Below are 131,888 nucleotides of genomic sequence, written 5' to 3'. Positions count from 1 at the left end.
GTAATGCATAAGTATCTGAAATGAACCCATAGATGGATGAGGGGAAAAATATTTTATTCATCAGCTCCTATAAATTTCATAAAAGATTTTGCTGGATTATATTAGCCAGTTAGTGCTTTCACTTAATGTCAAGCATATTCATTCTAGCCTAAATGGGGAAAAAAAGGAAGAAGGGAGCAAGACATCAGCAAAACCTTTATGCGGTGTGCCTGTTGGCTAGCCTGGCTATGCTACAAAACTGGTGCATGACTTCAGCTGATTGGCTTACCAGGTCACATAATAAAGGCTGGTTAAAGTTGTTGGTGCTTGCAAGTCACCTGTAAAGGTGGAAAAAAAATCACTTCTATTTTGTGGCAGCTCCTGAAGCCATGGGTTTTGCCCTACAATACTATTTGTCAAACTGACAAATGACACTGTCAATACATCCTGTTGAGGCTCAAAAGTTAGGTCAACATTTGTAGAACACCGTATATGTGACAGTGGTCAAAGTAGCAAAATATTCTAAGGCATCATGTATCTGGTCATTACAACCCAATAAATTCAAAGTAAGGGACAATTATCGGCAGTTTTAAAAGAAAACGTGTACAAACCGTATATAAAAAATTACCATATAAGAATATCCAATACAATATTCGAAGGCATTTCAAACACTAGTGTGTTAAGTGGTATAAAAGGTACTCAGTAATTATACTTAAGTAAAAGTTAAAAAAAATAGACCTATTGTATCAAAATTTAGTGATACAAAAATGTTCTTGAATCAAGCAGAGTATAAGCGCTTTCAAAAATAGTCAAATACAAAAAGTAAAAGTACATTGTTATACTAATGTGAATGTACATGTTCTGGTGTGAAATGAGTGCGCAATAGATTTTTTATTTCCCCCCACCCCCCGTTTATTTTACTTTTCAACATTTTTGGCAGTTGAACTTCACTGCAAAACACTCCAGAAAGGGCCATACAGAACATGATGGTTCCAAAATAATACCATAATTCACCATTGGGATGGTGTTTGTGGAGGAGTGGGCAGTATTCAGTTTGTGCCACGCAAAGTGTTTTGAAACCTCAACTTTATTCTTCGTTTAAACTGTCGTTCTTCTAAATAATCAGATTAACCACTATAAAATGAAACAATTAAAATTTTGCTTTTTGTATTTTGTTCACAATCCCACAAAGTTCTACTTCCTGGCCCATGGTGACTTGAACCCGTATTGCTACGGTTCAGCTCGACCTAATCAAAAAATAGGTTTGGAGTAACTGGTGCAGTTGTGCTGGGCTTCATCACTGAATGTCATTTGCCATGGTGTTGTGAACGGGTCTCTGTGCAGTTGTATGAGTTTGCGAAAGGGCAGAGCAGACAGTCTTACAGCTGTCAGTATGTGAATGTTTCACTAATTTCTGTAGGGGTTTTTGTTTGTTTGTTTGTTTGTCTTTAATGGCTTGAAAGTGGTCATTCATAATCACCTTGCCCAGCATGTTTATACAGACCCTTCTTTTGCTCATCATGGCGATGAGTGGTTTTGTTTGGAGTCATTGTCTCAACCGCATGCACATCGACCCATGTCTCTTTTTGTTCACAAGATATTCCTGGGTTTGATCTTTTGTATGTTTCCCTTATACACAGGCAGTCTATAGCAGAGCTCCAGGAGAAGGATCTGCCAGAGATGAGGAATAAACTGCAGACTGTGAACCGCGAGATCGAGAAGCTGAAGAGGGACATAGAGGAGCAGGAAACTCTGCTGTCCATGCTCATGTCTGAGGAGGACACAGCCAAAGCATGCCTACAGGACATTTCCCTCATGGACCGCTACCAGGTCTAAATCCTAGTTCTAAATTATTTCAACAGTTCTTTGTATTCTTAAATGCAGTATAGGTCTTTATGGTCTTACTTTTTAAACACTATAGTGTTAAAGATTTAAAATGTACATTTGACTTTTTTGCTTGTACTGTAATTGGAAATATCAACTTTGAATCAAAGTAAAGCCCAAATTATGCATTGCTAAATGTAGTCAATGAAAAATTATCCTAAAGGAGTTCCATTCTCTAAACTCCTACCTTTTAAAGGTTTTTAAAATTTTCTTTGGTGATTGTGTTTGAGCAGTTAAATCTTTAATAGGAAGAGTTTTTGAAAAGCTTGCAGTGTGCAGTTTTGAATAAGTACTTGGGCTGGGCCAATGTGAAACTCTTGATTTGGTACCGGATATTTGACATCTTATTCTGTTTATAATTACAGTTGCCTCAGTGAGTCCATTTAAAGACCATTGCAGCCCTCATACTAACGTCAGCCTTATTGATGTTTTCATGCTTGCAACTATTGCAAATAATCCTGTGTTCATACTGTAATTGAAAGGTCCTTGTATTGTACTGTTGCAGCTAGACCTTAAGGACGTGGAGAGGAAGATAGCACAGCATGCAGCTAAGCTTCAGGGAATGGACCTGAGCCGCACTATGCAGCATATCAGCCACGAGAAACAGGAGACCCAGCATCGCCTGGATACCAGTATGAGCACTGTACCTTTTAACATCCAGTACAACAGCCCCCAGCATGAACACATCACAGCAGACTGTACTTCCTGAGTGGCTATATAGGTCATTAAGTAAATATGAGTCGCCAATTCATGTAACGTTTTTTGCACAGTTGTGGAGGTTGGAACTATTTCCAAAAACAAGCAGTATACTTCCAAACAGATGAAAAATTAAATATTAATAATAATAATAATATTTAATAATAAATAATTAAAATTAAAATGGCAAACTTTGAACTAAATGTAATTTAGGTTGAATAAAGGTTTCATTAGTTAATGCACTTGAAATCTGAAGATGAGCTTTGACTTTCATGTGTAATGAGTCTTTGTCCAGATGGTAATTTGTACCCTTTCCATACTGATGATGCTGTGTATTAATTATCAGCGAGCGCTCCCACAGCATGCAGCTCTCCGTCACTTGCCCTGCTCTTCTCCATCCACAGCCTGCAGTAAGATGGAGCTAAAGCGCAAGATGATCCAAGATCAGCAGGAGCAGATCCAGACCCTGAAAAGCAGCGTGAATGAGATCTGTGCCGAGAAGCTCCACATCTCAAGCGACATGCAGAAGCAGCAGCAGCTGGAGGAGCAGTGCGTGGAACTCACCACTGAGATCCAGGCACTGCACAGGGAGATACAGGTAATGCCATCTTAGCGTTTTTCCCCACGGTTATTTCACCTCAAAGATCACTTCAAAACATCTGGCTGAATTCTCAAACACGCAGTATGCTTCCCTAAAGTGCATAGTTAAAATCAATTTTTAGCATTCAGTTTTGTTTTTTTTTCTTTGTTCATCCTTTCACCCAAATCCTTGTTTTTTGCTGCTTTTTTTTCAATGGAACATGTTAGAATTAAACTGTTAATCCATGAATGATCAATTATTCTTTGTGATCTTTTAGGAAGCAAAGGAGCAGGTCTCTCCGTTGGCTGCCACTTTGGAGAAGTTGCAGCAGGAAAAGCAGGAATTGATTGAGCGCAGGAGGCAGAAACAAGAAGAAGGCCAGGAGAAGGTATGCAGCTCATTGACATCATCTCATCTCTTTAGAATAAATATTCTGTTCGCTATGATCATGTTTGCCATGTCTATTTGTCCTTGTTGTAACTAGAGTATACAATGTCACGGCTCCAGTTTACTGAGTTTATGAATGATTTCAAAGTGACTTATTAATTATCTGATATTTAGGAGTCTTAATCAATGTCTTAGCAGTAATTATTAAGCAGTTATAACACAAAATGGCAACAATGACTGACTTGTTTCTTGCCAAATAGTGACCCCATATTTATTTATACTATTAAACCACAGATCTTGCTGATTACTTATCTTGCTGTGTCTTCTCAATGAGTCAGCATTATACTGGTCAGCTTCATCAGATATTTTATAAGCTGTAACAATGTAACTGCCCACATATTGTCTTATTAGAAATTATTTGACTACGTTCAAATTAAATGACAACTCACGTTCTTCCAAGTGTATATTTGTGTTGTAACTGCTTATTGATTTTTAGTTGCTTATGACTTACTACTTAACCATTTAATAAATCAATTTTAAATATTTCCTAAATGTACTGAGTCTCCATTCTGTAGGTTTTCTTCCACTGAAATGGATCTGTCCTGTTTATATGCAAACATTTCTTGGACTCAGTCATTTGTATTCTGTGTCTATCTACAAGAATCTTGTCAGTAATGATTGATTGATTGTTCCTATATGAAGACATTTTGTTGATCCTATTGTAGGTTAATGCAATTAAAGAGAGATTTAAAAACTTGTGTGTTCTCGAAAGAGAAATTAAGAAGTACATCGAGGAAGGAAAAGATAACTACAAAGAGGTATGTAAAATCAGATGACACTTTCTTTTATCTATGTCTTTTTTTCTGATTTACATTTTTTCATTAATTTATCATTTTTCTTTACTCAGCAAAAAGAGGCAGAACTTCAAGAGACAAATACCCAGCTGCTTGAGGCTGAAAAGCAACGAGAAAAGATCAACAAAGACATGGGCAATATCCGACAAGACATAGACACTCAGAAGGTGTGAACCCATCTCTCATGCAAAACGAAGTCACGAAGATTCCACTGCCTATATTTTATATACAGCTGCAAATGTGATTTTTGCTTTCTTTTCTGTCTCCCCCTTAGGTACAAGAACGATGGCTTCAAGATAACCTGACACTGAGAAAGCGTGTAGAGGAGCTGAAGGAGGTGTCCAAGAGAAGGGAGGTGCTGCTGAAGGAGATGGGCAACATGAAGGTCTTGGAGTTGCGCAAGTATGCAGTTCATATTGTTACCAATAATTATTTAGCTGTGTTATACTAATTTGACTATTATACTAATCTCTGCAAAATTGTGTACACATTATAGGCCTATAAATCGTAAACTTTTAACAGCGATTTTTCCCTTTTTTTTTTAATTTTTTTATTTATTTTTATTATTTTTGCACTTTTGCAGTGCAGTGCAAATCAAACACACTAAACTTCTTTCTTGTGTATTTAAGCAGTTGTAATTTCAGGCAAAACAAGTATGTGAGTAGCAAAAGTACACAATCTTGTATCAGAATCTCAAAAGGTGACAACTGTTCTACCCGATTCTTCCCATTGGTGTTAACCAGAACAGCTTATTGGTAACCAGAGCAGCTATTATGGCATTATAGACTGTGTGTGTAACTCCCTTTTTGGAGTGAGCTGTTTAAAAATGAGAAATTAAGTAGATTTAAAATGTTTAAATGGACATTTAGGCAATATCATATGAGAGAGAGTGCCGTCATACTAAATCATCCTGGCTGTGATTCGGTTGAAGAGCCAATGAAATAAGAGTCTGATGATATTTGCTTTGGTAGTATGTGTGATTCCAATGAGTTGGAAACCATTTCACTGTGAGTTATACTGGGTATGACTATGTATGTGACAAATAAACCAAACATGAAACTTGAGTTAACAGCAAATTTTGTTACAATCTAAGATGATCATAATGTAATTAACAGTTAATAGAACGCACATGTAAAGAGGATTGATACCTGTATAATTTAAAATCTCGGTGCTGTTGTACTCTGATTCAGCACTCAAGGAATGGCTCTCATCTGATCAAATTACTTGGTTGGAACTGTTGTATAACATACAATATTCTCATTGACCAGTGAGCGGCGGGAGTTAGAGCGGAAAGTGGAGGATCTGAAGAAGAATCGCAGTGTGGCTTTAGGCCGCCAGAAGGGCTTTGAGGAGGAGATCCTGCGCTTCCGCAAGGAACTACGTGAGGACCAGTACTGCCAGGCTGAGGAGAGATACCGGGACAAGATGATAGTCATGAGGACCACCGAACTGGCCAATAAGGACCTGGACATCTACTACAAGGCCTTAGACCAGTAAGTGTGTTATGATTTGTCAGGGAGTGTTTGCTGTCCTAGTGGAGGAATTTTCACTCATTAAATTCACTCCAATTGACTGACACTGTTGAAACAAAGAGAGAAAACAAAATGCAGAGACGTAGACTAATCCAGTTTACAGTTGTTATAAACCATATTATCAAAATGGAAGGCATTGTGCCCATTCAAATGATCTCTGATGTTTTTTGGAGGGGGTGGGGGCTGTGTGTGTGTGTATGTCTAAAAAAACAGGTGAGGTGTGTGTGTGTGTGTGTGTGTGTGTGTGTGTGTGTGTGTGTGTGTGTGTGTGTGTGTGTGTGTGTGTGTGTATATCTAAAAAAAACAGGTGAGGTGTGTGTGTGTGTGTGTGTGTGTGTGTAAAAAAAACAGGTGAGGTGTGTGTATGTGTATCTGAAGAATTGGTAACTGCAATGTATTCTAGTAAGAGATGTAGAAATATTCAAAATTGTAGTAAAGTACACACCTTTTATGATGGAGATCCTTCAAGCAAAAGTGCTTCTGAAGTTTTAGAAGCTGACTTTCTAACATAAAAAAAGTCTGTTTAAATTATGTTCATTCCATATCCTCCTAAAGTTCAGAGAGTATAGATCGTTTCTTTTTCTTTGAGTTTCCTATTTGATATTTTTAGCTTTTGTTTCTGATCTCTTTAGGCCCAGTATTGTATTTTTATTACTATTGGCAGTAGTAATATAGAATGCAGTACTTTTAGATAGCTGGGTTTACATGGAGCCAAATATTCTGATTATAATCATTTTAAAAGCCCAAACTGAATAAAAGCATTAGAAGCATTTCATTCAGCATAAAAATGCTCAAACTGATTTTGAAATTTTAATCTGTGTAGTTTTGAACTGATCAAAACGTAAATTGTATGATATACAGATCTCAAAATGGTGCCTTCCAAGATCACCTGGACCTCGGAGAGATTGGCTATGTTCAAATTGACCAGCATAATGGTCCCCATAGTAGTATGCAATTTAATATCCAGTATGCGGCAAACGCAAACCATACTATGGAATTGTGAATGTATGAAGGTTTCGCCCACTTGTGAAAGAATTTCACACTGTTGCATAATAGGATGCAGTACACTGAGATGATGACTCTGGTTGTGTTGTGGAATATTTGAACATATAAACAATAGTACTATCATAGCCTGTGTTGACAGGCTTCACTACCCATGTCCTTCCCTATGTCTGAGTTTTATGGCAGATTCGTCACCATTTGCGCACTATCACCACTTGTACTATACAGTCGTTTAGCCCAGTCTAGCTCTGAGTGCCTGTCACATAGTTGTTCCAATTAAATGCGTCGGGTCATGTAAACATCAGACCATATTAGATCACATCCCATGTAAACAATTGACCAGAAATCTTCAGTCAGAATTATTTCAGTCAGGACACCCAAGTAAGCATGTAAATGCAGCTAATGTCTGCATGGGTTTGTTGAACATGCTATCATGTTCTACAAACCCTTTGAAGCAAACGGCGCATAAGTGAAATCTGCCAAGAGTTTTGAACAGTATCTAGGTCCATCCAAACCATGCAAAGATCCCCTGTAGACAATGTGTCTTTAAACCGAGTGTCTATCTTCTGTCTCAGTCCCTCTGCTTTTGTTTGAACATTTTCACAAATGGAACAAAATGTTTTGTATAACTGGTACTCACAGACTGTGCTGTGAACATATTTTTTTACAGTAAAGAGTTTTAATTATTTAAGGTTTTACAAATGGATGCAAGAAATCCCAAAATAATGTAGGTCCAAATTAAAGGACAAATATACTAAGACAGAATAGAATCTCCCTTCATTACAAACTATAGAGAATACAATGGAGAATAGATTTGGTTATTCATCATAAGGGTGTGTGTGTGTGTGTGTGTGTGTGTGTGTGTGTGTGTGTGTGTGTGTGTGTGTGTGTGTGTGTGTGTGTGTGTGTGTGTGTGTGTGTGTGTGTGTGTGTGTGTGTGTGCGCACGTGTGTGTGTGCGTGTCCAAGTTGTAAGTGACTCATACATGAAAGGATGTAACTGTATTCTACCGCTACTGTCAGCTGATCACAGTTTGGTTTTTGCGTTGGAGATAAGGAGAATGGGATATTCCAACATTTTAACTCAGCAGTTAAAACTGAGTACATTTAAAATGTAAGACAGTATATTCATTGAGATTCTTCTTCAGACTTAAAAGTGTATTGCAGGATCTATCTCACCACCAAGTTATTTTTCAGAATTAATTCCTTAGTGCAAATATTAATTACTTTTTGTGAACCCAGCGCAAATGGTGCTTTGCGGCAGGAAATGGGCATGTACATTATGCAACCCAGAACTGACTGACTGGCTGTTGTCGTCCTGTTTATTTGTGCTGTGTGATACATTGTTACATCTATATTTATCGAGTAAAAATGTCAAAAGTTTATCGTTATCAACAAATTTTATTTCAGTCCTGTTTCAAGATTGTTTTATCACCCGGTACTAAGTATAACACACTATGTACACAACAGCAAGCATATGGGGCATAAGTGACAATCAAAAAATGGTGTGGCAAAGCCAGGGTCAGAATACCGGAGGTCTTGCCCAAACACAAATTACACAACAAAATACACAATACCAAAAATTAGTCTTTCCAGAACCAAGCACAATCACAAAATACATGAATTTACAAAGTCACAATTCAGTCACAAATCAGCAAAGTAAGAAGCAATTCCATCCTCTCGTTTTCTCACTCAGCTAAGATGTATATAGTGTTATGAGATGGGGCATTTACATTTACAGCATTTGGCAGATGCTCTGGATAAGAGCAGCTTTGTCATTTACTCATAGAATGCATCCTAGCCAATATATACAGGGATCAATGCTGATACCTAGAAGTGCAAAACACAATTAAGCTCTATAACAGGCAACAGTCTGTTATATTGTGCAATACACAATACCCTAATGCCGAGCCATACTTGAAGTTCAAAGTACATGAGCTACAGATCAGGCTTTGACCATTGACCTCATGCATGCAGGGGCTGGTCCATTTTTGGCTTTGTAGGCAAGTATCAAGGTTTTAAATTTGATGCGAGCAGCTACTGGAAGCCAATGAAGGGAGTGCAGCAGTGGAGATCAGCAAGTAACAGGAACCAATAGGAGCAAATTGCACTGCAATCAGGGAGGACCGTCAGCACCCAGTGCACCACACGGATGTAGACATTTGATCCGGGAATGAGGAGACACAACCTGAAACACAGAGGACATACGAACAGAAAACGACCCACCTGAGGTTGTAACAGAGCTATAAAGGCACCTCGGTTTGCAACTCTTACTCAAAGACAAAATTAGCAAAGTACTAATTCATGGTTATTCATCCCGATCAATACAAATCAATACAAAATTTAAAACGAAAGACCCATTGACCTAAAGTTTACTTCAAATGGTAGCAAATTTTGATCCCTGTACTTGTACAACTTTTGAGATTTGCAGTGTTGATGAATTTTTCCACCTTTATTGTCATCGCTTCAAATTTGCCAGTACTCCATGATCACTTTGCTTTACTGCCAAATTAAGTAAGGGCCATAATATGGATATCTCTTATGCCAACCAACCACAGCTCTGTTGGACCTCTGTTGTACTCGGGTCACCTCCTGCTGTTGAATTCGTACAGTTCCTCGGTCTGATTCCAAGTTAGGACAGGTCGCATCAAAAACGGGTCATATGAAAGCTTTGTTCTGAGTCAGACTTTACTCGGCGTGAAAACCACCTTAGTGTCATAGGTCCTAAACCAGAAGCCTTCTGTCAGTCTTTTTGAGACTTCACTTTCATCTCTCTTTCAGTACTTAAATGTATATTTCTACATAAGTGAAAACAGTTCCTTATAATCAACCATTAAACCCATATTGCTTATTTAAAGCCAAAGTAATAAGATTCTTAAAAATCAGATCAGCCTTTCCTGATTCCTACATTAATGTATGTACATTGTAGATTCATGGTACAACCATAATAATCAAGTAAATCTTAATAAACTCAAAGCTCATTTTATTTCAACATTGCACAAAGGAAGTCCAAGGTCGGTTTAAATTTTGGCTAGATAACAATCTAGCTCCTTTGCAGAAGTTACGTCAGCATGCTTTGGGGGTTTTTTTTAGATCTGGTGTCATTATTAATCCAAAAAAGCTATTTGCTTTCTTGTCATTATTGTGTGGCTATACAGATACCACATTATTCCTAAACAGTAAATGGGTTGATAAACCCAACATCTTTGTTCCAAGGACAATGTAGATTAAGGATCTGGTACCTGCTTATTCTATGGTCTTTTTTGGTGTGTTTTTAGGTGTTTTTGTTACGATTTATTGTCAAGCTGTCTAGTGCTTAAAACGGAGCATTTCTTGTCCATCTTCTAGAGACATCACCTTTTGGCTTATTTCTAACTTACATTTAAGTGGCAGGCATAGAAATGTAGAAATACAAAGGTTGTTGTCAGAGCCATCTCTGACTCTGGATCAGCTATGGATGAGCATGCTGACTAATTGCAACTGTCATTACGTTTTCTATGAGTTGTCTGATTATTCAGTGGTTATTCAGTAAAGCATAAGTTTCCACAATGCTCTGACTACATGATGGAAACGTGCAGTCTTGATTAACACTGTCAGTGGCCCCATTATTGTCATATTCAGTAACATTGGAATCTAATACTGGAGTTGGTCTCTTTAAATTTGACTTGACAAATAACCGTACAACTCAATTATATAGTGCTTTTTACATCATAAGTTGTCACAAAGCAGCTTTAAAAATATATGGTTCAGTGGTTAAGGTACTCGACTAGGCCCTTAACCCTCAATTGCTCAAAATGTATTCAGTCATAATTGTAAGTCGGTTTGGATAAAAGCATACATTTAAAACTCGAATGAGAGAGCAGTTGACAGTGGCAAGGAAAAACTCCCTGGGTGGAATTGAGGAATAAACCTTGGGAGGACCAATACTCAAGGGGGAACACATTCACCTTGGGCATCCCAGCTAATAAACAGTCCATGCTTTATTACATTATGTTTAGTTCAAGTTGCCACCTCAGTATAGATGTTGGGTTCTCATTTACTCTGGTGTGTCTAGGGTGGGCGAGCTTTGTCTGCATCTACTGGAGTAGATGTGATGACTGGATGGAAATGACGTTTGTTCAGCTATACAATGAGTTCCTTCGAATACTGTATGGCCAGACATTTAATGTTTTATACACCAACAAGAGTAAAGTCAATTTAAATTGGGGCCAGTGCAGATCTGAAAGTTGTTTTAGATATTTCCATCACTTAATAATTGAAAGAATGTTTTTGCACACCACCACAGGAAGTCTGAAAGCTTGGTTACCTATTCAGTTTGCATGGTTATGTTGCTCATTTAGTCAGCATTCTTATCAGCCAAAAACAGTTCTCATAAAGATAGCATCACCATTCTCTGCATCATACAGATACAAAAATTGGACCCTAGCTTTTGCTACCATGCACCATAATATTTAGAAATAGTAAAGCTAAAGTATCGTCACCCTCTTGTTTCTCTTTTGCATTCTCTCTGTCATGCATGCTTTTGGGTTTTATGGTTGGCTCCGATTTGTCAGTATACTAAGAGAGCTTATTTTATAGATATGTGGCAGTAAACACTTGGTAAATATCTTTTAATTGAGGAAAACCTGTGTATGAAACTCAGTGGAGAACTGTGCATATGTAGGTCTCCTGAAGGCCTGGGTGTCTGTTTTTTTCAGAACCATCATGAAATTTCACAGTATGAAGATGGAGGAGATTAACAAAATTGTTCGGGATCTGTGGAGAAGCACATATCGTGGACAAGGTCATTTCCTAAAGAAACATACACAATCTTCCCCACACACACCCCTTTTGTATGTACACATGGAAGCTGTTCAGTTAGTCTATAGCACATCTGCTGGCTTTCAAAGTTTATCCATCCTCTAGCTTCATCATTGGTTTAATTTAGTTCCTTATTACACGACCACTGTTGGTTGGATGATATTAGGTCAACGAATGGTCTTAATCCTCTAATATGCTATACACACTATATTGGCTCAGTATTCACAAGCAGGCCCTTTGTGTGTTAGTGTTGCTGCTTTTGTTTAGAATGGCTCACAGTCAAGATATGCCATCATCGGTGGTCCTGTGATTAGAAACTCACCAGTACAGAACAGGTTAGAAGGCAACAGATGGTCTAGTATGTCATTTTACACTTAAAATGTAAAATGGACCTGTAAGATGGGGTTCCCTTTTAAAAATAGTGGTGAGAATATGTTGGCAACACTGAATTCTGCGTCAAGCATATGCAGTCTTTTTTTTGTGTCTTAATGAATGTGTGGCTGAAAACATTAAACTCCAAGTGTGTTTGTTTTTGGGGTTTTTTCCCCTTTCAAAGCTACATGAAGCAAATTACCAGAGTAGAACAGTTAAAACATTCATGCCTTTTCTCAGATATTGAGTATGTGGAGATCCGTTCTGATGTGGACGAGAATGCCTCAGCTGGGATGAAGAGAAGAACCTACAACTACAGGGTGGTGATGGTCAAAGGAGACACCGCTTTAGATATGCGGGGCCGTTGTAGTGCTGGGCAAAAGGTGTGCTCTTTTTCAACGGACACTGAAATAGTATTCCATTTACATATTCCATTTGCCCTTGTTACGTTGACCATAAAAGAATCTTGTTGAAATCTATGAACAATATGTCCGATTGCTTTTAAAGAGCATACCATAAAAGAGCCTAGCTTTTCACTCTTATCCACAAAACCATTAATGTCACTGTTAACGGGGGGCATGTCTATCCTCAGGTCCTGGCATCCCTCATTATCCGACTGGCTTTAGCTGAGACTTTCTGTCTGAACTGCGGCATCCTAGCCCTGGATGAGCCCACCACCAATCTGGACAGAGAGAATATTGAGTCCCTGGCACATGCCTTAGTGGAGTAAGTCTGCATCATAGCTTTACTTCTGTTGCTTTTCGTGTGATGTGATTGATGTGGGCTAAAACCTTGGCTGATTTTTTTACTGCTCTTAAAAAATAAGAAGAATAACTTTTTTTTTCTTCATGACTCCAACCTTTAAGTTTTTTGTTTTTGTTGCAACTCCTATGAGTATTTTATGAAAGCAATCTTAAGACACCTGTCAACCTGAAGCCATGTTTCAGGGAGAGAGGTGTATGGTGCAAACAGCATGGAGGGTTTTTACTCAACTTTAATAGTAAATAGAGCAGCTGAACATTACTACGAATTTAAAGAACTGCAAGGTAGAAACAAGCATTTGGAATTCAGCCACAGGCAAGAAGATATGTTTGCCATTAAATTAGGTGACATTACAATTCAACTTCCAGCCTTTGAGACCTATATCTCCAGCAGGCTCCAGTGCATGTTATCATGCCTGTGACGTGTGAACCAAGTCTTTTCTATTTTTGCTTTTGTGGCAGAATCATCAAGAGTCGTTCTCGCCAGCGTAACTTCCAGCTGCTTATCATTACCCACGATGAGGACTTTGTGGAGCTCCTGGGCCGCTCCAACTACGTGGAGCACTTTTACAGGATCAAGAAGAACCAGGAGCAGTGCTCTGAGATCACCAAGTGCAGCATCTCTAGTCTGCACACCTTTCTGCACTGAGACCTACCCTGGAAGTATGGCCTGCTTATGAGAACCTTATAGAGAAGGTTCCATGAATGAGAAGCATGCGTGGACATTTGCAATACAGGTGTAAGCAAGTTGCTGTACTATAATACTAAATAATATAATACAGACATGAACGTTTCATTTTAGCTTTGAAAAATAGCAAGATGTGACTGGAATTCCTGTAACTTTTTCGCCATTTTTAAACTACAAATTACTAGGTTAATATTAATAAAAGTCTGGCAGCATACCTGATCAAACCAGCCATATGAATCCGAATTTTTTATGGGCTTCTTCAGCTCTTCTACCTGATGCTAACAACTGTGTATTACTGTGTATTACATTCATGACCCCAATGTCAATGGAAAGAAGTTGGAGGGCACATTCCTTTTGTTCTAAATTGTTTGTTACTGGTATGAATCCAGTCAGATTACATTTATTTGTTTCTTTTTTTTTCCCCCACCACATTTATGCACAAGTGTGAAACATGGTTCATATGGTTTGAATATATGCACTGCGAAACTACAGGCTCAGTTGCTATTATGTCTTCTTTGTACCAAACACTGGTACTTTGATTGAATCTCAGAGAAAATAAGGCAAATCTATTCACTCTGACGGAGTCCGTGTAGTCCATTTGGGAATTTGTTTGTATGCACCAACTTTTGTACCTCTGCCATTTTGCATTTGTTGATGTGTTGTAAAGATTTTTTTACCTTGACAAACTCGTATGGGGTTTTGTACCAGGTTTATTATGATTCAGATCTGACAATATTATAGGGTGCACTGCAGCATTCAAGATGGTAAATTCCTTTCTTTAATTCACAACTCTGTAGACATGACATATGTAGACATCAGAGTTATTTGTCTAAATCTGAAGAAGGAGCTCTGAATTCTCAAAACCAAACATGGTAATCAGCACCCACTGCAGAGGTTCATGTCTGAAAGCATTATAATCTTTCTTGGCAAATTGTCATTTGTCACTCTGAATTCCGCTGTTCAGAGAACTTGAAGCATCACCAAATCAACCACATCTTCATCAAGATTACCATGACGGGTTCACGAATGCTTACAGTGCAAAATAGCTTTACTGGGAAAAAAAATGCTGGTTTACGTTCAGGTTTCATGTGCGTGTATGCATATATATACATGCACTGCAAGTGTTAGGATGTCAGAAGAATCGAGTTCAGCCTCAACAAAGCAAGATGAAGTGTGTGATTGTGTTACTTGTTGCTACTGCCTGTGTCCATGGTATGCTTCACAAAGAAAACTTAAAAGAAATAAAGGTGCAGGTAGAACATCTCTTGAAAAATCTAACTGCGGTAAGACATTTTGACTTTTACTGAGCTGGGAGGTTGAACTTGATGGAAATTAATTTTAGTTTTAAAGTTAACTTTAGAATTTTTTTCATTTAGGAGCAGTTAGATTCTGTATTTGTGGCAGACCTTAAAAAACAAGGAGCTCTCGATTGCAAGGTGAGACACACTACATGACAAGTCTACTACATATTGTATTTGACGGGTTTTTGTTGGGTGTTTGTTTTTACCATCTGATTTAGCAAATCAAAGTTCTGTTTTTGTTCATCCATTTTCCTGAACTTTGAGTACTTCTTAAGCACATGTGAAGTGTGCAGTTGTATGAATGTTTCTGGTTGTTTAAAATTGTTTGAACTTTAGCTAGAGAATTATTCTAGGTCACAGTTGATTGGATTCTTTTTCTAATCCTTTTCAATGTTCTTTTAGCCTGGGTTTTTCTGCCAGTGTAAGAAAATCCTGTCTGGAGAGAAGTTTCAGCATCCTGATTTTCAAAATATTGACAGGCTTAAACGAGTGTTAAGTAAATTGGTCAATTCATCCAACAAATCCACTCATCAAGCTCAACATATGGTATGTTTTACTCTCAGAATTTAATGTCTGGCCAGTCACATTTCCCTACTGAAAATTGAGTATTTTAGTTTTGTGATTATGGACACATCTTTAAATGATTTTGTGTCCTTGTGTGTGATTGTTATTTTAATATGGATTTATGACTCAATATAAGATGTTACTTTCTTTAAGGAAAACTGCTCCTTCAAAACAACTGGGGATCTAATCACTCTACATTTGTTCCTGACTGACCTGAAGAAGTGTACCCAGAAAGTAACTGCCACCAATGGATTTCAGCACAGCTAAACAGAGTTCTGCAGTACATCTGAACAGAGCTGCTTTCTCAGCAGTGGTTTTTAATTTATAGAAAGATGTATTTATATTCACTTGCATTTTTTTAAGGTTTTTTTTTATTATTGTTTTTTTTACTTGGCCAAACTGAAAAAACTTTGCATTGTTAAAAACAGTATGTTTTCATATGAAATTGTAATGCCAACTATTTTAGTGGTTTTAAGTCAAGCATTTTAGCCACTGCTGATGTTTTATTAATTATACATAATATAACCATCACAAACTCAGTGCTTATGATTCAGGTTATAAATATGCAATCACTTTAAAAATCCATTGTTCCAGGAGGCTTTCATTGTTGCTAAATAACAGCTCTATTGTCTGATCTAATGTGACATTTGGAGTGGAATGTCATGGGTGTATCTTCTGACATGTAGAAACGTTATAAAGGTTTACTTACATTTTACCTTACAATTTACCTTTAATTGGTTTTTGTATTACAATTTTGGATTTAGAATTGAAATTGTGATTGCTGTTAACATAGCTGTTATGTGATGTTGACCAACATTTACAACTTGGTGTTATAAACTAGACTGAGTATTTTGGTTGTATATATGAAGGAAAAGGAATATCAATGAAGGCCAGAAAATACTAATGCTGCAAATTTATTGAATAAAAGACTTTGAAATTGAAATGGAGTTAAATCTGATTAAAGTGTACTAGACAGAGAGCAGTCTCATAGATCAGTTTCCCAAACCATAATCAGTAATGTAATGGCCATGGCGCATTGTCTGCTGTTTATTGCTAGTGCAAATCCACTGTGCTCCACTGTTTTCATAAACCTTGTGTCATAGGAAAACAAGGGTTATAACCCTAGTTATTCATTAGCTGGCACAGCTGATTAACACACTACCATTTTTATGATCTTGCAAGTTCTCTGAAGCAGTATATTTTGTATTACTCAGGGTGTTGGTCACTGGTAACACTATCAAAACCCTTAGCCACAGTTATTTTATTTGTCTCCAACACCTCAGTTTTCTGTGGCTTGTAATTTGTATTTTTGGTTTTACCATAAAATGATTTTTTTTTGTACTTTTATTCTTTTTTTTTTTCTTTTTTTTTCTTTTTTTTCTTTTTTAGTCAACAGGGCCATTGTCAGATTATATTGGAGAATCCTATTTTACATATTAACACGATATGTTTCATACCATGCCATCTTATTTCTTTCAATCAGTCTCCGAATTACTCTCTGGTTCATAAGTACTTATGATCCAGCCACATTTGCTGCCTGAAACATTCATAAATGATCCTGTTTAATGCATTGATTAATCATTATCCACTAAGGTTATGATTACTAATTAATCTGCTTTGATAAATATTTTATGACCTGTTCAAGGTAAATAAGCATTATGAATATTCATGTTTCAAGGTTGCCTTTTCTTTGTTCTACAAATGTATTTACAGACCAATGAAGTGCTACTACTAGTAAAATGTGTGTAATAACAAAAACTAGTGTTTTAGAACAATGCTGATGGGTCTAAACACATTTTGAAATTGTACGAAACTGCCTTTTCTTTCTATGAGGGGCTTAAATGGGGGATCAGGATGGAAATATCAAACCCTTGGAATTCCCTAATGAAATGCTAATGACCTAGCATAGCCCCAGGCTAAGTAGACTGGTCTTAAACTGTACTTCCACACCTATATTGTTGACTAATTTTGAAACAGTTGAAATGAAAACCACATTTAAAGACTGGAATAGCGAAGTTGTTTGTGCATCCTTTGACTTGAGGAGGCTTTGTTTTTATGAGTAATAATTAACAGGAAGTTATAAGAAAGGATGATGGCTTTTGTGGGGCAATGGGCCCCCTTACAGATATTTAGAACCATCCAGAACCAGTAATACTACTGTCAACCTAAGTTTAGCCTGATTAAAATGTGTTGCCAGAGTATATTTTTGAAAAGTCATATTTTAAAAAATGGGCTCACAACAGACTTTTTAAGTAATGTCAGTACTACTGTTGAATGCAAATAACTGGCAGTGATTTAACACGAGATCAACACTTGGGTAAACATATAAGCATTACAAAGAGGATGCTTTGCATTTTAGTTAAGTCACACTGTTGAAGGCAAATTGCTGGCAGTTGTCTGCATGACTGGTCAGTTTTTCCAATCAGGCCTAATTGACTGTAATGGCAGTCGTAACTAATTTTATTTTTAACATATTTTTAATTTTAAAAAACCCTCTGAAGAATACCTTTGCTCAAATGGGGCTGGATAGATCACGTTGCTCTATGCTGTCAGGGTGGGGACTACCCCCTGCTACCTCTTCTTCCAGCATTTCACAATATTCAAGTCAGCATACATGAGGGTTTAGTCCCTTGGCTCTCTACGGCTTCAGTGACAATGAAATGTAGAACAGTGGCCCACAGTGGGAGGCCAGGAAACCGAGGGAGGCATATAACCACCATTGCATGTATTATGCATATGCTGTCCAAGAGCCAATCATCCACACATCACGTGTTTAGACGGGCATGAGTGATTAGATGTGTCATTTCCGTTACAGATTTCTTTTGTTACTTACTCCTACTGTTCTTTAATGTCATATAGGCCTATTTATGTCCCATTTTTATTTCCTGCTATTGATTCCAGTATTTTATGCTTTCAAATGAATGATTTCTGAGACAATGTGAAGTTTATTAATGTTTTATTTGAATAATGTATTAGTAACACAAATAATATTGTCCACAATTTGAAAGAATTAAGTCTTTTGAAAAGCACATTTCTGTATCACCCATACTACATTCAGACTTTTAGTGTTATACATTTGAGCTCATTAATGTTAGGTTCATGCAGAAGATACCGATATAATACCTAAACTGGTGAGGTTCCTAGGGGCCTGATGTATAAAGGCTTAATGAATGCTTAAGAGAAACTAGTGTTCACTACTGTGAATGGAAAATACACCAATGAGCTTCTTATAAACAATTTTTCAAAGTTTACATATTGCATACTATATATTTAACGTTAGACATCTTTACACTTTTACAGTTATATTAACTCAGTCTATCTGTAAAATGAAATTTAACCACCATTACGCTAATGCTTTGTTAAACTGCAATGGTAGTGATTCTTGGCAGGATCACATCTTCATTACATACTAGAATTGAAGACCCAGCTGTAGCTGTGATGTCTTTTAATCAGTGAGACTCAATGTTGCTCAATTATTTGAATTTACATATGTGGATTATCCTACACCTGGTTTATTCTCTGGCTTTTTAATGGCTAGTCTTACTAGTATTTGCTGAATGACAAATCTACCCTTAAGATAATAATAATCGATGCTTGATGTAAGTAAAACCACTGTTTTAAACCACTTAGTTGTTTGAATGCTTAATCAATGTTATAGTAGTCTACATTATTTGAGGATACAACCGTTATAACTTATAATTAGGCTATTTCGGCCAAATCCGTTGTGATTGGTATGTTGCTTTATAAATGTATTTGAGCAGCTATTTTTACTGAATACTAAATTTGACTGCATTTTATATAGAATTGTTATATCGACAATAGATTCAAATATAAAACCTCATCTGGCTCCAATTATGATCTATTATAATTTTTATATAAAAATGAAAATATTTTAAATGTCATAAAACGATTAACCTTTTGCGCAAATAATACCAAATCCCCACTTAATAGCTAACGTTTATATGGTCTGTTTTTAAAATACAGTTTAGCCTAACTACGTTGAGACATTACTTTGAGAAAAAAAAGTCAAATCAGGGCACACCCATATTTCACCTTTCAAGGGCAGCATCGTATTTCCCGGTAACAGGATCCTTCTGGATAACTCTCATAGTTGTCGGTCTGAGGCCTCGCGGGCAAAGGCGCAAGGTTGCTCGGCGTGTGACGATGATGGGAAGGGACAGATAAAACACGCCGGCTCGCTGTGTGTCTCCGCACTGGCCACATTCTCGTGTTGCTGCCGGGCGTGCATGAATAATTGAGTCGTCGGTTTCTTCGCGTTGCCATACAGTCCCATACAGTTCGTTCAAACAGTCGGAGGGACAGAGGGAATATGGCTGCGTGTCGTTCAGGAGTCAAGGATCGCACTTGCACACGGCTTTCATCCTCATTATGTCAAGCCCACGTCTTGTCTTCCTTTGAATGTAAACAAGCAAAAGCTACTGCCAGCATGCATAGACTACTCACACATGCGCAGACACATTAGTAAAATTCTCAAAGGTTATATGAATCTCAATTTTCATTAGGTCACCTGTCTAAAGGCTTAAATACGAAAGCATCATCAAATGTTAACAAATTGCGTACATTGTGCTTCTAACTAATTTTGATCAATTATGGCATGCGGAAATACAGTAGTCTATATCTTTCAGTAAACCATGAATAATTTAGTTACGTTCATTCGCCACATGCCCCAGGTGAGCGCAGAACTTCGAGATTAGTTTTCACCATTGTATGGAAATTACATAACTGCTCAGTATAGTTATTTATATGGTGTCATTACATAAAAAATATCCTTTTACGCCTCCACATGTAACCCATTCATGTAGTTTGACGAATCTATAGCAATCCGAAAATGCAGACATATTAACATTTGAGAGTAGCCGAGGCTGTAATTGAAAACTAGTGCTTAAGAGAAATTCTTGTCCAGCAGTTAAGCAGACAAAATATGAATACCAAGTAAATTGAATGCTCTGCTTATTATTCCAATAGCCTGTGTTCGGAATACACCGTGACGTTACCCTGGACAACTTACAAAAATGTGTAACACTAAAACGACACCTAAATCTAATTCCTTATATTAAACGGCATTTGTTGTTTTCTTTCTGCTTCTCTGAGACTTTATTGTTTTGGAATTTTCTGTTAACAATTCTAGGGTGTTTCAGCACACACGCACGCATATAGGCTAGAGATGCTTAATTAAGACAAATCTAAAATTTTAACAAATAGTTAAAAGTGTGCTACTTAAGAAGTTTAAACATGTCTGTCGAGAACTACCTAACATTTAACGAATGATTAGTCTATTCACTTTATAGTACTAATATTTAAAGCCTTGATCCAGAATCACTTTTTAAGATTTATTGTTGAGGCGTATTTGGGTAACAGCAGTAGCTATAATCTTAATAACTATCTTAATATATAGATCAAACAATTGTAGCTGTTAGCAAAAAAGTGTTCAAGGCAATAAAAAAAACAAACTGCATATTTTCTTCTTACCTGAATTTGTCACTCCTATTCCATCCTACGAAGCTCCCCGACTAACAACCCTCTCTCGCAGTCCTCAGTCTGGTTTTATACCAATATACAATTAATATTGCATCGTCATTATTTAATAATTTCAAATCCGTCCGCACAAAGACGTGACAAACATATATTATTCAAAGGTGTCTGATTAAAAAGTGGACAAAGTGTTCTGGCGAGAGGAAATAAACGAGGGGTTTTTTTCGGGGGGGGGGGGGGGGGGGGCGCACTGTCCACGCGCTAACTTAATTTAATTTAATTCAGCATATATGATACCATTCATTTTTAATTAGAAAGTCGCTGTGGGGCTTATTAATAAAACAACACAAGATGCTTCAAATATGTGTGGTATTACAATGACTTTAAAATACATCGTTCTCATTGACAATGATTTTGTTCAAATATGTTAAAATGATTTGTTAAATCCAAACCATTACTGGAGAAAAAGGCTATTAGGCTATGTCCAAAATGTATCGACATATTATATAGGCCTATAGTATTTCGTGTGTTTGTTTGTCTTTGGCACAACATTAACATTAACGTCCTTGTGAGTTCTCGACGTGTTGGGTTATGATTCTCTGGTTCGTAGTAACATACGTACAATGAAGTATTCTAGTCCTATATACAAAACAAACATACTGGATTTGTAATCCAGTGGAAATTAACATGCAGAACATCAGATATAGGCCTTAAAAATTAACACGCATTCTCAGAAAAGCATAGAAAACTTGGATAATTTATTAAATAACATTCAAAATCACACACTTCGTCAAATCTAAACGTGAAGTCTGTTTACGCAAGTGATTGTAAGTGGCTAAGATCACAACAAAATGAAATAGCAGCATTCCATATTTCTCTGTTCTGTCACATATTAGTTTTACTTGCTTAGTCAGAAAAGTAGTTCGTGAGCTCTTGAGAGTCTGGGATTCGTGGAATGACGTGATCTTCATCACGTCCAGATGATTATGTAATGATATTGTAACGAATATTAAAAACATAAGCTATATTTTACAGGATGTTTCATGTGTTTTTAGCAACGATTTAAGTACAGGTACGTGAATCTTTAAGTCATAAATAAGTCCTTGAATATATATCAAAACACACGTACACACGTCCAAATATAACTTAATGTGTGATAATACTGAAATATATGTTTTTACATCTGCCATCACGTCTCTTTGAAAATACCTATTTGTTTCCTTAAATGAAAAGAAGAATAAACGTGGTAGATTATAGCCTAGAATATTGCAACAAGGAACTAAAATAATGATATTGCCCCAGACATTAAATGCACAGTTTACTGGAGAATCACGTTTATGTGCAAAATAGGACACTGAGTGAACGAGGAAATTTTTTTTTTTCAAAATGAATTAAATGTCTTTTCAACTACTAACGAATCCTGATTAAAAGACCATGTTTAGATCCCTGTCGTGTGCTTAAAATGTCTTATTGATATTATCAACTAGTGTGCTGCGGAATATTTCATCCTCTTCTGTTTTTGCCTTTGATTACAAAACCAAACCCGGACCACATTTTTCTTTAGGTCAAGCTTCTCTGCTATTGCTGCGATTTTCTCTGAAGACGGACGTGGCTGTATGGCAAAATATGCCTCCAACGATCGCTTTTCTGGCGCGGCAATTGACGTGCGTTTTCGTTTCCTCTCGGTGCCGTTAAAAAGGTCAGGTTTGCTGTTTTTCTCTCGATACGCCGCTTCAGCTTCCTCCAGCCACGCTTGGAGCACAGGCTTGAGCGCTATCATGTTGTTATGCGAGAGGGTCAGCGATTCGAACCTACAGATCGTGCTCTGACTAAGTGAGCCTACCCCAGGTATCTTCAGGTTGGCGAGAGCGGATCCCACGTCCGCCTGCGTGACCCCAAGCTTTATTCTCCGTTGCTTGAACCGTTCGGCAAACGCTTCTAGCTCCCTCGGATCGGACTCCACATCGTTGACACAGGCCATGCCGTTGTGAACCGACAGTGTATGCGGGTGCCCTATAGCCATAGCTTGGTGGAGGTGCCCCATGGTTTGCAGGTGATGCTGGTGGGCTTGCGTTGTCATCACTGACGGATCCGGCGGTGCGCCCATACCGCTAACCGATAAACTCGACGAGATGTGATCGAGCAGGTCCCCCTCCAGGGTCTGATTAAGGTGATGGTGTGCCGTGAGGTTCGAAGAGTGAGATATGGGCACCGTAGAGGAAGTAGAGGTGCAAGGGACACTGCTCATCGTATGGTAGGTCACGTCTGGTTTGAAAGGGTTACTCTTGCCGTGGGAGACAATGTCAGCAGCCGCCAAAGCTTCCGCGCGGGCCAGTAGACTCTCATCAAAGCCGCCGAATATATTGCCCTGGAGCTGCAGGCAAGAGTGCGCATATGGAAGTCAGCGGGGAATTCTGTCAACCCCTGATTAAACAACATTTTCTACCTCAGAGAGGACCGTCCTCAAAGCACAGGTCATAAAAATTAATATGAAAGCAGCAGCTTTGCTTGAATAGGCACGTGGATGAGAAAGCGAGAGAAAGGAATAGAGAGGGAGGGGGGAGATGATGTGGAGAGGTAAAAGAAGGGGATTACGCTAGTGCGAGCAAAGCAGCCTAAAACATCTTCAAAGTGGGAGGACTGAAAAAACAATGTGTTTTTGAAGAATAGTTTAGAATACCTGCGGGGCAGGCAGGCACACTCGACGCATGCCATCCGAGCTCGCGTGCAGGCCGGAGTACTTGGGCTCCTGCAGAGCAGGGTGCATGGAGAAATGCTGTTTGCTGTTCATGGCCATCATCTTCCTTGCGCACCTTGCAGATAAAGTGGCCCTAGCATGGAGGCGAGTCGGCTCTCTGGCTACCAGTCCCTGGTGTGAGCTGTTTCCATTGGTAGCTACTCCTGGCATAACGGGCCCCCTCCCCTCCCCCGCTCCCGTTCTCATCTTACAAGTTACAAGTCAGACAGCAGATCAAGCCCTGAGCAAGCGCAATGCGTTCAAATTGCGCATATCAAATACTTTTGCTTAATTTGTTTTAATATTTTTATATATTGAATCATATTTTCATTAGAATTTTGATTTGATTTAGCCTAAAATCTAACTGAAAAACCTAGATGTGCAGTTGTTCATGATAAAACTTGAGAAAAGTGTTGAAGTTTCTTATTGGCCCTTTCCTTATTTTCATTTATTCTAGAAATAACATAAGTAGATCTTTGAATTATTGTTTTGGTTTAAAAATATTTCGTTCTTTTTGTCCACTTTATCGGAGTAAAATCAAAAACTTCCAAATTCATTATTATAAATAATATTACAGACTTACGCATTGTTCAGTCTACAAATGAATGAAACGTCCTGCAAAAATAATTATGTCGGTTTTTCACTCATTATTTTTTTTACCGCTTATAGCCTATTAAACAATATAATTTACTTTTACAAGCTGCCTTTAGCAAGATTACATTTGTTTAAATTTTTAAATTTTCAGAAAGATATTATATTTGAAGAAGTTAAAGAATGTCTGACTGAATATATTCCAAATCCTGGTCATCTAGATAATTAGATTCAAGTATGAAATATAAAAAGGTGTCAAAGCTGCCCCATACACCTGTGAAATTTCTTCTCAGCTGAAATACCTCACACCCTCATTACTGATACTACTCTTTAATTAGGCTTTTCTTCTTTTTATATTTTCCTTTAATTTTAGTGTCTGTTGCATGCTACTTTGATCATTGTACTTCTCATTTTTATCTATTTTAGTCCACCTTGTAGCATTCTATTTTTTCAAGTGTTTATCTGCATTTGTTTTCAATGTGTTACAGTTCTTCTACTTTTATTGTAGTTTGGCTTTTAAATATCTAAAAAGCCCTTTGGACTACATAATGTGCATATAAGATGCTATATAGAAAATATCTTCATCATCTTCTTCTTCTTCTTCTTCTTCATCATCATCATCATCATCATCATCATCATTATTATTATTATTATTATTATTAATAATAATAACATTAATATTATTATTATTATTATTATTATTATGCAAAGGATCATGTTTAAATGGTGATATCTAAAAGTAGTCTCTGTGTTGTCTCTACTTTGCTTGGTTTTAGATGATCTTAACTAGTTTCTCCTTCAGTTACAAAGTACTCATATTAACTTCCAAGAAAAGTTGAGAGATGTGAACTGGTGATACACCTTTTCACCTCGACTGACCTTTAATAGGATTGGTTGTAGGCTTTGACAGTGCTTAGCTCTCACCTTCCCCTGTGTAACTGCCTCGAGTGTATTACTATAACTTAATTATGCCAAGGTAAATATTCCTTAATACTGCTACTTTTAAGAGTTGATCTGTAAAAATATATGACCTAAGATGGAGGGCAGGGTCTACAGACAGAGAAGGAAAACTCTTTAAGCTCTGTGATGCATTGCAATATGTAAATACATAAACAAATTAAAAATAGGTAAATAGACTAATTTGTCATTTGTGATTGTAATTTGTAATTTTGTCCTGAATTCACTTGAACGTCCATATAAAAGGAACATGAAACTACATACAACTTCGACTGAAGCGTGAATTACACACTTGGTCTTGGCCGTTTAAAGAAAGCACCTGTTTTCTTTGTGTAGCTGGTTGATGTAGCAACCGTGCTGGTGTCTACAGAAAGGGGAGCCAGGCAGTGCAGTGACACAGCTACACCACCTGATCCTGTCCACCCCTTCTGTCCTAACAGGCATTCAATTATTCACAAGCTATGTGGCTGGCATCCATTACCTTGTTGGCATTTTCTTATTCATTATGGAGATTAACAGAGCCAACCTTTTTCACTCTTGGCAAAAAGTCGATAGTTGTAGCAGATCAACTATGTCATGAGCATCCCCATCCATTTTATGATGCTGTTTTTTTTTTAATGATAAAGGCATGCCCTGTTCCTATCCAGATAACATTTCAGCACATTAATATTTCAAAAGCAGAACCTAAAATGTCTCATTCATAGCTCAGCCTTTCAACTGGATTTACATGGACACTTTTTAGATTCGGGCTTGGTCCTGAGTCACTGTTCCTAAATATAAAGTTTAGTCTAAAGTTCAAGTGTTTTAGGCAAAGTATGCTTAGTTCTGTAGGACAGGTTTATGTTAATGACAACCCTGAACTACCTTAAAAACAAATGTCTTCAACTTTTTTCCTGTTACAAAATTATTATTACAATAATTATTATTGTCATTACATATCTGAGGAGCTCCACAGTTGCTGAGTTGAAACTACAAATTGTAAGTTTTTCTTATGAACAGTCAGATACCAGATTCATTTAAAATGGAAACATATATCATTTAAAATACAAAAATATATAAACAATCTATCTACAAAAAGAATGTGTGAATTAATGTCATGAAATTGGTGTATCTGCATTTACTATAGATTTATTTGTGTACAATACACAATCAGCTTTACACTATTGTTAAGAAAACTATTTAACCTGATTCTAAAACTAAACCCTGTGGAATTCCACATTTGTGTTAACTAACATAATGAGACTTTGCTCTGGGCTGAAATGTATGTTTTCTGAGCGTTGATAGGCAAATGTACCAATAGGTGAACACTACAGTGTGGTTTTAGGCCAAGGATTGTATTTCAGGACCAACCATAAACAGACCCATTTGACTGGTCAGAGGTTATTATTCTTAGAGGATTATTCACTGATAGGCAACAACTTGGCTTTGATTTTGCATGATCTTTCTCATTGATTTGTTCTCGGTGAACTGTAGCAGGAGTTTGCCCTGTTGCGCAAGGCACTCTGAATAACTCCACTGTCGTTCATCTTCCAGCTTTCTCTGTGTCCTGGCCCCTATCCGGGTGTGCTAGCCGGCTGGGTCAGTGGCGGCCATTGTCTCCCACGGGGGCGTCAACATTGCTTCCATTAATTTGAAAAGACGTTGAGTGTTTTCCACTTGGCTTCCCAAAGTAAGGACTGCCCATGCATTATGCATCACTGTTTGAATATGTCAAAATCGCTGGAGCTACTTTGCACTGGGAGTTGCACTGGAAGGTAAAACTGGCTGGGATGGGTGTCTGCCTGAAGATTTCTGGAACAATACCTCAGGCTGTCTAACACAACATGCTCAGACACAACATGCTACGAAACTTTTAACAGGCAAACAGAAAAAGGATCCATAACAAACTTTTTTTGTGGCTTTCTGGTATCAGAGTAGGTGTTAAATTAGAGTATAAATACACCTATACAGGTGATACATTGAGTGCAACTTCTGTTATGCAGGCTGGATAGGAAACAGATGCCTTAAAGGGCATGTAGTGGTCAAAAATTAGTTGTAGTTTCAAACTTCATCACCTGTTGGCTGCCATTAAGGTTTTCCTGTTCCTAAGAGAATTACAGAAACTCAAGCACACCTGGTGAGCAGTGTCTGTGTGGCATGTGGGGAAGGCAATTATAACAGTGAGCCAAATGTGAGAATTGACTGGTGTGCTCCAGGACTGTGTGTAAAGTACAGTGAGCTAAACTAACGTTCATACAGCTACTACAGCTGAGATTCCACATCACCTTGTACAGGTAAGGTATGTCTTCTGCAGTTTGTTTCTGCTTCTTGCATAGAAAATGTGAACTAGTGGCTATAACTGCAGATAAGTTATTACATATCGCACTGTAGCACTGATATGCTACAGTGTGAATGTATTAGCCAAGCAATTGCAATGACACATGCTAGCTTGCACTCTGCAGCCATGTTAGCCAGATCACATTTCTTGCAAGCAAACCATCATGAGAATATTAAAAATAAAAAGAAAACATTTCTCTAGGTCTTTCTCTCAACACAGTAGAGGAAGCAGTCATGACAGCACATTATACACTCATCAGTATGAGCTGGTGGGCCTTTTGGCAATTCTGCCATCATATGCATCTGCTTTTGAACAGCAACTGCACACTACAGTCAATGTCTACATTGTCGATAGACACAGCCCTCTCAAGTGCACAGCCAAATACAAAGCAACGTCTTGGCTTGATTCTCTCAGCAGCTGCTGTAATATTTCTACAGCCATTACTACAACTGGTTCTTAAAGTTCTCTTTAGGTGATCTCATTAAAACATGGAAGAAACACACTGGACAACTTTTTCAACAGGTAATTCCAGGAATGGACATCAGTTTTTTTTTTTTACTCCTCCTTTTAAAACCTTGTTTTTCCTTTTCTTTCTTTGTTTTTTTTTTGTTTGTTTGTTTTTTTTTTAAACTTGTACCGTTTTGTTTTTTGTTTTTTTTGGCCAATTGAATTTGTCTTTTTAAAGTTCTTCTTTTGATTAACCCATTCCATTTCCTTTATTTATAAGCAAACATGCGATTGTTAGAATAGAAATCCATTTTACAAGCAGAAAACTGAAAAATACACCCATAAAGGCTCAAATATATAAACAGTAATAAAGTCAAATTCCATTTTACACTAAATGTATTATACTACCATAGAACAGGAGCTGTATTATACACAAAAAAAAACAACCAAAAAAAAAACAAAAAACCAAAAAAAACCCAAAATACAAATACCACACAATGGAACTCATTTCCATAGCTCTTGAAATTTCACCAACGGTCCTCAGTCATCTACGAAACTGTCACATATAGAGCTGATTATGACCGCCTTCATTTTCCCTATTGACTTTCTAAGCTGGGAAAACACACAACTGTGTGTGGGCTACAACACTCTGATCTTCTGAAGTGTCTGAAGAAAGAAGCACATAAGGGTTTGGACACGCGGCACAAAACAGTCCATATGGTGTACTGATGAGTCAGTTCACAGCACAGTTAGCACACAAAGAAAATGTCAAGTTGTTATGGGGAACTTTTTAAAGAATTACACTGCTTTCATTAAGGAAACCTGGATCTTAATTGTTTATAGGGACAATAATAAAAATATATATATTTTTTAATCAGGTCGATGCACACACCCTGCTCTTACAATCCTTAGAGCAATTCACAAATTCTTCACTTAGAATTTTTTTCTAAAAAACAAAAAAACCCCACCTTCTTTAAAAGGAAGCATTTGAAACCAGTGGTATGAGGATGGGCTGGAACAGGTGATTATAACAAATGGAAATACATTTATATTAAAATCTACCTTGAAATTAAATACATGAAAAAACATTAAGGCTTTGGGTCAACCCAAAAAGCCATGAAGCTAGGCAAATATGAATGAAGGAGCCTACTGCTTTTAGCAGTCTACTTTACAAACAAGCAGACTGTTTTAAAGCAATCATCTGAGTAAATAATCTCATCTCAACAATGAGCTAACACTCATTCTAATGGCTAAAAATAAATGTGAACAGTCCTTACTAAATCGCAACCATTTACAAAATTTACAAAAAAGGAGAAAGAAAAAAAAAATCTGAAAACTTGTAAAAAGTCAGCTGTCTGCTGATCGAGTAAGGCAAAATTATGTATAAATTAAATGTGCACATTCAAGACACCCCAGTTAATAGTTTCTGGACAAACAATATATTTTATACTCCCAGCCAAAGCTCTCTTTGGTTTCCGATGACTGAACTCAACTCAGAGGGAGAGATATTTGTGAAGAGTTTGACACACATACCACTGGATCCATATTTACATAAAGTGTCACCAGAAATTTGGATGGAAGAGGTGTAACAATTAAACAACTGGGGTTCACTAGCTTCCAGAGTTTGCCAAAAATGTTTGGAAATGCATTAATAAGACATGACTACCTAAAGAACACTTGGCTTGTATGATGTGTGATATTGATGGTACGGGAGCTATAAACATTTAGAAAGGAGTTTTATAATGAATGATTTGAAGATATGTGAAGAGAAAATTTAAGGGGAAGTTTCAAAAATATTCATAGTAGTCACAGATGTGAGTTACTCCTATATCTGGTCAATCACAATGGAACCAATAAAAACAATTTAATCTCAGTCTGAGCAGATGCGAGACGTGTACTATGCAGAGGTTTCATGAGTGGTACAACAAGGGGATACCTCGCAAAAATCTAGTCTGAACTTCACACAGTGTTGTCACTCCTACCATAATGCTTTCTCCATTCTCTAGGTCTAAAAATACTGGAAACTAGTTTACAAAACAAAGTGATTTTACGTCTATCAAACGGACTTAAATTAGCTTCTTAAAAAACGGACTGTCCTTTTCACAAGGGGGAGGGGAAAAAAAAAAAAAAAAAAAAAATTATGTAGGGCATCTTCTCATCGCCTCCAAGAGCGACTCTCGTATTCGTCGTCTTCATCGTCGTCTTCCTCTTCCTCCTCTGGCAGCAGGAAAGGGCTAACTGGCTCCTGTGAACATGTTAGCGGAAGTCAAGTTAAAAATGAGAGCTAAAACCACCATGTCCAGTGACTACTTCCCCTTCTGATAACCTCTTAGCATGGCTCGAGTGATGCAGTTTCGATTCCATCTGAATTTGCTCAGAGTTTACTATGAAGTTGAGTAAAGTGAATGTGATGGGTCTTTAGAGAAGAGTAAGCGATTGCGAGCACAGCCAAGTCGTGACAGTGCATCCAACTGTCCACCTTGTTTATTAGTTCTCAGGCCTGAAGCACATACCCTATACTACATATCCAAGCTGTACGTGTGCCGACACCTGGACGGCAAGCTTAAAGGCCGCGACTGCGAGGCGGAGCCTTACCATTGTGGACTCCTCCTTTGACTCCTCCTCTTCAGGTTCGTTGGATATGGATGGAGTTTTAGGTTTGTACCAGGAAATCTGGAGAACTCGACCTTTGAACTTTGCCCCTTGATTTGCAGCCTAAATGCAAGAGACATGAGGTTTGATAGAAGTAATAAAGAAGCAAGCTCAAGAAATAAAAGATGTGTGTGGAAAACACAACACTACATGGACCAATTAATCTGTAAAATTGAGGTTAATCTCATAAATGACCCAGATAACCAATGAGTCCAATTACTAGCTAATGTGTTTGTAGTTTTGGGGTGGCAAGGAAGTTTAAAACAATAAATAAAAATGGGACAAAGCAACATTACATTCTCTGCTTCACTTCGGGTTTTGAACGTCATCACCACGCTGGTGGCATCCTGGTCACGAAGCTCTTCGATTTCCCCAAATTTCTGTGAAAATAAGGCACATTTGAGAATTTACAAGAATTATGTCCATTTACATTTATGGCATAAACACACCCACCCACACTCCTCACCACGAAGTGTGGCATCAACTCCTCCTTCTCCTCCTGGGTGACGCCCAAGATGGCGAGGGCTCGGGGCCGATGGTCCACTACCATGTGGCTGCCCACTCCTCTGCCGCGGGTGCTCCGCCCGCGGCCCCTGCCTCGTCCCCGGGTGGGGGTCAGGGTCGGCTTGGCCCGGCCAGCAGGCAGGAGCCCCAGCCGTTTAGCCTGGGTGAGACAGGGAGACAGCAGTTGTGTTGGGGGCCCACCACGTCTGCATTCCCTTAATCATAAAGGTCTGGAAACTAACCCGGGGTTCAGTTTCTTATTGTTACGTTGCTAACTTTAATGGTAAAGCTCAAAAATCAAGCCATCATCAGGAACTTTCAAAAGAAAAAAAGGCTTCATGTGAAAGAGCAGTCATGCAGCATCAAGGTTGTGTTAGAGTCCTTTTTTTTTTTTTTTTTTTTTTTTTTTTTACATTTTCTCGCTTTTTATTCTCTACGCACCCGAGTGCTTAATGCCACTCTAGTAAATCTACCTAGCTACTTTGAATTTTTTTTATTTAGCAATGATAGCAATTTAGCTCCCCCTCCAAAATAATCCTTGGAGTAAACCTTCAGATAGCTTTTTCCACATAGATGCGTCAATGACGTTCCACAGGTGGTTAGCGGTGTTACCTTTGTCCAGGTAACCTGCGGTTTAGGTGAGACAAGATGTTCCTAATGGGGTTTAAATCTCTGAAGATCTCTGACGAGATCACATCAGATTAATGGACACTCTCTCCAGCTATCTTTTGGCAGACTTGGCAATGTGTGCATTACCTTGCTGAAAAATGGCTTCTCATTGGTTGTCTTCTGGAACAACACAATACTAGAAAGCCTTTCTAGAATGTTTAAACACTTCGTGGCAGTTACAGACCCATTGCAGTGAAATCAGCTCATTGGTACTCTTAGCTGAAAATGCTTCCCCTACCAACATGCCCCCTCATCCGTGCCTTACAGCGGAGACGCTGTCCTCCTGAAGTTTTCATCCTGCTTTCTGAAGACACCAAAGTGTAGCATCCCTTGACACAGCTGTCCACCAAACTGCTAAACCCCACGTCATCCACCACATTATGGTGAACACTGCATCCTGTCCTTGCAGAGTTACTTGAGTGGTTTCTTAGCACATCATTGGCACAGAAAAACAGCAGCAGTTCTAGAATATCTGTATACAGCTTCCCTTCTCCCTCCAGAATTTCCAAATAGTGTATTCTGAGTGATTTGTTAATTTCTGCCTAAGAGTTCACGCTTAAGCCGTTTGCCCAATTAACCAGTGTATGTGATTTGACAAAAACCGATTTGATCTGATTTGATTTAGAAACAGGCTTGTTTCCAGATGCCCCACAGCAGCTGTGGTAGGCGCATTAACACAAAGAGGTTGCCAACTTTGGGAAACTTCTGACACACAAAGAAGCTTGACCATTTCTATTCACCCCAGAAAGGACCAGCTAGCTATCCTGTACAATCAGAGGTGATCATCCACAACCACACTGGGAGGATTTGTGCATTATTGTATACCACCCTACAATACTTAGGCAACAATTACTTCAGACATTAGCAGCCAAGTTAGCTGACAGGGTGCTCACTTGAGCTCACTTACTCAATGTTTTGTTGTTTGAGTGAAATAAAGCCATGTACAGACTAACCTCTATATTTTTGGCCATACCGATCAACTTACTTTAACCACGTTTGCATTATTTTCTGTATGCAAATTATGCAATTATCATTTAGTTCTAGCTATAAAAAATGAACAGACTTTTAAATAAAAAAAACAAAGCTTTAACCATCCAATTAAAGCATAGAGTATGTCTCCTCATAAAAGTGTCTGAGTTGTGAGCACTCTTAAAAGACGACTGGCTTGGGGTAGGGGCCGGCAAACTGCGCATGGCAACAGATGAGCTACACTGTAATTCTACACCAGTAAAAATGCAACTATAAAAGACATGTGTACCTGAAAACTGCCAGACTGTGCAGGTACAAGGAGGGAGTTCGGCAATAAAGCAGGTGGTCAACGTATGACACAGGTCAAGATAGAGGGAGGCACTCATAAGAAAATCTTGCCAATGGCCTCGTAGTCTAGAACGCTGATGCTACGTAAAGGCATTTAAATGAACTCTACACCAGCACAGTGCTCAGTCCTTCCTGCTCTCTCGTACTCTTCATAGGGGCCAAGTGGATCAAACCTGAAATTTCTGAAACGCATCAGCTGGGGGAACAGCTGTGCTGTTCGTTCAAACCGGACGCTGTGCGGGGTTTTACCCAGCTCGTTTCAGATCAACGATCTCCACTCATTTTGGAGGGTGGCTGCTTACATCACCGACAGGTCAGTGTGGAGAGGTCCTTGATGCATGGTTGGTAAAAAGAGTTTGGCTGCTTTTTCCTTTTAGCACAAAATGGAATAGAAACCTGCAAGTAAAGGGCTGCAAGACCAAATCACAGTCCTCAAAATAAGTCAGCACACTACAGGACCAACTGATTGCTCTTAAAAGACGAGACGACAACTGCCTTTAAAAAGACAAATGCTGCAGGTTTCCCCACTCTTCCCTGGTGGCCAAATAAAGATTACAAAATAAGGAACTGATTTAGATTCTTGGTCAAGATTTGAATACCCCTCTTCTAAAAGAACTGTTCAGAGGTCGCACGACTGGCCATTGTCAAACCTTCACACAGTCTGAGCATCATAGATGAGCGAGGCTGCATCCTCACGGTTATCAGATGCATAAAAAAGTAAAATTGTGGGAGGGGTTTAGTGTAATGCAGGCAGAATTAAGTTCTGAGTAGGATGGAGCAATCACCTCTATTTGCAGTTGACCCAGTCTTCTCTTCAGGTCCGTGGTGTCCTCTCCCGACGTGAGCTTCTTGTGCAAGTCCAGCTCTGCGTCCAGCAGCTCCTTCTGTGCCTTCAGATCAAACTCACAGTCAGCACGGAAACAACGAAACCCATTTAAGAACCAGCTGGACCTGTAGGTAGGGGGAGCTGGGAAACACGGGCTGGAAACCATCCGGCAACAATCACACTGACTGGAAACAAAAGGAATTCCAACGACTGCAAACTGAAAGACAGCTGACTTAACTGTTCAAAAGAATCATGAAAGAACAGTGACAAATAACACCATTAGTAAAGCCTCAGAGGTCTGTGGCCAACGGCAAGCGTGGCATGTCAACGTTGCCGGCATAACGAGATCCTTACGTCTGTCTTGGTCTTGGGTGGAGCAGCGTTGGCTGTGCCCGGGGTGGTGGGGCTGATCTCATTCTTTAGCTGAGAGATCTTGTCAGTGAGCTCCTTTAGGGTCTTCATAATGTTGGCCCTCTCTTCTGGCCGCATGCCCCGGTTCTTCTCCAGACGATTTATCAGCACCTGGAAAACGAGCTGCTTTGGTTACTGATTTCGTTTCTCCATTTTGGGTCCCAAGCCGAGATGAATCAAAAATGGCCCCAGACAGTGGCCCTTCAAGTACCAGAATAAACTCTCAGCATTGTCTCTACAGATCTGCACATAAAAATGGGCTGTGTGTGTTTTAAATTCTGTAGGAAGGACCATTTTAAGTGATGCAATAAAATTAGGATAAATGAAATTTTTTTTCCTGCACTCGTCCTAATGCATGACACATACTGTTCTGTACTCGTCCTAAAACGTGACATGTCCTGACGAAGCTCTATTGCTGTCACTCTAAATCAGCATGGAGGAGGCCTCTTACCTTTTGACACTCTATCTGTTTTTCGAGCATCTCTTGCTTCTTTTTCCTCATGTCTTGCTGCAGCTTTAGTGCCTCCTGAAAGCGAGGGACCATGGGGACACCGTCAGGGTGTACAGCTCAACCATAGGGACGCTGGGGCTCGTGAGGGGTGGCGGAGGGGGTGCTTACCTGCTTTTTTTTCAAAACCTCGTGCGCTTCAAGGGCTTTGGCCGTCTTTCCCAGAGCCTTGGGCAGGGGCTTCAGGACCGTTCGTGCAAAGGTTCCCTTCTGCAGGCTGGAGGCTGGTGTGGCAGCCTAGAAACATGACGGGGCAGACAGCGGCTTCTTAGGACATACACTCTCTCAGTGGCGCTCCAGAATTTACTGCACGCATGTTAAAGGTCTTACCAATGGGGACTCGGCTCCAGGGCCGAGGGAGTCAGGAGCGGCTGGTATGGGAGCACCGGAGGTGGCCTGAGGTTTGGGGAGGGTCTTGTTTAGCACGTAGGCCCCTGGGCCGTGCTGCTTACTGATGACCTGAAGACAAAAGAAAAGCACTGCATCTTAGACCACTGGATCATCGCAGCTGATGTTAAAATCGGAGCTTCACCATGCCTGTGCCTAACGTACATAAACTTGCCTCCCACATAATACATTAGATTCTCACAGTAACTATGGGCCAACCATAGATCTCCCTCTTATTCACCAACCACAAGCATCTAAACACCAACTCCCAACCCAAGCCCTGTCCCCACCAAAGCCATCACCCACTTGCCCAAACTTCTGCTGACCTTGTGGGCTGGGGGGTGCTGGGGTCCAAGGCTGGTGCTCTGGCTGGGGCCTTGCTCTTGGGTTGTGGGAGGGGCCGGGAGCTGGGACTCTCTGTGCCAGTACACCCTGATGAAGCGGTTATTGAGTACAGCCTCAGTGCTGGAGATGGCCCGCCGAGCCTCCTCGTTAGCCGTGTACTGGATCAGGGCCGCCTCCGGGTCTCCCCCGAACACCACCTTTCAAAACACATGAACCAAAGAGAATGAAAATTCTTATTTTTATATTTTTATATATATATATATATATATATATATATATATATATATATATATATATATATATATATATATATTTGTGTAAAATATATACATCAAACATCAGCATCCACAAACATATTTTAATACGTCTGTATTACAGACTAAAATGTAATTAATACATTTTGCAAAGACATTTGCTGCTAAAGGAAAAATCAAGCAAACTAAAGATAGAAGTACCTGGATGTTCACTATTGTCCCGAACTTGCTGAAATGCTCGTTGAGCTTGGTTATGTTGTTGAGGTCCCGGGGTATTTTGCGCACTTCCAGCTTAGTGTTTGCGTAGTGGTTCTTCTTGGGGAAGGCAGCCTTGTGCTGGCTGTTGAAGTTTGGCCTGGGGAAGGAGGAGCACTGCAGTCAGAGCCGTGTGCGAAGCGGGGGCTAAATGCAAGCCGCCCAAGTGCTGTGACCCCTGTTCTGGGGTCAGGTGGCGACCAGAGCAGAGCCTGAAACCAAGTGGCCAAAGCGCCGTAGATCCTGTTCTCCAACCTCCACGTTCTGGTGAATTTGGTTTCCTTTTTTTCGAAGGAGGTGAGCTTATAGCGAGGCTAGACCACGCAGGACAGGACCAAATACCAGCAGGCACAGACGGATGGCCGACGGCAGATAGAATAGCTGGATATACGTCATTCCACAGAGATGTGAACACTGCCCTGTTAAGCCAAGTCCCGGAGAGCCAGCATTTGGTTGGCCTGCTACATTGCTGATGCCATCAGCTGATCAAGCTCCCAATTTACCAATTACCAGATAAAATGAAAACAGAATTTTCTAAAAGCTCCATTTACAATTCAATTGAATCTGAAGTCACTTGGTTCATGGCTGGTCTACTCAGACCTCAAAATGTCACCATTCCTTGGGCTTGAAGGTAGTTCACCAACCCCACAGCAGTTCTGTGCTTCTGCTATACTGAACGGAATGGTGTAGATGGCTTGAGGTCCAAACTGCACCAATTCAGTCTAAACAACAGGGTTCACTGGGTACAGCTGAAAAGGTTGTAATGGTGTCTGATAAACAGTGCTCTGATAAACAGTTGTAAGTGAAAATGTTACAAGCAACTAACGGGGCAAACTAGCATTAAATGGTAGCTCATCTAAATGGGTTCTTTGGTTTTAATAACATTAGCTAATTTACTATCCAATTACATTTTCCAAATGAATTCTGTGACACTGCCACAAGAGAGATTAAGACCATATACAAGATTAAAACATGCTTAGTGATTAACATAAAATATGTTCATTTTACTACACCCGCTTTCCCTGCGGCATTCACGACTGACCCATCAAAACACTCACTGACACACTCATTTCATTTGAAACACACTAGCGCCTACCACTTCTGTTTACACCACAATCGTTCATGGCTCCAACTTTAGCTCAAGATAGCCAGAAAGCAACCACCTCTGCCCACAATAGAGTGAGAAATGAAATCGCTCAACCTCACGCTTTAACCAATCACAAAAGAGGATCACGATGAGCAGTGGTAATGCGTGTGCGTCTGTGTGAGAGAGACCCCGGTGTTTGGGGGATTATGCAGCCCCTACAGCCAAAACACCTCACACCACCACTGCCCAGCCCATAAAAGACTAAAACGGGCAAACCAACCAGGATAAGGAATATTTCCAGAACTTCCGTCACACCAGGCCATGCGTGTAGACTTAAACAACTGTGCCCTTATTTCTGCTGTATTACGGCGAGGCGGAGGAAACGCTTACTTGTCTACCATCCAAGGTTTTTTGGCCAGAGGGCCTTCACTTGAGCCCAGGTGTCTTTTCCTGTTCTCCGGCTCCGTGCCAAACCGCGCCTCGCTGCTCGGCAGGCTGGTTAGTGACGGCTCAGTCTGGATCACTATATTTGCCGCTAAACAGACAGGAAAGGGGGAGAAAGGCTTTGAGAAGAGAAAAGAACTTTGAAGAGATCCTCCATTTCCTTTTTCTTTCCCCATCAGTGCCACAGGCAGGAATTCAATGGGGAACTGCTAATTCTGTACAACCACAAATACAGCAGCTTTAAGAATATCCGTGTTAACCAATGACTAGCTCGATACAATGACTGTTTTAAAGTAAAAGACAATAAGATTCTGATACAATAAGAGGGAAAGAAATTCCCCGCAAGTGAAATGGGGGTTGGCGGAGAAGAACGCAATACCTCGGGATGTCTGTCCATCCCCGGAGGTTAAACCGATGAGGTTGGACCTCTGGGTCTGAATGCGGGGGATGAACTGCCGGTACTGGGTTCGGCCCGCCCCCGTCAGGCCCGGGGACTCAGGGTTGTAGGCCTCGGGATCGTAGCTATCTGTTGCAGCAAAGACGGACAAGCAATCGCGTAAAAAACACAATTAAAAAATTAAGCATCGTATAAACGTGTGAGAAATTATAAAATGTGAAGAAAATGATCAAGTAAACTTCCGTCAAGCTGAAGAATCTGACATGTTTTGAACAATTTCATTCATAAGTTAGGAAATGTTTTTAAATTAGTTAGAAATGCAAATACTATTAAATATGAAAACTGGAATGTGCCAATGTGTGCTTTAGAGTAAAATGTGTCAAGAGCACCACTAACTGGTGAAGACCAGTCATTACACTTTTCAAAGGCAAAAATGAGGAAACCCTGCATGAAGGGCTCTACATAACACCTTACATAATCCCATTACCCCCATTTCAACAGACAAAAATGTACTTGGCTTTTACTGCTTTTCTCAGTAGCACATCCCTCAGACAGTAAAAACTGAACCTTGCACAAGTGTTATAATGAGACTTACTGTCTGTTAAAGGCAGAACCACATTAGAGGACCACACTGCTCATATTCAGTCAAAGCATATTTATAGTAGCAAAACATAGTGCTACTAAAACAAACAGATTAACACAAACTTACATATGCTGGTTGACACCCAGCAGAGAAACCTTAGAACATAAGGTAGGTAGGTAGGTAGGTAGGTAGAGAGGTTACTGCCTTTTTTCTAACTGAAAGCTTCCATTTTATCCATGCTTGCATTAAAGTTGGAGTTAAAGGAGTGTTCTCACTGTATCCTGACCAGATGCTGCTTTTGGAATGTAAACTACCAACCAGAGCAAATATCTAGACAGTACATTGGACATGACAAATGGTCACTTCAAACTGATCATTAGAGTAAATAATAAAAGATTTCAGTGAGGATGGTCAGAGCAGTAGCTCTATTTTTGTGGTGACATTTTACGTTGCTAAATCCTTATGATTGCGGTAATAAGGAAGGATTAGTTCTATTAGTGAAGTTAGCCCTGAAGCTCAAGGGCCAAAACTACTCAAGCAAAGTAATGTGTTCTCAACCACAACCTGGACAAGTGGAAAATTACATTGTGCAAAACAAACAAACAACTACAAAAAACAACCAACCGTTCCTTTAACAAAAGCACCAAAGGTGAAAGAAAGCACCACTGCAATTAGGAAAGCCAGTGAAAGGGCAGTGGCTTACATTCAGACAGAGTGTACTGAGGGTGGAGGGGAGTAGAAGAGGAGCTGGAGGAGGCAGGAGGAGGAGGAGGAGGAGGAGGAGGAGGAGGTGGGCCCACTCCGGGCGGGGCCAGAGGGGAGGAGTTGCTCGTCCTTGGGTGGGGCGGAGTCTCCATGCCGCTGGCTGGGACTAGAGGAGGTCCTATATGGGACAGAATTCCAAACTGAGCCATGCTTCAAAATTACATTGTGCAGATTCACAGATATGTACGATGCCTGGGCCACTTAAGCTCTCAACACAGAATCGCTGCATCTTGCAATTAGGTTTGCCGTACTCTGTACATTAAGAGGTTCTGCTGACAGAGTCACTTATACCGGCGATGTGTAATTTTAAAGGAATACTCCAACAATAAACTGGAAAAAAAAACAAAAAAAAAAACAAACAAACCAAACAAAACAAAAAAAACCCACAACCACACCACATGTTTTATTCAGCATTCAGAATAGATTAAAATGGGCTGAGGGCATTTTTGGCTAGTTGCTTGGGTTTGAAGTTACAGATGAAAAATTATGCACTGCATTTATGTTGTGCGAAATTCTACAAAGACTTTTTGGCCCTGCATTTGACAAACAACCTGAAGACATCCTTTAAACTACTGTGAATGCTGCATAAAAGCTGTTTTTGAGGCTTAACCTTGGGCTCAATTCCAGATTCCAAATTTCACCACCAGGCTTTTAAACAAACCATATTGAATTAAAACAAACCAAAAAGCCCACACAAGTATAGAAAGTATGCAACATCCACAATGTAGGTCATCGCCATAGACAGCTTCAGCCTGGTGTAGTATCGATATCTCTTAATAAAATATCTGCTGTAGAACATCTGCCCTTTGTCTTACAGCATCTAGGCTGGTTCTTCCCCTCGGAGGTGCACGCTGGCTGGATCTCTAGGGCAGCCAAGCTCCACCCCCACCCCACGTTGGTGCCCATTCTACTCACTTGTCATGGGGTAGATGCCCGGTGGAGGGGGCTGGCCGTGCGGGGGCATGGGCATGGGCATGCGCGGGGGTGGCTCAGTCATGGCGGGTGCGGGCACGCGGGGAGGGGGCATGCCCGGTGGCGGGAAGGGAATCATGGTGGGCAGGGAGAGGGAGACGTCGTCCACGATCAGGGGGTCGCTGCCATGGTCGAAAGGGCAGAGGTCGCCACGCACACAGAATCCTTTCTCTGGGGATAGAAATCAAACTTCATTCAGAGATTTCAGGTGGTAGATTTGAAGCTTTGCAGTTATGAGCTGCAATCCTGTAAGTGACTATAACCCTTAACATAACATCAAAGTAATAAGTGGCAGGTTCCCCACATTATATCAGATTATATCCAAACTATAAAGAACTTCCACTTTTTATTCATATTATTTATCCAGACTAAACTGCAGAGCTACAAAATCTGATCCGAGAGAGACAACGGGTAGTATATGAATACAGATTACGATGAATAATTGACTAATCACTTACAAATGCCTAAAAAACCAGAAGCATATAAAAGCATCACTCTGCTCTATAACCTTAAAGGACATATTAAACAGGCCGTTTTGTCTGCGAGCGGCATGACAACACTAATCCAACCCACTTCTACCATCTCGTGTGTTAAATATCAAAGCTCCCTCTTTGGCAGCTCAATCACCAGGCGATTAAGAGATCATTAAGCAGGCTGGTTAATCCTCTGCTCTTGTCCCAGCAGGCAACCCTGAGCCATCTCTCACTGGTGTAAAAAATAACCCTGCCTCTGGAGAACTTGTCTGGTAAATATACACACCACCCCTTTAGGAGGGCTCCTCTGAGACTCACTCTGTGCGAAACAGCCCCCTGTAGTGAGCCGGGTGGAAGGCAATGACACAAAAGTCATTAGTAATGGTCGTTAGCGCTGCCAGGTAGCTTTATCGCCAAGCCAACACAAACGACAACATCCTATTTGCCGTGCCATGAGGACATGTCGGTCCGATGCAAAGAGAACGCCTTCAAATTCTTCAAATTTTGATTGCTCAAATGATCCTAATGATCCTTTTGTTTCATACAGGATAGGTCATCAACGTACACAACGTGATCTCAGACAGACGGCTGTGTCATGCCAAAATGCATCCTGGGCACAGGAGTTCAGAAGGTACACAGACTACAAACTGCATCAGAGACTTGCAGTGTCTGACAAAACCCTCACAGATACATAAGGTAAGAAAGTGACCAAACTAATTTAAGGCTGGGGGAACACACCTACCAAGCATCAAATTCTAGCAATATCTAAACAAATAAATACATCATCATAACAACCTAGAACATACTCACAGCCTGAAAGCGTCTGAGTCAAGGACTCCACTCTGCAGCACAGTTTAGCTCCAAACCTAGTTAAAACCCCCAATTCTTTCCAAACCATTTATGACAGCCCCGTTTGCCCCGGGGTTGGAACGGAGACGCAGCAGGGCTGCCTCCGTGACGGGCCCCTCACCGTCGTAGTCTCTGCAGCGGTGCTTGTGCGTGCCGCTCTTTCCGTCACCGCGGTTGGGGTAGTAAGTTGCCCAGCTTTCCGTCGTGCTGTCTGGCAGATGCGCGGGGGCCACCACTGTTGCCGCACTGGGGACGCCACCAGGGCTCCCCGAGGGTGGGAAGTGCGGCGGGGGGCGGGGCAGGGGGAGCAGAGGGGAGGGGTGTTGCTTCGGCTGGTGGTGAGTGTTGCCCATCGGGCCCGGTGGCAGCGGTGTGTACGGCTCTGGGTCCTTGCGCTCCTGCTCGAACTTGCACCGGTGCTCTGCGGACGGGGAGACCGCAAATGACACTTACTGCCACTCGAAGTTATGCATGTATTGTTTTGTGATAGTACATTTATCAATACGTCATAAAAACATAATTTTCATATGCTAAATCTATCAATAGCGCTAGGAATCGGCACTACAGCTATGCAACACATTGTTCATGAATCGTTTCTGTAATAATGGCCTTTGCAATATTAAGGTTTTTTTTTTAATACAAGTCTGTAATTAACAGAACACCCTGGGCTCACCAACATGTGTAAATATACTGCAAATCATTAAAATCATATTGTAGTAGGCATGCCTAAACAGCCCCTCTCTCCGTGTTCTCTCGGAGCCCTCATTCCCGAGCTCAACGTGGGCAGGCGGCTCACCTCGTCTCTGCCCGTGCTCACGCTCCCGGCTCCTGCCCCGGCTGCCACTGCGGCTCCGGCTGCGGCTCCGCCCCCGGGAGCTCACGCCCCTGCGCTCATGCCTGTCGCGCTCGCGGTGCGGCTCACCGCCCTTGCCGTGGCGCTCCGCCTCCCGCCGCTTGCGCTCGTCTCGCCGACGCTCGTCCCTGCTCCTGAGGCAGCAACCGAGGTGCAAACGCACACGTACATACACGCACACATTTAAAAACCAAAAACTCTACATCATTATTGAGAGAGATGACAAATCATTTAATACGTTTTCCTCACCATGAACAAAGACAACAAAAGAACAGATGCCCAATAGAGAGCTCAATACAAAATTATTCAAAGAATGCACATCATTGGAAGGAACACAAATGCACTCAAACACCCGATCAGTACTAAAATTGTTGCAACATAAAAGCTCCCCTACAAGCATATTCCAACTTTTTTGAACAACCGTTTTGATTCAAGCAGATCTGGTGGATTTTAAGTGAATTCTGTCATTTCTGAGGGGATCCTTTACAAAAATGCACCCATTAACTTCTCAAAATGACAAGCATCGAAAAAGAATCCACTTTCACAAAAAAAGCAGTCTTGTAGAAAAGTCTAGTCAACCGCTATGAACAAGCGAGACTTCATGCTCTTGAGCCCTTGCACAACTTTATTGGTATTGTGAGCTCATCTGGAACAAGAGCACACCTGCTGCATGTTTCCTTGTACATTTTCATCAAGTCAAGTAGGCCACACATGGGCCATTATGAAAAAATTCAATTAAATACTTGACCACAATTCAAATAAGCCTTGGCGTTAATCAGGTTTCTGCAAAACTGCATTGAAAACCCAGAGCTTTCTGCATAATAACTCCCTTTAGTCCTATACAAGACACTTCAATATATTTTTTGGATCAAAATGAAATGACTCTTAAGTACCAAAAAGTACATAACAATGGTGTAGCCCTCTAAAAGGACAGTAGACAAAGTGACAGGGAATACTTACCTAGACTCATTAAATTCAGGACGATTCCTCAGCGGACTCCTCCTTCTTCGGCTTTCCCGGTCATCCTCAACGTGACTGGCCTGACAGAAAATTTAACACCAGCTTGACATGATGCTCTGATTTCACATTATATATGGGCTTTAAGGCTTTCTGGAAGAAGATTAAATAGGCTTACTTAAAGGAAAGGGCGAGCCACAATGCTGAATGAAAACTTTACCTCTTCCTTTTCATCTGGTTTTTGTGCCACAGGTCTTGTCTCCTCTTTAGGTCCTTCCTTAGCAGGTGGATTTCCTAAGTAGTTCTTGGTGGTCAGACATTCGAAAAGTTTGTCCACAAAGCCTGTGGTTTCTGGGAGAGGCATGAGGTGCAGAGAAAAAGGGTATTTCAGCAACAGAGCATGCTGTTTGTGGATAAATGGTCTAAACTCTTAAGCCATACATTAAACTAAGGTGGAACCTTATTTCCAACCCTCTGGCTTACTCTGACAGTGATTAACACCACAATTAGTAGTCCTCTGAGAAGAGCCTAGTAAAAGGCTTGCCATGTTTTGAAGTACTCCAATGACACAGTCAGAAAACAATAGTGTGTTTACATAAGGAAGATGACATTTGCCTAATGCATAATTGCATATGAACCGTACAACATATTTTTTGATGTTTTGATGGACGAGGGCTTTGCAGTGTGAAACTTACCTTTTTGTAAAAAAACATCCAATTGGTCAGCACATAATGCTCGCAGTTCTTTTTCGGGTTTATCCTTTTTCACCAAAGCCACAACGTAGTTTGCCAACGCAGAAGGGTCAGCATCACATCTGCAAAAGCACAATACGATTTAATTTTTAAAATACACAAAATTTGTTTGTGCTCGTGCGTAGACCGATATTCTCATCGGATCTGGACATGCTAGATGGAACTTGCAGGCAGGCAAGCGAGCAAGCATCATCTCTTAAACGAGCAAGACTTATCGAGCCTAAAATACTAGACTGCTGGTTTCACAATGGGTCTTCAACGTTCATCCACCGCCTCGCATGCGTAAGTTAGCAAATAGGGCAGTAACTGGTAAGCTAGCTAACTAGCTTAGCTGTGATGTTGCTTGCAGTATTCAGCAAGTTAACGCTAGCTAGCCATCTCTCCGTCTTTGGTTTAAGGTATGAGACTCTGGAACCTAAGCACGTCGCATAAACATACCAAGATACCAAATCCAAAATAACTTTCCGTCTGATCCTCTCTTGGCCTAGCCGGAGTGAGAGCAATCACGTTGTTGACGACCAACCACAAGACAGCAATATTAGCTAAAGCCCTCGTTTAGTCTTGTTAGCTAGCTAGCTTCTAGTTTTATAAAAGTGGAGAAACTGACATACTGTTGGTCATGGAAATTGCTTTATCGTGTCTTGGCAATCTCGCCTAAACAATGAAAATCGTTTCAGACACATTATAAATCAAAGAAATGTACCTTACGCCTGCTGTATTTAACTGCAAAACTAGCCCGTGAGACGCTAACAAGTTAGCAAGCTAACGTGTGCTAGCAAACGCTTGTTAGCTAAAATGTCATTCCAAGTCGTCACTTACATTGGCTCAAGGAGTTTTGCCAGCCACGACTTCAGAGCATCAACATTATCTATAATCATTGTGACAAACACTGAACACTATACGTAGAATTTCTTCAGCGATATTCCTACTTTCATCGTCTACAAAATAACGTTAATTCAATTTGGGCCTGCTCTAATCACTTGCACGTCTGCGAACTGCTTTACGTTTAAACAGACGTGGTAACTCAACTGGCAATGCCGACAGCCAATCGGTTTTTCTAGAGAGAGGGCGCATGAAATGAACCAATAGTGTAACCTACATACAGACACACAGAGTACTAAGTTTATAACCACTTCTATCCATGTTTACGGCTACAGACTATAAAATCTAACATTTTCAGACAACTACGTAATATTTTTTGTGCTGGTGGATTGAGTGCGTAACGTGATATATGGCTTTGCTTTGTACCGCATGCAGCTGCAATTGAACTACATTTCCCAGAATGCTCATCGCCCGAGTGCGCTGTCTCTTGCTAAGCGTGTCATCAGCAAAGTCCCGTAAAAGCCGGTGGCGTGGGTCCTCAGTTTTACTCACCCGTCAAAAGTTGTCCACAACAAAATAAGAATGACGGTAGGGTTGACGTCTTTTGAGAATCGTATAATAATTACTTTAGACAGGTCATGTGCATTAATTTGAAGTTAAAACGTAGACGCTATCTTATGAAACCGTTAAACATGCTACTAGTGAACTTGCTAGGCTGTCTAGCTATGTTAGCTAGCTAGGTAGCTTGCTCGCTTTTTGTGCTAAGTTACTTATGTTGGTATGGTACTTTGCTGTCGTTTTAAAATAAGCATGTAATCTAACGATAAATGAAAAAAGGAATTATTTTGTAAGGCGCGTTGATGGAAGGGGTGGGAAAGTGCATGAATGTTGCTGACTTTTAGTTATTCTGGAAAAATGTCTCGCTCGTTAGCGGTTAGCTAGCTAGCTAGCTAGTTCTTTTAAATCAGCTTGCTGGGGCATGCTGGGCTGTCACTCAGAGCTCCGCATAGCTATTTGGCTAACTAGGTACCCAACGGTTTGCAAGTTCTGATGCAACCGCATTTTCTTTATTCTTATTCTGAAGTATTTTCAAGCTGTCCGTACTTTAATTTTGTATTTCGCTGCTTGTATACTCACGATCCCTCACCGTTTCAGGAACGGAAAGGTACAGCAAAGCTCGACTTCTTGCGGAAGATTGAGGAGGAGGTCCAGCAGAAATGGGAAAAGGAAAAGTTGTTCCAGTGTGAGGCACCGACGAACACCGAGGATGGGTACGTTCACGATGCATGTGTATTTCAGTGCTGTTACTAAGTATTACTGTCACTGAGAATGACTATGACTTTCTTTTAATGACTCATTGACTTCACAGTAAGAACAAGTACTTTGTTACCTTCCCCTATCCGTACATGAATGGGAGGCTTCATCTTGGTCACACATTCTGCCTTTCTAAGTGTGAGGTAAGTTTTTGCCCATTTGCTCATCATCATTGGCCAGTTTTGTCCTTGGAAGATGTTTAAAGGTGATTTCTTACATATCACCATATACGTTGTCGTCTCTAATGGAGTATGTAGGGACTCCTTAAAGAATGTAAATGTGAAACATGTTTATTGCAATGTGACTTGCAGTTTGCAATGGGGTATCAGCGTTTGAAGGGAAAACGTTGCCTTTTCCCATTTGGACTGCATTGCACTGGAATGCCCATCAAAGTAAGTGGTTTGTGTTATCTTTAAAGGATTTCATCAGTAGAATATAATCATCACATCACATCCACCTACACAAAAGTATATGTAGAGTATAAATTTGTCACCATAGGCTTGTGCAGATAAGTTAAAGCGAGAGATGGAGCTTTATGGCAACCCACCCGAGTTCCCAGATGAAGAGGACGAGGAAACTGAAGATAAGTCGAAGACAAATGATGAGATCATAATCAAGGACAAGGCAAAGGGGAAGAAGGTAAAAATTACATTGGACTGCAGGGTCTCTTTCATAAGCCAATAATTGTGCTGTTTCTATGTACCTCCATCTGTATACCAAATTACTTTGGAATATATGTCCTTGCTGCAATTACTTGGCACGTTACATAATGTTTGTTGGTGTAGACTAAAGTGACGTGGTTGGTGAGGATACAGCAAGTCTGTCAGGTCAAGTGTTTGGTATAGCCTAAACGCTTGCTGTGTTGTATTGCGACGGACACATTAGCAGATCTCTCCGTATACAAACCCATGGCAGAGTAAAGCAGCTGCAAAGGCCGGTGGTTCCAAGTTCCAGTGGGACATCATGAAATCTTTGGGGCTGAGGGATGAGGAGATTGTGAAATTTGCCCATGCGGAGCACTGGCTGGACTACTTCCCCCCAATAGCAGTGAAAGACCTGAAGAGCATGGGTGTGAAGGTAGAAAGCACATGCATTGGGAGATCACATGGGGATGTTAATGTGGCGCGCATCATGTTTAACTCTTCAGGGTAATGGGTGGTTTTGCTGTGTGAAAGGATATTGACCTAAAAGACATGTCAGACTGAGTTAGGTATGCATAACTATAAGGTAACACAAAATTAGATTTCTGCACTGACAATGAATTTGAAAGCATAGGAAAGTTTTCTCAGAAATGTTGGTCTAAAAAGCCTGTGTGGTGTAGGTGGACTGGCGTCGGTCCTTCATCACAACCGATGTAAACCCTTTCTATGACTCCTTTGTGAGGTGGCAGTTTGTCACTCTGAAAGAGAGGAAAAAGATCAAGTTTGGGAAAAGGTAAGGTTCTTAAAGCTGCCTTTTATTTTTTTTTTGGTGTGGTTGATGCCTTAAAATGCATGGGAAATGACAATTTCTCATCCAACACTACAGGTATACGATTTATTCTCCAAAGGATGGACAGCCCTGTATGGACCATGACAGGCAGACTGGAGAGGTGGGTTACTGTGGTTGAACTAAATTTAGTGTGCTACTGCTACTCCTATATAATAATAATAATAATAAATTATTATTATTATTATTATTATTATTATTATTAACACTTTTACTATTTTTAGAGTTAAAACCATTTTTAAAGATTTGTTATTTCTAAGTAGAATGTTATTTTTCTGTTATAGGGAGTTGGCCCTCAAGAGTACACCCTTATCAAAATGAAGATGATTGAACCCTACCCAGCAAAACTAAGGTACAGAATCTAGGGCTTACTCAAGGCAACTGTCTCCTCCCTGGGGCTGGTGGACAGTTGGTTACTGATGTGTGTGGGTGGTAGGGAGGGAGTGGGTCTTGGCATAAAATATTCTACCTTAGTGATGGTGTAACAGAATTCAATCAGTTTTTTTTTTTTTCTTTTCTTAAACCAAAGTTAACTACTTTGTCTTAGAAGTGATACTGATGCTGCCCTCTGGCTTGAGTTCATTTCTCTGTGGGTGTCCTGAAAAACAATTCTAATTACTGTTGCTCTCTCAAGAAGAGAAAATATATCACTGGAGGTTCACTAAAATGCTGGCTTTTGTTTGTTTGTTTTACAATTGTTCCACCATACATGTTTTAAGTGTTGCCCATGCAGCCTTTGTGGTGCCCATTCATCGGTAGGGACTCACGGATAGGCTTATACAGCCCGGCCCAGTATGTTTTGCATAACAAACATATCATTTAAGCAAAGTCTACTTTGCTTTACAGCAGCGTGTTGCCTCTTTGTGGTGGAAGCATCCGACAGAGATGGGAGCATGTTACACCAGTCTCAGCATCACTGCAGTTAGCGGACTTAACAGGGGTAGCTTTTCTACATAAACTGTACACCAGATTGTGAGAATGCACTTAGCAATACAGATTATAGTATATTGGCAATAAAAATTATAGTATATTGAAATGTTAATTACTATTTGGGTTTAATACTAAAATCTATGACTTTGTTTACAATGCTCTGAAATACAACACTTATTTGTACAGCCCAGTAGGTGGGAAAATAGTATAGCTAGAGACAAGAACACAGGGAAGCTATTTCTTTTCAATCATTTTTATGTTCTCCTTTTTTAAATTTTTTTTTTTTTTTTTTTTTTTTTTTTATTGATATTAATTCAGTTCCCCAAAACACCTGCAACTAAGCTCATTAATGGTTCGAGTTGCACAGCTCCATTATTGATTTGTGTCTAGTCACGTGTGTTCATGACTAGTGGTTTGCAACTGAGCCCCCACACCCCAAAAATATACAAAACAAACCCGCTTCAGTTCAAGCTCAATCTCTGTTGGCACAGAGGTGCCTGGAACATCCCTGCCATTACATTTGCTCAGCACTAAGTTAGGTGTTCAGCACAGTGGCCTGTTTGTGTCCAAAAGACAGACGGCTTTAGGAGGTTATTGCTAAGCTCGGCACGAGTTAACTACTTGTTCTCTCAAAGCCATGACTTGCCCCTCTGTGTCCCATCTCCACCAGTGCCCTAAAAGGCAAGAGTGTGTTCCTGGTGGCAGCAACCCTGAGGCCGGAGACCATGTTCGGGCAGACCAACTGCTGGATCAGACCTGACATGAAGTACATTGCCTTCGAGACTGCCAGCAGTGACGTGTTCATCTGCACACAGAGGGCGGCCAGGAACATGGCGTACCAGGGCTTCACCAAGGAGAACGGCGTGGTGCCTGTCATCATACAAATCATGGGCCAGGTTAGCTGTACATGCACACACATGCATGCACATGTACATGCATATGTTCTCAGCTGCCCACAAATTTTTTTTTTCTTTCCCTTTTTTCTATACCAGATTGTTAGAGATAATGTTTTACATCTACCTACCAAACTATCGGTCAGTAGATCTGTTTGACATTGCAAGTTATAATGCAGTTTGTAATGATGGCAGGGAAGGAAGAACAGAGAAATACTTTTTTGTAAATTAATAATAATAATAATAATAATAATAATAATAATACATTTATTATTATTATTAATTTATTCACACATGAAAGTGTCTTTCCAGAGCTCAAGGTTACTGTACAGATGAACAGTGGTCATAATAAACACAAGATCAACAATGAACACAAATTGATGTACATATGAACAACAGGCAAATAAACGCAAAACTAATGAGTAGTGGATGGTTTAGAGGTTATTTCAGGTTTTAATTAAAGAAATGGGTGGTAAGTATTGTGGCAAAGAGTTCCACAATTTTGGGAGGGCACTACCCCATTCAGTGCCTTGAAGGTAATGAGTAGTCTGAATCGTATGCATACATTAATGGGCAGCCAGTGTGTATGGTGTAAGATTGGAGTGGTAGCCTCTGAATGTTTGCTTTGAGTGAGAACCCTAGTGGCTGAATTCTGAATATACTGTAGTATGTTTATGGTTTTGGATTGTAGACCAGTGAAGGGAGAATTGCAAACAATCAAGAAAGAATGAAAACATGGGTGTGTGTTTCTGGAAGAGGTAGTTGTATCTTTGACACTGAGCATGGATATGAGCAATATTGCAAACAGTATACCAAGACTGTCATACCTGCACTCACTGTCCATAGTGACACCATCTTTATTCAGGACAAAATTGGGAAATTTAGAAGACAGAGTTAGGGGCAGTTAAAAAAGAACTTCAGTTTTGTTTTTATCTTGACAAATTGGAAAGCTAGTTCTATAACTCAAATATACATTTCATGAGAGAACTGGGTGGCAGATCAGAGGTGGATCTGGTGCCAACATAAATTTGGGTGTCATTGGCATAATAAAGAAGACTAAGCCCATGCTTGTTGATGATTTGACCAAGAGGGAGCACATAAATAATGAAGAGAATAGGACTAAGGACTGAACCCTGAGGTACTCCTTGAGTAATGGGGGTAGTCAAAGATGTATCAATACTAATAAAATGCTGCCTGTCAGGGAAGTAGGACCTAAACCATCAGAGAACTGGTCAAGTACAGGATGAATGCTAAGTGCACCACTGTCCACTGAAAGAAAATCATTAATGACTCTCAGTAGGGCAGTCTCAGAGCTGTGTGTTGTGTAAAAGCAGACTGGAAGGGCTTATAGAGATTGTGTTTGGAGGGGAAAGCCTTGAGCTGCATAGCAACTACCTTTTTCAGTACCTTCTGAAAAGTACGATTAGAACTCGGCATATAATTATTCAAATAAACTGGCTGGTCTTCTTAAGGAGAGTTGAAACTACCATTGTTTTAAAAGGGATTGGAAGAATATCTGACCTTTTTAGGGATTTATTTATTAAGTATGAAATGGGAAGAAATAACTAGTGAAGTTTCAGAATTTCAAAATGAATGTTTGAGCAGGGTTGAGTTGAGAGGAGGCGGAGGAGGAGTTAGATATACTTATGATTTCAGAAATTGAGAGTCAACATTAGTAAAATTATTTAACAAATGCTCAGAAGATTCAGGGGTTGAGATTTGGGAAAGAACAGAATTGAATTGATGTTTATAATTTTTTCAAAAAAATGGGGGGAAAAGCCTCATTTTTCAGCTGCGACTAGGATTTAGTGAACTTCTTAATGATGGCAAACAGATTTTTATAATTGCTTCCACCCTCATTTGTAATGGTACAAATAACATGAATGAGCAGCATTTAGGCATTCCCAGTGCTTGTGCATATACTTGGTTTAGACCTCTAAATGTACAGTGAGCCCAGTTTTCTCATAAGGATGTTCCAGGTACCAGCTCTCTGACTGCCAGCTCCGAAGTATACCATGAGAAGAAGTGAGCAGCTGGAGCCTGCCTGCTTTTTAAATGGCATGATGATTCAATACATTAGAGTTTCTACAGCGACCATGTCTTCAGAATCAGAGACCTTAGATGGGAACTGAGACTGGGAGAAAAATAGTGACTGGGCAAAATGAGAGGCTTGTAATATTGTGATACAGTATAAATGTTTTCTTAGGTTGGTCCCAAAAGGGAGTAGGAACATTGTGTTCAATCTTGCATTCAGTGTTATGATCAGAGATAACAACAAAGGTACCACGTAATGTCGTCAAGGCCGGTAGAGCAGATCAAATCAAGTAACTGGCTATGACTATGGGTGTCGAAGATAGCAGGCTGTTATATATCCTTGATTGTTTCAATTTATTAACAAGTATATTAAAATCTCTCAGTATGAGATATAAGGCATAGTGCTGAGCAATTCCTTCAATTCTGGCAGAAACTTGTAGGCAGACATGGGACGACAGTGAGAGTGAACCCACTTATTTTTTTATTTTTATTTTTTTATTTTCTTGTCAGCAGCATGCATTCAAATGAAGAAAACATTGTGAAAAACAACTTCTGTGATCTTCAAAATGCAGTAATACATAGCAGGCAACCCCCCCCACCATTAGCCTTCAAATGGGGTTTTGATATGCATTAATAACCAGGTGGTGTCATAGAAAATGATTATCCTGGTGGTGTTGCCATGTCTCCGATAGTAGCCATGTATGTAAGAAGTGATTAAATAATTGAAGATTAATTCTTTATTTGTAAGGGAATGACAGTTCAGCAGTGCAAGTCTACCTTGGCTAATGGCTGCAGTACATCCTAGAACAGTGACGCTTTTCTGAAGGGAACGAAGGAATCTATGGTTAACTCTTCGTCAGATGGTTGCTGCAGAACATTTAGTGCTCTAAGCTCTTGGCGCATGTGTACTGCATGCTTTCTGTTCCTTCTGCTCTACATAGTTTAGCAGATGCTCACTTGTAAAATTCTCCATTCCTTGTCTGCAGGACATTCTTGGCTGCGCCTTGAGTGCCCCTCTCACCTTCTACAAAACCATCTACGCCCTGCCAATGCTTACCATCAAAGAAGACAAAGGTACCCAATAAAATCCTTCCTCTTCGCCCTGCTCAACTGTGCATCACATTACCACTACCAAAAGAGTTGCCTCTCTTTATAGGCCCTGGGCCAGTTCCCCTTGTTTCCTAACATCCATAGTGAAGGCAGGCTTATATTCAACCTTGAGCCCAGACAAACAAGGTGTAATGGAGTGTGGAGATGTGTAGAGTTAGGGCGGTGCAGAGAAGGCCCCCTAGCTACGCCTCAATACAGCTGTTTCTCTCTTACTCCGACTGGCGCAGGAGTTTGCTACAGCACAGCCCCGGACACCCGTGATGTCCCCACCATGACTGAATCAAATGTGTCCGGAGCTGTTAGTGTTCTTTATTTTGATCTGCTAGAGCCTTCTTGCAGCCTGTTCTTAGCAGACTGGCAGGTTCTAGTAGCTGTGTGAGATGTTGAAGCATCTAGTCTGAGTGGTTTGTGAGACCTGTGGATTACTGATGTCTCCTTTGTGACCTTAGGCACGGGAGTGGTCACCAGCGTCCCGTCTGATGCTCCTGATGACATTGCTGCGCTAAGAGACATCAAAAAGAAACAGGTGACTACTTTTTTTTTTAAAGCATCTTTATTGTCCTGAACATTGACCGTTGCCGTATTACCAAATGGCTGCTTGTTTCTCGGCAGGCCCTGAGAGAGAAATATGGAATCGCTGATCACATGGTCCTCCCGTTTGAACCAGTAAGGAGCATCCCCCTGACCATTCCTTCCATCGCTCAGACTCTGTCAGGTTCTGAGCGGACGATTGGGAACGTCCGTGTATGCTAAAGAACCCTCGTAGCTGAGCCAGGCCTCTGTTCTGATCTTCCAGGTGTCCATCATTGAGATCCCAGGCTATGGGAACTTGTCAGCTCCACTGGTTTGTGACCAGCTGAAGATCCAGAGCCAGAATGACCGGGAGAAGCTGGCCGAGGCCAAAGAGCTGGTCTACCTCAAAGGTTTCTATGAAGGGGTAAGGCTGCAGCATTAAGCCCAGGAATCCTCTACTAATACTATCATCTTCATCATCAACATGACTGTATTATATCCCCCCCCCCCATAGATTATGCTGGTTGAAGAGTTTAAGGGAAAAAGGGTCCAGGATGTGAAGAAGCCCATTCAGAAGATGATGGTTGACAAGGTTGATTTGTGTGTGTGTGTGTGTGTGTGTGTGTGTGTGCGCAACAGTAGACATTTTATATTATATTTAATAAATCCTGATTTGAAGAAGAGCTTCATATTTTCAGGACAGCATAAGCAATGATGTAAATGATCGTATAGGTCAATTGGTACCCCATGAAGAGGCTTTACGTTTATAGTTTGGTTCATTGTCACTGTAGACACATTTTATTTATTATTGATGTAAATAAATTCTGTCCAATTAAGTAAAAAAATAACTCTGCATTTGTCAGGATGAAGCTATGATTTACATGGAACCAGAGAAGCAAGTGATGTCTCGCTCGGCAGATGAGTGTGTAGTGGCCCTGTGTGACCAGTGGTGAGTGAGCCTTTCTGAGTGAGACAGGCACAGCTGTCGCCTGTTTAGCCGATAGAAGATTAAATTGTCTGTCCGAAACACAGTCACAGAAATGGGCTCCCTCAGTGGAAACGCTGCATTCGATTATACAGAAAAACCCCAGAAGATAAAACCTTTGAGCAAGAATGTTGTTCAGTTCCTCTTTAACGTTGTTCCTCTAGTCACAGTCTCAGCAGAATGTGGAACAGCTCGAGATTAACTGGGATAAAATCCTCATTGCGATGGGCAAAGCTCCTGATAACCAACTCCCACCACCCCACCCAAATCTGGATGAGGGTTTTTTTGTTGTTGGTGGTGTTTTGCTTGATTTTTTTTTTTTTTTTTCGCTGTTTCTTTTTTTTGAGTCCCCCCCCCCCCCTCCCGCACATCCTGGATTGAGCTAGACTATGAGGCAGTATTAAACCTGCATTGCTTCGACTTCCTGAGCCTGGCTCGTAGCTGATTGCGCATCCACAGCCCCTGTTTGTCCCTTATACCCCTGACCCAGGTGTTCTTATCTGCCACAGGTACCTGGATTACGGGGACAAAGCGTGGAAGCAGCAGGCCATGAACGCCTTGGAGCCTATGGAGACGTAAGGGCACTTCACGCACGCGGCTTCTTATGGGCTTCACAAGTCACGTAAAACAAAGCTTCCAAAGACGAGCAGAATCGCTCACTCACAAGTGTGGCGCACCATTAAACCAGAAAGCTGCCTGACTCTTCATTGTCATCCACGTTTTCAAAGGTTCTGCGATGAGACCAGGAAGAACTTTGAGGCGACACTAGCCTGGCTTCAGGAGCATGCATGCTCCAGAACATATGGTCTAGGTGAGGCTGCTTTTCTCTCTGCCTCTTTAGAACCGATCCAGCAGGTGCCCTGAAGTTTCGGTACTAAGTCTTTGGTTCCACCTTCAAGGAAAATGGGAAATGGAATGGTGAAGGCGTTTTTGCAATACCCAGATCCACTTTTTTTTTTTTCTAGCAACCCTCTCCTCTCATCAATACATCGTTATTGTTGCTAGAAGCTCTTTTCTTGCCATCCTATTGACAGAAGAATATTTTCTCTTTGATAAAAATGGTTGTTTTTTTATTTTTATTTTTTAAAATTAGCTTCTAAAGGCTGTTTCAAATCATAGCTGGAATTAATCACCACTGTCAACTGAAATGCCTGGTCTCCCCCTAATGACCGTCTATGTGTCAGAACCACTCAATATTTCACCTGCAGTTCTCTCATAGTGTCTGTTTTTGTTTGTTTGTTTGTTTGTTTGTTTTTGTTTTTGTTTTTTAAAAATTCTTTATTTATTCTGAGTTTCTTTTGTGTTTCTTTTTGTTTCCATAGGAACACGGTTGCCATGGGATGAGCAGTGGCTGATCGAGTCCCTGTCAGACTCCACCATCTACATGGCCTATTACACCGTGGCCCACCTGCTCCAGGGTGGTACTCTCAGCGGGCAGGGCCCGTCTCCCCTGGGGATCAGGTACCGCATGCCCATTCTCTGGGTGGACTGCAGACTGGGGGGGGGGCTGCTTAATAGAAGGCCACCAGCGACTTAATTGCCCAGGAAAAAAAAGCTACTTGGTGGTTTTGTTTTGTTTTTTTTACACAAAGTAACATCTTTGCCGTAGACGTAGCCACAAGAACATGGTGAATTTTCTAGCCAGCTGGCAGTGCCAGTATGATGCGGGCGTTAATTGCCATACATTTAATCTACATGATTTTGTGCTTTGAAAAAGCTGATTGAAAGAAGGAATTCTTTAGGAGAAAAAATGGTATGCACCTTCTTCCTATGTCATGTTAAAGGGTTATGTGCATACTCTTTGTAATCAAATGCTCCTTTGAATAAAATGCCACTAGAATTCTATGAAGACTCAGAAAACAGCAACAGTAAACACTGTTTTCCTTCCATAGACCGGAGCAAATGAGCAGGGAGGTGTGGGACTTCATTTTCTTCAAAACGGCACCCTTCCCCAAGACGGACATCCCCAAGGAGCACCTGCTCGCCATGAGGAGGGAGTTTGAGTACTGGTACCCTGTGGATGCCCGTATCTCTGGGAAAGACCTGGTGCCTAACCATCTCTCCTACTACCTCTACAACCATGTGGCTATGTGGCCTAACGACAGGTGGTGCATTCTACAAAACTTTATTTTTAAAAAGAATTGAGAATTGTAGTTTCTAAGACTATAGGTTCCCATATTTGAGAGTTCTCTGCTTAAGAGCTTTTTCTAAATGCACCTCAACTTGTTCAGAGTTACTGAAAATGTAAAACAGTAATCTGTCACTTTGCTCTTGCATTTTAAGGTGCAGCACAGCCTAGGATAGGAATTGATTGACTTTCTCTCAGACTTTGCTGTCAACTTTCTGGCTGCTCCTTTCACAGCCTTCTTTCATGACAGGACATTTCCTGACTGTTTCATTCTCTGCTCCATCAACCCCTTTTTTCTTATACAAAATAATTTCTGCTTTGTAGATTATGCCGACTCTTAATGCAAGTTAGTTCACATTAACATGGTCCACAACCATGAACAGAAGCAGTCAAATGTCTCACCTGTCCAACACTTGTGTAGTCTCTTATGGAAACATGTGGACAGAAGCTTGCATGTAAAGTGACCAGCCCTACTTTGTGTTTTCGACCGGTTTCACGGAATGGCTCATGCAAAGATTTAAAATTTGTTTTTTTTCTTGCAGTGGAAAGTGGCCCAAGGCAGTTCGTGCTAATGGACACCTCTTGTTAAATTCTGAAAAGGTGACTTTTAAACCCCCCCCCCCCCCCCCCCCCTTCTACATCATTTATGAAAAACTGAGATTGTCAATTTCTGTCTGGGTGTGTGACCGCTTATTATGTAGTCCATCCACCTGATAAACTCTGTTTGTGTTCAACAGATGTCCAAATCCACTGGCAACTTCCTCACCCTGAGTCAAGCCATTGCTAAGTTCTCTGCAGATGGTGAGTGCTCCCGAACACATCTGCCACACTCGACCATTCCTCATGTCTGCCTTGTTTTGTCTACCCTCCTCTAAGAAGCTGGTGAGGCATGTTCCATGTTTACTGAGCCATGAGACGGATGGACATTTGTTTGCGTTTCTGACGTTTTGGGGCTGAATGAACAGAATGAGATTACCCCAGGGGAGTGAGTCGTCATGACTGAGTTCTGTTCAGTTTCATCTGAAGTCTGAGAATAGAATAGTCCATCTGGACAGAATTGTGGACGTCTGGCGGGCTCTCATCAGAGAATGTGTGCTTGTGTCTGTGTGCATGCACACACACTTTTTTTTGTGTGTGTGTGTGCGTGCACGTGCACATTTGTATGTATGTGTAAAATGTAAATGTGTAGTATGTACCTGTCTTATTTATGGAGATATATGGTTCTCTAAGAGAAATATGCAATATATTATGAACAGCATGGAATGGAGGTTAGAAAGTCAGTACAAGTACTTGTTTTTCCTGGTCTGTAAAATGTTATGATGCCAACTGGACCAATTATAGTCTGTCATTTTTTTAAAAAATTGTTTGCTTTCTTTCTTTAGTCACTTAATTGAATTAATTAGACCATATGGCCCCCAAACAAGTTTATGCAAACTGCAATTTAAGAAACCAGTTGCGCAACTGTTTAATTGCTATTAAGTTCCTGTGCTAAGATTTATTTATTTATTTATTTATTTTTATATAAATAAGCAGGATAAAGATCTTGCTGTGGTTCTCCTCTCTCCCCCAGGTATGCGCTTGGCCCTGGCCGACGCTGGAGACACAGTGGAGGACGCCAACTTTGTGGAAGCCATGGCTGATGCTGGCATCCTACGCCTCTACACCTGGGTGGAGTGGGTCAAGGAGATGATCGCCAACCAAAACAGCCTGAGGACCGGGCCTCCAGACACCTTCAACGACCGGGTGTTCGCTAGGTAAACGCTGCCCTAAATGGTTGGTGTCCGTGTCCGTGTGTGTGTCCGTGAGCTCCTGGTCCATTCTGCCATCTCCTAAAGCTGGGTGGGCGTCGCTGGCATTTTGGGAAATGGACCACCATCTGGCATCGCCGCTTGTGGAGATGCTTTGAATATCTTTTTCATGCAAAATGTCAGAAGTTGATTCCTTCTTTGTCTCTAGTGAAATGAACTCGGGTATCATGAAGACTGAGCAGCACTATGAGAGGATGATGTACAAAGAGGCACTAAAGAGTGGATTTTTTGAGTTCCAGGTAACTCACACACACACACAAACAGTATTCTGTCTCCTAAATAAAATGTGTTCTCTGGACCCTAATCACTGAATTGTGACCAAACATAATTTATGCCTTAACACCTTTTAACACCTCCCAGGCAGCAAAAGATAAATACAGAGAGCTGGCCATCGAGGGCATGCACCGAGACCTGGTGTTCCAGTTTATTGAGAAGCAGACCCTGCTGCTGGCGCCCATCTGCCCCCATCTGTGTGAATACACTTGGGCCCTACTGGGGAAGGTGTGTTTGTGTGTGTGTGTGTTTAAAGTTCTCAGAGCCTGGTGCCTGGCCGTGTGTTGGTCCTGTACCATCACATCCTCTAGACTCTGACCACACGTCTTTAGTTGTATTGTGCACATTCTATTTATATGTGGGAAATCATGATCACTACTACCCAGTTTCCACCATAGTATGGTTTTGCTCAGAGAAAGCAATTGTCACTTCTCTCTTGTTTGTCTCCTCATACAGTAAGGAATTGTTTTTCAACTGTGCTACTGTAATCAGCAAAGTAGATTCGTGTGCCACAAACACTGGTAAAAGTGGGTTTTGTTTTCTTTTTCGCAGTGCAACATATCTGTGCAGATGTTAGTGTTTCTGCTGTTTCTGCTACTGTGAAGAAAGGTGATTTTCTGTCTGTTGATTTTGTATGCTAATGACTGCTCCCTATGGCCCCCTGGGGGTGGGGAGGGCGTTTTGCAATGGTGCAATAATCACAAACGTGCACTGCACTGGAAGGATGACCAAGTGGGAGGGTTTATTTGAATGGGGCGGGACATATGAAATCAGACTGAGCAGTAAATTCAATCACCTTGAAGTTATGTATGTTCTCCATGGCAAGAGAAATACGACAATTTGTTTCAAAATTCCTTGCCCATTAGATACAATAAGTCTTCTTGGGACTGACCACGAAAATGCAGTTTTGTTCACTAGGTATGCTTTTAAACAGTGGCTTTGCCTGACTGTATGCTGCTGCTGGTCCACAGAGTGATTCGCTGATGAAGGCTAGCTGGCCTGTGGCTGGCCCAGTAGACGAGGTTCTGATCCGATCTTCACAGTACCTGATGGAGACCGCCCATGACCTTCGTTTGCGCCTCAAAGCCTACATGCAGCCTCCTAAGAACAAGGTAGTGTGTGCGCACCTTACTGTATGTGGAAGTTATTAAGCAAGCTAATCACAATCAGGAAAGGTCAAAAGAAAATGCCCTGATACAAACCCTTAGGGAAACGGTGTAATTTGTGACCGGCATCAGAATGTCTTGCCTGCAAGCTTCCATAAAGTCAGGGTGGACTCAGTCTCTGCAAATGTTCAACATTTGCAGTCTAGCTCTTGCTGTTAGAATTATGCCACTTGCAGTGCCTGATTCCACCCCCAAAATCCTCCAGCTCCCTGATCATGTGTTCAGCTGAATAAAGGACTGAATCCAGGTCAGCACTGACTTCTGTCCGGTTTTCTAGCTCCCTCTTTCCATTCTCCACCCATCACCGCCTCTTCAACACATCCGATCTCTTATTAATACATCGCCTTTTGCACATCCTGTAAATGTCTCATTGGCCATACCTGACCCTAACGCTTCCATACTAGTGAACCTAAATCACCCAGCTGCACATTGCCTTTCAGCCCAGAGTAAATGCCCCAGCAAGCAGCCCAAAGAAGCTCAGAATCTCGCTCATGAACCAATTGCAGTGACTCTGCCTCGGGCATGGTCCAAGCCCCTCCCTGGCAGTGTCTGGTTAGGCTTTATGCTGAGCGGACACGCACGGAGTCAGCCCGAGGCGCCAAGCAGACACGAGGCAACAAATGCCGCACGGTATGAGCGCTCTGGGAGCTCCGTGTCTTCACTGACCATATAAAAAAAAAAAAAAAAGGAATGAGCAACCCCCCCCCATCCCCACCCCTCGCTTTCAAGGTGGCACCTCGTCTCTTTCAGACGCCATTAACAGTGCCATCCCGGGGGCGGGGGAGGGCAGGCTTTTCTCAGCCATGTCATCGCCACCGTGTGGTAATGGATGTCGGGTTCTGATGTAGAAAGCTGGGCTTTAGGGGAAAAGGGGGCTTGGGTAAGTCTGAATGGTTCAGTGCACAAAAATAGTAGCAAACGACTGCTGCCAGGGCCAAATTGACATTTATAAATGAAACGTACCTGTGTGAAAACCAGTCCCAGAGAAACTGAAATTACTGATACAATCCACACTAGTGCGTTACTGGGTTTTGTAATGGTATACAGAATTTTGAAGCCTAAACTAAAGAGGAATTTACATCCAAGAGAAACTAATTATAGGGACATCATATTTTATGGTTAATCATACCTGATGGTTTTGGCAAGCTCATTTATTCTGCCCCCCCCCCAGAAAGGATACAGTAAACCTCCAGCCAGACCCACTCACTGCACTGTCTACGTGGCAAAGAGCTACCCACCCTGGCAGCACAGCGCCCTCTCTGTCCTGGGTAGACACTACAAGGTAAGGCTTAATGTCATCCTTTACAGAAGATATAAACACGAAATCGTTCGACTGAGGCCTTGCAACAAAAAAAACAATCAAAATGGCTGATAACTCTTCCCCTGTTCCAGAGTGTCAGTTTGAGGAGAATGACCTTTTGTTACTGCAGTATTTCGTTTTTGAAGGCACTGTCTAAAAAATAAGGTGCATTCTAACACACTGTGAAATGTGCACTGTTTTAAAGTGGATCCTTTTGAAAGGGTCAAGTCATGGGCCGTTAATGATTTTCATTCATTTGAGTGTACTTCAGAGGGATTTCCCTAAAGTACAGTAGGACTGTTCTTTTCACAGCATGCTGCATGAGTGGTGTTGCCTGCAGACTTGGTTCTACCACTGTATACACAATCCAACACTCCAGATTTTTGGATTTTCCAAGTGTAGTTGGCTTGAAGTCAACTAGCCTCATGTCAAGTGTGAGAGTGTCAAAGGCAAGCGTTATTTAGACAGCTTTTGTTCTTTTTCTGTCTCTTTTATATACACGTTAGATATTTTCCATTTGCGCAGGAAAGATGTTGGGCATACTGCACTACAAAGTCATATGAAATCAGATGCACAGCAAATTCAAATATTTTCTAGTGCGACTATTTAAGCAGTCAGAAGGGATTTCATGTGGAATCTTTTCTCTCCCCCTCCCACATAATAAGTGTGCAATAACAAGATCTGAAATAACACAAACAGCACAGGTCCGTGTACCTCACCTAACTGCATTACCCAGCAACAACAGATTTAAGCCACCCTCTGAATTTCTGTCTGGATATATAATATAATGTTTTTAAGAATGCAATAGTTCACAATGACATCTCCAGAGTGCTAGCTAGATAGCCAGCATTTCGTTGGCCTCACACTAGACAGCGTTTGCATGCTTGCATCGTTACTATGACAACTAATGTGGATATGAAAGCAAATGAGCCTACAGTCCAATTAAACATACTGGATCTGGTCACTTGTAACTTCTGCAATCTGGGCACGCTCAGTCTAAAAATATGATTAACGAAAAAAAATCAGATTTGCCTGCAGTGTGAACAAGGCCATATGTTTTAAGATAATTTACATACTTTATGTATAAAACTTTTTTTTTTTTTTTTGGACAATCCATTCAGCTGTCTAGGGCCTTATTTTTTCATTATTTCCCCTGAATGACAAAACATAAAGATAACACAAGATCATTAGTTTTAATTCTAAAAGCATTTATTGAAAATCATAAGTTGATTGATTGTAATTGGGCCATGCTTAGAGTTTTCGCCCCCCAAGTTCAGCTGCCATTTTGTCAATCCATCCAAAGAAATCGCATGTTCTTTAATTTAAAACAAAAATAATCCTGAAAATCCTTTGTGGCCATTTTAGGGCTTTAGCCGTGCTCACCTTTGTCAAGAAAAGCCTTCCAAACAAGGGGCTCGACTGAGGGTGACATAATGCCATCCAGGGCTCACTGTGTGTGTCTCGCTCGTCTCGTTTTGGTTCCCAGAGCAACAGCGGAGCCCTGCCTGACAACAAGGTCATCGCCATGGAGCTGGGTGTCATGCCGGAGCTGAAAAAGCACATGAAGCGGGTGATGCCGTTTGTGGCCATGATTAAGGTACAGGCACTGGCTGACAGCTGACACTGCACTCATTTTAATATGTGCTGTAGATGCTATGTGGTTTAAATAACAAACCAAAAGGTTTAGTTTTCACGTCATGTAAGATTATATTACATTGTGTAATAATATTTCTCGTGTGTGTGTGTGTAATATAATATAAATAAATAATATTGGAGAGAGAGAGGCTTTTTTTTTTTTAAGGCGTCACACAATCCTACAGTTTGACCAAAAACCTATTTTTTTTGTGTGCACGTGTTTGTCAGGACAACCTGGAGAAGACGGGACCTAGGGTGTTAGAGCTGGAGCTGGAGTTTGATGAGCGAGCAGTTCTGCTGGAGAACATTGTTTACCTGACGAACTCCCTCGAGGTAGACAGCGGGACAACCACGCTATGTAACAACTGTTTCAAAGACTCGTGACTGGTGAAATGGATAAGTTACTATGTGAAACCAAATCCACCAAGTGCTTACCTTTTAGTGGAGTCGCACAAATTTGACGATTTCAAGGCACTTTTCTGGCCAGCTCACAAGCCTCCCAGAATTACTCCTAATGACATCTATTTTCATGTTCAAAAATAGACCTAGATAATCAATCTCTCTCTCTCTCTCTCTCTCTCTCTCTCTCTCTCTCTCTCTCTCTCTCTCTCTCATATTCATTCATATATATATATATATATATATATATATATATATATATATATATATATATATATATATATATATATATATATATATATATATATATATATATATAGCTGGATCAGATAGATGTGCTGTTCACCTCCGAGGCTGATGACAAAGTGAAGGAGGACTGTTGCCCAGGGAAACCATTCAGTGTTTTCAGATCAGAGGTAAGGCCCACTACTCAAGCGCTTGCCTGCCCGTGCAAAAAACAAAATAAATAAAAATCTCATCTAGCCTTTCTCACTTTTCGCCCTTGCTCGAGCCCTCCGCTACATAGGGTGAGATTGGGAGGCTAATTGTAGCTACATTCTCCGCATTGTGGGTTTTATTGTACGTTTATTGGTCCTGAACCATCACAGTACGCATGTTGCAGAGAATATGCGGTGACCCTTATGTGGAGATCGATGAATGTAATGCAGAGTCAAATTTTGTAAGCACGAGTTCCACCTGAAACCTTAAGCCATAAACTTCACCCAGATGTGCCAATCGTCTATCTTTTACAGTCACTCTATGGAACAAACTGTAACTTGCACTACTGTCTTATGAAAATAAATGGAGAGAAACCCAACCGTCTGCATTTGCAGGTTTTTTTTTTTGGCTCTATTCCCGTTATACTGAACCGTGACGTCCAAACTGGTGTGAACTGACCCGTGACTTCTGTGTACCATTACGCCCCTACTGTGTTGCTAGTGCTGCCCAGGCATTTGGGCATTAAAGAGCTTTATGAGTTGAAGTCAGGCTTGTGGAGGTTTGTAGATGATGACTCATAAAACTGATCTGACATGGTACCAAAAGGCACTATCTATTACCTCCTTCCCCTACCCGTATTATAGCAACGCTCACCAGAGACTTTATGGGTACACCACAGACTGTATCTTTGTCATGCACAATGTGTCAGACTTTGTGTTCATTGGCCAGTTTCTGAGCCACAGGACCACTGGTGACATTATTTGGGTTGCTCAACACAGCAGTGACGCTCACTGACATGGTAATACTATGGTGTTCTGCTGGCATGAGTGTTATCAAGAACAGCTGCATTTCTGAGGTTTAACATATCAGTGTTGCTGCTGGGTTGGGCCTGTCACTAAAAATAGTCAGCAGCAGTACTATGGTCAAAAACTTGGCATCGAGGGAGGATGACCAGCTGTGCATGGAAGTAGCTGGGTTATAGACTGTAGTGTACAGTAGTTCTAATAAAGTAATGTTTATAGTAAAGTGAATGTAGATTCCAGCGTTGTCCCGTTCGTTAGGGTAATTACCAACAGGCCAATGTTGGTGAAGGGTTAGTGACATCATTTAAACAGGAAGCATCTCCTCCCCCCCCCAGCCTGGAGTGTCCGTATCCCTGCTGAACCCTCAGCCATCCAATGGACTCTTCTCCACCCGGATCGACATCCGGCAGGGAGACAGCAAGGATAGTATAATCCGCAGGCTTGCTAGAGCCAACAGAGGTATCAAGGGTAAGACTGCGTTAGCTTATTACATTTCTTTTTAAATTATGTTAAAAATATATATAAATAAAAGTGGAAATAATTTGATGCAATTGTGATAACAAGGTTTCCTTTTTTGTTAGACTTTATAATTTAATTCATTGATTCTCAAGCACCTGCTCGCCAAAGAAAAAAAACGTAATTTAAAAAAGTCAGTTCACTGACTTGGACCATTATGTCTTGATTTGTATTACTGTACGTTTTAAAGAGCCTCTAATAGATTAGTGTTCTCAGTGCAGTTTTTCACCCAGAGCGCGTTGTGCCGGTCAAAGTAATCAGTGAGTCGTGTGCATGGATCGAACAAACCCACGGACAGTCAGTGGAAGCTGCCATGGCCATGCCTCTAACCCCACTACCATTCTCACTCAGACTTATCCAGAGTGAAGCTCATGCGCTTCGAGGACCCGGCGCTTGGCCCCCGCAGAATCCCCGTGCTGGGGAGAGAAGAGCAGGGCAAGCTCACCCTCTCGGACAAGTCCACCTTCCACGTCGACCTGGACGAGAGGACGGTGCACGTGAGCGACAACGGCCTGAGGGCGGACATCGGAGACACTCTGGTCTACATAATCCAATGAGACTCGGGAATCTTCATGAGGAAAAGCTGCCACCACAGTTTCTACAAGTTCTGAAATGGCCTTGGTGGCATTATATGGTGTTTGGCCATGACCCAAGATGCTAATGCTAAAATAGCCTGGCACTAACAGAACATCTGCAGAAGATCTCCTTCCATGTTATCAGTAAGATCAGATTAGGGGGCTGTCAGTGCAGTGAAGCAGCAGGCAGGCCACTCTTTGATTGTATTGATGATGACTGCTTAGTTCAACAGTAATGACTATTCGGCCCTTATCTTTATCATTGCTGTCATTTACATTTAGGCATGTGGTAGTTACATAGCTTTTATGTTTGTGGGCTTCACCATCACATCTCTAATTGCAGACATTGTCTATTTTTTCAGCCCTACTTTTGTACGATCATAAAAACGCTGAGCGATTTAAAAAAAAAAAAAACTTTTTTTTTTTTTGAGTTCTGTATGGATTGGACCTGTCAGCTGCCTATTATATAAGCACCATTTTTGTGACAATTTCGGATTTCTTGCTTCCCACTGTGAAAAAAAAAACCCTCCCCCCCTCTCTGCTATTTCCTAGGCACTATTGTTTCTAATTGAATCTCATGTAGACTATGAATGGAAAATTAATAAAATGGAAGAATCCTCAGGTGACATGAATGACTTTGACAGTGAATTAAATTGCGTACCTTTGTATCTAGGGTGTTATTTGCGAATCTCTGCCGGCGTTTTCCTGTTCTGGTGCTGGAATGTTCGTGCACTGCATGTTTTAAAGTCACCTCTTTTACAGTCTCATCAGATGTTATAGCAGGGAACACTCCAGAATGTGCAGTACAGGGGTGCTCCAAGTCCGAGGCTGGGAAACACTGCGTTGTGGGATAATAGTTGTCGCTGGTTTTTTTTGGGTTTTTTTTGTTTTTTTTGTTTTTTTTCGGTAGCTAATCCTCAACAAATTGAAAGTTGACTGCAGTGCACTGAAATGCATGTGATCAGCTCGATATGTGTCTCATGCACAGGAGAGGGAAATGATGCCAATCTTTAGTCTCGGGGGGAAATGTACACATCTGCCCTGCCAAGTATGTTTGTTTACCACATGAGCTTTTTACACACATAGGAACCTCACTGGTTCAGGCAAAGTTTACTTTTAGATGCTTTCTTTAATTTTTGTAACATCCGTATCATGTTATGATGTTCTAAGAATTGGGTTTGCTGACTAGACCAGGTTGGCAGGGCTGGGAGACACTCTGGACTGAAACATCCACTGCGTTCTGCTTCATGCTGAGGGACATTTATTGTGTTGAGATGGATGGTCATTTGTGTGAGCAGATTGTGTGTCAGCCATGTTTGTGTGCGTCTTAATTGACTATAGAATTGGGCACTGTGCCTGGCTGTGTAACCCTTCTCCATTGTGTGCTTCTTCACTCTAGTTTGGGTAGTGTGTGTGTGTGTGTGTGTGTGTGTGTGTGTGTGTGTGAATGTCTTGGAGAAGGCTGGCCTCTTATCAGTCCGGTGCAGCTTGCTGGTTTAAGTCTTTGACCAGGCAGTTATCTGAAGGAGCACACCCCACCGTCACCATGGCAAACTCACCCTCATCCTCCCCCCTCGCTCCCGTTAGCCCGAGGAGCTGTTGCACTCTGACGTCTCCACTGCCGTCATTATGTAAGTGTGCTCCCTATCAGACACCATCACTTGTATGGAGGGTAATGCTGTGAAAAACACTGTCAAAATATTCATGACAGGAGGACACATCGTGCTGTTCGTCTCGTGAAAACGGAAATTGCCCCTGACGCTGCGTCGTCCGAATTTCCTTGGGGGGGGGGGCTTACTATGCACCAACTACCTCTTCTCTCGCCACAGTTCAGAGTTGACTCGGGCAGCCACGGGATGGGAAGCACGGGCCGGTCACCTCAGGGTGGTGCGATGCAGCTTCCTGTGCTGACCCAGCCAGGCCTCGGGATGACCACTACGACGGTGACTACCATCACTCAAACAGGCGGCGACTGGAGCACGGGCCTCTTTGACGTGTGCGCCGACAACAGCACCTGTAAGGGGGACACATTACCAGTAAAAAACAAAACAAAAAACCAGCCTAAATGTAGCAGCAGCTGAGAGTTTTGCAGTTGTAAAACAAATGCATCTTTTGAAGGTTGTGTTGGCATGTGGACTGCAGGACCATTGAGTGCCTCTGTAATTCTGAGATTTTCATTCTGGTTGAAATGTTCCAAGCAGAGCCTTCTCTGTATGTCTCTGGGGAAATTTACTCCATGAAAAAAACATTTTTGCAAAAAATGCAATGCATACATCATCTGGAAAAAAACCCCCCTGATGTGCAGGTAAAACATGCTGCAAATGCATAACTAATATCAGGCACAAATGCTTTAATTTAGCAGAGAAGTGGTCAATTGGCATTATGTAAATGATCAGTCATCGCAAAATTGCTTCATTTTACATTACTTGAAGTATTTTGTTTAAAATTAAATGCCATAGAAGAGCAGGTGAGCTTTTCCATTTTTATTACTTTTTTAGTACATACAAAATGTACTGAGAAATATGATCACAGTGTGTGATAGTGTCACTACTGAATGGTGAAATTTGAGACAGCTGCTATAGTTTTGATATTTTCATTATGCTAATTAGAGGTATTGCCTTTTGTTTGTTAGAAACATTAGCAAAATAACCACACACACTCCGCAAACTTAAAATTCCACCTGCATAAAAGTACATTGTCCTTCAGTACTGTAGTTGAAATTGACATTTTTATTACTTGCTTTTAAGATCTGAAATTATTGAAGTGACAAGTAAAAGACAACTGTATGTCTTGGCTGGTTCTTAAGGCATAATTCCATTTGATTTTGTTGCTTTCCTTTGCTCTGCCCTCCAGGTGTGATGGGTGCCTTGCTGCCCTGCTGTCTGGAGCTGAGTTTGGCTCATCAGTTTGGTGAGTGCCTTTGGCTTCCTCTGCTCCCGGGCTCCACCTTTGCCATGCGGGTCGGCATCAGAGAACGTTTCAAGATCAGGGTGCGGACCTTCCGATACATCAGACACGCACACACGGGCACACAGGGTAGTGGAGTTGATTATTATTATTATTATTCCCCCCCCCCATAGTGAAAGGAGTATGCTCTCGAAATGTAATGGAGATTTCTGTCATATTTTAAGATACTCTGCATACATTTTATTTTCTTTTAATGTTTTCAATGCTAGTTCTGTGATCTTGTTCATAAACCTCTTTTATCAGAACAAATGTTTTATAGCAAACATTTGTGGGCAGGGTTTTTCTTATCCCTCTGCAGATGGTTAGTTCATCTCTAAACAACATTCATTTGAATATCAATTAAGTTCAACTGAAATGAAATGCAATAGATTGCATTAAATCTAACCCTAACCTTAATCCCACCTCTAACCTTAACTTTAACCCTAAACCTAATTCTATCCTTAACCCTATTGAGAATCACATTTTTAGCGAATAATTTGTTAGCAATTTCTGCTTCTGTAGCTAACATATAGGGGACCATCAAAGCAAACTGTAAACAACAGCAAAATTTAAAAAGAGCTTTGATCATGAGATTTATGTGCAGATTTGCTCATTTTAAGTTGTGTTTTAAAACCTGTTAAAGGTTCAGACTGCATGGCTGTCCAATTTGGATCAAAGGGTTTGTGTAGTGTTGTGTGGGTTTTTTTTTTTTTTTTTTGTTTGTTTGTTTTTGTTTTTTTAATAATTATTATTATTTTTATTTTTATAACCTCTAAGCAGCTTGTTAACAATGAGCAGCACTGGTCTGATACAGTTTGCATACATGAGGGGGTGGAGGGTCGCTTTGAGACAGCTCCAAACATTTCTCATAAGTACCAGCGTGGCATGAATAAACGTTACATTTTTGGTCTGCGGAACGTTAACTGGTAGAGTATGACAAAAATATCCTCATATTTCTTAGACTGACGCAGTCCAGCTTGCTTTCGTCCATTGTACACTTTTCTAGATAAATCCGGCTAAAACATTTATTTGTCATTGGACCAGTTGCCAAACAGCAATCCCCAAAGGAACCAAATCGTATCAGTACTGGCGGGCATGGAAAAGAGTGATAAACTGAATAATCTTCATGTAGAAATGGCAGGGTACACATGAAAACCAGCACTACTTCACTGTCCCCTGGCACTTTCCTCTAATCAACATCCTCGTCGACAGCACAGAAGTAGCCATTTCCTCGATGGCAGTTAGCTTGCTGGCTATCTGCTTTTTTTCCCCCAGTGAAAAATGTCAGCGATGTCTAATCTCGACACTGCAGCAAATGCATGACGCTAGGCTCCAGCTAGCACTACAGTTAGCCTTCAAGCGTTTTGGTTCCCAAGCTACTGAAAAGGGCTAGCAACAAAAAACTTTGGGCTCTGTGGCTTTTGTAATACTTAAAAAAACTGAGGTATTTTGGTGAGTCAACTATTTGATGTCTGTTGCAAGTGTTAGTCCTATTTAGCCACCAGATAAGGTAGCAATACTGAAATATGTCAGAATATATCCAGCCTTAGTCTGACATAACTTTGTAATGTGCAATTAATAGCACATCTGTATTCTTTTTCTAATTGGACTAGGGCACATTATGGAATATTCTGTTTGTAGTTGTGCCTCTAAGCAAAAGTACTTTGAAACTAGCGTCTGACTAAAACTTTCAGTGTCTGCCAAAAAGATTTTAAAAGTGAGAATGTTTGTTTGCTAAATTTGTTTACCAATGTCTGTTATTCAACTTTATTATTATTAAATAATTTTAAAAAGGACTCATTAATTTAAATTATTCCTTTGTAGACATAAATGAATGAATGACATAAATGACCACTGACCCCATGTTGACTAACTGAAACTAGTACTCCTTTGTTGACTAACAAACTCTAGTACTTGTTTATTGCACTTATCGTTGTCTAAGATGGAGCATTTTGCACTTCTAGGCATCAGCACTAATCCCTGTATTCCAACAGTATTCTAGTTAATTGGTATATTGGCTCTAACCTACTATACTGGCTAGGATGTATTCTGTGAGTAAATGAGAAGCAATTTTGTAAGTCGCTCTGGATAAGCGCTTCTGCTAAAAGCCGTCTGTGTTTGTGCTGTATCTGTATCTGTAGGGCAGCATCTGTGAGGACTGGACTACAGTGTTGTTCTGCTACCCTCTGGCTGTGTGTCAAATGGTCCGAGAGATGAAGAGGAGGATGAGGAGGCAGATGTACACTGTTTCTACTGCACTTGAGTGTTCCTGAAAGCAACTGTGCATGCCTGTATGTTTAGGTGTGTTGGGCAGTTCTTAAAAACTGAGAGGCTAGTCTTGGCTGTGGGTATATTTGTATACTGTATTTACGGCTGTATAAAGAGACCTGCCCGTACTTCTTAGTTAAAGATGGATGTCTCTGGTATTTCAAATGGATGGATAGGTGGGTGAATGTGGGGATGGGGGTTTGTTTATATAAAAATATATATATATATATATAAAAATAAAAGCTCTCCCAGGGTGCATGTTTGGTCAGGTTATTTGATTGCCTTTTTTCTTTCTTGTTTTGTCAAGTTCAATTTTGGAAGTTTTCTTTCTTAATACAAAACTTCACAGGTTAGTGACACAGTGGAAAATCAGTTTGTTCAATCAGTCCATTTGTGTAACATTATTCATTACTGTTTGTGTGTTATGAGTCAATATGTGCACTGAATTCTTTGCCATCAGATTAATTTTACTGTAGCCCTGTACATTTCAACAGTATTCACTATACATTAAAGACTGCTTGAGTCCAGTAAATGTCTAAAGTGGAGAGATCTTTTAAAAATATTAAACTGTATTTACCAGACACTTCCCTATAAAGCTTTATTTTTGCATGTTCCAGTGGAGGGCACTGTTGCCACGCGTGCACGTGCATACACACACACACACACACACACACACACACACACACACACCTCCCTCTCCACACAACTGTGCCACGGACCACAGTAAAGTGCTTTTGCTGGTGGAGGTGCCAGTTGAAGAGGCCTGTTAGGGGCTTTCTCTGTGCCCCCCGGGCAGTGAGACCACTGGAGCCTCCAGCCCTGTCGATCCAAACCTACAAACAGATGGAGAAGAATGACAACGGGGACAGCAGGCTTAAAACGGCAGGCTTAGTTTCAGCGTTTCAGGCAGGAGCCCGAAGCGGAGCAAGAAGAGATGCGATGTTTTTGCAATTACCCTCCACCCCGTGACTCTTCATTTTCCTTTCCATGCCCCTGTTGGGGACTTTTCATGGGCATGACGCGCATTTTTGCATGTACAAGAGGGAGTGTTTCGCAGAGCAGCGTCCTCTCTGATGGCCCTATCCATGGCAACAGCGAGGCCACCTGGGGCTGTCCTCCTTACGGCAATGCTCCATCAGGCTGGCTCATCACTGCACAGGGGGCACACTCAGGTGTTCATGGGCCTGGAGTTCAGTTCTCGCTCCATGAATAAACACCCAGTTTTATGACCGCAGGAAGGGCTGGAGCCTTCTGCAGACAAACCCTTGTTTGGATTGGACTTGGTGAATGGAACCAAGTCATGGGCTGAGTTATTTCTTCACCTGACTAACTGGAGGCAAATGGATACAAAAAGGAGTGTTGCTTTGCTTTGATTGTGCCCAAGGCTGATGATGCCTTTAACCAGAAACCAATCAGTGATAGTTGGTCAGAGGAGTGGTTTTCAGGCCGTGTGCATGGGTCATGTGGTGAAGAGGGCATCAAGGTTGGTATGGAGGCAAATATCGAGGCTTGCGACTTATGATGAATGGAGTCCAAGCTCAAAAATAGCTGTTTTTCAGGCTATGCACTGCAGCATTTTTGATAGCACTGGGTGCCACTTAGTCACATGTTGGGTCTTTTATTTTTCTTCACGAAGTTCCAAGGTCTTGCACTGATTGAGGCTCTTATTCTTTCATCTCCCACAGTTGATTCATGGGAGGATGTTGGCTGTTATCTGGGCGACTCTGGCTGTAAAGTGAAGAATAGGTCACAGGAGACCCGCCAGCTGCTTCCTGGAGTCTAGCGGCGATCAAATGCTGCTTATTGGTTTGTCATTATGAGGAGTCCAGTGTAATTCATGTGGCTAGGTCAGAAGGATAACTAAGCCGAACTGTAGCCTTGGAGCAATTTGCTCAGGAGAAGCTCTGCTCCAACTTCTCATTAATCCATGATAAAGTCGCTGTGGATCATAGTAAAGTCTGGACATTTCCCCATTAGGATTCTTTCAGAGGAACTGTCCCAACAAAATGGTCACCACTTCATACACAGATGGAGCCCCAAGGAGTTGGACAAAATGGCTCCAAATTATTAGACACTTTGCTCCTTGTGTGAAAAACTGTGCAACTTTCATTGGCCATCATGATTTCTGACTTATTGATATTTTTGATAGATATTGGGTAATAAATGACAATGAACACTTCATTGATAATGGATGTCTTAATTTGTTACTGGGGCCAGGCATAACTCACAGTGAGGAAACGGTGATAATGATCACCTTCAGCCATGCTGCTGATAACGGCAGCATGTGCAATTCCTTGCTAACTTTCCTTGTTGGGTTATGTGTAGGTTACAAAGTCCTCAAAAACAGAGCATGGACAGCATACCGCCCAAGGGGGTTAGTAATGCAGCAGTAATGATAAGTGGTGGATCAGGAGCAACCCCAAAGGCACGCACACTTGTGTGGACCTGGGCCCAGGTTTCCCATTAACTATCCATCAGCAATCACAGGACTTGAGCTCAGTACTGTGATTTCAGGGAAGTTCTTTTCATCCTTGAGACAGAGAGAAAAGGGTTTTCTCGAATATTGCATGAATCCTCAGAAATATGCTTTCCATGTACTACCATCCATTTGACATTCTAAAAGAATAGAAAGCCAAGATATTCCAGATGGACTGATGTAGAACCACTCAGTGTAAAGGCATGTGAAGTTGTTAAAGCTATTTTACTGACCAAGACCTGACATAAGGACTCAAGATACTCATCTTTGCATAGTGATTCATGATTTTATTACCTCTTACTGTTATTTCAACATTGTTCTTATTATATAATAGAAGTCTTTGATGTCAAGGTACTTATATGAGCTAGGTCTTAATATTGAGAATAAAGACAACCACCTTAAGTTCATGTTGTGGCCTTTAGAATTAGGGACAAGTTGAGACATGTTGATTTTTGGTAGGGCTGATGTTTGTGCCACCTCTGACAGCTGTTAGTTGATGTTATTGTACTGGATACAGTTCATCACAGAGATGTTTGATGTCACAAACATCCAAATATGGCCCACACTGACTACAGCCCATACATATACTATGCCACTTTTTAATAACATCGATACCGTGTTTTATGTATCCCTATTTATATTTCAGAAGTGCTCCTGAGTTGCATCTGAGTGACTGAAGAAGTGGTGCGACTGTTTTTTTCCCCCAAGGCCATATGGGTAAAAGGTCAATACTGTTTAAACCAGAGTAAAGCATATCAGAAACCTGAGGTCTGAGCCACCCACACAGCATACCTGTGCTTTTGCAGATTGGCAGTAGTCAGAAACATATGCGAACATACTTTATAATATAAACACGTTTAAATATTCACATTCTCAGCACATACACATTCAGTATAGTATCTTCTACTATACTAAAGGCAGAATACTACATATAGAATACTATACAAAAGCCTTACTTTCTGCTCTTCTCTATGTACTCCAACAGAAAGAGATCATGTCTTTTTTTTTTTTTCTTCCCCTTCGTTGTGGGCCTCCACATACCAAAATCAATTTTATTTTGCTAAAAAGCATAGTTTGGTGGTTATTTCAAAAGCAATGTGAAACATAAATTTCTTGTTTATCTTTAAACTTAAAGCATTGTCACTGGACTGCGTCCCAGCAGCAAAGTTCATTTGTAAAATAAATTGACTTTTTCTTCCACAACAGGCCTGTACAGCACATTTCCAAAGCAACACCGATCAGCACCGATACCTTTTTGTGTGTCTTTGCCACTCATACCTGAATCTTCTCTGTTCTACTGTGTGAATGATTTCACCAACCAGGTTGGCTTATTCACCTGACAGCACTGATAGCCATGGAGCTATGATTTTGCTTGCAGAGTTGGGGTTCCTTTGAAGTCCACAGCCACCTTATTGCCATTTGTAAAGTTTACAATGCAACTACCGGTTTGGTACACACCACGGTGGACTAGAGCTCAACTGCTGTGGGTGTTATTTTAATATTGCAGGTCATTTTTTTTCAGGTCTTCCTTCCTGTCCTGTAAGATCACCATCCAACAGGCATTTTTAGAATAAGGGAGTAGAGTATTTTACAGTATTTAGAATGTAGTATTTTTACAGAATTTAGAATGCTTAATGCCATCACTGAACCCGTATGAGGATGGAGCTTATAACCTGTCTTATCGTTTTCCTTTTGCGGGGAAAGACAACACAGACAGGGTTGGTATCAATTCATCTTATCAAGAGCAGGTGTCAGGGTACTTGCAGTGCTTGTCGGCACATGGTGAAAAATCCCCTTTCGAAAAGTTGTGGGCCGGCTGAACGTGAACACGTTAGAAGGCTCTAAAAATAGGCCGGCCCTGTCTTGCCAGGTCCCTGTACTGTGTGGAGTGTGGCCAGCTCAGGCTCCTGTGAAAAAGAAACAAACGTCTGCTCTGGATGACATGTCAATCAAACGAACAGATCATGACAGAGGGCCACGAGGCTCGGCTGACGCCACGAGCTGCCCTTGGATCCCTCATCAGTCACCATGGTTGGTCTTGTTGCTCTTAGAGAGAGAGAGAGAATGAGAGAGGAAGAATGAGAGGGAGAATGAGAGAGAGGGAGAATGAGAGAGGGAGGGAGAAAGGGGGAGAATGAGGGAGAGAGAATGAGGGAGAATGAGGGAGAGAATGAGGGAGAGAGAATGAGAGCGAGAATGAGAGGTAGGGAGAAAGGGAGAATGAGAGAAAGGGAGAATGGGAGAGAATGAGAGAGGGAGAATGAGGGAGAGAATGAGAGGGAGGGAGAGAAAGAGAATGAGGGGGAGAATGAGGGAGAAAGAGAGGGAGGGAGAATGAGAGGGAGAATGAGGGAGAGGGAGAGAATGAGGGAGAGAGAATGAGAGGGAGAATGAGAAAGAGGGAGAATGGGAGAGAATGAGAGAGGGAGAATGAGGGAGAGAATGAGAGGGAGGGAGAGAAATAGAATGAGAGGGAGAATGAGAGGGAGAATGAGAGAGGGAGAATGATGGAGAGAGAGGGAGGGAGAGAAAGAATGAGAAAGGGAGAAGGAGAGAGAATGAGAGAGCGGGAGAATGAGGGAGAGGGAGAGAGGGAAAGAGGGAGGGAGAGAAAGAGAATGAGAGGGAGAATGAGGGAGAGGGAGAATGAGGGAGAGAGAGGGAGAATGGGAGAGGGAGAGAGGGGGAGAATGAGGGAGAATGGGAGAGAATGAGAGAGAGGGAGAGGGAAAATGAGGGAGAGAGGGAGAATGAGGGAGAGGGAGAATGAGAGGGAGAATGAGGGAGAGAGAGAGAGAATGAGAGAGGGAGAATGAGGGAGAGAGAGGGAGAATGAGGGAGAGAGGGAGAATGGGAGAGGGAGAATGAGAAGGAGAATGGGAGAGAGGGAGAGAAAGAATGAGAAAGGGAGAATGAGAGAGGGAGAGAGAATGAGGGAGAGGGAGAATGAGGGAGAGAGGGAGAATGGGAGAGGGAGAATGAGGGAGAGAGAGGGGGAGAATGAGGGAGAATGAGAGAGGGAGAATGATGGAGAGAGGGAGGGAGAGAGAATGAGAAAGGGAGAAAGAGAGGGAGAATGAGAGAGCGGGAGAATGAGGGAGAGGGAGAGAGGGAGAGAGGGAGGGAGAGAAAGAGAATGAGAGAGGGGGAATGAGGGGGAGAGAGAATGAGGGAGAGAGAGGGAGAATGAGGGAGAGGGAGAATGAGGGAGAATGAGGGAGAGAGAGAAGGAGAATGAGGGAGAATGGAGAGAGAGAGAAAGAGAATGAGAAAGGGAGAATGAGAGGGAGAGAGGGGGAGAATGAGAAGGAGAATGGGAGGAGAGGGAGGGAGAGAAAGAGAATGAGAGAGGGAGAATGAGGGGAGAGGGAGAATGGAGGGAGAGGAGAGGAAGAGGAGATGAGGAGAGAGAGGGGAGAATGAGAAGGGAGATGGAGAGAGAGAAAGAGAATGAGAAAGGGAGAATGAGAGAGGGAGAGAGAATGAGGGATGAGGGAGAATGAGGGAGAGAGAGTGGGGGAGAATGAGAGTGAGAATGAGGGGAGAGAGGAGAATGATGGAGAGAGGAGAGGGGAGAGAAGAGAATGAGAGGAGAGAGATGAGAGAGCGGGAGAATGAAGTGAGAATGAGGGAGAGAGGGAGAAAGAGGGAGAATGATGGAGAGAGGGAGGGAGAGAAAGAGAATGAGAGGGAGAGAGAATGAGAGAGCGGGAGAATGAGGGAGAGAGAGGGAGAGAGGGAGGGAGAGAAAGAGAATAGAGGGAGAATGAGGGAGAATGAGGGAGAGAGGGAGAATGAGAGAGAGAGGGAGAATGAGGGAGTATGAGGGAGAGAGAGGGAGAATGGGAGAGGGAGAATGAGGGAGAGAGAGGGGGAGAATGGGAGAGAGGGAGAGAAAGAGAATGAGAAAGGGAGAATGAGAAAGGGAGAATGAGAGAGGGAGAGAGAAAGAGCGGGAGAATGAGGGAGAGGGAGAATGAGCGAGAGAGAGGGAGAATGAGAGAGGGAGAGAGAGAATGAGAGGGAGAATGAAAGGGAGATAGGGAGAAAGAGGGAGAGAGAATGAGGGAGAGGGAGAAAGAGGGAGAAAGAGAGGGAGAATGAGGGAGAGAGAGGGGGAGAATGAGAGGGAGAATGGGAGAGAGAATGAGAGAGAGAGAGAATGTGAGAGAATGAGAGAGAATGAGAGAATGAAAGAGAGAATGAGAGAAAGAATAAGAGAGAATGAGAGAGAGAAAGAAAGAGAGAGAATGAAAGAGAGAATGTGAGAGAGAATGAGAGAAAGAATTAGAGAATGAGAGAAAGAGAGAATGAGAGAGAGAGAATGAGAGAATGAAAGAGAGAATGAGAGAGTGAGAGAGAAAGAGAATGAGAGAGAATGAGAGAGAGAATGAGAGAGAGAAAGAATGAGAAAGAGAGAGAATGAGAGAATGAGACGGGCTGTGTGTGAGAGACAGACAGGAGAAAGGCCAGGCATGTCACTAAGATTAAATATAAAAAAAAAATTAGTATTACAAGAAGAATGGCTGAGCAATGTGGCTACGATGGAAGGAACTTCAGAAGAATGACAGGGAAAGCGAGAAGTAAGAAGCATGGTAAGAACAAGAGCAGAAAGATAGGAGAGACATGGGAAGTGAAGAGTGTGAACCCAAGAGGCAGGGGGAAAGAGGAGAAAGTGAGGCATGGAAAGAACCTGTGGGCTTCAGATCAAAGCGACGGAGCAGGAATGTGGGTGAACACATGATGGTCTATGGAGGTAGAGCAAGACCAGTGAGGAAATTGGCAAAAGCATAAAAAGCAAGCAAGCGTGGACACTTCAGAGGGAAATTGGGGAGGAACTTGAAGTGAGGAAGGCATGAGGGATTCAATTATGGCATATTTGTGGCCTGCACTACCATGTCACAGAATACATTGTCCAGACTTTGAGGAAAGAACTTCACACATGCATTTCTGTACTCCTGTGACACACACACACACACACACACACACACACACACACACACACACACTGTGAGAGCTCAAGCAAGCTGTAGGCATGACGCTAGCTGAAGGGGAGAGAAATAAACAAGGCATCCTTGACAAAAAACTACCCTGACATGGACTAGAAGTAACACTCTGCCTGGTTTCCTTGAATCTTTTGAAACATCAGATGGTGTTTATAAGAGATTATGCCATACAAATGGTCAAATAACATTTAGAACATGGCATGCATTATGATAGAAATATTCATGCATTATTCACATCAAGGGTCAATCCTTGTGTTGAAAAACAAGACTTCTCACCTTTGGTTGGTCTTAAATTGATGCCTTGACTGACCCTTTAAGGATCCTGTTCTCTTATGAATGTTGCGCTGAGAAACATGGACTGAAGGCAGAAGGCTGTGAAATCGTCTTGCCTCTTGAAGCTCTCCCATTGCTTTGTCACTTTGCCTCTCCAAAGATTCCACTTGAAAAGTTACTGTGGTGAGCACTTGTACAGACCAAAGCACGAACTTGCCAAATCTTTGTGGATGATGATGGATGTTTTATCCTGTGACAAGAACCGCTGAGGACCAGCACTCATGAGCCAGCGGAAAATAATGAACGGCTTCAAAGGAGGTCTCAAGCTTCAAATAAAGTGCATCTTTCTCTGCATACGGATACTCCACCTTTTGTAGATTTGGGAAGCCTTAATTAGGAAAAAAAACGAAACATGGTGTAATCATCCTATGAGTAATCCATCCTGTGAGAACGAATATGAATTTGGGCTACAGTGTGCATGACTGAAAAAAAACATTCATCTTCAAAGCAGTCTGGAGGGAAGATGAAACAGAGATCAGATCACTGACAACAAGGCCAGACTTGTGAATTACACCAGCAGAAAAGGGGGCTGGCTGGTGCAGTTTTTGAAGTGCAGCTTGTCCTGACGTTTGCAGGTGATATCTAAGGTTGGGGCTAATGTAAGGGCTAGATCAAAGGGAAGGAGTGATGATGGATCCATCTAGATTCCCTTCAAAAAAGGCCGGCATTACAGAGACACTCTGTCCTCCTCTGACTGTGTTGGACTCATGGTGGACTGTCTGTGCCTGGTCACCGGTGGCCATAAAGCTGAGCTTTGGGAATGAGAAACACAGTGCAATGCATTCTCTCAGGGCTACAGTAAAACGACATGGTAGCTTGGCACAGCACGAAGAAATGAACACATCACGATGTTAAAGAGGCGCTCTACGGACCTCACCACCTGGCTACTATTTTGAGACAGCAGAGAGGAAAACAACAGCTTTCCCTCAGATGCTACTGGGTATTATATTACATAATCATTCTTTGGCTCTGTAAGGTCTATTTGTTTCCTAGCCAGCCGTATAAGGAATTAGCACCAAACCAAGCCATAGCCAAGCTGTGTTTGCCGCTGTTTTGAAACGCTATCTCTGCCATTCTGAGGTCAGATATGCCGATAAGTCCATAGATCCCTGGAAAGACCCTGTCAGGCAACGGCTTATACAAGGCATGCCTATGCTCAAAGAGAAATGCTGTAACTACAGTGCATCAGTGCCCAGGTACTTAATAAAAGCAGAACACAAATAGCACTGGTCTTTGCACAATGCAGTTATGCAGTGTGGCTCTCCATCCTCCAGGTCACCTAATAACCTTCACAACCTTCACATTGTTTCCAGCCTTAATACTGCCAAAAATGGAGCTAAGGTGAGGTCCGAATACAGAATAGCAAAAGAAGCCCTGCGGTTCCCCTCTAAGGCTTGCTGACTGTCGAATGAGTTAGGCTCTTTCCAAAGGCATTTGAGTGACTTGTGTCAAGTGCATGCAGAAATGAGATCGACACCTGTGACAGAAGTTACCTCAGAGGAGCAGAGTGGGTGATCGAGAGACTCGGCCGGTTGGTATGAGCGTCAGTGGGTACGGTGTGTCTGGCCATTACATAAGAGTACAGTGTGAGTCAGTGTGAGCAGTTACAGATCAGCTGCTGAGATTTCAGTCTATATTTAGAGAGCCCTAGCTGGGCTTCTTCAAAGGGATACTATTAGGGTTTGTCAGCTAGAATGCTTTCTTCTCCATTAATTTAGCCATTAATATGTGGATTCATTCTATTTGTTCTGTTAGCCGGCCAGCATGGCTGATTGTACTATGGGTACAAGCCGGTTAGAATTCTAGAATGCAAAGCGTGCAGCCTTTGTTGAGGCCAAGCCAAATTTAGTACAGTGGGAGGAACAAAATATGCTGTTCTTTGCAGTCAGTGTAAAGCAAGAGCTCTCTGGGATTTCCCAGTTAGAATTACTTAGAAGGAAAAGTCATGTTGCAAGAACACCTGTCTACACATATTTGCTGACTCCCGGATCGTTCACTGACCCTGACCTCGAAACGGTACGTCCGTACATTTCCCTTGACCGACCCACGCACCAGAGGGCCTGCTACGACTGACCTGGGCCTACTACCTCCACAATTCATCTGCTTTGCTCTCTGTGACTTCCCCTTTTTTTTATGAGCTGACACCTTCTAAATTATTCAGAGCGTGATGCCATAGTGCTTGCCAGCTAAGAAATGGGCTTTTTCCTCCTGATACCCAGAGAACCTCTCTCCTCCACCTTCTTCCATCTTTAGTGCTCCTGGATTGGGCTCTGCTGGAGCTCGCGGCAACGCCGATCCAAGCACAGCCTTCCTTGCACGATCCGGGGGTGGTGGTCCATACCAGCTGTCGGCATGTGCACATTTGTGAGCTGTGAGAGGTGTAGTGATAAAGATGGACGTTCCTTCCTGTAGGGGTTCTCCTCAAGCCAAATAGCAATTCCTGCTTCATCCTTCACCTGGAGGTTAGGTCAAATGCTTATGAAGCATCTGAGGGAAAAAAAAGCATTCCCCATATGTCTGGTTCAACCTGTCCATATATTTTCATTATAATACAGACAAGTCTGACCATAGAAAAATAGCCCCCCAATGCCACAAAAAAGGTTAATCTATAGATATGTTTCTACTACATTGTAAACCATTCTTTACTGTGCCTTTACTGTGTCTTTCATTTTTTTATTTTCTGTACAGATTTCCTGTTTTAAGTGCAATATTTTACTTTAAAATTCCTCTTGCTTAAGTATTTTTTCTACTAAAATATTTGATCTTGCTGAATGCAGTAAGTGCAGATCAAACCCCATGCGTGAGCTTAAGAGGGGAGAACGGTGGGATGCCCAGTCAAATGGGTGAGCAGGAGAGCCACCATCTCCTAACGAGCCAGCGGGGTGGAGAGGGAGGGGCCCTTTCCCTTGCAGGAGCTCGCTGGGCCTCAGCACCGGCAGTAGTTCAGACGAAGCCCAGCCTGATACTGGCAGCTGACTCCCGGGCCATTATCTGCTCTCTGCGATCCAGCTCCCTGCGGTGTTAAAAAGCCTGCCTTTAGAACCCTAGCAACTGAGCACTGGTGTACTGCACAATAGGTCCATGGTGTATTAAGATGAAAAAATATGAATGAGCAGAAAATAGCATATACTAGAGAGAGTAGAGAGTAAGCAGTGTTTACCCTTAAGTACTGTAATTTTACACTATTTTGTGGGTAAACAGTAGGGCATGTTTGAATGTTACTGGCAAAATGGCACCTCGCTTTATAAGAGCCAGATGCAGCTATACAATGGCTGCTTTAGGTCTGATTATGACACCACTGATAGTTAAAACTGAAGCTGACATGAACACCATGTTGATATGTGGAAGGTTGATAGGCAGAATTTTCCTGAATTTCTTTGACAAATGGTGCCAAGTAAGTACAGCCTCTTTGAGAGGCCTATTGCGGTCCGTGTTTAACTACTCGCCTTTTCAAGGCCTTATTACCATTTTGATAAACTACATCAGCATTTGATGTGGCCTCTCTTTCGCAGTTCAAATCAGCATAATAGGCAATTTTTTTCCGATGGCAGAAGAAATGCTCGGTCCTCGGCCTTGGCAACACAACCTCGTTTCTTCGTTGCGCGATCCCACCCCTATGATTATCAGTCAGATTATCATTGTGTTCAGTCTCAATTCACACATAATTTAAGACACACATGAATATTTCACAGCCCTCTCCAGCTGCTGTTTATCCTTCTCTCTCTCTCTCTCTCTCTCTCTCTCTCTCTCTCTCTCTCTCTCTCTCATTACCAATGGGAACATAGGAATAAGGAGTTACGCATTGGCTACAACAAGTTGGATGATATTAGTTTACTAATACTGGCCTGAAACTAATTACCCATCGATGTTTAAATACACGACTTCTGAAAGAGCAAAATGGATGTTAACAAATTTACAAGTTCTAAATCATCTAAGTTTACAAGTTCTAAATCATGCCAATGATAAGGTGTCATCTGTTAAAAAAAACAAAACTATTTATTTTAGCAATCAAGTGGAAGAAAGTTCCGAGGGAATAGACGTACTTGAAGCGATTACTTGTCTCTTGAGTGAATGCATTAAATGCATTTACAAAGACGTTGTCAAATGCCTCTAGTTTTATCCAGAGAACTTTTAACCGCATCAAGTCTCATTCTCATTCACGGCAAAAAGGTTTTGACCACTGGTGTCAGAAAAATTAAGGAAGATGAATCACACAGTCCAAACGTAGCAAAAATCTTTTAGCTAAAGACTTTAAATGATTGTTGCACTGAAATGAGAGCAAGACAAAGTCTCACAAATGACTCCACAGCAAATACGAACTGGGTGAAAAAGAGGGGAAAAAAATAACTTGGAAGTCAGTCAGAATGAAATAACGGTCAACTGGGGAGATAATTGCCAGACTAATGTTAGAATACATGAGGGTTATGTCCCCCATTTGTTAGATTAGATGGTTCCCCACTGGCCATGGTCTTATCTTGAAAATTCTGCTGATGTCATGGTGGGTTTTACATACACTGCAAGATACTGTGTGAAAATATGATGGATATTAATGGCCATCATCCATAATGACCAGTGATATAAAATGGCTCAAAAGAAGGAAATTGTCAGCAGAGTGAGACTGAATAAGGCTGAACAAATGGCTTTGAAGTCCGAAGGCACTGTTCTCCTGCAGAGAAATTCACTTGTAATCCACTTAACTCTTTGCTCTTCTGCTTCAGTGTAGTTTGATGGATGTTTTAAAATTGCCTTAAATAAACCCATATTTAACACAATTTTTAAATGTGTAATTCAATGGCCTTTCATAAACACCAAAAATTCATTTGGTCACTTTATAATAAGTAAAGTGTTGCTAAGGGTAACTAAACTCAGACGCCATTTCCAAGCTCTCAAGCATAGTATCAGTTAAGAACAGGGGGACTCTGAGTGTGTGTCACAACTGAAGCTTTTCGAGTTGTTCAGCTCCCTCCCGTAAGAGTGTGGAGACACACCTGCTTAGAGCATGATTATTTAATGAAAGCACCGCGGTTTATGCCTCTCCTGTTCTGCACCTGATCTGGCTTCTCAATAATTCAGCGGCACACCGCGGAGCAGCTGCCCTGTCCTCGCCTCCCTCTTTCACCTTGCTCCTCCAAACTGCCCTGCCCCTGCGCGTACCAGGTGCAGCTTCTTCGCAGGAAACATCGAGTGAGCCGCTCACCACTGAGGAGACCATGGAGGTGCCCCACTGGAACCAGGGGCCGATGCACGAGGCCAAACCCAGGAAGGTGAGGTTCAAGCTGGCCTCATCCTACAGCGGCCGTGTGCTCAAGCACGTGTACGAGGATGGCCAGGAGCTGGAGAGTCCTGGTGAGACGTACCCCCACAGCTTCATCCACGCCGAGCTCCCCCGACACCTGCACGCCGAGCAGCTGTGTGGCTTCGAGGAGGTGCAAGAACTCCTCGCCAAGAGGATCAACATTTACCGGGGGACGGGCGGCTACGCGCCCCTGTGCTACGATGATCTTCAAGACGGCGATGACAAAGTGAGTCTGGGTAACGCCGTGGTATGACTTTTGCGCTCGGATAAGGCACCATCGCCTTCACACCGTCGCCGTAACACTGCCGCTGCGATGTATGAGCGCTTTGTTGTAGCTTTGCACTCCCCCTTCCCCCGCATTACAGTTCCTCACTGTAGTGTTACATAACTGATACTTCGCTTGTGGTCTCTTACTTTTCCTCGAATTTGTCTATTTATAGAGACACGCAGTCTTCACTGAAGCTTTCAGCTGTTTCAGCCTCAGGACACCGGACATTAGTGTTAGCTTTATTTTAATTGTTTGCTGCGTGTTTTCTTCTTTCCCATTTAGCGTGTTTGCACAATGCCGCTCTCAGATAATTGGGGTGAATAATTAGGCCGAATCCTCGAGCATAATGTATTATTAGTATGCAGCTGCTGAAAGTGGCTTATCAGAATATGAAACAAGATTGGATCCATGCTCCCCCCCCCCCCCCCCCCATCCTCGCACACAAGGCAAATATCGATGCCTGGAAATAGTCAGAACTGCAGAGAAAAAGGCGTCTATATAATTCTGCTCCGTATTATTACAGTGTCAGTCATAAAGTTTGCCTGCCATAGTTCTGCGGTGGATCCGCAGTGCAGCAAATCAAACTCGTCATGAAAGGCAGGCAATATTCTTTTCCAGCTTTCTCTCAAAGGGTCTCTGTGATGAAATTGCCTACTCACTGCCTTAGCTGTTTACAGCATCAGAATCAAACAGATTCAGAGTAAATGGCAGAGAGCTTTGATCCCTGGCTTTTGTGTACATTCTACCTAATCTGCAACCACGTGTACTTTGGCCCCTGTGTGTGCGTGTGTGCGTGCGTGCGCGCGTGCGTGCGTGCATGCGTTTTCGTGCTCTGTTCAGGAGCCGGTTTTAGACTTTGGAAAGATCATCATCTACACGAACAACCTGAAGATCATCCGGGGTCCACAGAAGAAAGCCGAGACTAGCAGAAGCCACCATCGTGCCCGGGGAGAGGGAGGCGAGTCCTCGCCAGGTCGTGAGTCCCGGGCCAAGGGGAGGCACAGAGCAAGAAATGCCCGCACCGAGGAACACAGTCCTACAACTAAACAAAAGGCTCCCATGAAGGTCTGAACCAAAAACCATCTTAGACATAGAAACATAGAAAGATTACTTGATGCAACAAATTCGCTTAAAGGTAATGCATAAACATATGTATCATAGCTCTGGCCTGGGCTTGAATAATTGTTGATTTGGTGTCGGATTTTTATCCAAATAGCAGAACTGTCTATTGGTTGCAGCACCTCACGTTTATAACACCTACATTATTTCCAGTTGAATAAGGCACGGATTAGGCATGAATTATTTCTGCATGCAAGCCGATTTGAAAAATAACATTTCATTCACTGAAAATAACTTTCCACCAGTCCTCGTGCATTATGCACAAAACGCTACATGTAAAGTCCATTGTGTTCCTCATTCTCTCGCCTTCCATGTAATAAGCACTGGCTTCAACTTTGTTAACATCATTCCACGTAGTTTCTCTGGCTAAGGTGCTGCTCCAACACTATAAAAGCTAATTCAAATCCCAGATGTACCATTCGTCATTGAGAGTACAAATGGCACTGCTCTCACTGGGTTGAAAGGGTTTCTCTCCCTGCTTTGTGCAGCTGATCTACCCGCCATCGTGGGCATTAGCAGAAGACACCGACAGGCGTTTTTGGTCCTTCACAAAGCGCATTAGCATGAAAAGTCGTTTGAGCACCAAGTTCTCCTCCTCGACCCAGTTTGGAGCTCCTTTAGTGAGGGCGGTTGTCAGTGCTTGTAGGTTTGCCCGTTTATTCCCCGCAGGAGGTGGGCGGCTGCGAGCAGTGTGGAGGATCAGGCAGCGCCCCCTGCTCCGTGTGTCACGGCAGCAAGCTGTCCATGCTAGCCAACCGTTTCAACGAGTCCATCCGAGAGCTGCGCTGCCCAGCGTGCGACGCCCACGGCCTGGAGCGCTGCCAGTCGTGCGGGAAGTAGCTAACTCAACCCGCTTGCCGCTGCTTTCAGCGAAGGTCCTCAGCGGCGCCGACATCAGACGACAGCGTTTGAACGGGACGACGGGAACGGAACGAAGCAGGGGAGTATGCATGTGGTGTATGAGAACCCAACAGAAAATATCAGGCAGTAGATGAGGTTTGAAGTTTGTATCAAATCTGTGGCGAAATGGGTTAATATACTGATAATACTAATAATAGAGAGATAAACTGAGGGCTTATTGAGGAAAGCATTTTGTTATACACAGTTGCCCAGTTTATGATGGAAAGTGAAAACGCAGAGGACTTACTTCATGATTTGCATTTCTGTAGCAAAACACAATGAAGATGGAATATAAAATGAAATGTGTTCAGTCTGACAAAGCAGCATATGTTAAATAATATTCATCCCTGCTTGTGTACGGAATAAGATTTTGAGTGTGACTCCGGTAATGCAATGTTGGTAGAAAATGGAATAAAATTTTAAGTATGTAATTGTAGCCATTATACAGGTTTTAAATGGCAGAAGTGTTTGTGGTTTTCTAAGTGCACTACAATTAAAATGCTTATATCAATTATGGGTCTTCCTTCTACAGTAGGTCTTGGCATATGAAACAGCTGTATGGACCTAATGGCATCTGTTTTTAGCGCATCTTAAGTTATTACTTATGACAGCTGAAATGATTATCAGGGATTGTTAGTGATAAAGATATGTTTTAGTTTTTCCAAAAGGAGAAAGGCAGAAGGATGTAGCCCATCAAATTGCAAGGGCTGTATTAGTGACCCTGTTATTACATTTGGCTAGACACAGAAATGTGTTTCTGACACTGGCATTTATATATGAATGTACAATCTGTAGTTACATTGGGACCTGCTGCTTTATTAAAACACAAGCAAATAAACCAAGAAATAAAAAAATGCAATGGCTTTACAAATAGATATACAAATAGAAACTGCAGATTTCTCTCTCTCTCTCTCTCTCTCTCTCGCTACATATACACACACACACACATATTATTAGATACACACACACACACACACACACACATATATATATATATATATATATATATATATATATATATATATATATATATATATATATATATATATTTACGCCAGTGAAACCTGGAGGAATACAAAGAGGATCGCCCAGAAACTAAACGTTTTCCATCAACAGTGCCTCCGCTGAATATTGGGCATCTCGTATAAGGACAGAATTACCAATGAGGAAGTTCTTCAATGGAGTGGATTGCGGAAGCTGGAAGAAATCGTCACCGAATGCAGAATGCGTCTCGCTGGTCATCTCCTACGTCTTCCAGACAAACGCATACAAAAAGGCAGCTGTACACTGGACACCGACAGGAGGAAAGCGAAAGCAAGGCCGACCCAAAACCACCTGGAGATCAACCTTCATCGCCGACCTAAAAACTATTGACATACGCTCGTTGGACGAAGCCAGAGACGCTGCAGTCGATAGGACCCATTGGAGAGCGCTTGTTGCCCAATGCACCAAGGAGTGCGGGAGGAACTAAAGTAAAAAATATATATACATAAAATTCATATTATTACCTACATAGATTAAATGTAGGTAGATGGACATTGCATAAATCCATTCAAAATGAAATCCATGACGAAATAATATTGTGGCACAAAAAGTCATTCTGAATCTGAATATATGTATGCATGTATATGTATATATATCCAGTTGGTGGCCATTTTTGCTCACATTTTTGCATTCTACCAGAAGCTTGGGACTGTGAGGGTGTGGTGCAGTATTTTCCCAGGCTTGTGCGCTTCTCAACCGAGATTGATGTTGTCATTCCTAGGATCTGTTACAGCCACTTCTCCAGCTTCTCACAGCCCCAAGTGTCCCTGTCACCATTACTGTTAACTTTCTACATTCTCTCTATTTCTTCTTTCAGTCCCTGGGACTGCCACATCTATTTCCAGCACTGTTTTCTGCATCTTATACTATCAGAATGTCTGGTTGGTTCCCCACTACTTGTTTATCTGTCTGAATCTGGAGGTCCCACAGGATCTTATGCTTTTTGTTCACCACTCTATGTGGTTCCTCCCTTTTGGACACGGGGGTGGCCTCACATATATTCTTATGCATGATCCCTTCCAATTTGCTGTATATATAATATGTGAATCCTCCCACATTTTCTTAAAACTGCTGTAACTTGTGTTAACTCTGAACTAATTCATATTTGACTCCAAGTCTTATTCACAAATAAGAAGCGTTAGTGCAGGTACTAAAATAGGACCATCCTATGCTAACCTGTGTGTGTGTGTGTGTGTGTGTGTGTGTGTGTGTGTGTGTGTGTATGAGAACTGCTAACTTTTTGGGATGTTCTAGTGCCATCACATTGAGTGCCTCCCAATGGAATAACAGTGGTGCCTCATGTGCCACTGATGCCAGAGGGGAACGACGACTCTGGCAAGTGGTACAGAGCAATCGATGCACCACAGTGGGCAGTTAACCTCTGTACTGAACACAGGAGCAAGTAGGAGAGTGTCAGGGATCACCACTGAGCAAACACTGTTATGTCTGGGCCTGCGAATCTGACGCATGGTTAAGGTGCCAATGCTAACCAAGGTTCATTTTCAACATCACCTCCAGCTTGCAGAGGAGTACTGTAATTGCACACTGGGGGATAGGAAAACATTGCCTTCTCGGACAGATCCCAGTACGTGCTACATAAAGTGGACGGACAGTGGCGTATAAGCCTGAGAGCTACCCCCAAAGAAACAACTTTGGGCCAAATGCAGGCTGTTGGTGGCAGTGTGGCAGGGATGTTTTCTTGGCATGATCTTGGACCTCTATTACCACTGTATGAGTGTCTGAATGCCAATGGGTACCTGGCAATCCTAGCAGACCATGTGCACCTGTACATGTTAATGTTCTTCCCTGGTGGTAATGGTACCTATCAACCGGATAATGACCCACCTCACTGTGCCAGGGTGGTGCATGAGTGGTATCAGGAGCACGACAGTGACTTTGGTGGCCATTCCTGGTATGTTAACTTGGCCAGTCTCAGTGGAGCACATCTGGGAATCAACAGGTTCACCGTGAAACAGCTTCAGTGCTTCATCGGCTGTGCAAGCAAAGAGCTTCTCTTTAAAGCACGTGAAGCACTTTGCTTGCCCAGCTGATGAAGGATCACCATCTGAAACATCCTGTTTCTCTGGAAACTTTATGTACTACAATTTTGAATATCTATATCTATCTTTAGAGACAGTGCATTTTATGTGTGTGTGTGTGTGTGTGTGTGTGTGTGTGTGTATGTGTGTGTGTGTGTGTGTGTGTGTGTGTGTATATATGTATATGTATATATCTCCATGTATGGGAAAATATCTAGTGTAAGACACTGACTGCCTCTAGCATGCAGAATAGTTATAGACTTTTCTGATATGTGCGCTTTGAACATTTTCTAGTCGGAATGTCTAGATGGAGTACAGTGCAGACCTCCTGTCCTGAAGTGAGGAGTAATGTGGGTTGAAATGTCACACAGGGAGGAGTGCTGTGGGCTGAAGGCTTTATATATCCATGTCAAAAGCAAACACCCATGCAGGTCTGTACAAGAGAGTGGAGGACAAGTCATCAGAGTGTACTGTAAGAAATGAGTTGCGTACAGTTCCAGGCCTGGTGACCCAAGACTTTTATGTTTTTCCTCTGCTTACGCTAATTACCAACTGCAGTGTGTCAGAGTCATGTACAGTGTGTTAGAAGCAGGATGACAGAAAAACAGAATCAGTGGTCTTTTGTATGTTATGCAAGGTTATTTAACTTGTTTCAGACTGCTGTTTTTAATGGGAATCTGGTGATATGTAGGTTTGGTTCATTTTGGTTCAGAAACAAACTAAGGTTCTTTAGTTCTATGGTAATCATTATCCTTCGCTTGGAAGCTCTTTGTGCTTAACATTATCTATGTTTTGGACATTGTATCTCAATTCATTCCTTTTTTTCTGTGCATGTAACAGCTGTTATTTGGACAGTACCTTTTTCAAAAGGTAATACATGTAATATGGCTTCCAAAACTCAAAAATGTATGTGTTGTTTAAAAATATTAGTTTTTGAAAAATACATTTATTTCTATTAGCACAGGCCCTGGTAAGAAATCTCTTTAAATAATGCTTCATGTGGGATTTATATTCTTTTGGCTTCTTCCAATGCAGCACTTTATAAGCAGATTCACTGGCAAAATCTGTGGCCAAGTACAGGTGCCATAAAGTTGAGCACATTCTAGAATTTCTGACATGCAAAGCAATCTTTTGGAATAAATATTATTTTTTCCACCTATATTTAAAGACCAGCTGTTGCATGTAACAATCCAAACAAATTATTTCACAGGAAAGCCCCACTGGCAGGGGAAGATTTCATTGCAGATTAAGTTTATCTTATCTGTACTGGCCAGCAACTCGGAGATACATTATCTATCTATCTGTCTATCTATCTGTCTGTCTGGCTGTCTGTCTATCTATCACTTCTCACACACACACACACACACACACACACACACACACACACACACACACACACACACACACATATACATATATATTCTGCACCACAAAGCATGGTTATCCACATAGATTCTGGCCTTTAACAGCTTTATCTCCAATAAGAATAAATCAACCCAGTTGCAGCTATCCTAGTGTCATATGGACTGATCAAGTTTCTTCTGTGCTAGTGAATAAAATGTGGGTGATTCGGAAAATCATGCATATTCAGAAATAAGAAACAAGTCTTTTTATTTAACTTGATTGAAGGGAAGCATGTTTGGAGTACTGCAACGATTTACTCTCTGAGCAAGTAATACAAAATTCAGAATGTGACAAGCTTGCTGTCCTCTTTTTTGGACACATGGGCAGAGTATTTTTTGTGGCCTCAGACAACAAATAGTACTGAACACATCTTAGGAATTGTCTCTCAGTTGTAGGGAAACTTGACCCTTTGTTTTGGCCTACAGAATATCGGCATATGCTAGTTTTAACAGATTTAAATGATGGACTAATTCTGCAGATGGCTGTATTCTGACATCTCAGCTTTACATCTCCAGAGGTATTGCTTTTATTTTGTCTCACACCTTCCTAACTTGCGTGGTGAAATGCAACAGTACACCTTATCTTTGCCTTTCCATCTGTCTTTCTGCATCTCTTTGTGTCATGCTTTGTCTAACTGCTTGGCATTGACATTTATAATGAGATAATCAGAGCCGAAAGACTGGAATGTTCGCTACCGTCAGCCTTCACTGTTAGAGAAGTTAACATCACATGTCAGACATCTTGCTGCAAAACCTTTCAGATTATGCGCTGGAACATCGCTGCTGTAGTTGGGGTCTGCTGTACTGTGGAATGCCATGTCTTTGACCCAGTTCTTTCCAACATGCATCATTTTGCATGATATCTTCTACACCACACACACACACACACACACACACACACACACACACACACACACACACACACACTCTAACACAAGCCAGTCACTCAAATGCGAAACCTTAGAGATCAAACACAGACTGTAAAATGATGGCCAAGTTCGCCATGCACATACAAAGTGAAAACCCAACAAGCCCCTTACCCCCACCCCACACACTTCCATTAAAAAAATAGAGCGTAGAGAAAACACAACACTGCCAGACTGTGCTTTCCTTTGAAGAATTTTTCCAAACAGCCAAACTTTGTCTAGTTAGGCGGCGACGGGTTGTGCGAAATGTCAGCAGTGAGACACTGGGGAGAGCTAAGCTGTAGCTAACATTTCTGACGGCTATGTCAGACAGCTCTGCTGCGCAAGAGATCAGAGAGCCGACTTGGCTCCCTGGTTAATTGTTTGAGCTTTACGGAGTGGACACGCTCGTGTTTGTGGATTTTCTTTTCCCAGTCACAAAGAGATACCAGAATGTACTTGGCGTTTAACCTGTACGGATGGCACATATGTATTTTTTTCCACCACAGAAAACAAAATTTTCTGATCACAAAAATACATGTCTGTAGACAAAAACAGTCTGACTTACATGGCCATGAAAAATCAATATTGTATTACATAAACAAAATATTTAACTGGTTTTTACAGTTGCAGTGAAATAACGTTTGGTACTTTTGGGTTAAATATTTTCCTATGAAATATCCCCTTGCTTAAAATATCTAATTTTAAGAGGTTTAAAAAATTACTAATTTTAAGATCAAGTGATTATACACATTATTATCTTTCATAAGTAACCTCTACAATCTCTGACTCCAGCATTACCTAGTATTTAAAAGTTATATAGTTGATCTGAATTGCTTTCACTTTAGGCCAAGGATCACTTATCCGCATTCCAGTTCTGTCAAGACTATCAAATAGGTATTACATTCGTCCAGAACTAGACATTATACATTGTTAGAAAGTTACAATGTATTATGGTTATAGATGAAGTGGATCAATAATTTCTGTTCTTTTTTTCAAAGATGTTTCACATTGGTAAAAAGGTTACTAAAAACTAAATTAAATATATGGTCTCCATGCATAAACAGATTCTGCATTAGAATTCCAATTTATCAAATTAGAACAGATACAAAACCATTTGACCTTCATTACAGCGCAACATTCCCAGTTGTAGCAGTTTCATATCTGACCCTCTTATTCCTTTTTCATTAACTGCAGGCTATGAAAATCAGTGCAGGGGTTCTCAGCGAGAAGAACCGATTGGTTGCCAAGCACAATGGAAAACGGCAATTAAGGGAGTGTGGGGGTGGAGGCACCACAATTAAATCCTGCTCTGGAAGCCCAGCATCCCTCCCTCACACTTCAGCGTGCTGAGGCAGCACTACACCCACATGCTCCTTGGTGCATTCGGTGGCATATATTGAGGTGCTTGCTGTGCCATTTGGGAACCAGGTTGGTTTACTCTGCTTTCAGACTGGTCAGGTTGTGGCATCCCAGGACAGCCTGAAGGCATAGGGGACTGGAAAAAAAAATCAAACATTGACGAGCTCTGAGGAGTTCGTGCTTTGTTGTGGAAATTCATTAATTCAGTATTCAGGACTGTTTAAGAGTTTCCTTAATCGTCTTAACTCGCCTGCGGCGTAGTTCCCCTGTCCCCCTGGGTGAACTCTCCATTGTTTTGTTAAAACCCTTCTGTGGGTCTTTGCTTTCTGAAGTGGCGCCAACAAGCACATTGTTCAAAGTTTTATTGACTTCATATGAGTCCTTGCAAACATTTTCTGCAGCTGACAACGAGGACTAAAGAACATGGTCACGGAGCAGATCAGAGCTTCGTTCCCCCATTGAACCCATTAATGAGGATGTCCGACGGGTGCTCAGTTGCCAGCGTTAATTGCAATCGCCTACTCAAGCTCTACAGTTGCTGGTGCAGACTGCCGGTCTTTTTGCCCAGCCATTCAGCTGTTGTCATGGAGATAGGCATCAATGTACCTTTGCTTATGGCCTTTTAAACTGCTGGGTCATATGGACATAATTGCTACACTTCTAATCGACTCCATTAGAGTGTTCATTAGTTCGAACCCAGGTTGACCACTACAGAGCACAACTATAACACACACTGTTTTGATGGGTTTATTCTGGTGGCACTTTTTTAGGCAAGTGTTATTTTTATTAATGATTTTGACCTGTAGGTGACTTTTAACTGCCAACCTATGATTGATATACTTGATTGTAAAATAGGCAAAACAACCTCTATTAGTTTTAACCCAAGGTCAAAAAATGCTCTCAATTGCATATTGAGAGGCACAAAGTAATATGCCATATAGCAAGCACTAGCATTTTTGGTTTTACACACATCATTATAAGAATTACATGTTGTTCAGTGGAATAACAATATACTAAACATATACTTGAGACCAATTTATTGTAGCCTGTTCTCTAACCTGATGTTTTACTGTAGTGAACTGACTGACCCACCATAACAGACCATAACCATCTTCCAGCTCCCTATCACTGGTCAGTCTCTGGTCAGCATCTGCTGTTGGCTGGATATTTTTGGATGTCAGACAACTCTCAAACCAGCAGTGATATTTATATATGTAAAAACTCCAGCAAACTCTGCTGTACCTCCAGCCAATACACACATTCATCATGCACTAGCATATCCTTACCAGGTTAGTGACACTGCTGTGTTAGTACTGGTCTGCCATCCAACTGATCTTTACCCAGCTGTGTTTCTGAGTTCAGAAACTGACAACGGATGAATAGGGTAATGATGGCTGACACATTTTACATAACAGATGGGCTTTTGTACAAATTGCTTTCAAGGCATCCAGGGTTATACTTACTAAAAAAAACAACCCACACTAGACACCTCTTACTTCAACAGCTATCTACAAGTAACTCTTATTTCCTCCTTCTCTTAAACCTGTTGCCTATAGCAAATTATCTTTTTTTTTGTCAGACAGAACAGGCACCAAACTAGCACACTCTGCTATCATTGTGGCATTTGCTGGTAAGCTCCCAGCCACTAGATCTGCCGACTTTTACTTGCCTTCATTTTTCTTGAACTTGGTAGCCACAGCCAAACAGCAGATCCTCTGGCCCATCTTCACCAGCACTGGAATCACAGGCTCCACATGGATGCGGGTTGTCTCCTAACTGCAGGGGACATGTTAGCTGCAATAAAGAAGGTGAATGTCCGCCCCACGCAGATTCTCTGCTGCCATCCCACAGGGCTCACCATTACATTCCTCTTTTCTCTCTTCCCACTCTTTCAGTGACACAACTCATTCTTTTCATTTTAGTTCATTTCTCCCCTCAGATATTCAGGTTTCAACTCTGATCTCAGCACATATCAGAAGAAGACATCTCCTTCTCGAGAAAGTTAAATCCCAGCCAGACAGAGTTGGTATATATCCTAGGGAACATATGCATTCCGTGATCTTGCCGTCTGCTCGGAGGGCCTCCTAATCACTCCATCTATGAATGCACAAGTTCTGGGTGTAGTTCTTGAATGAGTAGTTATGGCTCTCAGCGTGTGGCACACCTGCAGGTTTCTACTACACTATATCAGAAGGGCTTATGTCTTTCTTGTGAGGCCACTCATGTGCCTGTTCAGTCCCTTGTCACCTCGAGTCTACTGCAGCTCACTCAAGGCAGGTCTCCCTGGGCATGCTATTACATCCTCACAGCTGATGCAGAATGCGACAGCAGGACTTGTCTCCAACCTTCCTAAGTAAGCAAGACAAGTGGAAAAGTCTCTACTCTGTACTGGGCCCCAGGTGGTGGAATGAACTTCCCCTGGCTGTCCGAATAGCTGTTTCACTGTGCCATTTTGAAGTGCCAACTAAAGACTTAGCCATTACTGACACTAATCAATGCATAAATACATTTTTTAAAAAATGCATTAATGTATGTAGTTTTTCTTTACTGACTCCCAACTCTAGCACTGATTTAGCATGATGGTATCTTCAGTCTAAGGTCTATATGTACAAGCGATAAAGATAAATGATTCAGAGGATACCACAAAGCACTTCTCTGTGGGTATACATAAAAGTGGTTGCCAAATGCCATAAATGTCAGTGTAAATGGGCTCTAATCTGTAATTGTACATCTATAAAATAAACCTATAAGTGTAGCTAATAAAGTGGCCAGTGATTATAGGTGGACAGTATCTTGGATGGTAAGAGTAAATACATTTTACAATATGAAGTGATAAAACGTGTGTATTTCTACTTCATGCTATGCTACAATCCATTTATCTCTATACAATACATCATTCAGGATACTGGAATTCTGATTTTATGGTTTAATATACTCTGTTTTCTCTCTATTAGGAAATGTTTGATGTGTTTTGAATTAAATATACTAAAATGTACTAAATGTACTAAGACAAATGTTCACCTTTCTGCTATTGTAATTTTTATGTCTGTGATCTACAATTATATTGTGACAAAACCATGTTACATTATCACAGGCATATCACTACAGTTTTTTTTTCACTACATTTTTTACACTTTTTCTACGGTTCTTTTTACAGTTCTATATGTAACATTGTAGTTGTATTTGTATTGCTGTTATGCTAATAAAGACCCAGGGGCACTGACCAAAACTAGATGTTTGATGATAAAAATAAAAATAAAAATAAAAATAAACTTTAGAAAAGACTTTTCAGTTCAAGCAATAGCCACCCCGGACAGAAAAATCACCAGTGTTGAATGAACGTCGAATGAGAATGCGGTTTTGCTGCGGGGTTTGGAAGAGTGCCAAATGTGCTGAGCTGAATATTTAAAATACAGTTTGAATCCAGATCTATGTGTGTAGTAGGACTATGATTATTCATTACTGTCTAACTTAGGTGACACGGTTTACAGAATACAGTGTTTTTATATCAAATTATCATTACACGAATCCCATGAATCGATAAGATATCTAAATCGAGTTTTTTCTTTTCTTTTTCCCAAACTGCTGAGGGCACCATTCACACAAGCGCACCAATAAGCGTTACTATTTAAACCGGCCCTCCTCCCTCTCTCCGAGTCAAGCGGTAAGAACAGATAAGTAATAAACGTCTCTATAAACGCCATCAAATCAGGAGAACTAGAGGTGCTTCTCTTTCGCCGCCCCCTCGGAGCTGTACAGAGCACCCAACTCCTCCGCCCCCTGGCCCTTTTCCTGCGCGCCTATTCACATTAGCATATTCATGCGAAGAAAGGAGTTCCGCTAAAATGACAAGACGTTGCTTCCTAGACTGCGGGGCCGTCAAAGCGGGGCGAAGCCAACGCAGCGAGCTGTTCCTAAATATGTAGCCTGTATCTTCTCCATCGGCTCCCGCTGGGTCGTTCCTGGGCTTGTGTGGCCAGCTGCAACGCTCCTAGCACGGCGAAGGCCTTTCTGCTACATGGTTCCGAGTTACCTCGCTGGCTTCCGGCAGAGCGCTGCTGGATGGCGAATATAAAATGTGTTTTGAGACGCAGGTGGAAATGGGCTGGCATTGTTCACTTTCGCCTGACAGGGACTGATAAAGACGATGCAGTGGGAGACTGTCTGTTGCTCATTAGAGAAACTACAGAAATTGTCTTGCCTCATCAACATGGCACATTCACAAGCGACAATGTGCAAATCATAGAATGTAAATATACGTTGACGTGCTCAGATTGAGCAGTAAGTTTGCTTTCCTTCGCACTGGAAAAGAGTTCAATCAAACCTTTTGTCTCTAATTATGTTGGAAACTAAGTGATAAATTCCAGCAGCTGTTTGATAGCTGTCTAATGTTGTGACTGTGTTTACAGATTGTTAGTGTCAAATTGACCTTACATAGTGCAAATTTGAGACAGAATATTTGATGATGATATGTTTAATAATATCCATTTAAACACGATGTCTATCCTAAAGCATGTTAACCGAGGATCAAAAAAAAAGATTTTTTTAAAAAATTTTATTTTATTTTTTTTTACATTGCTGCAGGCTCATGTAGCATGTCAGCAAAATCAAAGAACGCAATGCTATTTTGGGCCTGGAGGCCTCAATAGTAATCTGTTCTTAATTATGGAGCAGCAAAAGCAATGAGCAACACATTGTTTCATCCTCTGAAATCACCTTTTGTTGCAAAATTATTTCTTTCTGGTTTTTTTCTCTCTTTCATGTATTCATTTTTTATTTTTCCTTTCTATCATTCTCTCTTCCTTTCTATTTTGAGCATCCTTTTCTTCCATTTTCACATCTTTTCTTTCAGCACTGCTCAGTGGGGAGTTGGGCCTAACGATGGTTGAACATCCCCCACTTCTGTGTTCTGGGAAGAGAGCTACTAGTTTGCATTGCAATATGCAGCAAAGATGAGGTTCACCAGCTAGTTACTGCTGTAACCTGGAAATAATTCCTGCTATGTAAATACAGAGTGCCTGGAGGAGGTAACCATGACTGCCTGTTAAAGTGGATAATAGGTTTGAATTAAGATTGATGATTGGTGGAAAGAAAACATCAATAGTCTATTCAAATGAAAATGACATTGGAGAAAACTCTCAACCTCCTCCTTGGCCTCAGTTATGTGCCAGTGTCTTATGCAAAAGGAGGGATGGCACCGGCTCATCAGGTCATCTTTAATTACGCAGGACGGGTTCCATAGCTTTATCCGCAGACAGTGCCAGTGTGATAGAACCTCTTGGGTTGTACAAATAATCCATTTGGTAATTGAATATTGACCTTGCAGGAGCAGGTTTTAAGAGGCCATGATTTGATCTTAAACTTAGCTTAGGAGCAGATTGTTGAAAGCACCGAATCACTTCTTGTTATGTTATGCAAGCCCCAACCTAAAAATGCTTTATACAGCTCTGTATTATTATTATTTTTTTTATTAAAGATGGTCTGTGCACTGTTATCACTGTAATTTGTCCCTACAGATTCGAGTCAAGGGCCATCTGTGAGCTAAGTAAATGTCATTTATAAGTAATTATGGTGCTTGCAGAATTCATTAAATGCAGTCTAATGCTTGTTCCTATGCCCAGTTTGAGCTTCAGGAAAACACTGTGTGTAGCAAAGGAGAGTACTTTTAGTGTTTTTGGGGATTTTATCTGTGTTGTATTGCGTTATTACTTTCTCATTTTTCCCCTTTTTAGATAGATAGGCCATTCTAGATGTTTATTCTCAATTATGCTTCTCTGATTTTAAGAACAAACAGAACCTAAAAAGACACAATGCATATATAGTGCAATTTCAAGACAAAGAGACTAACACGATGAGATTTGTAAAATTGTGAATTTGTTAAAGATAAGGCTAGATTGCTGGACAATTATTAATAAGTTTCAAAATCCAAAAGCAGCCTATTCAAAAACAAAGCAGCCAGGTCACAAAGGGCAAAACAACAACAACAACAACAACAGGAGAAAAGATCAGTGAACAGAAGAAGCTATCAAAACAATTTAACAAAGAGCTTTGAATCTCAATGAGAAAACGGAGGCAAAACTTCACAAAATGCAGCTGGAAATGTCGAGTATATGCACAGATTTTATGACTCCATAAGCAGGAACAGGTGTGATAGATTATGAGGGCCAGACTATGGGTGGAGGTGAGGGTGAACAGGTGTGATAGATGATGAGGGCCAGCCCGTAGATGGAGGCGGGGGTGAACAGGTGTGGTAGATGTTGAGGACCAGCCCATGGATGGAGGCGAGGGTGAACAGGTGTGATAGATGATGAGGACCAGCCTGTGGGTGGAGGCGAGGGTGAACAGGTCTGATAGATGATGAGGACCAGCCTGTGGGTGGAGGCGATGGTGAACAGGTGTGGTAGATGATGAGGGCCAGCTCGTGGGTGGAGGCGAGGGTGAACAGAGAAGCCAGTGTAGCTGAACGGTGAGAGTCTGCCTCAGGGGAATGTGTAGGCTGAGATGTGACAGGACTAGTGCTCCTCCATGTCCATTTATCATGGCCATCACAGATTTTACAATACCACTTTACAATAAAATTAACTTTATAAACAGTTTGTGAATGGTTACTAATTAGGTCATAAACATCTTAAATGATTATTAAGCAGGTACAGCAGAAATAAAAAGGGCACATGTGAATTTACTAGTTTTTTAATGTTAATAAATATTTATTTTTGACTGAGAAGACATCCTGTTGGTAGTTATATGGTTGTAATTTATTACATTTCTAATGAAGCTGATAGGTATAATCAACTAGGTAACCAGCAAGATCTGAGGTTTAACAGTACAGATGAATATGCGTTCAATATTTGGCAAGTAATAGGTCACTCAACCTTTTCATTTGCGTAATATAACTTCTAGTTATAATTTTTTAGGTGTTTATGACCTAATAATTAGCAATAAATTAATTAATTTAGAAACTAAGTATAAGGGTAGTCCTTTTGTAAAATAGTAAAAATAGAGTTTTGCTACCTAAAAGAACCCACTAACCATAAAACAGTACCTTGACCCATCCTTTTGGATTCAGTATCTACTCTGCCAGTGACTGGTATTGATTTTCACAGTTGAGGTTTCATAAATGTGGTCATATGTTGAAGTGAAGAGAGTAAAAGAGCCAAGGTGAGCTGCTGTAAGTTGTTAAAGAACTTGAACACAGTATTCAGCTCTGTAACACTTGCCAATGAATTACATTATACAAAATATTTGTATTTCATTTGAAATCAGCAGCATATGACACATTGCCATTTACTTATGAAATTTAGAAACTATATTAACTACACAGAATTCCTCATTTCATTACTGCAAGTGCTCATGCAAATAAAATGTATGTGACATACTCTAAGTTAAAATATTAAATGTTAATTAGCATCTGTTTATTGTTCTGTCTATGTGGACTAAATTAGCATAAACTAATTATTTTAATCAAAACAGTACTTTGCATCAAAATTGCAGTCTATGACTTCTTTAAGCTACCTATATTAATGTCAGCAAAGTGCAATTTGATAGTCCTCTATGCTACAGTTTATATCTAATTACTTAGATTACTTAGTGGGTTGTCACATGCAATGATGCTACAGGGAAATTACCAACTCTGAAAAAAGTCACAAACACTAACGATTAGCTCTGTGACAACACCCAGGGCACATAACACATCTGCCACAAATTAAAGCCAACTCTGGCAGAAGAAATAATTAAAAAATGCCTCAATTCAAATCATTTCACAGAGAATAATTTTGTCTCAATGAGTTTGTGTGGTGAGATGGACATACATTGTGGACAAACACACACGTACACACACACAAATACCTTACACATCTACTTTACATAGCATATTACCCAGAACACTAATTGCAACAGGTGTTTTTTTCCCCCCAGAATTCAAATGTTACTTATTTATTTTCTTGCCAGTTAAATCTTTTATAATATAGAGGATTTCCACTATTCCTCTCTTGCCATGTCGAGCCACCTGCTCTTCTTCATCCCATCTTTGCTTATTGATGCTGGCCTATTAACCACTGACACCTGTTCCTGAACACATGCTCATTATGTTCTGTGGAAAAGCTCTTGTTGACACAAGTCTCTTTGTTCTTCATTGACACCTAGCAATCCATCCACCAAGAGCTTCACAACCAAGCCTCTAGAATGTCTGTTCTAACACAAGCCACCAGATGTGACTTCTCAGATACTGTAGGACCAGTTAGAAAAAGTTCCTAACTTCTATTAATTTAACTTCTATTCATTTCCCATAACCTGGGATAAAAAATATAAAGATACTTCCGAACTGTTTATAATATGGAGCCTGGTGTCTTTTATAAACACTAGACATTCAATCTTTTGACCCACAAGCCTGATTAATCACTTCATAGCTTTAAAATAAGCATTTTTCTACAGCACTACAAATAATGACAAAATAATAATAAAGAAGAAAGCTCATTAATAAATTGAATGCACCAAGTAGTTGGTTTGTTTACTGTGGTAAGTATGATCAACAGCAAGTACTGGTGACATTTGATCTTATGTTCCGTTCCTTTTGATGCTTGCATCCAGAAGATTTTGCTAGGCAGCTAATACCATATATGTTTTTGTGTTCCACACCAGATACTTCCAACATCCACATTGCTTGCACAGTCTTGTACATTCCTGGAATCCATTGTTTCAAGAGGTCAGTCGCAGTTGAGAAGTTGCACAGTTGCCGCCCACCAAAGAGCTCGGTTCAGTTTTTGTGTGTTGTCAGGTCTTGTGTGTTCTCGCTAGATGACTGGCTTGCAATACTGGAGAAATATACTGCTGATCCTTGACTTGTGATTTGATTGTGATGCCTGATGCAGTTGAACACACATTTGACCAACCAGTTGTGTGAGACCAACCACTTTCTCTGTCTCAACCACTTTCCTTGATTCTACTCCCCAAACCCTGCTGAATGCTAAGGTTGGCTAAATAATGGGTTCTTCTTAGAATGTGGGGAAGAAGAGCATTGTTAAGTGATGTTTCCAGCTAAACCTTTAACCATAAGTGGCACTTCTAAACCAGGGCACGCAATTCTAGAATAATGTGTTGACCAGTTTATTCTTTCCCAGCAGTTCATGAAGAGACAGTGAAATATTAAATTAGCGCATGCAGTATTTTAAGACACGTATGTCACTTGAACATGCCTCCACCTGGGTAGGGAGCTCCATACCTAGTGATTCCAGTAAACCAGCCCAGTAAGCCCAGTAATCCCATTAAGCCAGTACCTTACCAACATCTTAAGGAGGCTTTGACCATTGGCTACCTACATTTATTCTCTGTCCCTGGTCAAACCCAAAGATAAGGATGTATGCCCAGAGGGTTGTATTAGGCTTTAAATCTTTTCAGCATCAGCAGTCCAATTGGGTTGTTTTACTTTGATTATCAAAGGGCTCGATGGATGTGGTTAACACTGAATGTACAATGCTGGACCCTCACAGCTGTGGAGGAGGTTGAAGCTGCGGGGGGGGGGGGGGGGTAACATTGACTTGGGTGTCTACTCTCATGGTGAGGTGCCGTGAAAGACTATTCAGAGTGAATGACCAACTCAGTTTAGGAAACTGAGTGATGCCATTATCACTTTCTGGATCATTCACTCTGAATAGTCTTTCACGGCACCTCTCCATGAGAGTAGACAACCAAGTCAATGTCGCCCAGTTGCTGGGGCCATGTCTGAGGAGGCAGGATACCGTTATGCCCACAATGATTCTTTCCAACACTCCGTCCCATCTATGCGCAGTCTGGTAACCAGTAAAACCAGCACAATACAGTGCATTCATTACAGTGCAGTCCACTGTTCACCTGTGGCACTAAACCTTGTACATTTCTGTGCTAATATGAATGAATGAATTGCGCTGAGGTCTTTGTAGTTTATTCTTTATAGATTTAGGCTTTTGTTAGCCCTTTTTCAATTTTGCTAAGCAATTTATTTTCATGTCTTTCTCATTTCTTTAGTTTTTGTACAAATTTGTTCCTGAATAACTGACTCTGATTGAAGTGTATGGATTGTTACATAACTTGAAACTCAGTGTTACATTTTACTACATGGCAACCCAAGCAGACCCAGATGCCCTTTCATTTATCATAAAGGGATCTTTGTGGAAGGTAAATTAATTAGGTGAGAATTCTCTTTCTCTCTATCTTGCGATGTATAAAATGCAAAAATACTTGGATCGTACTCTTTGATAATTTTTTTTCACCACACTCATGCAGCTGCATGCACGTGATAAAGCTGCATTAAATGTGAACACCAACACGTAAAAACGTTTACATCACTTCTGAGTCCAATGCATTCATACCGGCACAATACCCACTACCATGACAATGCCACATCAGTGTCATTGCTGTGTTGGGAATTGTCTGTGATTAGAAATGTACCAGTAATGGATAAGCTACTGGGGCACTGACACATTTTACATGGAAATAGATGATTTACAGTCTGTAATTATACATGAATATAATACACTTTAGAAGAGGGGTACAAAAGTGTACAGTGAATGAAAGTGTATGGTAGGTGTTGCTTATAAAGTGGGAAGTGAGTGTGTACTGTGAATTAGCATCATGTAATTTGGATTTTGCAAATTCGGAGTGTGCAGATTACATAGTCAGAAGTTATGCTGGCCGTGGCAATCCTTTAGTGCTGTACCTTCACTCCCCGAAAGCCTCATAAAAAAAGCCTTTTGCGATACAAAGGATTCATGAATAATCACAGAAAACAAATGTAACCACATCTTAATCGACATGAAAGGCTGGTAGAGAAAAGTATTACTCGAATGACTGAGAGCTTATTTTCAATGTTTTAATTTCCTGTTTATGCTTCCTTAATGTCCGTGTAAAGAATTTGTTTTGTTGTCCTTTTCTAATAGTGGCCAAACAACAATGACAAACATAATTATAACTGCCACATGTAACCATGGTTGCAAAGTTTAGGAAACTGAATTATTCAGACACACTCACTTATTATGAATCATTTATTGACTAGAGGAGCTTACGTAACAGGAATATCAATACAGGAGCCAAAGTGGACTGGAGTGCCCACACAGTGCTTCTCTTCATCAAGTTCGAGTTGAGTCTCCAAAAAGAGGCTTTTAAAGTCTTCTTCATGGGGTTCTGTGGGTCTGAGGTTCTGATGAAGTGTTTCAGCTTGTGAATGGTTCCTTGGGGCTCTTTGCATTCAGGAGAAACGAAAGACCAGTTAAAATAAATGAAATGAAATTGAAATGAAGAGATCATATAAGAAAATTGGGCTAGTGATAGAGAGGGTTTCAGCAGCAGATTGAATCTTGTCTTGGGGTTAATTTAATAAAAATGCATAGCTTATGTACAAAGATGAAGGAAGAGGGACAGATTGTCCTTTTGTATTGCACTGAGCACATATATTGCACTGGTGGAAGCACTGACGTAAAAGACAGTATACTTGTGGAAAATGCATGTCATATGTTAGAGACACAAACATGGTTAATAAAACCATGGGAAAGAGCAGTCCTAATTATTCTGTAATTTACTGAAGGACAAAATGCATATTGAATGTGTGCCAATGGCTGATTGGCTTGTACTCAGTATGAGTGCCAAAATAGAGTAGTTGTGCATACGGTTGTTTTCCAGTAGGCCTATATCTACGCATTTGAAAAGCAATGTGAATTTGTTCTGCTAATTTAATATCCTTGTTTAAAACAAGATGATTATATATATTTATTTAAACTTGAACAATTGCCAAGCAGATGAAAATTAATTTTACATATTGGAGCAATGTTGAGGACACTCAACATAGCTGGTGATGTAAGATCACGGGTATTGACAGATCTTCAGATGGAGATGTGATGTTAGAAATACTGAAACATTACAGAGGCTGGGAGTTCCTGAGGACTTTGATATAAAAGTACCTTTAAATGCAAACATATGGGTTGTGCATAAGGGCAGGTTTTTAAATGATAATTATCCAAAATAACAGGTTTTATTCATATTTTGAGAATTTTGTAATTTGTATTGAACTGAAGTGATTTTATATATAGAAGGTATATATATATATATATTTTATGCATAATAACAGCCTTATTTATAAAAAGTAGTAAATACATATTGTAAATTTCACTTAAAAACCATGCCTGGGAGAATAGATTTCAAATAGATTTGAATTCAGCATTAAAAAAACTATGAGGACCACATATTTTGGTTTGTGGGACATATATTTATATTCAGTCGCCCTCCTCCGGGCAGTCTCTGTTTTTTGCTTTTTGGTCCTTTTCTTCTTTTTTTCCTGTTGCTCCGATTACTACTGGAACTACTGTTTCCTTCACCTTCCACATCTTTTCCAGCTCTTCTCCCAGTCCTTGGTATTCCTTAAGCTTTGTGTGTTCCTTGTTCCTGATGTCGCAATCACATGGGCTTGCCTTATGTATCACATCTATTACTACGCCCCTCTTCTGCTGTTTGTCTAACCCTACTCTGTCCAGCTGGTTAGCCAATACCATTTTGTCAGTCTGGATCTGGAAGTTCTACAGGATCTTCACCACCTTTGGGTGTGTATGCCACTTTGTATCCCATTAGCATCTAGCATTCTTATGTAATGTGCTGGATTGTCACAGGGGCATTTTTGCACAGCCTGCATCTGGGGTCCTGACTGGTGTGGTAGATCCCAACCTCTACTGATCTTGTATTCGGTGCTTGTTCCTGGGCTGCCATGATTAGCGCCTCTGCTGCCTTTCAATCTGGCCTTTTCTAGCCATGGGTCGAACTTTTCCATATCAGCCATTTCCACTATCTGCCGGTGGTACATACCATGCAAGGGTTTATCCTGCCATGATGGTCCCTGCTCCTCCTCATTCCCATTCTCCTCCATGGTTTTCTGATGTCTGATGTACTCACTGAGCACTTCATCACTTGGAGCCATCTTCTTGGCATACTCATACACACACACACACACACACACACACACACACACACACAGAATGCTGAATCCACAATTGCATAGACGATTCAGCACCACAGTTGTGGACAGCAATACAAGCACATGTGGAGAAAGGGCAGAACCTCCTGAATCCCCCCAGCTGGGAACCCCTGAGGAGGACAGAGAGCACGCTGCACAAAAGCAGCCATAAAAGGGCAATTCCACCTCAATCAAGAGGAGATGACTCACAAGATGCCACACTAATCTCCCTCTCTCTCTGTTTCAACAGCACATGGACAGACACTGAGCCAGAGCTAAGGATACCCAAACCCAGACCAAGCCTCTGAGCCCCCTCTAGTTGGGACAGTGTTTATTTTTTATTCCTTTTGTTCATATTGCCCATCATCAGAATAATTTTATTTCATTATTTTATTCCTTTCCCAGTCCCAGCTGTAATGCCTCTTTGGTCCAATATATGTTGATTGTGGCCACTCGCATATCTCAAGTCAGTGTGAGTGAGTCTAGTAAGGGAAACACCGTCCCATCACACTATATATGCACATTATCACAAATCAAAATAAAATGCTTTTAAATAACTTAAAAATCAAAACTGAAATCTCTTATTCATAAAAGTATTCAGACCCTTAATTTAGTACTTTGTAGAAGCCCCATTGACAACAAGTACAGCTGCAAATCTTCTTGGATTCATCTCTACAAGCTATGGATTTAGGGAGTTTATCCCATTCTTTATGGCAGATCCTCACAAGCTCTGTCAGACCAGATGACAAGAATCTGTGAACTGCCATCTTCAGGTCTCTCCACAGATGTTCAGTGGGCTATGGGCTTTGGCTAGGCAACTCAAAAACATTCAGAAACGTTTGCTCTGAAGTCAATCTAGTGTTGTTTTGGCTGGACTCTTGAGTCATTGTCGTGTTGAAAGACGAACTGTCACCCAAGTCTGAATTTGCATGTGCTCTGAAGGAGGATTTAAATATGTTCTTTAAGGATCTTCCTGTATTTGGTTGCTTTCATCCATCCTTCAGTTGTTCCCAGTCTTCCTGTCCCTGCCTCTGAGAAATACCCCAGCATAATTCTCTCATGTTTCATTGTAGGAACGGTATTAGCCAGGTGATGTGCAGCGTCTGTTTTTCACCAGACATGGTGCTTGCTGTTCCACCCGAAGAATTAGATTTTCATCTCATCAGACCAGAAAATCTTTTTCTATGTGTTGCTAGTCCTTTACATGCCACTGAGCAAATATAATTTGCCTTCTACTCAATGTTAGCTTCTGTCTTGTCACTCAGCCGTAAAGGTGTTATTTATGGAGTACTCCAGAGAGGTTGTCCATCCAATAGGTTAATGCCCGATTTGTCCGGACTCTAGGAAGGTTCAAGGTTGTGCCAAGCTTTTTCCATTTCAAAATGATCAAGGCCACATTGGTTGTGGGAACTCTCAAAGCCTTAGATATTGTTTTATATCTTTGACCAGAGCTATACAATGCCACAATTTGATTTTTAGAGATCCACAGACAGTTACTTGGATGTCATGTCTTATATTTTTGTCCAGACATTGCAGACTAAATTGTGGGCCCTTATAGACGCAGGTGTGTGCCTTTCCAAACTATGTCCAATCAATTCAAATTACAACAGGTGGACTCCAACTGAGTTCTAGTCACTCAAGGGTAATTAAAGCAAACAGGATGCACCTGACCACAATCTGGAGGGCCATAGCAAAGGGTCTGAATACTCCTGTATTATGAGATTTCAGTTTTTGATTTTTAATAAATTATCAATCCTGGAAAAATTGATAGCACAGAAAAGATCAGTTTCTGTTTTGTTTTGTTTTTTTCTCATTTATATGGCTGTGTTTGAGTAAACAACATTTCTCCCAACGTCCAAATAAAAATATTGTCACCTAGAGCATTTAAAATGACAAATGATCAAAATATGCAGTGTTTTCAGACCAGCAAAGAAAACAAGTTCATATTTATTTTTAAAAAGCACAATACTGATATTTTAACTTGGGAAGGGTTTACAGACATTATTTGGTGGAATAACCCTGATTTTCAATCCCAGCTTTCATGTGACTTGGCCTGGATCTTCAATCTTTCACACTGCTCACTAAATACGATTTGGTTCAGGTGACCATCTAATTAAGTAAGATGCGATTTGTGTGTGTTGGAATGACACAGGCACTGGGATGACAACAGATACTGGGATAGAACAGCTGCTCAGCAGGTTAGCAGTCAGGACTGCATGAAATCCTGCAAGTATGTCTCAATAGTATGGAATTCAACCACATACTTCATAGAGTCATTCTGAAATCACATATACTTCACAGATTAGTGAGGAACAGATAATCTAATAAACAGGTTATATTATGTCATTTCAGCCACAACTAGGCCTAATAATATCAGAAGAAACCTTGAACGTCAAAGCATGTAGGGCTTAAAGGAAGTTAGAACTGAGAAACAGGATATGAAAATGGACTGAACAGACAAGATTATTCTATTTCAGAACTGAATGGAGAGGAGGGATGTGCCTATCCTGGCTTTGTGCATCATTCTCTCTTTGTCTTTTCTGATTGTCACTCTGCTCTGCACCAGCCTGGGTGAAGGCAATCAAACTGGCTGCCAGGGTTGGATTGGTCTGTGGAAAAAAAACAAGTCTGTGCCACTTTCAATGCCAATCTTGCCAATCTTCATATTTCGTCAGTTTGGTTTACTTTATAACACACACACACACACACACACATACACACACACACACACACACACAAGCACAGAGGAAAATCCTGGCTCATCCTGTCACTTGCTAGCAGAATTGGTCTGTGCAATGTAAGGTTTATTATTGAGAATCGGGATGTGCCAGATAGGTCCAAGCCGGATTTGAAACAGATCCACTGTTATGCAAGTTATTAGCTCCCTCCTTAATAACGAAGACGTAGAAAAATCTTAAGCTATATGAACATATGCCTATGTATGCATTCTGTATATCAAACTGTACCATTCTTTAGGAAACAAGTGGCCATTCTGCAGAGCCAAAAATACAACCAGGTAAGAGAAAGACACAGATGAGGTGTGATCCCACTTCACTTCAAGTATAGTGCACTGAAACGCTTGCATCAGTCGATATATTGTATCTTTATTGACAAGAGCTGGATGGAAACTGACCACTCCACTGAATGAAATCCAGGCTCAAGTAAGGATGAGGCCTGTAGTATGTGAATGTGATGTATTGTAGGGGTGAGTCCAGTGTCTCCAGATAACCTGGGCAGCCATGCACTGATCGATTAGATAAACTAAGGGAGTGTGTGTTTTTAACCATGTTTGTTAGTTTGTTAGTCTACTCATTAATGCTCACCCAGAATTGAGCTCACACTGATTACAGAATGGTCTTGCTGCACAGAGTAGAGAATCTCACAGGCTACATTATTGAGTGGGAGGGATGTTATACAAGCCACTGTGAATATGTTAGATCTCCCAACCAACCACAGTGGACTCAGTAATCTATAGTCCCTAACGCTGCAGTGGACAACCCTGGTTTCAGACTAATCTCAATCTAAACGTCTTTATATATTCCTTATCAATCTTGGAAATTTCACTTGACTGTTTGAACATTCTGAACAGAATAAGCCTTATGCGCCTTTAATTTAATGTGTTGACAAAATGAGTAAATTGAATGCATAAATGAATAGTTAATGAAAAAATCTAGAACATCATTTTGCAATTAAAAATTTGAAAATCATTTTTTGAATTAGATGAGAACAGGACAAATGAGAAAAGGTAATCAATTTTTCTAAACTATTTCAGGTAAGTACTATAAATGTCAATTGCCTTGTTATAGTGATGTGGAAATGTTAACTAGTATTTCACATGTTTAATGCAAATAGTGTGTTACGGTCACCTTGAAGTCAATCTAGAACTTTTTACCTTCTTAGTTTAAGTCCCTGGTCCTACTGCATATGATTCAACAGTATCCATTACGTGACAGAGAGAATTCTTGACTTTCTCTAATCTTCCATCAAAAACAATGATGTTTGTCTACCTCCAACTGATCTTCTGATTTTTGTCCATGTCACCAAGGTCTAGTGGATGGGGAAAACATATAAACCAATAATATCATGTCATGTTTTTACAATTCAATCAAATTCCTCATTAAACTTTCTGCCACACATCATCTCCTGCCATAATATCTGCTATCACTATGATTTCTCTTTCATGTTGACTTTAAATCTGTTTTCAGCGATGAAAAAAATCTTCAGGAATTGGACTGGAATGTCCTCAAATGTATGTTTGCACTGAATTTTCCTTTGTTTTACAAGGTGCCAAGTTCATTGTTGATCTTTACAATGCAAAGAAATGGGTTGTCAAGTAGTAATGAATTAATTATATCCAAAAGATTAATATGGAAACTCCAGGTGGCTAGGCAGCTTGATACTCTGAAAATGATGAATGACCTGCTAGGAAATTAACCTGTAATACCCAAAAGGAAATAACTTTTAGAAAAGTTTCTGTGCTCAGTGAAAACAGGACAGTTTCGTTTAGGGCTGCTATATTTGTTTCTGGGGGGGCATTATCAATTTTTGTCAATTATGCATAGATATTATAGCTGTAATTGACTAAGATATATATTAATTCTTGTGCTGTACAATAAATTATGCATTTGAAATTTTTGAGATTTTCTCTGCAGTACACATCTTATTAACTATTGGCTGACGTACATTACAAGAAGAGTGCACGTGCGTTAGACTATGTGAGTGCTCAGGTGTGTTAGACCATATGAGTGCACACATGATTTACTGATGTGCTGAACATACAGTACAGTTCTCATACAAGATCGCTGGAAAGAGTAACACAGTAACAGTGCTCTTAAAGGCACTGAATGAAAGACTGAATCAAAGACCTGTAGGCATTTCTGAAGTGACACTTCTCTTCCCATGATGTTGCTATCACTTGTAATGTGTCCCATTCACTGTGTATGAAAACAGGCAATGACTCAGTGTTCCAGACAGTGCTTTCTTGTGCACTAGTATGTACCGCATTATGCTAAAAGAGATTCTTCCAGGCAGTTGTTGTGAAGGTTAAAGCTTCAGAGGAGATGGGAATTTAAACAAGCATCTCAAAGTATAAACATCCAGCACGTAAAGCTTGCTAAAATGTTTCCAGTTTTATGCAAGTGCCAGAATACACCTATGACAGGAGTGGTCATACTGGCTGGTTTCAATCATGAAAAGCACCATATGTTGTAATATCCCCCTCAGCATTGAATAATAGAGCTCAGTGGAATCAATACATCAGTTTAATTATAATCATAGCCAGGCTTGAACATTTAAAGAAAAGGGCATCAGCTGATTTAATAGGCACCCATGGGAAAGGCCTAGTCAAAATGATGAAATATTCTTATATTGTTCATACTGTAAGAAACTGTAATCCACCAAATGTAGGTATCATTCCTTTTGGTTCTGTACAATTGCTTTGTACAATGCCATGACTGAGCATTATGGTCAAACTCTGGCAACCATGGTAAAGGTTCATAATACTGAGGAATTCCCAGAACATATGTGCGTAACATCAATATGAAATATGAGACATTTTGAGAAATTTGACTCAAAGAAAGATCATTTGAAGAATAATGAACACCGGTACAGTCTTTACTGCAGGAGAATGAACGTCAGTACCACCCTGTCTTAGAATAATGAATAGCAGCCACATCCTTAACTTAGAATAATGAATGTCAGCACCACCCTTATCTTAGAATGAGCAATATCAGCCTTGCCCTTGACTTAAAATAATAAATGCCAGCCCCACACTTACAAGGAATAACTGAGTTTAGTCATTAGGCTTTTTGTTCAAGGCACCGTTCTTCCATGTAGGAGGGATGGTTATAAACACCATGAGATATATAAAAGTAAGTAACAGTAATTATAGAAACACTATGAGAAATATGGAATAAAGTAGCAGTAATGACAGAATGAAACTTAAGGTTTTAAGGATTGCTTACAGGTCACATTTTTGTTTCAGAGGTATGGCCTTTTGTTTGTAGTGCTACTGCAGCCAATTACAGACCTATAAAACAGAATTTTTATTGCTGTTCTTTTTATTAGCTTGCAAGGTAAACTGAGCTCTGTAAAGATTCATTTTTAAAAACCGAGGGTTTAATGATTTATTTTCAAACTTTCAGCTCGGGTTTACTGTAGGATCCATAAGCATCAGTGTCCTCAAGAAACTATTTATCACACATCTGTGCCTGAACCATAACTAAACTTGAAACAGTCATATGACTTGAATTACACTGCTGTCTCAACTGTACAAGCAGGGGTGAGTTTAACGTGCCTAGCACAAATACTGTCCCAATGTATGTTCATACAACCTGTATCACATTCTGGTCATTAAGGTAATCTCAGTACTTTTGGCACTTGTGGGAAACTGGACACTGAACTTTCTAAAAGCAAAGAATGCAAGTCTTTAAATTCTTTAAAATAAGACTGCTCATTAAACCATCATGCATTGTTGGTTATGTTCAGACCAGTATTATCATTGGTGCTCTAATTATGATGCATACATATAGGTAACCTAAGTACCTATTCTAAATGGTCAAATCTTTGATCGATGAGAAAGGGAACTAACTGAATGTTCCTTATTTCTGGGTAGTGAAGCAGAAGGCTGTTAAATGAAACCTGTAAGAAGCTCTTTCCTTGGGTCCAGAGGGAGCTCATTTGAATTAGGTCAGCTACAGTGGCACCCAAAATCTGCCACTGACTGTCACATCAAGCCCTTAATGCAATCCTAGCTCTCCAGCATCTTGAAGAGAGCAAGGTTTTGTTTTTTTTTGGGGGGGGGGGGGGGAATGAGGGGTTTAAGAAGGACTTGTAACCAATATGTCTTTCAGTCAAACAAGTGAGCAAGGAAACATGAATAAATCAATTTTTGAGGGGACATATAGAGGGGGGAGCAGATTAGAGGTATAGATCAGTGAATAGGTAAACGAGTGTACAATTAGCTAGAATGGAGATAAATTGCATTCATTTCTTTCAGCTGCTCAGTCTTTTCTCCCATGACCCTAGTGTCACCAGCTTACAAATGTTCTCCTCTGAGAGTACTGGTGGGATTTCATGCCACATGTTGAAAGGAGTTTATTTGGGACATATGCCACAACTTCAGTAGTGTGTCATTCACAATTGGATTCATTTTTAGAGAATTTAACTTACCAGAAATAGGCAGAAAATTATTAGGTTCCAGGAGTGTAGGGGGAGAATGGGGTAAGATGAACCAGTGTGAAAATTGATCCACCACCTGCATCTGGCCAACCATAGACAATTTTGATTTAGATTTAAATTTAGATTGTATTCTCTATTTTCATCTTTTTTGGATGGAAGGACCTTGCAGATATATTAATTTAGCCTTTTTTTGCATATCAGGTATAATCAGTCTCACAGCAAAAGAAATTTATCCCAGTTTAAAAAGCCATATCAGCTATGTTGATGAACTGCCAATGGGTAAAAACATGATTCAATTATCAGAAGCGTAGCTCTGGGTTGCTACACAAAGCAACACGAGTCTTTGGGAAAGTTCAACCGCTGGATCATTTGATCTCCTCATGTTCACATGAAGTTTAGTCAAATATTTGACTAAATATTTAGTCAAATATTTCTTAATCCTAACAAAACAGACAGGGGTTCCATATCCCTTCTTCATATTTGACTGTAACCCACATGCACAGAGTCTTGAATAATTTTCTATAATTTTCTCTGACTGATTGCTGTCATAACCAAGTAGGCCTAATTTTCGTTTAAAAAATTAGGCTAAAAGGTTTGCCATTATATCAGAGATACCGTTGGGAGTTTATACTGAAAGTTAATAACAAATAATCTGTGGAAGGTCCTTAGAAGGCAAAGTTTCATTCAATTTAAATCAAATCAAATCAAAATTTATTTGTCACATACATAGTCATACATGGTACAGCTAGCAGTGAAATGCCCAGACAAGTGCCTGCTTGTCACGGTTAGTCCCTCTCAGCTTCCATGTTTCGTGGTTTCCCAGTCATATATATTTTGGATCCATTCCTTAGTTTTGTTTTCTCCACCCCTCGTTTGCTTTTCCACACCTGTCATTACTTTCTTGTCTCTTGTTTCTAGACTTGTTAAGTTCTTGTATTTAAGCCCTGTCTGGTTGCCTTTATCTTGGCTGTTCATTGGATGTTTGAGTGACTGTATTGATGTATTTGAAAGCCCATATCCATTGTTTTTGACCTAGCCTTTGTGTTTCCTAGCCTCTGTTATAGCCTGCTTCCCTTCTTTGCCTTCGTGTTTGTACGCTACATATTGGCTCAATGACTCTGGACCGTTATAACGACTTTGAATCTGGATTTGCCCCTAATAAATCTCACTCTTCCCTGCACTTGCGTCCACCTCCTTACCGATCGCCGTTTCACTGCTCACAAGAAACAATAAGATAAGGATAGAATATCTAAAATATATAAAAGATGAATAATAATATTTTAAAAATCATGAATGGAGTGTAATTACAATATGTACACTAAATATAGACAATATAGAAATTTACAGTAGTGCAGTGTAGTGTCATACAGTGTAATTACAATATATATAAACATAGAAATGCAGAAATTTACAGTAGTGCAGTGTAGTGTCATACAGTGTAATTACAATATATATAAACATAGAAATGCAGAAAAGTACAGTTGTGCAGTGGAGGAATGATCCTCCTCAAGCTCTCTGCGTTTGCCTTCAAGGAGCGAAAGCACCATGACCTGGGGTCCCTGACCTGGGGTCCTTCACAATCTTCCTGGTCCAGCACCACTGTCCAGCACCACTGTAGTAGATGGTCTGCAGGTTAGGAAGCTTGGTCTGAATAATAGACTCAGCTGAACTCACCACCCTCTGGACGGCCCGTGTGTCCTGCTTGGTGCTGTTCCCAAACCAGGCTGTGATATTCCCTGTGAGGACCTTGGAGCGCAGTCTTATGTCCTTTATATGTCTGAGGTGGAAGAGACGCCAACAAGTGTCTTAGCCGAGAAGTTGATGTGGCAAGACCTTGAGAGGTCCTGCAATATATGAACTCCATGGACACTGAAGTTGTCTACTCAATCCACAGCAGTTCCATTGATCCAGACACAATGCTAGCTTCCTTCCTGCTTCTCACTGCCATCCACTATCAGCTCTAATGTCTTGCTGGCGTTAAGATCGTTGCCCTAGCACCAGTTTTCCAGCTATTTAATCTCCTCCTGGTAGGCCCTCTCATCATCATGAGATCAGACCCACCACAACAGTGTCATTAGCAAACTTGACAATGATGGTAGTGCTGGGAGTGGCCACGCAGTAATAAGTATACAGTGAATACAGCATGGGGCTCAGGGCACCACCTGCACTGCTTGTGATCTGTCTGTGAGGAAGTTGGAGATCCAGTGGGATCCACAAAGATGGATAAAGTCCCAGATCTTCCAGCTTGGTGATGAGTTTGGAGGGGATAACAGTGTTAAATGCTAAGATGAAATCAACAAACAACATTTTAACATAAATACCCCTCCTAGTGTTCAGTTGAGTCAGTGCTAGAGCTAGAGCTAGTGTAGAGCAGATGTGTGAAGGGAACGGTTGTGGTGGTATGCAAACTGTAGAGGATCTATGGAGTCCAGCAGTGAGGAGATGATGAAGTCTCTGACCAGCTTTTCAAAGCCGATAATTACAACTGATGTGAGGGTTACTGGGTGATAGTCACTGAGGCAGGCTGGCTGGGGTATGTTTGCTGGCCGGAGTATTTTTGGGACAGGAACGATGAGAGATTGTTTGAAGCATACTGGAACGATACCATGCATCACGGAGAGGTTGAAAATACTAGAGCCAGCTGGGCAGCGAAGGCTTTGAGAACTCTACCGCAGATCCCATCTGGTCCCGCCGCCTTCCTGGTTTTCACTCCCTTGAACGCTTTTCTCACAGACGAGCTTTCCTCAGACGAGCTTTGTGCAGTCGCCGTTGTCCGCACTTTTAGCGTTCTTAATATAGTTAGCGATGTTAGCATCGATAGTGCCATTAGCCCTGTTAGCGCCGCTGGCTGCAGCCTGGAAGTGAGCATAGTTCGCAAAAGACTCGTTCGCACTTACCGTTCCGGAGGGTGGGCTTTTGTAATCTGTCGTCGTTCGTAGCTCCTGCCACAGGATTTTAGAGCTGCTCTGCTGTAACTAGACGCTAGTTTCCTCCTGTAACACCGCTTCGCCTCCCTCACCCCCATGCGCAATGCTGCGGCCTTGTACTCGTTCATGAGCCCCGCATTGTAGGCAGTGTGAGAGTTCAGAGCATCACAGATGGTTTTATCCACCTACAGCTTCTGGTTGGGACATGCCTTGATTTTGATTGTTGGCATTATGTTGTCCACCAGTTTCCCAACAAATCCCACCACCACTGTCACCGCTTTAAGACTGCTATGCCTGATCCTAGGGACCTGGCAAACCATATTCAGGTTTAATAACTGTTGACAGATTAGTAGTTTATATTTATTTCATGAACACCAATAAAAATCTTTTCAGTGGGGAATTTAGTTATTAATCACAACATATAGAATATTACTTTAAAATCTGGTTAGTACAATAGTTACTCAAATTACCCTGTCAACTGGATTCTCTCATACCTAACATGGCACAAGATGAGCCACAAGACCACTTTTTGGGACCCCATATTCTATTCTATCTGGGTTTCAGCTGTTGGCACACATACTGAACTAGTTTTATTCCTGTCTGAATTTCCCTTGGTTATTGGTCTATTGGTATACAGGTGTGTGTGTGTGTGTGTGTGTGTGTGTGTGTGTGTGTGTGTGTGTGTGTGTGTGTGTTTTTAATGTTGCTCTATGTTCATGATGAGCAAACCAACACACACACACACACACACACACACTCACACACTCACAATGTATACACACAACAGTACTACTGTTCATAGTTTTAGTGTCTATACCAAACATTTTTGCTACAATGGGGTTCTTATTGTGTCTTGTTTTATTAACACTCCACACAAGGATACTCATATATAAATCAGAAGAAGATTGTAGGTGAATAAGAGATATAAAGATATTTAAAATCGTAGTTTGTACAGCTGATGAAGGCTCCCTGTCTGAAATGTTCTATTTCCTTGGAAACTTTTTTTTTCTTGTTTTATTAACTCTCTACACAAAAATACTCATTTTAAAAGCATCATGTTTTTATTCAGAGAGCAGCTCTTTAAAAACACTTCACTCATGTTGACCCTAGCAAAAAAGTAAGCTGACATTATCAGGCCATGTATCCAACACTCTGGATAGTGTCTTTATTAGATTTTATGTTTCTTTCTCTTTCTGAGGGGTAATTTACTCAAAGATAGTTCTCCATGAATCTGTCTATACCACAGCACCTCCGATTCTGGTGAACACCTGCGTGTGTGCCCCATGACTGTGTCTTTTTGAGCTACTGGACATACGTTAGTGTCACATGACTGTCCTTGCTATACAGAGAGCACTCAATTCAATTTCCCAGCCAGTTAGAGCAGGGTGGGGGGCTTCTGGATGCCACCTCTGGCCCCGTGTAGCCCACTGCATTCACCCTGAGCATTCACCTGAGGGCACTTCAGCACCTCCTCACTGCTTAGTGCCAACTTCTTCCCTCTTTTTCCCCTCCTTGTTTGATGCAAGCAACTTGGCCATTCGTTACGCTCACACGCCTGCCATCCGTTTTCACTCTGCTCTTCTCTCTAGCAAGGCGGGCAGAAGCTGCTGACACTGCTGCCGTTCTCCAAGCACGCCCGCCTAGCCGGTGTTAACGGGAGGCTGCTAATTGCCCGGTAGGTTGCTAATTGCCATTTCCTCTAGCTCAGGCTTCCTGATTGCATGCCGAGACAACGAGCGGAACAGCTGGGTAACAGAATGTAATATCACCCCCCGACCCCTTACCGATTCAAGGAATGCGGCTCGTGCAGCTGGTGGGGTGATGAAAGTATTTTTGGTGTTAGGTGGTACGAGGAGCAACCGCAACTTTTGACCTGTTTCTGAGGTTTCTGCATCTTCCATTTTCACTCCACTGATCAGCAGTATGGTACTGCTCCATGATGAACAGAGGACATAGTTAAGATGAGGACGAAGCTCTGGATGAACTTAATTACCTCGCGGTAATTAAGCGGGACTAGGTAATTGTGAAGAAATACAATAAATAATAGGAATGTTTTCTAATCTACTGTTATTATTATAAGGTGTTACTCAGTTTAATTTTTTCTTGGCTGCTTTGACGGAACGGTAGAGTGGTAGTGCAATGTTGGGCTGTGGGACAGGCCAGAGCCACATCCAGGATTGCTTCCTGCCTTGTGCCCTGTGCTGCTCCACCCTTCCGTGACCCTGAATTAGAATAGGTAGATGGATAGATGAATGAATGAACAAATGAATGAATGGCTGACTGAAAATAATGTGAGTTTCCAGATAGAGGTACGTTACCTTTAAAACAGGCACATATGTCTTTAGGCAAGATTTGGAATCATGCAAAAACTGGCAGGATTTTAGAAATGAATATCTAGATTGCTCTCATTGCCTCACCGCACTTAATAGTATATCTTAACATTTGAACCTATGAATTTTCTGTAACACTGACAAAAGTCTGCTAAAGTAGGACTATGTAACTACATTCTGCGGAAGTCAGTAACAATGAAATTACACAACATAAAAGCATGATCAAGTCCATAACTCAAGCGGTCCTGTAGGCCAAAGAGTCCTGGGGCTCAAGCTACCCTATATGACCTTTAACCAAATGAAAAGGTGCTCCACGAAACGATCCATAAGAGGTGTAAAGTGGCTCTCACTCTCTGTTTATGCCGTATTTAGTTATAAAGCCCAGGAGCATGTGTATGCATCTTAAAGCTATTTCGTTATATGACGTACATCTGCGTCACTCATAAAACATACTTACTGTCTTCTGCCACAAAAGGCACTTATTCCCCAGCCACCCACTGGTCTCTGGTGAGGAGTGTCGAGTGTAGAATGCGTTTGCGGAAATGAAAGCATTGCTGCTGCATTTTGAAGCGAGGTTAGCTGAAGTTTCGGCTGGGGTGCCCCTTGCCTTTTGCCGAGCTCAGTTTCTCATAGTCTCTCCATGTCACTCCAATCTAAAAACCCAACCTAAAATGCTGACAGAAGCAGATTAGTTTGAATTTCATTCATGGAACAGTACATGGAAGTTGTGCCACAGAAGTGATAAAGTGAAGGTGGAATGTACAGATATTTCTAAACACAATTGAACTGTTTCTTTTGTAGAGAGTCGCTACACATACAAAAATAACATTTACTTCTTAATACCTCCCCAGTTATGGACTTGAAAATGATTTGAAGAAACAGACCCACTATAACCCACTATAACCTGAGCATTTAAGATTTGTGTTGCTTCAAGCATCGTATATATGACCTACCACCACCTTACATTATTATTTCAAAGAAATATTTATTGTGTAATATTTCAAAGAAATATTCCACAAGATTCAAGACCCTCATATAATAAATAATTCAAGAACCTCATATAATAATAATAATAATAATAATACTAGTAATAGTAATAACACTAACAATGGGCAGTAAGTGGTATGATTTTCTGTATTAGGTTGTGGTTTCAAAAATGCAAGTTGCTCTGAATAATGAACACACAGTACATAATTTTTATCTAATGTTTTCAACTCACTTATCCCTGTCCTGTGGGTTTACTGTCAGTGTTGTAAATGTCACTAGAATTGACATTTTTGGTGATTTAGATGGTTAAATTGTGACAATAACATAATAGATAAAAGACAATGAGTACTGAGAAAACTGATCAGTATTGATCAACATGAATTTTAAAAAATAAGTGTCATGGGTTTCAGTTTAGTTGTAAATGTCATAAAATCAGAAGTTACTTTGGCATTCACATATGACATGGAACAGGGAAAAACCATAATTCAACTACCTGGCAACCTGATTTTGATCACCCAAGACACAAGTCACAAAATATTTGTGAAATGTGATTGGTATTTAGCCATTTTAGAGAATTCTAATCAATATCCAGCAATTCGGATTATGACAGGAAAAGCAAGTGAGACCTGCAACTTAAAAGCTGAGTTAACATATTTACAGTAACTTAACATATGATCATGTGATTATCAAAAAAGGCCACTGTATTAATTTTTGCATGTGACACATTTTCTTGAATGATTTGTCTCAACAATAAAACAGTTTTAATTATATTTCAGAAAGTGCACAAATGTGTGATATTCACACTGATCAAAAATGGCACAACAGCTTTGAAGTGTCTTTGGTCAGTCATTAATATTCATTGTTTCAATATCGGCTGTTCTTTGGGAAATTCCCTTATACCGAGTCTTATACCAGTTACATATGGAAAATAAATCTTTAAAGCCTTTTAATACAATTAGCTTTTTCCTGGAAGCCCAAGAACTTCCCAGATATGTTACTTTTGAAATGCCAGTGGTTTATAAATTATCTGTGGATGTCTTGCGAGAACTCAATCTCTTCAAAGAACAGCTTTCACGATGGTACCATTTACATAACTCTGATTGCACAGTTGCGATATGCGATACTGAGGTCTGATTTATTATTGTGTCTTGGGAAGAGGGGTTTAATATGGTTTCCTGGATGTGAAGTTTAGATGCTCAAGGCCCACTGCTTGCCACTCAGGTTAGAAATCAATGTGCATTCCAAAGAAGGGCACCTGTATGTGAAAGCTTTTTCAATTTCAATTCCATTTTCACTCAGCAGATCATATAACATGATACTGTGCAAGTTAAAATTAAAATTATGATCACATACATTTGAAAAAATCTTTTTTTTTTTTAAATCTCACAAAGTGGCTGAGAAGTCATTACAAATTCCGAATCTAGATATCTGAGGGAAATGTAGCCAACCAGCGGACCCGTGGCTCTTTCCGAGCCGTTGTTTGGAAATCACTCGCGATGAACCTGTGAGACAGTCATAAAAGCATTAATATGCATGAGCCTACATTTCTGGAGTCATCCGCCTCTCACCGGTGTATTAAATTACAGGAGTGATGGTGCCTAAAAGCTTATAATGGCAGTGGAACTACTTTTAATGACCTTGTCATTTTCCACTTGCTCCTCACATCGCTGACCCAGGGAGTGGATGTTAATCTGACAAACTCCATCTGACCCTGCTGCAGAAGGGCACTGCAATGCTCCAGCATCCCTGCTTTGCATTACCCGTGCCTTTACCCTATATCATTTAAGGGTAGCTTTTGTTGTTCACGGTGAAAATGTACCACACTGACCTTTTGTTGGAAACACCTGAATTAAGTTTTTTTGGCACAGGCGTTTATGCATTGCCTTTTCAGATATTGCTTATAATCAAATGCGTCATCGATGATTTTATATAACTAAAAGTGGTTTATGTAATTTTCTCTGTAGCAATACTTCAGTGAGAAGAAAAAAATATTTTTAAAAAACCATTTGACATATTATGTAAGAGTTGAGGTGTTTACCAAGTATGCTGTGTCATCTGGATAGCTCTGTTTCTTTTAATCCTGTTTATGTATATTATGTACATTTCATCTGTGCACTATAATTTCTCTATCTGTTCCTGCTCACAGGGGACTGACTTCTACTTCTGAGTCTTGGCTTCTTTCCAAGTTTCCACCTCAGGGAGATTTATCTAGCCGCTGACGCTATACGTTTACTCGTTAGCTGTCTGGGCCTCTGCTGTTCGGGTTGCTTTGCCACAGTGTCTGCTTTAAAAGGCGATATACAAATAAAACTGGATTGAATCGAAGGATCACACAAATTTAATGGCATCCGACTGCACCAAAATTGGAAGTTTAATCCATTTAATCCATTGTCCTCTGAAGCGACTGGAACCCCTGGGAGAGATGTAATCTTTGTGATACGTGATACTGCAGACCAACCGTAGTCATTCGGCTCGATCAGGCTACCTGCTTGAGACCTGCTTGTTACTCTTGATGTGACGATCGGATTGCGGTAGCCTTTTGCTGGACTTCCTGCTCAGGCTGGATGCAGGTCAAGCAACGATTTCTTCCGACACTAATCAGTTAGAAAGTGGCCAATTAATCGGTTTGTTTAGGAACTGTCGGAAAGCACGGGGACGTGCAGCAAATCGCACCAAACTGGATCCGTTATGTCACTGAATATGTGAAACCATTTTAGCAGTCTTCCCTTCTAGAAAGTACCTCACAGGTGTTCATTCATTCACCCATCCTTTACCTTTTTATCAGTCATATAAGCAGTCCATGCGGAGAACGATGTAAAGCACAAATAAGACCTGAATTTACACCACATTCATCTAATGACTGGTTGTTCAACCCTCATATCCTATTCTGTACTGCAATAACTCACATTTCTACATTTTAGACAGACATTTTAGAACAAAGAGCACTTTACATTCCTTCCATTAACCAGAACCACAACATCCTTTTTGGATGTATCCAGTTAATTCACTACAATTGACTTCTTGTGTTCATGCTTTTAAACGGTAACTGAAATTGACAAAACGTGTACCACGGAGCTACTCCGCATTCGGTGCATGGCTTTTGCCTTGGCCAATCACTTCACCACCTGATGCTGCTAATTAGTAAGTCTCCTTGAGCCGATAGCTAGCCAAGCAAATCAGCTGTTGCACTGCACGGCTGGAGCAAATGTTTCTAGTACACGGATAAAGCATTGAGCTCATAAACCCAACCAAATTATTAATATGAAAAATGAGCTATTTCGAGAGGTGGTTAAAGCCAGTTGGAGCAAGACGTTGGCGTGAAGGCCGGCTCACCGGGGCTCCCCACCACCTCCATGGCCAGGCATGCGCTCTGTAAGCTGGTCGTCCTTTGATTGCTGCAGCCAGACATTTGTTCTAAAATTAGCTAATGGTCTTGCTAAGATTTATCCCCTTGTGTGAAGGGGGACTTAATGATGGGGCACAGTCGGCTCCTCCAGGCCTCTCCCCTGATGGAAAGTCTTTCTCGGCCTGATTAAATTCAGTGCAAACCCACGCTGGAATCCGTGATACCATTTATTTATGGACCGTTTCAGTATTCATTTTATTATTATTATTATTATTATTATTATTATTATTATTATTATTATTATTATTTGCCTGTGAAAAAGGAGGCTGTGCTTTCTGTGTACAACAAAAAGGATGCAAAACCACACTCAAAGAGCAAAGACATTTAATGCTGTAAATACAGAACTCTTTAAAAAAGTATGTAAGCATAACAGCATACATATGCTAGATCAAAGTCATGATTCAAAGATACCTTTATGTTCCTGTCATATATATATATATATATATATATATATATATATATATATATATATATATATATGTGTGTGTGTGTGTGTGTGTGTGTGTGTGTGTGTGTGTGTGTGTATCAGACTTTACTTTGCAAACATGAATTTTTGGCTCTTGTCTGAACTTGTCAAGTGGTTTTTTCAAAGGTCCAGGTCATTATAAATAAATTTTGTATAATCATATTTCCTAAAAGACCATGCACTGTTTAGAGAGCTTAGCTTCGTGAATCACTGCACAGTTTAGTGATTTCCTAGTTCCACTTCATCCCATTTATATTTGTTTAGTTGGTTTAGTTATGTGTACCCTTTTTGTGCTGGATAGGCTGACTTGGGGAGGTTTCGTTAATGTCATTTTAAGTGATTTGATTCATACAGGATGTAGTTTTCAAAAATCCCCACAGCTCAAATGATAACACCAATGCTGCTGTCTTACTTTTTTTTAAGCCCTTCAATTAAACTGACCTAAACAAGAAATAATTTCACAGTAATTAACAGAACAGGCTGGCAACAGTGTTATATTATGTAGACTTTAGTTCAGTCAACCTAACAAATACTTCCCAGCAACAGAGAATTTGTGCTGGTTTTGTGAGCACCTTTGACCTAAATTGATATAGTTTGTAGTGGTTCTAGGCAGATTTTCAGGATCAAATGAGCTCTGCCAACTAACACATTTTAGTAGCATAATGAAGCTGATCTTCTGGCTGCTGCAATAAGGTGAATTTGGCTATTATGGGAGATTTCATTTGAACAGGACTGCTTTCACACAGGGTTCGCTGAGGTCGATGAAATAAAGAGGGCAATTTGCCCCAGGATTTTGGCTTTTTTTTAATATTTAAAAAATAGTAAATATTGCAGATTCGTACTGGGTTAAGATCATGTTTTGTCAATGATAACTTTAATTATAGTACCTCTCAGGAACCACGAATCCTGCTTCAATGGAACTTCAGAGTTGGACGGTGCCTAACTGTACCATACCATGGCTGTGTTGCATGAACCCCAAGCAGGAACTTTTATTTCACTGGCTATGTGAAGTTGGGAGCTGAAGGTTTGCCTCAGTGTCATTTCCTTTGTGCTTTCTGCTGAACAGTGGAAACTTTGATTTTTATCCACTGGAGAGAATTTTGGAAAGCACAAAAAGCACAACTGAAAAAAAAAAAACGCAAATAAGTAATGTTGATGGAATTTTAGTTGAACTCAGTATTAAGTGGAATTGAGGTCCGACTCTTGGCCTTAATAGCTTTGTCTGAACTTCCACATGCTTAGAATCTAGTATTATAGTCCCCTCGCCTACAGGACAGGACCCATTACCAATTGGATAATTCCTTTCCTGCTCTAGACGCCCGAGAAAAGCTACAGTGATGTTGGGATAATTTCACTTCATGGTTGCCTACTCTGATTTACTCAAAGGAGAGCGAAATTAATTTAGACTTATTCATTCCCACATTTCAGTGTAAGTCACACTGTGCTGTGCATTACCCAGCCAGAATTAAACTGCTCGTTCGCAGCCTTATTTAATGGCAACGGGCCTCATTGCCCTGTCTTTGTTTCCTCATCTGGATGGGGGTGGTGGGTGGGGGTGTGGGGTGGGGCGGGGGGGTTGTAGGTGCATGTCTCAAGGCTCCTTCGCAGTGCCACTAAAGTCCTCTGGGACTGGGACACGGAGGGCCAGATGGCGTGGTGTTATCCTTTTCTTAAACTGACACCATCTCAGGGGTGGAGAGCAGAAATAGATAACCTCCACATTCCTGGTTTTCCTCCAGCAAAGTTCTGGTATGCAGTGCTTTAGCATGCTGTGATGCTGAGCAGCTCAAGGGCAGGACTTTTAAGAGAAGTGTCTGACACTTGGCGGCTTGGGTGACTACTTTGGAATCTAAACAGGACAAAAAGTCAAATTTAGCACCAATAAGCAGAATGTGAGCATATTTCTGATTAATCTTCAGGGGGGAAAACATATTGGTTGTCATTTAATTTTAACACAGATATAGAAAGTCATTGTCAGCTTTCAGAAGTGTGCTACACCACTGGGTTTCCTCTAATGAAATGAAACATCCCTGAACATGGCTGCAAAAAGGGACTTGGTTCCCTTTAGGTCCTATAGCCTGCAGTGCTTTTTATTAACTATATTGTTGTGCTGAAAAAGTAATGCTAATTTTAGCTTCACTCTTGCCTCCTGGGTAAGGAACAGGCCTATAGAAATAGGAGACAGCATGTTAGGTAGTTCCTGAACAGGTAAAAGCCCTAAACCCAGGCACTTCATCCAGTGCAACTGCTGAGACACACAGTGGTGGTCTGAAATCATAACATATAATCTTCTTTATAATGAACTTTTAGTGAATTTATAGTGAACAAGTGAATTTATACTGATACTTCAAATATGGAAATTATTTTATATTTTGCAGTAACAAGCATCTAATAAAGGATGAAATATGAAAATATTTGTATCATTGACCAAAAGTATTACAATTTTTGATATTATTGTGGTATTGGAAAATTTACAGAGAAAAAAGCCACCACAAGAATATTGATAGATTTTTAAAATTAATCTGTTCTTAAATGTTTCATTCAAGTTCAGTAAATCTGTTGTTCTAAAGTGAAGGCCTGTGACATAAAGCTAGTACTCAGTGAACGCTTTCACAGAAGCCAACATCACAGAGTAAGAAAAAAACAAAACAAGAAAGCTATAAGAAAAAAGCATTAGCAAGACCAAAGAACGAAAGGGAATTGCCAACATCGAAGGTGACGTTCATACTCTGAAACACTGACATGGAAAAACGGGAACAAGAACTGGAACAAGAATCCAGGTGTTAGTATTCAGGAGAGGTGTGGTGCAGCGGGCAGGGCATGGCTGGAACATTTGATCATCACTGGGTTTTATGTGGCAGTTTATCAGTCACAATGGTTACCACCCCATGTCTACATTATACACAGATGTCTTAGCTGGAGAGGATTCAGTTTTTCAGTATTCAGTATTCCCTCAGTAATCTTCCAGCCTCTCAAAATCTGACAGTAAAGCAGTAGGTGAGTTTTTTTTAAAGGTGTTACAAAATTGTGTAAAACCATGAAAAAAAGTGTAGGAGCATAAAAATTGGCATTTTCCATTGAACGTGTGTTGAGTTCAGCATCAGGTCAGCAGCAATATTTTTAAGGCAGTCCAACAATCCTGTGTGCATATGTTCATCTCTAGTATGAGTTCTAGCATGTGAAAACTGTCCTGTTGTTTTTTTCTGGTTCCCTCCAAATCTAACAACATTATATACATTATAATCTAGAGCAACTATCTCTATGAGTTTGGCACAGTCCTGAATGTATAGATTGGAGCAAGGGAGTGGAGATGTGGGTACCCTTCTCATAGAACCACTACACTTCATTGTAATGGGTGTGAAGAAACGCACGGCCTGCCTCCTGCACAATGCAGGGTCACAGGCCACAAGGAAGGAACCAGAACTGGACAGGGTCCCAGTCCATTGCAGGGCGTACACACACACACACACACATGCACGTATACACATACACACACACAGACACACCTACACACACACACACACACACACACACACACACACACACACAATTCAACCCAAGATGCACATCTTTGGAATGAGCGAGGAAACTGGAATACCCAGAGGAAACCCACACCAGCATCAGGTGAATCTGCAAACCCCACCCAGGATGCAGCCAGGCCGGGAATCACATCGAGTCACTAGAGCAGTGAGGCAGCAGTACTAAGCACTGCTCCACCCCTGAAACAGAGTATTACTTCATGTTATTATATGATAGCTTAAGAATAGTGTAGTAAGATTTGCACGGTGGAATTGTAACATTAAAAAAGACTGCAGCCTTGTTTGACTAGACTGCTCAATTAGAAACTCTATGATTCTAAGACTAACAGCTTATTGCTTGTGGCAAGAATTTCATGCTATCTTGTGGCAGTTGCAAAGCATCCTTAATCATAATTTAATTACTCACCCATGCCTCCACCCTGGAATATTCAGAACATTTCTTGAATAGATTAAATAAGGCTATTTATAGTGCATGGAACTGAATAGTCTGTTCTGTACATGTAAAGGTGCATTAGGCAACAACAATGGCTATAAGAATTATGGTGCATTGGCCTTGATTGCACTGGCCAGTCAAGCTCTTCCCACATTCTCGGGCCATTTTTCAGGCAGTCAAGCAGCTCCTCCTTCCTGCCCCATGTCATGCCCAGGGCTACTCCGGGCCGTTTTTCAGAACCTCGGCTCCATCTCTGTTTTTTCTCTCTCTGTTCCCTCATGCTAGCTGGTTCATCCCGGGCTCAGGGGACTGGCTCCCTTCAAGAGACTACACATGCCACAATCACTAAAGGACACGAAACACACACTAAGCTTGGCCTCTGATTGGTGCAAAATTTATTGAACAAGTGCATTAGCACGTAATCCAGCGGACACTGAGGGCTTAGCTTGGCCTCCTGTGCCACTCCTTGAGGAAATGTCTGATAAATGCATTGCACTCCTTTGGTGTCTATTCTTTTTGCCTATCAAAATTGCTTGAAAAATACAGCACTACTGTAAAAATTGCTGGAATGTTGAATCATGCCCCTAACCTCCACCAGGCTAAAAAAATACATGAAATCTTCTGCGATGAATAGGACATTGATTTAGTTATTTCTTCCCATAGCATAAACACCCATTGACAGTAAACAGGAGCATGCTAGCCATCTAGCTTATGTTGCCTACCATCTACAGCGCCGCTGTGATGAATTGCAATGTCTGTTTTTTCTTTAACGAACAGCAGACTACGCATTCCTTCCAATAAACATTTGACAATTTGAGTCTTAAGGACTCCTGCTCATGGCCTGCACATGCCATGGCTGTGATTTGTACCCAAACCCTGACGGTGCAGCTCACCTCTGGCGCACATTTAAGCAGGTGGATCACTTAGACCGTCGACACAGATCTGTCTCACTCACCGGTTCGTAAAGCTGCCTCCTGCTTTCAGGAGGCGGCCTCCCACGCTCTGAGATAAATGGCTGCCCTCATTAAATTGTGCTCAATCAATGCATCTTCCCTCAAGGTCTTTCTTCTTTACTGGCCCCTGATTTATGTGCAACATCTTGTCACATGGAAACTAATACAGGGATTCAAAAGCAATTATCCTAGTCCCCTGCTGTGGAGAAGGCATGCTTGTTGATGGAGCTGAGGTTTCCACGGGTTATTCGGGCATTAGAGTGGCAGGACTGCTCCGTTTCTCATTTGAAAAAGTGTTAAATGCCATTAAAATGCCTGTTGGACATCTTCACTCATGGATTTAAAGTGACTGTGGATTACCAGGAACTAAAGTACTAAAAAGGAACAGGTCTTTGTGAACTGGAGCTGCTGGTCATTTGTGTGTAGCAGCCTTTTGTGTGTTTTCTTCGAGACGGATTTTTGCATATGCTAAACCTCTTAGGGCACCAGATGAATGTGTAAAATAGTTTTGGCAAAATCTGTAAATTTAGAATGGGACTGCTAATTAACTGCTATAAAGAAAAGTACCATGCTGATCAGTGGTGTAGGGGAGGGGCACACAAGACATGCACTGCGGGGCTGGGGGAGGCGGTTCTCGAGTTGTGGGGGCGCCCTAGAGGTGATCGTGAATTAAAAAATAATAATAAAAAAGGCCCTCCACCCTGCCTCAGTGTACTTTTGCACTATACTAATGGTGCTGAACTCTGCTGACTCTGATCAAATTTTGGCCATACAAGTGACACCGTCTGCCCTTACCACTCAACTTAATGCTGTTTTAATGGAACAAATAGTTGATGTTTCTTCAAATGATAACTTGCCCCTGAAGCGCTGACCCCTAATGTTAGCACAACGCTGGCTAAACCATTTAACGGTCCGTGCTTCGACCTCCGTGATCCTCCAAGCGCCTATGGCAAAAAGCATGTTTACACATCTGAAATGGTTCTCTGGCCTACACGCTGTGCAGGGCTTGGGTTGTGCCCTGACAAACGGTTCACTTACTCGCCCCCATTTCCATCTCTTTGCCCCCTTTCCTCCCCACCCCCCTCCGTTCTGTTCCATCGTCCACCAACAGCTCCGCAAAGCTCTGAAGCATTAACAATGTTCTGAGGGGGAGGAAATGCCCCATGGGCACTGTTTGCTCTTCTGCTCTGTTCCTGCTTCTTTCCCCGACTCGCAGCAGATGACCAGCATTTATTTGTCGCGTGCACTCTCTTTTAATCTCACCACGCTTCGGTCTAGAAGGCGAATGAAGTGGATTTTCTTGCTGTTTAATTGGCCCATTTGCCTTATTGTTTGCTTTTACATTCATATGCAGCAGATGCCATTGTCTGGCGCAACCAGAAGTGCTTCTCTGTCTTCACGGAAGTTCCTAGTACAACTACGCCAGACTAAAGATGCCATCGACTCAGAGCCCCCGAATTCATATACAAAGATCACAACAGCAAATAAAGATTACTAGGCCTAAATGCAGGATTAGTAATCAGTGAATCAGTTAAGTGCCTCTGAAATGCCTAGGCATTGTTCAAGAGCATTTTGAAGTGGCACGTCTTCTGTCTATGTTCGAAGACAGCGAGGCACTCCGTGGTATGAACAGGTAGCAGAAGTTAATCCAGCACCTGGAAGGTAGTGAGGCTGGTGCTCTCAGGTAGGATGGGCCTGGTCCATAATTAACTTTGGCAGCAAGGGTCAGGGTTTTAAATCTGATTCTTACTCAACAAATGCAAGATCATGTGTCTCGTATCCACGCTTGGTTCAAGGCTTTCATTGACTAAGTTGTTCCAGGCAGTGCTTGATCCTTAATTATGTTTGTTGCATGGCTATGCTGGAAATACAGATGCATGCATTTGTGCTTGTTTTTAGATAATTCAGCCTCCACCACTGGCTAGCACAATGTTTCTAGCGAAGAAAAATTATTTCATTCCACATGCATTGTCCCAACCGTCCACAGCACACCGTGGGAACTGTAAGTCACACTGGTACCACCTCTCATTGGATTCATGCCATCGCAGAGACTCTGTCAACATTGTCAGCCTTCTAATGGGGCTAATCCTGTAATTCCAGCAGCAGCCGTGGTGTCGAATCTTTCTAAGTGAGCGTCTGCACATCGTTTAGATTTATGAGGTAATTTTGCAGAACGCCAAGACGTTCGCATTTCCCTGGGGGACATTAATTAACATTGTAAATACTTGAACATGATGCACTAATAATGTTGCACAGTTTAGTGTTTGCTTTGTCACTGTAATCCTTTTAAAATTTCAGTGTTCTGCTTAAGACTAATAAGACGCTTTGGGCATGAATCATTTTTCATTGTGATATCACTGGCACGCTTGTGATTACAGTTTCATTGTATGTGGGTACTGAGTCTTACTGGAATGCCTTTAGAATTCCTTTGTTCCTTTCCAAACAACCTGTATTATAACAATAAATATAATAAAAACACTGATCGCTTCGATCAGGCCATATACACACCATACAGCTTCCTTTCAGCTGGTTGTTGCATTATTCGGTTACCATAGCATTTATAAATCCAAATCCAACATTTCTTATTGTGCTTCGGATTAACAGGAGATAGGTGACCTTGTCAACCCCTGGCTACAACGTAAAGTTTGGACTGTACAGTCACAGAGGTTGTGCACCCCATGTGTTGACTCAGGCTCCGTTTTGTTTTCCGTTTAGCGTCCTTGTCACATCAGCGTCCACCGTTTAATGAGACGTGTGGCAAGCCGAGGTTAACACAGCTACATTTGTAAATCCTGCAGGTCCGAGGACACAGCTTTCTTGCCAGGATTTGGCGTGTACGGTCTTCCCACACGGATGGCTGACATCAGCCACTCTCAAGCCCATTCAGGTTGTTATAGCAAGGCCTGGATTCTCAGCACTAACACACTTAATGCACCTTTACAATCGCAGATGGGTAGCAAACATTAGGCGTGTAGAAATGCTTCCATGGTGTATCAAATTATAATTATAATTTGTAATGTATAACATTACAATTTTGATTTATTCTGATGATGGTATTTGTTCAGTTTTAGGCCAAAATAAAATTCCCGCGGTGCTCTTGAGCCTACAGTTCTACCTCTTTTGAGCATGGTTCTGCTCACTGCGGTTTGTGGAAGACGTGAGCAGACTGACGTGTCAGATGAGCAGAGATGAGAATGTTTTGGCTAACATTAGCTCTGAAGCATCGAGCTGCATCAAGATTTAAAATACGTTTGTGTCATACTAAAATAAAATAAATAATCAAATCAATTCATATTGGAACGTGAGACATCATGATGCACTGAATCATTTCCTAAAAGAACACACTTAAATTTTTTTGTGGGGTCAGACGTTTACAACCCTTGAGAACATGAATCAGGCGGGAGAGAGAATGGAAGATTAACAGTACTGTCTGTGTGTGTGTGTGTGGTGTGGGGGGTCAGAGATCTTCAACACTTGTAAAGTACTTGACAGCACAGGGGTCTACATGATTTAATTTTGTTAAAGCGCTCTCTGTTTCAGCCTGTGGCTTGGAGAAATAGACAGCCAGACTAATTTGCATGTCTGAATATGGTGATATAATGTAAAACTCTCTAAAGCAAAGAAGTCACATGCTGTTCTGAACTATCCCAAATGATGTGTTCTACAATCCGGTGATATGTGTCTTATTGCTTAGTATAATAGTCCTGTTATACTAACAGTTTTTGTTTATTTATTATCATTTTTGTTTTCTTATATTTTCTAGAGAAACCTTGGATAATTTCAAAGGTATTAAATATATAAGAAAACTGCAAAGGCATTATGTAAATAAAATATACTACTAATACTATTAACAATTATTATTATTATTATTATTATTATTATTATTATTATTATTATTGTGTTTTGACTTTGAATCCAAAGCAGACTAAGAATATTGTTGATGATATCTGGTTATTTTACATTTTTTATAGGTTGTAATAAACCTGTAAACTATATGAGTTT

At 41.1% G+C, this 131,888-nt stretch overlaps 6 protein-coding genes across 11 annotated transcripts in view; 4 read left to right on the top strand and 2 right to left on the bottom strand.

Annotated features, from left to right (window-relative positions):
- The window catches only part of rad50 (RAD50 homolog, double strand break repair protein), a 31,523-nt gene extending 16,711 nt beyond the window's left edge, over positions 1–14,812 (top strand). Inside the window, exons 15-26 of one of the 2 annotated variants that reach the window (XM_035527416.2) lie at positions 1,620–1,809; positions 2,369–2,495; positions 2,964–3,157; positions 3,417–3,527; positions 4,252–4,344; positions 4,434–4,547; positions 4,655–4,782; positions 5,649–5,873; positions 11,611–11,696; positions 12,326–12,468; positions 12,678–12,811; positions 13,309–14,812. In XM_035527416.2, the coding sequence (XP_035383309.2) occupies positions 1,620–1,809; positions 2,369–2,495; positions 2,964–3,157; positions 3,417–3,527; positions 4,252–4,344; positions 4,434–4,547; positions 4,655–4,782; positions 5,649–5,873; positions 11,611–11,696; positions 12,326–12,468; positions 12,678–12,811; positions 13,309–13,495 (1,732 nt within the window). In that variant the 3' untranslated portion in view covers positions 13,496–14,812. The remainder of the gene's footprint in view (positions 1–1,619; positions 1,810–2,368; positions 2,496–2,963; positions 3,158–3,416; positions 3,528–4,251; positions 4,345–4,433; positions 4,548–4,654; positions 4,783–5,648; positions 5,874–11,610; positions 11,697–12,325; positions 12,469–12,677; positions 12,812–13,308) is intronic. The other variant, XR_014124931.1, reaches the window with a different exon arrangement.
- A 6,931-nt stretch (positions 14,813–21,743) lies between these two features.
- Positions 21,744–23,706, bottom strand: pou4f3 (POU class 4 homeobox 3). The gene is made up of 2 exons (XM_027023052.2): positions 23,573–23,706; positions 21,744–23,266 (listed from the first exon to the last, which is right to left on the bottom strand). Exons 1-2 carry the CDS (start codon positions 23,690–23,692, stop codon positions 22,376–22,378), a joined length of 1,011 nt encoding a protein of 336 aa, XP_026878853.1. The 5' UTR covers positions 23,693–23,706; the 3' UTR covers positions 21,744–22,375.
- A 4,299-nt stretch (positions 23,707–28,005) lies between these two features.
- Positions 28,006–45,274, bottom strand: rbm27 (RNA binding motif protein 27). 2 transcript variants are annotated; one of them, XM_035527156.2, is made up of 21 exons: positions 45,021–45,272; positions 44,145–44,263; positions 43,670–43,800; positions 43,453–43,532; positions 42,436–42,626; positions 41,761–42,060; positions 40,261–40,488; positions 39,284–39,463; positions 37,980–38,126; positions 37,547–37,691; positions 36,016–36,169; positions 35,542–35,757; positions 35,159–35,287; positions 34,940–35,065; positions 34,772–34,846; positions 34,264–34,431; positions 33,869–33,973; positions 31,060–31,257; positions 30,890–30,973; positions 30,537–30,656; positions 28,006–30,186 (listed from the first exon to the last, which is right to left on the bottom strand). In XM_035527156.2, exons 1-21 carry the CDS (start codon positions 45,077–45,079, stop codon positions 30,097–30,099), a joined length of 3,045 nt encoding a protein of 1,014 aa, XP_035383049.1. In that variant the 5' UTR covers positions 45,080–45,272; the 3' UTR covers positions 28,006–30,096. The 2 variants fall into 2 exon arrangements, with proteins under 2 accessions (XP_035383049.1, XP_081575166.1); XM_081719040.1 differs by lacking the exon at positions 31,060–31,257 and having other exon boundaries at positions 45,021–45,274.
- Positions 45,275–45,467: 193 nt separating this feature from the next.
- On the top strand, positions 45,468–65,957 carry lars1b (leucyl-tRNA synthetase 1b). 2 transcript variants are annotated; one of them, XM_035527155.2, is made up of 32 exons: positions 45,468–45,611; positions 46,179–46,294; positions 46,393–46,480; positions 46,649–46,729; positions 46,836–46,976; positions 47,253–47,414; positions 47,659–47,771; positions 47,865–47,928; positions 48,110–48,177; positions 49,426–49,651; positions 52,669–52,756; positions 53,242–53,318; positions 53,405–53,458; positions 53,589–53,729; positions 53,820–53,897; positions 54,169–54,254; positions 54,800–54,865; positions 55,019–55,101; positions 55,613–55,751; positions 56,183–56,395; positions 56,961–57,018; positions 57,156–57,219; positions 57,989–58,172; positions 58,375–58,465; positions 58,587–58,727; positions 59,471–59,611; positions 60,837–60,947; positions 62,452–62,562; positions 62,829–62,933; positions 63,320–63,415; positions 64,576–64,708; positions 65,108–65,957. In XM_035527155.2, exons 1-32 carry the CDS (start codon positions 45,606–45,608, stop codon positions 65,311–65,313), a joined length of 3,531 nt encoding a protein of 1,176 aa, XP_035383048.1. In that variant the 5' UTR covers positions 45,468–45,605; the 3' UTR covers positions 65,314–65,957. The 2 variants fall into 2 exon arrangements, with proteins under 2 accessions (XP_035383048.1, XP_081575165.1); XM_081719039.1 differs by having other exon boundaries at positions 47,223–47,414.
- Positions 65,958–66,091: 134 nt separating this feature from the next.
- On the top strand, positions 66,092–71,120 carry plac8l1 (PLAC8 like 1). Of its 3 annotated transcripts, XM_027023048.3 has the most exons (4): positions 66,092–66,962; positions 67,161–67,347; positions 68,185–68,321; positions 70,419–71,120. In XM_027023048.3, the coding sequence occupies exons 2-4, from the start codon at positions 67,188–67,190 to the stop codon at positions 70,548–70,550; spliced, it is 429 nt and encodes a 142-aa protein (XP_026878849.1). In that variant the 5' UTR covers positions 66,092–66,962; positions 67,161–67,187; the 3' UTR covers positions 70,551–71,120. The 3 variants fall into 3 exon arrangements, with proteins under 3 accessions (XP_026878849.1, XP_026878850.1, XP_026878848.1); XM_027023049.3 differs by lacking the exon at positions 66,092–66,962 and having other exon boundaries at positions 66,975–67,347; positions 68,185–68,367; XM_027023047.3 differs by lacking the exon at positions 66,092–66,962 and having other exon boundaries at positions 66,977–67,347.
- A 12,283-nt stretch (positions 71,121–83,403) lies between these two features.
- Positions 83,404–86,818, top strand: grxcr2 (glutaredoxin and cysteine rich domain containing 2). The gene is made up of 3 exons (XM_027023051.3): positions 83,404–83,882; positions 84,765–84,989; positions 85,713–86,818. Exons 1-3 carry the CDS (start codon positions 83,571–83,573, stop codon positions 85,881–85,883), a joined length of 708 nt encoding a protein of 235 aa, XP_026878852.1. The 5' UTR covers positions 83,404–83,570; the 3' UTR covers positions 85,884–86,818.
- The last annotated feature ends 45,070 nt before the right edge of the window (positions 86,819–131,888 follow it).

The sequence above is a fragment of the Electrophorus electricus genome, chromosome 8 (assembly GCF_041902795.1).
Source record: "Electrophorus electricus isolate QZ-2024a chromosome 8, ASM4190279v1, whole genome shotgun sequence".
In the NCBI taxonomy this organism is placed as follows: Eukaryota; Metazoa; Chordata; class Actinopteri; order Gymnotiformes; family Gymnotidae; genus Electrophorus; species Electrophorus electricus.
This window is presented reverse-complemented; position numbering and strand designations above follow the sequence as displayed.

Coding starts and splice junctions, on each gene's coding strand:
- pou4f3 (XM_027023052.2), bottom strand. CDS start 23,692: ATGATGGCCATGAACAGCAAACAGCATTTCTCCATGCACCCTGCTCTG. Junction 23,267..23,572: donor TGTGCCTGCCTGCCCCGCAG/GTATTCTAAACT, acceptor TCTTGCCTGCAG/CTCCAGGGCAATATATTCGG.
- rbm27 (XM_035527156.2), bottom strand. CDS start 45,079: ATGATTATAGATAATGTTGATGCTCTGAAGTCGTGGCTGGCAAAACTC. Junction 44,264..45,020: donor GCAAAACTCCTTGAGCCAAT/GTAAGTGACGAC, acceptor GTGCTTTTGCAG/ATGTGATGCTGACCCTTCTG. Junction 42,061..42,435: donor TGAGCACGGGCAGAGACGAG/GTGAGCCGCCTG, acceptor CCCCGTCCGCAG/AGCACCGGTGCAAGTTCGAG.
- lars1b (XM_081719039.1), top strand. Junction 53,459..53,588: donor TGGTCCTCCCGTTTGAACCA/GTAAGGAGCATC, acceptor CTGATCTTCCAG/GTGTCCATCATTGAGATCCC. Junction 58,728..59,470: donor CTTGGGCCCTACTGGGGAAG/GTGTGTTTGTGT, acceptor GCTGGTCCACAG/AGTGATTCGCTGATGAAGGC.
- plac8l1 (XM_027023047.3), top strand. CDS start 67,131: ATGCACCAACTACCTCTTCTCTCGCCACAGTTCAGAGTTGACTCGGGC. Junction 67,348..68,184: donor GTGCGCCGACAACAGCACCT/GTAAGGGGGACA, acceptor TCTGCCCTCCAG/GTGTGATGGGTGCCTTGCTG. Junction 68,322..70,418: donor GAGAACGTTTCAAGATCAGG/GTGCGGACCTTC, acceptor CTGTATCTGTAG/GGCAGCATCTGTGAGGACTG.
- grxcr2 (XM_027023051.3), top strand. CDS start 83,571: ATGGAGGTGCCCCACTGGAACCAGGGGCCGATGCACGAGGCCAAACCC. Junction 83,883..84,764: donor TTCAAGACGGCGATGACAAA/GTGAGTCTGGGT, acceptor TGCTCTGTTCAG/GAGCCGGTTTTAGACTTTGG. Junction 84,990..85,712: donor AACAAAAGGCTCCCATGAAG/GTCTGAACCAAA, acceptor TATTCCCCGCAG/GAGGTGGGCGGCTGCGAGCA.